The 127,648-nt window shown below is 37.0% G+C and overlaps 1 long non-coding RNA gene and 1 pseudogene across 1 annotated transcript; both read right to left on the reverse strand.

Moving 5' to 3' along the window:
• Window positions 1-38,067: 38,067 nt before the first annotated feature.
• Window positions 38,068-39,913, reverse strand: LOC134473260 (TGF-beta-activated kinase 1 and MAP3K7-binding protein 3-like; annotated as a pseudogene).
• A 6,331-nt stretch (window positions 39,914-46,244) lies between these two features.
• LOC134472923 (uncharacterized) lies at window positions 46,245-104,948 on the reverse strand. The gene is made up of 4 exons (XR_010042956.1): window positions 104,739-104,948; window positions 48,094-48,193; window positions 47,837-47,962; window positions 46,245-46,344 (listed from the first exon to the last, which is right to left on the reverse strand). It is a non-coding gene; the product is annotated as an uncharacterized LOC134472923 (long non-coding RNA).
• Between the last annotated feature and the right edge of the window lie 22,700 nt (window positions 104,949-127,648).

Here is a 127,648-nt window from a genome sequence, read left to right on the forward strand (position 1 = left end):
AAAGGGGTAAAGATAGGAAAAGAAGAAGTTAAATTATCATTGTTTGCAGATGACATGATACTCTACATAGAAGACCCCCTAAACTCCATTGAAATACTCTTAGATACAATAAATAAATTCAGTAATGTGGCTGGATACAAAATCAATACTCAGAAATCAATAGCATTCCTATACACGAACAACAAAATTACAGAGAGGGAAATAAGAGAAACTGGACTATTCACATTAGCAAGCAAAAAAAATGAAATATTTAGGAATTACTCTTATGAAAGAAGTGAAACACTTATACAATAAAATATATAATACACTGAAAAAAGAAATTGAAGATGATCTCAGAAAATGGAAAGACATCCCTTGCTCATGGATAGGAAGAACAAACATTGTGAAAATGGCCATTCTCCCAAAACTGTTATACAGATTCAATGCAATCCCAATAGAAATACCATCAACATACCTTATAGATCTAGAGAAATCACTCCTAAATTTCATCTGGAACCAGAAGAGACCTAGAATCGCAAAGGCAATTCTAAGCAGCAAAGACAAAGCAGGAGGCATCACAATCCCTGACTTGAAGTTATACTACAAAGCAACAGTAGTAAAATCAACATGGTATTGGAATCAAAACAGAGCTGAAGATCAGTGGAATAGATTAGAAGATACAACCACAACTACGAACACACTCAACCACCTTATTTTTGATAAAGGAGCCAAGCAGGTTCACTGGAAGAACGACAGTCTCTTTAATAAATGGTGCTGGAAAAACTGGCTCTCCATTTGCCGAAAACTAAAGCTAGACCCATGTCTATCACCATGTACTAAATTAAAATGTAAATGGGTCAAAGATCTGAATATTAAAACAGAAACACTAAATCTATTGGAAGACAAAATAGGTAGAAACCTTGGAGACATAGGAGTAGGTAAAGAATTCATGAACAGGACTCAAACCGCACGGGAAATACTTCCCAGAATCAATAACTGGGACCACTTCTTATTAAAAAGTTTCTGCATGTCAAAAGAAATCTCCAGCATAGTCAAAAGAAAACCCACAAACTGGGAAAAGATTTTAGTGAACTCTCTCTCAGACAAGGGCCTCTTGTCTAAAACATATAAAGAATTAAAGAAACTCAGACCTCCGAAATTCAAAGATCCAATCCAAAAATGGGCATCTGAGATGAATATGCAATTCTCAGATGAAGAAATGCAAATGGCAAATAAATACATGAAAAAATGCTCATCATCATTGGTCATTAGAGAAATGCAAATTAAAACCACACTGAGATACCATCTCACTCCTGAAAGAATGGCCAGGATCAAGAAAACCGACAACAAATGCTGGAGAGGCTGTGGGGAAAAAGGAACTCTCCTGCACTGCTGGTGGGAGTGTAGACTGGTACAGCCTTTGTGGAGATCTGTCTGGAGATTTCTCAAAAAGTTGGGACTGGAAATCCCATTTATTCCAGCTATTCCACTTCTAGGCATATTCCCAGAAGAACTGAAAGCATCATACCACAGTGATATATGTGCACCTATGTTTATAGTAGCACAATTTGTAATCGCCAGATCTTGGAAACAACCCAAGTGCCCATCAACTGAGGAATGGATAAAAAAGTTGTGGTATTTCTATACAATGGAGTATTATTCAGCTATAAAGAAGGATCACATTGAGATATTTATCAATAAATGGGCACAGCTTGAGACCATACTCATAAGTGAAATAAATCAATCTCGCATGTGTGAATACCAAATAGTTTCCCTAATGTAAGTAATGATTCAAATATATAAAAATATGTGGTAATCATGATTCCCCATTAGGTGGCCTTGAAGCCTTATAAAGTTTTCACTCATTAATTAGAAAGGCTTTATTCTGGGCTTCTTGATATGAAAATATTTGAAGCTAGAGTATATGAAGTTTTACCCAAATATTTCAAGGAAAAAGACACTATGGTAACTACTATTAAGTCAGGTTATAAGGTGGTGAAGTACTAGGTTATTGAAACAGTCATGCTGTGACCTCTACTGTTATATTGTTATGTCCTGTTTTATCTCAATCTCCCCCTTATTGTTTCAAAAAAAATTATTTAGTCATTTCTTATGTTTGTCTTAATTAAAGAAAAAATTCAAAAAAATTAGGATATATAAATAGTAACTCTTTTCGATTTCCTATAAACTTGTTTTGAAGTCCTGTAGTACTCCCACGATCTTGTTTTGACTGATTAGACTCTGTTCCATTCTATATGATAGTATCAAGTTTGAAGACATAGGCAACTACTTTGAAGACAATAAGATTCACTAAGATACCCATTCTGGTTTGACTATTGTCTTCTTTGAAAGTCCTGTAATGTTTACAATGCCTAACTTTTATTGGTCTTGTTCTCTACTGTTTTGTCCAACTTTATAATATCTAATAAGACAGACAATTCTTTTTAAGGAAACAAGGGACAACGTTGATAACCATTGTTGATAAACTTGTACTCTGTTCTACACCATGTGCTACGTCTATCCTTGGTATTGACTGACAGCTTTGTTTTGCCATATTTGACTGTATTCTTCCCCCCCCCCAAAGAAAGTAATAAGCACTAAGGAGTAATAAAATCCAAGATGTGTAAATTTTGTTGTAAAAAAGAGAGGGAAAAAAAAAAAGAATAGGAGCTCTAACGGATATAACAGCAAGTGTGTTTGGGGGTGTTAAATAGCTGACTTTATCAATGTTTTTGGAACATTGAACACAGCTGTTTGCAGTCTCCCTGTTTGAATGTCCACCTTGTGTTCTTTGATACTGTGATTTGAGGAACTATTTTCAAGAAAATAGTGTGTAATCTACTAGCAGGTAATTTCTTACTGTTATGGTTTTTTGTTTTGTTTTGTTTTGTTTTGTTTTGTAGTTCTGTATTGCATGTACCCTTACGCCGCTTTGGTTTGTTTTGTGTTTTTCTCTTTTTCCTCTTAAATAAAAAAAAAAAAGTACTTTCAGGGATGATTTTGGAAGTATTGATTCCCTTTTGATTTCATTAAAGAGTTTCAGTAATAGTGTTAATAGATCTCTATATGTCTTTAGAATTCATTAGTGAATCCTTCAGTACCTGGATTTTTCTTTTTTGGTAATTACATTTTTAATTTTATTGTGTATTATGGATTATTTAGAATTTATATATCTTCTTGATTCAGTTTTAGTAATTCATGAGTATCTAGGAATCTGTTCATTTCTTCAGTGTTTCTCATCTTATTAGAGTACAAGTTCTTAAAGTCAGTATTGATGATCATCTGAATTTCCACAGGATCCATTGTGATTTCACCCTTTTCATTCCTAACTGAATGAATTTGTGTCTTTAATTTTCTCTGTTTCATAATTTTGGTTAAGGGTTTATCAAATTTATTTAATGTTTTAAAGAACAAGATGTTCAATTCATTGATTCTTTGTATAGTTTCTATTGCATTAATATCCACTCTGATCTTTATAATTACTTCCCTCATATGGGATTTGGGTTTGATTTGTTATCCCCTTTCTAGAAGTTTCAATTGAAACATAAAGTTGTTTATTTGAGCATGTTCTGTTTTGATATGAAAATTCACTGTTATAAATCCCCCTCTTATGACTACTTTCATTGCACTCCTTAAATTCCCATTACATTGTAATGGCATTATCATTAAATGTAAGTACTGTTGAATTTCTTCTTTAATTTCATCTATCAGTGACCCATTGCTTGTTTAGGAATGTGTTACCTAATTTTCAGTTGTTTAGGTAGTTCTTGTTGGTTTTTTTCTGTTGATTTCCATTATGATCAGATAATATGCATGGGACAATTTCAATTTCCCTGCATTTTCTGAAGCATTTTCTATGATCTACTATATTGTTTATTTTGGAGAACATCCATGTGAAGCTGAGAGGAATATATTTTCTGATGTTGTGGGGTATAAACTGAAGACATCCACTGAGTCCATTTTTCAAAAGCTTGATTCAGTTCTAATATTTTTCTGTTGATCTTTCACCTAGTTGATCTATCTATTTGTGACACTGGGTTATTGAGTTTCCATGTTACAGTTGTATTACTGCCTATTTGATTTTTAATTTCCATTAATATTTGTTTTATATAGTCAGGCACAGCAATATTTGGTGCATATATATTTATGATTTCTTTTGGAGTATTCCCTTAACAAATGTGTAATGACCTTTGTTTCCTTTAATCAGTCTTGATTTGAAGTTCACATGTCTGCAAATAGAATAATTATTCTTGCTTTTTTCCAGGTTCCAGTCATGTCAAGTATTGTTTTCTATTATTTCCCTTTCAATGTATGCCAATTACTTTTTGAATTCAATATGTTTCTTGTATGTAGCCTAGTATTGGTTTTTGTTTCTTGATCCATTCTCCTAGTCTATTTCTTTTGATTGGTGAATTAAGACTATTTATATAGATGATTATAATTGATATATATTGGTTTATCCTCATATTATTTTCTGTTGTTGGTACCCTGTCTTTCCCCTCTGTTTCACTGCTTGCTCTGTCTGGTAGCTCCTTTCCATTGTTGTTCTTCGAATTTTAGGCTTAATTATCTCCTTATAAAACATCTTTCAGAGAATTTTGGAAGGCTGGTTTAATGGCCATAAATTTCTTCTGTTGTTCTTTTTCATAGAAGTGTTTTTTCTCCAATGATTTTGAAAGGTAGTTTTTCAGGGTATAGCAACCTGGTTAGAGGTTGGTTTCTTTCAGCATTTCTTTCAGTTGAAATGCTTCACTCAAAGCTCTCCTTGACTTGAAGGTTTGTTTTGAGAAGTCTTCTGTGTTTCAAATATATTTTCCTTTATAGTTGACTAATTTAAATTTATTTTTTGTGCTGAATTTCTGTGTTCTTGATTATTAAATAACTTGGTGTAGATTTATTTTGATCATGGCTATTTGGGGTTCTATATGCATCACTATTTGTATGTCAAATTCTTTCACCATATTTGGGAAGTTTTCTGTAACTACTTTTATGAAGAGATTTTTTATGGTGTTGTGCTATCCCTGGATTTCTTACTGACTTTGATCAATCTTATGTTATTCTTCTTTGCTTCCTCTTGCAGTGATTGAATTTCTTTTTCATGTTCTCTTGCTATCTTTCTTTTAATGGTCACTATCCACAAACCTGTCTTTTGGATCTCATTTTCTATCCTTTCCTTCCTTTAATCTGTTGTGCATACTTTCAGTGGAATTTTTAGTCTCTCAAACATCTAGTTGGATCTGTTTCAGGGATTCCATTTTTTTCCTACTTTGGACATTTTCATCATTTTTGACGCACCTCTTTTTTTTTTAAATCCATGTCTACTCTAGAGTTCTTAGGTATACATCTTTCATTTGGATCATCATTTCTTTTTTACCTGAGAGATTATTTTTTTCTATAGCCATAACAATTTGTTTTATCATTTTTGCTGCTATCATTCCAAAAAATTGAGTGGATATCTTCCTATTTTTTTCTATCTCACTTATGTGCTGGTATTGTCCTGGGTGGGCTGGAGGTCAGGTTCTGTGTCCTGTCATTTTTCTATTTTTTATATTTTTTTATTTTCTGGGATGATGCTTGCAAGTTTCTTATGGTAGTTAGCTTTTGAGGCTTCACTAGAAAGTGTCTATTTCTCAGAGATTTCTTCTAGGTGTAGGTGATTGTTGTAGTGAGGAATTTCCAAGGAGAACAGGACAACACAGGACACTTAGTGTATAGATTTATTTATAATGGTCACCCAAGGAGTTAAATACAAAGAATGCAGGCAATCTGTCCACACACTAAAGACCTTGAAAATCTAGCTGAGAGCCTGGATCCCATGGAAATAAACTGTATGAGTTCAGCTGAAAACCTAGAGCCCATGACAATGCTTCCCACACATCCAACTGGAGACCTAGATCCCTGACAATGATTTGTGCAAGTCTGTTTTATGAATCAGCACTGGGAGGGTCCCAAGGTTAGTGACAGAATAGAAAGTCTGTGCTAGCAGAGCAAAGGATCTATGTCAATAGGTTGAGGGTTCCACACTGGAGCCAATAAACAATGCTCAAAAGAAGAACCAGGGCTTCCATGAAAAGTACTATCATCATTCTTACTGGCAATGGGGGCCTGAGCTCTTCTGATGAGAACAGCTGAGTAAATATCAGAAAGCCAGCATGACAAGCTTCACCTGGAAACTGACCAGCACACATTTTCCCCTCCAGAGCTAGGAAGTGATGCTTAAAATAAGGACCAGAGGTCAGTCTCCCAATATGAACCATAGTCATTCTCAGTGACAAGGTCCTAAGTTTCTCCAATGATAACAGTTGAGTTCATATCAGGGAAGCCAGCACGACAAGCTCCTTCAGGAGAATCAACACTTCCAAAAGAACCAACAGCTCCAAACAACAACACTCACCTAGGAGAATCCACAATGCTACTATTCTTCTCTAGGTCTCCTTCATATGCTGAAAGCTTTCTTCAGGTGGGCCATATATTCAGCACCACACTGATTAAATTTAACTAGTGTTAAGCTGATGGCCAGTTTTGAATCCACTGCCATGTTTCTTGGTGTTTGTGTCTATTCCAAGAATCTACAATCCCAATTTAGTAATGATGAGAAGTTGCTATCACTGGATTAGTACCCAGTCCTTTGATACTCAACTATGGTGATGGTTATGGCCTCAGATAATCAAAATATTATCATATGAGGGGTAAAAACTGATTACACCATGTCTGACATCCTAAAGTAATACAACTAGCAATAATAATAGTATCAAGCATAACCTAGCAACTGATAAACTGTGGTAACTATTAATTTGGTACCTTTAATCATTGAATTAATCTCTACAGTTTTATAACAAATTCAAAGATTTACCAGGAACTTGTGGGCAATCAATTTACCCTTACCATAAGGACTTTACCCCTCTGTGTGTATGGAGTGGATCTAAGAGAGGTAGGGAACAAAGCAGAGGTGAATGAACAAATACTTCTAAGATAATATGCAATATATTAATTGGTGCTAATTTCCTACTATTTTATGAAATTCTGTATCATTTCTATTCTTTTATGTTTTGCTTTTTAAAATAAAAAATATAGTAGAAGCAAGACTATAGGGCAAACTATGATCACACAAGTTTTGAGATACTAGAGAAGAGCACAGAATGAAAGGGAAAATGAAATAATATTGACATGAACAAGAAAGAGAAGAGACAATGTTCAATCATGTGAAAATATCTTCAAATCAAAAGAAATAGTTGAAGGAAGAGACAAAGAAGACAGAACAAAGGAAAAGTAAAGGTTAAAAACTAAAAAGTGAACAAGAAAGATGAAAAAAAGGAAAATTCACCAAACAAAGAGGAAGAAAAATAATACAATATTTTGATGCATGCAGTTCTATGTTAGTGTCCAAGTCAGATCTTAGAAATGTGCTGTGTAACTCCCCCAAGTTTGCAGTAGAATTTGTGCAGAGTCTGGGGCTGTTCTTGGCCTCTGGATGTAGGGACTGGGACTGTCTTCAGAGGAAAAGGTTTTGAATGTTTAGTTGTTCTTGCCATGATTGTCTCTATGGTCCTCTCCCAGTTACTGTGGTGCCCTTGGGGAGGGGAAAGCCCAGGGCCACTCCCAGACCCATATACAGTTCCACACTGCTAACTCCTCTCATATGCTAGTCCTAGGGTGGGGGAAATGGTCTTGTCCCATCATAGGCCAAGGCTGCTTGCCTGCTTGCCTGCTTGCATCCTTGGACCAATGCTACTCTGCAGGTCACAGATGAGGGGACGCTTCCAGTCCTTTGTATTTGGTGCTGTCTGGTTTTGGCAGCTACCAGAACAGAATCTGGGTGGTCCCAGCTCCTGTATCTCAGCAGAACTCCCTGTAGTCTGCTTTCCGTCTGCCAGCAGTCTTCTGTGACTGGGTGATTCTTTCCTCTTTCCATTCTAGCACGTGGCAGTGAAGCAAGCTGATACTGTTCTACTGGGGTTCATCTCAAACCCTTTGAAATAAAATTGTGTCCTGCCCCTCCCAATTCTGTTATATGTGTCTGTGTGCTGAGACATAGCACTGGTTTGCCCTATTCACCAACTGCTGGCTCTGTGGTGCCACTCCGGAAACAGTGTCCTGCCACACCGGGTTGCTGCACTTCTCTGGGCTGCGCTAGGCTGTTGGTTTTAATACTTTTAGCTTCTAAGACATTTTTGAATTTTTATTGTTTTATTATCATTTAGTGAAGATGCCTATATGCTAGTTTCCTTAACATATAGGGAAGAGGGAAGAGACAAAGAAGTTTCATTATATGTAATGTTAAAAGCCAAATGTGTTTCTTCCAATTTAGAAATTGTGAAGTAATATGCAATTAAAATTATATGTGTATATATATATTATACTTAAAATTTGTATGTTAAATATAATACATGATATTTAAATTATGTGTAGCTTAGGGCTTATACTTGTGTATACTCTTATATTGTCTACAATGTATTAAACAAAATTGTATACCATATAGTGAGGAAATATCACATACAACTATTATAATAAAAATATAATATGTTAAGTATGTCACATATATAGTATAAATGTGTGATACATAAGTCCTAAGTTGCTAAATATAAAGAGCATATTTTTTGTATCACTAATTAAATGTGAAAACATGTTTCTCATTATTAAAGTTTGTATTTCAACAATGAAAGATTAAAGTGTAAATACATAATCATTTAACCTGTGAGCAAATGTGTAACATTTTGCCCCCACACAACATGTATAATTTACCTTTACAACATTTGAAATACATAAGTTATTAATAGAGTGAAAAAATTCTCTTGTGTTTTGTTTGTAAATCATTTTACAGTGTTTCTATCTTATGGGGAATTTCCCTGCTAGATATTTACTGTTTACACTAATTTAAAATTATTTAAAATTTGTCAATATTTTTAAAATTTATGAATATTCTATAAAGTGAATAATTTAGTTTTATAATCGTTATAGAAATTAAACTTCAATTACTTTGTAAATCTCATGTTGAAAATAATCCTCAGGTAGTTGAAATTGGTCCAAATCTGGCACAGCTATTTAAGATAATAGTTAACAGACACATATCTCTATTACAACTTGCTTTCTGGCATGTGGGAAATTTGTCAGTACTTTGATATTTTATTCTATGGAGTCTTCCTTATTGATACATAGAAGGGCTATCATATGACATATCATTTAATTAATCTGTGTAGCTATCACATTCATTATGAGGTTTTACATGAATTTCTAAAGTTAAAGACAAAAAATGGCCCTTTAATAGCAAGACTACAGTTGAATGTACACCCATATTTTACTATGTCCTATATACCTCCTCACATATTTGGACAGCCTGACTATAGCCTAATGGCTACCCATGAATTTTAATGCCCAGCCTTTATCATTGTCATTAATTTCCTTTTTATCATAAATGTTGAAATTTTTAAAAATTATTTTACATTCTTCTTGTGGAAACATTTTTGTAAAAAATCTTAACCACTTCCATGTTTTCCAGATAGTTTACTATAACTTGCTTTCTTTTATCTTGGTTTTTTCTTATACAAACACAAGTATGCAGTCCTAAATCAAATTTCTTGGGGAAAAAATTCAGGGGGTAGAGTGAGGTATCACTAGGTTCTGCCCTACCACTGGGCATGTGGCATTTCTAGACACTCAAGGACTTTGCTACATCTGCCACCTTGGTGGTCCTTGTGTTCCTGTTTCTTTGAACTTGAATAGCAGTCACTTTTTCAACTTATAAGCTAATCTTCATATGGGAAACCATCTCAGCAGGGAATTCTTATATCTTTCAGGAACTGAGATTATTACTGTGTCAAGAATTCTTGGTAAATGATTCACATGAATTCTCTCATTTGGACAGCGCAATAAAATAAAAATAACATATGTATCTTAGTTACTTTTCTCTTATAGCTGAGATAACATATCTGACACCCAAAATTAAGGAAAGAAAGGCTTATTTAGCCCACAATTTGTGGAAGTTTAAGTCCATAATCAGATAGCTCCAAAACAGGATGGCATGGCACAGGGGAAGCCAGCAGAAAACAGCAAAAGGAAGGGAATAAGTCTCTTCTCCCTTATACTATAAGCAGGCTACAAAGTAAAAACCCTGGCTTCCTGGTGAGTATCTCAGTTAAACTTCTAAACTTTTCAAATTAATACAGTGTATCAAAAATTATAATCCAGCCCTCATCAATTTGGTAACCAGATACATTTCTTTTTTTTTTTTTTTTTTTTTTTTTTTTTTTTTTTTTTGTCTTTATCGGTACCAGGGATAGAACTCAGGACTGCCTGCTTGCAAGGCAGGCACTTATGCCACTGAGCTAAATCCCCAGCCCACCAGATACATTTTTTAAAATAGGTCTCCAGATATAATGACATGGCATATTGTTCTTTCACAACTGAAACATTATAACACAGGTTTAATAATCCTTAAGAACCAATACTAAGTCTATCAATATTATATTACATTAGAACTCTAATAAAAACTGTACACTAAATAAACCTTTCCATCCTTCATTTTGGGCATCAGGTATTTTCTTTCAGCAATGAAATAAAAGGTCTTACATATCCAGAGGTCAGGCTTTTGGAAAGTGTTTGGACTGATTCATTGATAAGATCGTACTTTGATAGCATTATTAAGTGGTAATGGAAACAAGAGTTGGGCTTGAAGGTAGCAGGCTATAGGGCACTAGTTTGAGGACTACATCTTGTCTCTGGCCCCTTCCTTTTTGGTTCTTTCTCTGCTTCCTGGCAACCATGAGGTGGCAGCACCACCCCCACCCTGCATTCTATGCCTTTCTGCCAAAGACCTAAAAACAATGGAGCCAATTGATCAGAGACTAAAGCCTCTGACACTGTGAGCCCAAAACAAATCTTTTCTTTTGTAAGTTGGTTTTCCTCATATATTTGGTTATAGTGACAAATCTAAATAGTATAAGTGCTCTAATTCACATATTCATATTATTACCGATTTTAAGCATGAGAATATTGAGGCAAAGAGTTGGTAAGTTTTTTCCTAAGGACAGACAGCTTGTAATGGTAAAAGGGGATTCAAAATCATATAGTCCAGCAAGGAGATTCAGTAATTTCAGTAATTCTAGCAATACTGAGAAGGAAGTTCATTTCTTTAATAATAATTATTATTGTTTCCTTATGTCATTACATTATTAGTTATCATAATGTTTACCTCTTAATATTAATTCAGCCTTTGTATCATTAGAGGGAAACTTAAAGCCAAATATGTATCTTCTTATACAAGATTAGATTAAATTGGATTGCTTGATTGCTTAAAGATATATTTTGGGAGATAAAACTATACTTGCTTAAAATTAGGTTGATTGAAACAGAAGGTATTATGGTTTGTGATTAAATGTCCTCCAAAGGCTCATGAGGACATGGACGGGTGGGCCTTTTGAAAGTGGCTGAGTCTTGGTTGTGATTAGTTCATTATTTAGTGCTGGGATTGGTGATGTGAGTGCTACACCTGCCCAGAAGAAGGTAGCCAGCATACAGTATAAGAGAGAAAAGGAGGCATGCTTTTCCTTTTTGCTCTTTCTACTCTTGTTACATGTGACCACCACAAACAGCTGCCCCTTAGCCACATCATCCTGCTTTGGAGCCAGCTGAGTATGGACTAAAACCTCCAAAAACTGTAATCTAAATAAACTTTTCCAGTGGGTATCAGGATAAAAGCAACCAAGACAAAAGGAAAGAAGTAATTGTTTTTAAGGCTTTTGTGTTATCATGGACAAATAGAATTTCTAAGACCATGAGAGGTACACTGCATTTCACAGCCTATTTATGAAATTTTCTATTAAATTTACTTAATTTTCATGTTCCTCTTACAAATCAATTATGAGCCTCTTATTGCTTCTTGAAAGGGTCCAAATAAGTGAAAATTCACTCTATAGTTCCAGTTAATTTCAGTCAGATGTTAGTGGTATTTGGAAAAACTTTCCAAATGACTTCTCTGGTATATTCATGTACATGTAGGCACTATACATTCCATTGTGACAAGTAGTCATATGTTGTTTTATTTTATTCTACATTCCCACAAGAACAGAACAAAATGTGAATTATTTAATGAGTCACTTGGTAGGTTTATTTTTCTACTTTCCAATTACACTGGAAACCAGTAAAAGATTAGAAGACATTAAAATTTTGATATGACCTCCAAATGAAAGTACACAAGTGACAACAGATACAGAGCTATTTACGCATGCTTCTCTGTAGTTGTAAACAAAAAGCAAAATTAAAATTAGGAACTAGCTTTCTGTATTTTCTTTTCCCTGTTACCATAATACATAATGTTAATTCAAAGCTTAAGATTCACTGTCTACATTCTATTTTGCTCTGATAGAGCTGGCACCCTGTAACCCATATTTTTCTTTCATTGGCTTGTTTCCTAATAGGACCTGCCAATTAATGATAATAGAAAAAAGATTAGAAACTTTATGATTTTATCTCCTAACAGAATTTTTAATAAAGTTTTACTAGCAGCAGTATAGTTTTAGTCTAAGACAGTGCATTAGCCTGCCCAGGGGAGAATGTATAAAGTAAGTGACAAAATATACTGAGACATGATCCTTAGGATGAAAAACACCTACAGAAAGGCAGAGCAACCTGAAAAGTGAGAAATGTATGATGCAAAAGGGGAAAACTAGAGGAGTGATTGTAATCCCCCAGGATTCCCCCAATTAAAAAATCAAAATGTTTAAAGTGTTCAATTAAGCCAGGTATGGTGGGACACTCCTGTAATCCCAGCATTTGGGAGGCTTAGGCAGGAGAATCATTGCAAGTTCGAGACCAGCCAGGGCTACAAAGTGAGCCCAAGACCAGCCTAAACTGAATAGCGAGACCCTGTCTCAAAAAGACAAAAAAGTACTCAATTATGCTAAAAGTAAAACGTTTAATTTAGAAGCAAAGAATTTACTGATAAACTCAGTTTCCATGGTGTGGCAGCAAGAAAAGCTGAATTGAAGTGCCATTTGAAGTGGTCTGAGGAGTCACTTGTGATACTAACTTTGAGACTGAAAAAGGCAGAAAGATAGGAGGCAGCTACAAGAAAATTTAGGACTAAAAAAAGATTTGTGTTCATGTTTTATTTTAAGATGGTAAAAACTATGTTTAAATGATGATGTGAACTGATAGAACTGTATAGAACTGTGGGGGACTGGTGGCAGCTGAAAACATAAGAAGTATGAAATACAAATGACCTTTATTTTGAGAATGTGGGGAGAGACACTCCCAACCCCCCAGGTGCGCCATCTCTACCCCAGGGTTGGTGATCTCTCGATGGAACACGTGGAGTGGGGGCCTATATGTAGCTTAGGTTGGGGTAGTGCCTGAGGGGGCATTAGGGATGCACAAGTAGCCCACTGGCACTAGTTTGGTACTAGAGGTAGATTCCTAGGAGAGGGGGGAGATAGGAGCTCCTTGGTTCTAGCTGAGGCTTTACCAGCTAGTGTCCGGCCTGGGCTAAAACCATTTCATATTCTGTCTTATGATTATTATGAAAAGGGGTGAAGATTTCTCTCTTTAGCTGCTTCCTGCTGGCAGAGGGCACTGTACTGGGGTCTAGGGGAGTTGATGGGATGACGGTTGATGCCCATGTAGAAGCTGATGTCAGGTGTTTTAGCCAGGACAACTTTACTGGTGAATGCATGTATGTTGGACTGGAAAAACAAAGAGACAAGATGTCATGAGGAGACATGGCACTATCATATTTAAGGACCCAAGTGAGGTAGAGGGGAAGGTGCCTTTGATTTAGATATATCATTATATCAGGACCATGTTGAGGTAGAAACATTTCCATGGTAAGGCAGAATTCTGAAAAGTAAGTGTGAGGTTAGGAGGAATGATGTTATGAGAGGTGATTACTCCCCCATCTGAAAGCATAAAAGTTAAAAGGGTAGGTGTGTACAACTTGTCACTGGTCCAGGAGTTGAACTGAAAAAAATACGGGGAGTAGGGAAGGCAGTGGCTGTACCAGTATAGGGAAGGTAAGGGCTTAGGCTTTCAGGGATGTCATGTTTAACCAGACAGCTGAGGGTAGAAAGAACTATGGCAGTCATCATATAGAACATTATGAAGATTATGTTACACATGATGTGGGAGTCTTTAGGAAAGACTGTCAAGAGTCCTGCTGTAAAAATGATCATTAATAGAATGTAAGAAATTAGGAACCAAATTGGATAACAAAACATGACAACCTGTGAGTCAGTAAGGCAGAGATGAGAAGGAAAAGGATGGTCAGATCTAGGGCCTGAGTGATGTGAAACCAGAATGGCAGTCTAGCAAATTTGACTGCTGTCCTTGGAATGATTTGCTGCAACAGAACTTTAGCAAGTATATCAGCAGTTTCCCTGGTTGTGAGAAAGGCTTTTATGTATTCTGAAAAAGTATAAACAAAGTGAGAAGACAAAATGTATCTATCAGCCTTGACCAGGGTTACTTGAGAAATTGGTGAATAAGAAAGGAAGGAGGTGGTCTTATATCATTGAGGAGAGGTTTACTAGTGATAGGACTGGGACCTGCACAAAATAGGCCCTGTTTGTAAATGGCATATGTTGATCATCAATACCCCATCCTAGAGATTGAAGACAATATAGCAGCCTGAAAACTTAGGAACAACTCTGTAATGTGACTTGGATTTTGAGACGGACACCCACAAAGGGGCCTGCTGTTGCCCTGAACCCCCTTAGTCTTTGGCAGCAATTTTTTTGTCAGTGACGAATCTGGCAGTGTCCTGTGAGGGCTAGAAGTTAGGATGGCCCACCCACTCTCTGGTGGCTAACAGAGCTCAGCAGCCCTGGGGTGAGGTTTTAAAGAATGCCAGGATGGGGCATTTTGTTGCCCAATGTCTTCTGCTGCATTTGAGCATGGTCCATGGCGGGGGGGGGGGGCAGGCAATTCCACCTTGTGTAAGTTTGCCTGTGTCAAAACTCCAAGTGCCACAAGTGTTAAAATATGAAAAATCATATTAAGATCTCTACAGGTTTGAAGGTCAAGTTTTGCCTTTTGTTTGGAACTTGGATTACAGTAGAATTAAGTTAGTATGCAGGAGTTCAATATATTTAACTGGGTATTTATAACATTAGTAATCACTTTTTATAAGGAGGACAAGGTCCAGAGAACTTTAGGAACTGACATGTTATTTATGTAATCTTATTTTAATGGAAACATTTAGCAGTAAAGATTTACCGATCTTATGAATATTTTTATCAAAACTGATTTAATACTGTTAAATTCTAAACACATTTACTTCTTTTCTGAAACCTGTTCTTTGAAGTACTATGAAGCAAGACAAATAAAATTTATATCCTCTTGAGATTTCTATAACTTTCTATATACCCTCAAGTAAAATTTACATCCCCTCAAGCCTTCTATAACTTTCTATATACCCTCAAGTAAAATTTATATCCTCTTGAGCTTTCTACGACTTTATATCCTCTCTAGCCTTCCATAACTTTCTATATACCCTCAAGTCTTAACCAAGACAAATATACCCTCAAGTTATTATAACTTACTATATACTCTCAAGTTACCAGTCAATTACCTTTCTTTTTGTTTATCAGGCAACATTAAAACTTTTAACAAGACCTTTGTCTTGGAACAGAGCTAGCGGTTTCCAGCAAAAAGGAATTTATAACCTTAGTTGTTAAACAGGAGATTGGCAACAACACAGTACAATAGAGGCATTAAGTTTAACAGAGAACATTACTGGTGGTCCACAGCAAAAGGAATTGATAAATATCTCTTAATTTTAGTGGTTAAAATAGGAAATTAGTGAATATATAAAAATATATAAAAAATAGCATCTCTTGAGCGGAGCCGAATTGTAAAAAAAAAAAGCATGTCTGAGTGGAACCGCCGAGGTGTTGTCTATCTGTGCCTGTGTTTAAAGTGGCAATGCACCTGCCTGGGAGATGCGCAGTGCCCAGACAGAGTGCCCTTGTAGAGAGCTGCACCCCTGCTTGGGGGCGGGGGCTGGGATTTTTCTGGCACGCATCGCATAGGTGGAACATGCAGTGTGGGCAGGGTGAGCGCCGGGACACAGCGCACAGGGGCAGGCTGAGATCACAACTGGAAATGCATAAGGCAGCGGCAATGATGGTGCATGGGGAGGGAGAGGTTGGGATGGCGCCTGGAAACATGCAAGACAGCAGTGACAACGGGTGCACGGGGGTGGGGCTAGCTGGCTGGCGGCAGTGGCGGTGGCTGCGGTGCTGGCAATGGTGGTGGCAGCAGGGCTGGGAGGGGCCCCGACACAGCTCAAAGCCGGGGGCCACTCCTGGAAGTGCGCAGCCGACAGCTGCCGAATCCCCATGTGGAGGAGTTGCTCACTCGTGGGACATGCACCTTAGGGTGTGGCATTAAAGCTGAACGCAAGGTGTGGATTAAGGTGCAGCATTAAAGCTGAATCACTCGTGGAACTGACTGCATGAGAGCTGAGACATCGCGCACAGAGTTGGGAGGTGGCACAAAAGCCCCAAAACTGCCCAAAGCCCAAAGCAGTTTTGTGTGTATTATTATTATTATTATTATTATTAAACATTGTCCAGGCTCACTTCCCACCCCGGTGGGCGTGTATGGGCCAGTGCAGTGGGGAATGGGTTGGCGCACAAGAGAAGCATGGGAAACAAAGGGATGCTGGCTGCACAGCGGAGTCAAGGGAAGCAGGGAGGAAAGGAGACACTGAGAAAGTTCTGAAAGGCTGCAAGGGAAGGCACTGTTATCTCTTTAAGTGTGGGGAGGGGGAAGGATCCTGGAGGAGACAAAGGGACAGGATGCTGGCGGGAAAGGACACATTCTCAAAACAAAGAGAGTTTTGTAAGCTTGTTGGCAGTGTGATAAGCCATAGATAGGTATGGTTTCTGGGGGACAGGGGGACAGGAAGTGGTCCCTGAGATAAAATTGGGTATGAGGTCTAGCCCATGGGGTTACAGTCAGATGAGGCAATGGGCCGTGGTCTGCCAAGCTTAAAGTCGTCACTTTTTTACTGCAGATAGAATGGTTAATATGGTTCCAAACTCCTAATAATTGCCTGTCACCAATATTATGAGTGGACTTTACATGGATAAAGTAACAACTCTGCTGTGAGAACTTAAAAAGCTCTAAAGAATGTGAGGGTCCCTCAGTGTGGGCGGTCCAGAATGGACACAGGCTGCCCAGAAAGACCCTGTCTTGGGCTTTAGGATGTGAAAGCATCATGAACCCACACACAACAGGGAGAAAATCTGCCTGAGGCCTGGCCCAGCGGCAATCTCCAGGGAGTTGCTCACCTGTGATAAATTGGTTGGTGTTGTTTGAGAACCGGCAGTGACAAGCTTACAGCTCCTGAGTGTAGACGTAAGGAATTAATGCAGGATGCAGTCCGGTCCTGGTCCTGAATGGCGTGGGACTCAAAACTGGGAACCAGCCTCAGGAGTCTCTCATTTGCTGTTCCCAGTTGGGGAACCATATGATAGAACTGTGTAGAACTGGGGGGGGGGGGACCAGCGGCAGCTGAAAAGATAAGAAGTATGAAACATAAATGACCTTTATTTTGAGAATGAGGGGAGAGACAGCCCCGAACCCCCAGGGTGCGCCATCTCCACCCCAGGGTCGGTGATCTCTCCATGGAATACGTGGAGTGGGGGCCTATATGTATCTTAGGTTAGGGGTGGTGCCTGAGGGGGCATTAGGGATGAGCAGGTAGCCCATTGGCACTAGTTTGGTGCCAGAGGTAGATTCCTAGGGGAGGGGGAGATAGGAGCTCCTTGATTCTGACTGAGGCTTTACCAGCTACAGTATCTGGCCTGGGCTAAAACCCTTTCATGAACAAGCCAACAAAATGCAAAAAGTTGAAGATGAAAGAAGTAACAACGTGAGACTGAGATCTCAGAATGAGGGAGCATCCAGAATATCTCCATAAGGTACCCCCTTTTATAGAGGAGTAATATGTACACAAACAGGAAGGTATGCTATCAATGGAAATAACTCCTAAGTGTATGGATTTGATAGGGAGAGAGAGTTTTCATCAGGAGGTTTTATTATATTTGAGACATAACAGGAGGTATAAAGGATTGAAGATTTGAAATAAATAGAGATGAGAGCAAATGGGAATGATATCTTTCCTGGGAAACCTAGAATGATTCACAGGCAATGTTAAGAACCTAGAATTCTCAGGCAACATTCACTGCTATGTAGTGTCATTAAGTTATTTAGTTTTGAGATTTTCTTCAGCAGCAACATGCAAATGTTAATAAGAGATCAAAATAAAAGACACAACACACACACATACACACACACATGCATGCACGTGCATGTGTGCACACGCACACACACACACACACTGACTACTTGTTGACTTGTTAAAGTCATTCAAAGTAATCAGAAAGTTTTCTGAACTGAAACCAAAATCTGGGGCAACTATTTAAGAAACAGGTTTGGTCATGTCAGACATGCTCCAAGATATCACAATTTTATTTCTATAACTTTGTGAGTGATTAAACTGCAAACTAAAGTTTATAGTTACTGTACTGTTTCTATAGTTTCATGACATCTATGAAAAGAAATTAATCTTTATTCATACCATGTTACAAATTTTGCATATTCATTGTTAAACATCTGATGAAACACTGTGCTTTATAGACAGGCAAGTTGCTAATGCTTACTCACACCAATGAAGTTCTAGTTTGTAATACTTGAGATATTTCATGTTTCTCCTGCAGTTGGTTCAAGTACAAAAGATTGTACCTGTATTTAAAAATGACTCCTTCAGTGACATGTAATATCCTGAGATGCAGTCCTGGCATGGTGCTGTGCTCATCCTCAGGTGAACACAAGGAAACTTGCTGACATTTTATGCCAAAGAGAAGAGGCAGACTAGGACATCATATCAAAAAAAATGTGTTCCTCTCTTCCTTTGAATTTGATGAGCAGAAATTTACTAAACTGTATCTAAGGTGAATAAAATGGAAAAATAGGAGATGAAAAGTTGGAGAGTTGAGGATATGGCAGACACAAGAGCTTAAGATTTTGCCAATTTGATACATTTCAGATACACACTACATTCAGTGCTGTGGATTCCTGTGTAGATCAAGAAAATAGGCTGCAAGAAAAGACTCAAATCATGCAAGGGAACGAGATTATTTTAATGAACTCTGCACTCTACAAAGAATTAAATATTGTGCAACACATTAGGAAGATCAGAGTGCTGCAAGCATGAATGTGGCAAACAGCAAGTGACAGAAAGTGGTCTTTTCCTCTCTATGCAGTTCTTTGAGATCCAAAGTAGACAGAGCCCAGATCATACAGTGTGAAACTCTAGATAATTTAGGACACAACTTATTTAAATCTAATCAAATCAAATATGGAAAAACCTTGTGGCTATGAAATCAAGAAATTCTCTTTGCTTCATCTACCTATTCTTCAAGCAATGAAGAATACCAGTATGACTCATTGAACCAGACCATGAAAATTACAGAAAACCTGTATTGTTTATGTATCAGTATAGTGCCAGAAGTCTTCCAGAAAAGGAAAAGGCTACTAGAGAGTAAAATGGAATTTTAGAGGGATATATATATATGTATTGTTTGTTTTTCCTTAAATCTTCTGTAACATAAACAAAATAACTAGAAATGACAAGGTTCATCAATGAGTACACAAATATTAATTATAATTTCTAATGGGAGAAGTTTAAAAAGTGCCCATATGCAATTATTTTTAAAAGTGATATTCTACTTGAAATATTTCTTTTCTAACTGATGATACTTTAGTATGATTTTTGCCCTGCACTTATAGAGATGCCAATGTAACTCACAACCTGCTAGATGTAAAATGGGTTGAGTTCATGGTCCCAAAACATAGAGAAATGAAATTTTAGACCAAATAAAGAAATTAAGAGTTTTAAAGGAAATAGAATTCTTTGATTTCCAGAAGGGATCCAGAATCAGATGGCCACCAATGGTCTTTTATACAGCAAAGTATAAATTACAGGGGTAATTTATACAGCACAGTCACAAGGTGGATACAAAGTGGGCCAAACTGTTTTCGGCCTCCTGCTGCACTGGACCAGCTCAGTGGGTCTTGAGCCCACCTGCAACAACTGCCCAGCTCCCTGCCATGCTTGGCAGACTCTGGGGTCCCTGGCCTGCTAGTTCTCTCAGTTCCCAAGGCTGAGCAGCCTGCTGTGAAGGTCCCGGCACCATCCCCCTAACCAAGGGAGTTTGAGATCCTCCCTCAGGCCTGGCCAGGGAACTTTGCGGCTTCCCGCTGCACTGGACCAGTTCAGCAGGTCTTGAGCCCACCTGCAACAACCGCCCCACTCCCTGCCATGCTTGGTGGACTCTGGGGTTTTGGGCCTGCCAGTGCCCTAAATTCTGGAAACTGGGCAGCCTGAAGTGAGTGTGCTTGCACCATTCTGAACCAGGGAGTTTAGGATCATTGCTCCCACCAGCCAAGGACCTTCACACTTCCTGCCAAATTCAACCTGCACCACAGGGCTTGGGCCTGCCTGCTCAACCCCCAGTGATCCTCTCTCAGTCCGGGGAAATGGGAGGCCAGAGTGCCAGGAGCTGAGGGCATAGAAGAGGATTTCCAACAGGCCCTGGGGGAGGCCTTGGAATAACACTTGAACACAGAAATACAGGAAAGCCTAAAATACAATCTCAAACCTCCAGCCCATCCCGAGAAACCCTAGGAGCTATGTATACAAAAGAAAATATATGCCATACACCTGAAATACCTGACATAATAGAAACTGAAATAAAGAAAGAACTCTGGGAAGCTTCAAAGGAATTCAAACTAGAAATAATCTCCCAAGTAAAAGATGAAATGATAAAAGAAATGAAAGAAATACTGAACATATCTAAAGAAGACACAGATTAAAAATTGGAGGAACTAAACAAAAAGGTAAAATCCCTGGATGAACAATGTAAGAAACAAACAAAATACATAAAGCAGATGTAAAGAGGTATACAAGAAATAAAAAATTCCATTGAAAGTTGTAAAAACCACCTCAATGAAAATCAAGATAGAATTTCAGACCTCAAAGACAAGATTACAGCTAGTGAAGAGGAAAAGAAAGATCTTTTAAAAATAACAATGAATCAGGAAATAACAATTCAACAGCTACAAGATGAAGCAAAGAAAAACAACATAAGATTGATAGGGATAAATGAAAAAGAAAGGGACAACATAAAGGATGTCAAGAAGATATTTAAAGAGGTAATAGCTGAAAATTTCCAAAACATGAGAATGGAAACTGACATCAGGATTAGTGAAGCATATAGAACTCCAAATAGCTATAACCAAAATAAACCTACACTTAGACATATAATAATCACCATCCCAGAAATCCAATATAAGAATAGAATATTAAAAGCTGTCAGAGACAAAAGACAGATCACCTATAAAGGAAAACCTATCAGAATCACAGCAGACTTCTCAGCACAAACACTAAAGTCAAGAAGAGAGTGAAGTATTTTAGATCCTAAGGGAAAATGATTTCCAACCTAGACTGATGTACCCTGAAAAATGGTCCTCCAAAATCAGTGGAGAAATGAGATACTTCCATGACAAAGATAGCTGCAGAACTTCTTGATCACCAAGCCAACCCACCAAAGAATACTGAAAGACAGATTAGATACACTTAGGGAAAAACTACTAAGCAAGGCAGACAATTAAACAGAATGGAAACATAAACATGCAACAGCAGCAAGTTAACATGTCAACAATAAACCAACATATAACAGTTATAACCATTAATGTAAACACTCTCAATGCACCAATTAAAAGAAACAGACTGGCAGAATGGATCAAGAAACAAACATCCAATCATATGCTTTCTACAAGAAACCCATCTGACCCAAAAGGATACTCATAGACTGAAAGTCAAGGATGAAAAACAATACTACATACAACAGGAGCATACCGAAAAGCAGACATAGCTATTCTGTTTGCAGATAATGTGAACTTTAAACCAATAATGATTAGAAGAGATAAAGAAGATCATTACATACTGGTTAGGGGAAAATTTCAGGAGGAAGAGATAACAATCTTCAATATATATGCATCAAATTCCAGAGCACCCAGTTATATAAAGCAAGTATAAACAGAAATGAAAAACCAAATAGCCAGTAATACAATTATAACAGGAGACCTTAACACACCATTGACACCAAGGGACAGATCAATCAAACACAAAATCAGCAAAGAAATATAAGAACTGAATCACACCTGTGAACAAATGGAATTGATAGACATACACAGTGTGTTCCATCCAACAACATCAGAATACACATTCTTCTCAACAGTACATGGGTCATTCTCTAAAATAGACCATATAGCCCACAGAACATACTTAAATAAAAGCAAAAGAGTTGAGATTATCCCCTGCATGTTGTCGGATCATAGTGCCATGAAAATAGAAATTAATGATAAAAGATCTGCAAGAATCCCACAAACACATGGAAACTGAATAACACACTTTTGATTAATCAGTGGGTCACAGGGGAAATTAAAGAAGAAATTGAATAATATCTACAAGCAAATGAAAATACAAATACAACATACCATAATCTGTGGAATACAATGAAAACTGTCCTCAGAGGAAAATTTATTGCACTAAGTTCCCACATCAGGAAAACACAATGAATACAAATAAATAACCTGATGCGACACCACAAACATCTATAAAAAGAAGAGCAAGTCAAGCCCAAAGCCAAAAGAAGAGAGGAAATTATAAATGTCAGAGCAGAAATTAATACAATAGAGACTAAGAAAACAATCCAAAAAATCAATGAATCGAAGAATTGGTTCTTTGAAAGAATAAATAAAATTGATAAGCCCCTAGGCAACCTTATTTTAAAAAAGGAAATAAACAGCTCAAATTCATGCAATAAGGAATAAAAAAGGTGAAATCACTACAGAGTCTGTGGAAATACAAAAGATCATCAACACCTATTTCCAGAACCTCTGTTCTCATAGGTTCGATAACAGAAGAAATGGACAGATTCCTAGAAACATATGAAGTAGCAAAGCTGGGTCAAGAAGATTTAAAACTGTTGAATAACCCAATTTCTATTAATGAAATTGAAAATGTAATTAACTCCCTACCTACAAAGAAGAGCCCAGCCCAGAGGGATTCACTGCGGAATTCTACAACAAATACAAGGAAGACGTAATGCCAACACTCCTCAAATTCTTCAATGAAATTGAAAAGTAAGCAATTCTTCCCAAGTCATTCCTGGAAGGAAATATTACTCTAGTACCAAAACCTGAGAAAGACCCAACTAAAAAAGAGAACTATAGACCAGTTTCCCTAATGAACATGGATGCAAAAATCCTCAATAAAATATTGGCAAATAGAATGCAGCAAATCATCAAGAAGATTATACACCATGACTAAGTGGGATTCATCCCAGGTATGCAGTGATATTTCAAGATATATAAATCAATAAATGTAATCCACCATATCAATAAAGCCAAAAGTAAGAAACACATGATCATCTCTATAGTTAGAAAGAGCTTTTGATAAGGTCCAACATTAATTTATGATAAGAAACTTGCAGAAAATTGGAATCAATGGTCTTTACCTCAATATGATAAAGGCTATCTATGACAAACCAACAGGCAGCATCATATTAAATGGCCAAAAACTGAAGGCCTTTACCTTAAAATCAGGCACAAGACAAGGATGTCCCTTCTCACCACTCCTATTCAATATAGTACTGGAAATACAAGACAGAGCAATTAGATAAGAGAGAGAAATAAAAGGGGTAAAGATAGGAAAAGAGGATGCTAAATTATCATTTTTTGCAGAACGCATAGTACTCTACATGGAAGACACCCAAAACTACATTGAAAAACTTCTAGATATAATAAATAAATTCAGCAATGTAGCTGGATACAAAATCAATACTCAAAATTCAATAGCATTTCTATACACTAACAAAATCACAGAGTGAGAAATAAGTGAAGCCATACACTTCACATTAGCAATTAAAAAATGAAATATTGAGGAGGGGCTGGGCAGATCTGGGGTGCCTGCATCAGCCTCCCCGTGTGTCTGGAGGACTGTGGATGTCTCACTAGGCAGTGGAGCATAGCAGGTTCCAGAGGTCCTGCAGCCTGTGGTGAGTGCTCAGCGCACTCTGCCCAAAGCCCAGACTGTTTGGGTCCCTCCAGGCTTCTGGGTGCAGTGAAGTGGAGAGGTGGGTTTGAGGTGTCCAAATCCGCCTCCACATCCCGGATGTGCCTGGAGAGTTGTGGAGCTTCCAACGGGCAGGTGGGTGCACAGTGTCCCTGAGGCCCAGCTTATCTGGAACTGCAGAGTTCTGAACAGGCGGAGGAGGCAATTGCTTCTGCAGGCTCACTGGCTTGGGGTAACAGGGTGCCAGAATCACAGGAGCTGCAAACATAGAAGGGGATTTCCAACAGACCCTGAGGAAGCTTTCAATAACATTTGAAACACAGAAATATAGGAAAATGACAAAACAAAATACCAAATTACAACCTCAAACCTCCAGCCCATCTCAAGAAACCCTAGGAGCAATGTATATAGAAGAAAATATATGCCATTCACCTCAAATATCGGACACAATAGCTACTGAAATTAACAAGCAACTCCAGGAAGCTTTAAAGAAATTCAAACTCAAAATAATCTCCCAGATAAAAGATGAAATGATAAAAGAAACAAAAGAGATCCTGAATATATCTAAAGAAAACACAGATAAAAAATTGGAGGAACTAAACAAAAAGATAGAATCCCTCGACGAGCAATATAAGAAACAAACAGAATACATAATGCAGATGCACAGAGATATACAGGAAATAAAAAACTCCACTGAAAGTTGTAAAAACCACCTTAATGAAAGTGAAGATAGAATTTCAGACCTTGAAGACAGGATTTCAGCTAGTGAACAGGAAAGGAAAGATCTTTTAAAAATAACAAGGAATCAGGAAACAACAATTCAACAACTGCAAGACGATGCAAAGAAAAATAACATAAGAATGATAGGGATTAATGAAAAAGAAGGAGACAACATAAAGTATGTCAAGAGGATATGTAGAGAAATAATAGCTGAAAATTTCCCAAGCATGAGATCAGAAACCGACATCAGGATCAATGAAGCATATAGAACTCCAAATAGTCATAACCAAAATAAAACTACACCCAGACATATAATAATCACCATCCCAGAAATCCAACACAAGAATAGATTTTTAAAAGCTGTCAGAGAGAAAAGACAGATCACTTATAAAGGAAAACCTATGAGAATCACAGCAGACTTCTCAGCACAAACAATAAAGTCAAGAAGAGCATGGAGTGAAGTATTCCAGATCCTAAAGCAAAATGATTTCCAACTAGACTGATGTATCCTGCAAAACTATCATTCAAAATTGATGGGGAAATATGATACTTCCAAGACAAAGAACAGCTGAAGAACTTCATGAACACCAAAACAATACTGCAAAAAATATTGAAAGACAGTTTAGATTCACAAAGGAAAAAACCACTAAGCAAAGCAAATAATTAAACAGAACAGAAAGATAAAGATGCAACAGCAGAGAGATAACGTGTCAACAATAAACCAGCATTTAACAGTAATAACCATTAATGTAAATGGACTCAATGCACCAATCAAAAGAAACAGACTAGCAGAATGGATCAAGAAACAAAATCCAACCATATGCTGTTTACAGGAAACCCATCTAACCCAGAAGGATACTCACAAACTGAAAGTCAATGGATGTAAAACAATACTTCATGCAGCAGGAATCCAAAAAAAGGCAGGAGTAGCCATTCTGTTTGCAGACAACGTGAACTTTAAACCAACAATGACCATAAAGGAAAAAGAAGGTCACTACCTACTTGTAATGGAAAACTCCAAGAGGAAGAGATAACTATCTTAAATATATATGCACCAAACTCCAGAGCACCCAGTTATATAAAACAACTATTAAGAGAAATGAAAACTCAAATTATCAGTAACACAATTGTAACAGGAGACCTTAATATGCCATGGACACCAAGGGACAGATCAACCAGACAGAAAATGAGCAAAGAAATAACAGAACTGAATCACACCTGCGAACAAATGGTTTTGATAGACATATACAGAAAGTTCCACCCAACAGCATCAGAATACACATTCTTCTCAGCAGTACATGGATCATTCTCTAAAATAGATCATATATTAGCTCACAGAATATATTTAAACAAATGCAAAAGCGTTGAAATCATCCCTTGCATGTTATCAGATCATAACGCTCTGAAATTAGAAATTAATGATAAAAGATACTGCAAAAATCTGGCAAAAACTTGGAAACTGAACAACACACTCTTGATTAATCAGTGGGTCACAGAAGAAATTAAACAATACCTAAAAGAAAATGAAAATGCAGATACAACTTACCGGAATTTATGAGATGCAATGAAAGCCATCCTCAGAGGAAAAGTTATTGCACCGAGTTCCCACATCAGGAAAACAGAATGAATACAAATAAATAACTTGATGCTACACCTGAAACAGCTAGAAAAAGAAGAGCAAGTCAAGCCTAAAGCCAAAAGAAGAGAGGAAATTATAAAAATCAGAGCAGAAACCAATGCAATAGAGACTAAGAAAACAATCCAAAGAATCAAGTAATCAAAGAGTTGGTTCTTTGAAAGAATAAATGAAATCGATAAGCCCCTAGCCAACCTTATTTTAAAAAAGGGAAGAAAAAGCTCAAATTCATGCAATAAGAAATGAAAACAGTGAAATCACTACAGACCCAATAGAAATACAAAAGGTCATCAACACCTATTTTGAAAACGTCTACTCTCAAAAGTTTGATAACACAGAAGAAATAGACAGATTCTTAGAAACATATGAAGTACCAAAGCTAGATCAAGAGGATGTAAAACTGCAGAATAACCCAATCTCTGTTAATGAAATTGAAAATGTAATTAAGTCCTTACCTACAATGAAGAGCCCAGGCCCAGATGGATTCACTGCAGAATTCTACAAGAAATAGAAAGAAGACCTAATGCCGACACTCCTCAAACTATTCAATGAAATTGAAAGGGAAGCAATCTGTCCTAAGTCATTCCTGGAAGCAAATATTACTCTAGTAACAAAACCTGAGAAAGACCCAACTAAAAAAGAGAACTATAGACCAGTCTCCCTAATGAACACGGATGCAAAAATCCTCAATAAAATATTGGCAAATAGAATGCAGCAAATCATCAAGAAGATTATACACCATGACCAAGTGGGATTCATCCCAGGTATGCAGTGATATTTCAAGATACATAAATCAATAAATGTAATCCACCATATCAATAAAGCCAAAAGTAAGAATCACATGATCATTTCTATAGATGCAGAAAAAGCCTTCAATAAGGTCCAACATTTATTCGTGATAAGAACTTTACAGAAAATTGGAATAGATGGTCTTTACCTCATTATAATAAAGGCCATTTATGACAAACCAACAGCCAGCATCATACTAAATGGCCAAAAATTGAAAGTCTTTACTTCAAAATCAGGCACAAGACAAGGATGTCCTTTATCACTACTCCTATTTAATATGTTACTGGAAGTACTAGCCAGAGCAATTAGGCATGAGAGAGAAATATAAGGGGTAAAGATAGGAAAAAAGAAGTTAAATTATCATTGTTTGCAGATGACATGATACTCTACATAGAAGACCCCCTAAACTCCATTGAAAGACTCTTAGATACAATAAATAAATTCAGTAATGTGGCTGGATACAAAATCAATACTCAGAAATCAATAGCATTCCTATACACGAACAACAAAATCACAGAGAGGGAAACAAAAGAAACTACACTCTTCATATTAGCAAGCAAAAAAATGAAATATTTAGGAATTACTCTTACGAAAGAAGTGAAAGACTTACACAGTGAAAATTATAATACACTGAAAAAAGAAATTGAAGATGATCTCAGAAAATGGAAAGACATCCCTTGCTCATGGATAGGAAGAACAAACATTGTGAAAATGGCCATTCTCCCAAAACTGTTATACAGATTCAATGCAATCCCAATAAAAATACCATCAACATACCTTATAGATCTAGAGAAATCACTCCTAAATTTCATCTGGAACCAGAAGAGACCTAGAATAGCAAAGGCAATTCTAAGCAGCAAAGACAAAGCAGGAGGCATCACAATCCCTGACTTGAAGTTGTACTACAAAGCAACAGTAGTAAAATCAACATGGTATTGGAATCAAAACAGAGCCGAAGATCAATGGAACAGATTAGAAGATACAACCACAACTACAAACACACTCAACCACCTTATCTTTGATAAAAGAGTCAAGCAGGTTCACTGGAAGAACGACAGTCTCTTTAATAAATGTTGCTGGAAAAACTGGCTCTCCATTTGCCAAAAACTAAAGCTAGACCCATGTCTATCACCATGTACTAAATTAAAATCTAAATGGGTCAAAGATCTGAATATTAAAACAGAAACACTAAATCTATTGGAAGATAAATTGGGTAGAAAACTTGATGACATAGGAGTAGGTAGAGAATTCATGAACAGGACTCAAACCGCACAGGAAATACTTCCCAGAATCAATAAATGGGACCACTTCTTATTAAAAAGTTTCTGCATGTCAAAAGAAATCTCCAGCATAGTGAAAAGAAAACCCACAAACTGGGAAAAATTTTAATGAACTCTCTCTCAGACAAGGGACTCTTGTCTAAAACATATAAAGAATTTAAAAAACTCAGACCCCCAAAATTCAAAGATCCAATCCAAAAATGGGCATCTGAGATGAATACGCACTTCTCAGATGAAGAAACGCAAATGGCAAATAAATACATGAAAAAAATGTTCATCATCATTAGTCATTAGAGAAATGCAAATTAAAACCACACTGAGATACCATCTCACTCCTGAAAGAATGGCCAGGATCAAGAAAACCAACAACAACAAATGCTGGAGAGGCTGTGGAGAAAAAGGAACTCTCCTACACTGTTGGTGGGAGTGTAGACTGGTGCAGCCTTTGTGGAGGTCAGTCTGGAGATTTCTCAAAAAGTTGGGATTGGAAGTCCCATTTATTCCAGCTATTCCACTTCTAGGCATATTCCCAGAACTGAAAGCATCATACCACAGTGATATACGTGCACCTATGTTTATAGCAACACAATTTGTAATCGCCAGATCTTGGAAACAACCCAAGTGTCCATCAACTGAGGAATGGATAAAAAAGTTGTGGTGTTTCTATACAATGGAGTATGATTCAGGTATAAAGAAGGATCGCATTGAGATATTTATCAATAAATGGGCGCAGCTTGAGACCATGCTCATAAGTGAAATAAATCAATCTCGCATGTGTGAATACTGAATAGTTTCCCTAATGTAAGTAATGATTCAAATATATAAAAATATGTGATAATCATGATTCCCCATTATGTGGCCTTGAAGCCTTATAAAATTTTCACTTATTAATTGGAAAGGCTTTATTCTGGGCTTCTTGATATGGAAATATTGAAGCTATAGTATATGAAGTTTTATTCAAATATTTCAAGGAAAAAGACAGACACTATGGTAACTACTATTAAGTCGGGTTATTTGGTGATGAAGCACTAGGTTGCTGAAACAGTCATGCTTTGACCTGTATTGTTATATTGTTATGTCCTGTTTGATCTCAATCTCTCCCTTATTCATTAAAAAATTATTTAGTTATTTCTTATATTTTTTTAATTAAGGGGAAAAATTTTAAAAATTAGCTGGATATATAATAGTAACTTTTTTTTGATTTCCTATTAACTTGTTTTGAAGTCCTGTAAAACCCCCACTATCTTGTTTTGACTGATTAGACTCTTTTCCATTCTGTATGATAGTATCAAGTTTGAGGGTATAGGCAACTACTTTGAAGGCAATAAGATTCACTAAGATGCCCATTCTGGTTTGACTATTGTCTCCTTTGGAAGTCCTGTAATGTTTACAATGCCTAAGTTTTATTGGTCTTGTTCTCTACTATTTTGTTCAACTTTATAATATCTAATGAGATAGACAACTCTTTTTAAGGAAACAAGAGACATTTTTGATAACCATTGTTGATAACCTTGTACTCTGTTTTACATCATGTGTTATGTCTATCCTTGGTTTTGACTGACAGCTTTGTTTTGCCATATTTGACTTTATTCTCTCCCCCAAAAAAGTAATAAGAACTAAAGATTAATAAAACCTAAAATGTGTAAATTTTGTTGTAAAAAAGGGAAAAAAAGAGTTCTAAAGGATACAACAGCAAGTGTGTTTAGGGGTGTTAAATAGCTGACCATATTAATGTTTTTGGTTGGATCACTGAACACAACTGTTTGCAGTCTCACTGTTTGAATGTCCTCTTTGTACGCTTTGATACTGTGATTTGAGCAACTATCTCTAAGATGATAATATGTAATCTATTAACTGGTGATTTGTTACTTTTTTTTGTAGTTCTGTATTACTTGTACCCTTACACTGCTTGGTTTTGTTGTGTTTTTTTCTTTTGCCTTTTAAATAAAATGAAAAACAAACAAACAAAGAAAAATGAAATATTTCAGAGTTATTCTCATGAAAGAATTAAAAGATCTATATATAGAAAATTATAGTACACTGAAACTAGAAATTGAAGAGGATCTCAGAAAATAGAAAGCTATCCCTTGCTCATGGTGGGGAAGAATAAATATTTTGAAAATGGCCATTCTCCCAAAACTGTTATACGGATTCAATGTAATCCCAATAAAAATACCATCAACATACCTCATAGATCTCAAGAAATCACTCCTAAAATTCATGTGGTGCAAAAAGAGACCTAGAATAGCAAAGATAGTTCAAAGCAGCAAAGGCAAGGCAGGAAGCATAACAATCCGTGACTTGAATTTACATTACAAAGCATCTGTAGTAAAATTCACATGGTACTGAAATCTAAAGAGAGCCAAAGATCAGTGGATTAGATTAGAAGATACAACCACAACTACAAACACCCTCAACCACCTTATCTTTGAGAAAGGGGCCAAACATGTTCACTGGAAGAACGACAGTTTCTTTAATAAATGGTCCTGGAAAAACTGGCTCTCTATAGGCTGAAAACTAAAATTAGACCCATGCCTATCACCATGTACTAAATTAAAATCTAACTGGATCAAAGATCTGAAAATTACAACAGAAACACTAAATTTATTGCAAGACAAATTGGGTAGAAACCTTGAAGACATAGGGGTGGGTAGAGAATTCATGAACAGGACTCAAACCGCACAGGAAATACTTCCCAGAATCAATAACTGGGATCAACTCTTATTAAAAAGTTTCTGCATGTCAAAAGAAATCTCCAGCATAGTGAAAAGAAAACCCACAAACTGGGAAAAGATCTTAGTGAGCTGTCCCTCAAACAAAGGACTTCTGTCTATAACATATAAAGAATTTAAAAAGTCAGACCCCCAAAATTCAAAGATCCAATCCATAAATGGGCATCTGAGATGAATACACAATTCTCAGATGAAGAAATACAAATGGCAAATAAATACATGAAAAAAATGTTCATTATCATTACTCATTAGCAAAATGCAAATTAAAACCACAACTGAGATTCCATCTCACTCCTGAAAGAATGGGCAGGATCAAGAAAACTACCAACAACAAATGCTGGAGAGGCTGTGGGGAAAAAGGAACTCTCCTGCACTGTTGGTGGGAGTGTAGACTGGTGCAACCATTGTGGAGGTCAGTCTGGAGATTTCTCAAAAAGCTGGAGTTGGAATTCCCATTTGTTTCAGCTATTCCACTTACAGGCATATTCCCAGAAGAACTGAAAACATCATACCACAGTGATATATGTGCACTCATGTTTATAGCAGCACAATTTTTAACAGCCAGATCTTTGAAACAACCTAAGTGTCCATCACTTGTGGTATTTTTATACAATGGATACTACTCAGCTATAAAGAATGATCACATTGAGATATTTATAAATAAATGGGTGCATCTTGAGACCATACTCATAAGTGGTATAAATAAAACTCACATGTGTAAATACCGAATAGTTTCCCTAGTGTATGAAATGGTAGGAATACATAAAAGTATGTGGTAATCAAGATTCCTCATTATAGTGTTTTGAAGCCTTATAATACTTTCATTCATTAATTGGAATGCTTTTATTCTGAGGTGTTTGATTTTATTGTCTGCAATGGTATGAACAGTTATTTTGAAGAAAAGAAGACATTTTAATAGCTAGTGCTGATTTAATGTCAGCTTGCTTTGAAGTCCCATAAAGGTTTGTTCTTCTTCACCATCAGTTTTGTCATGTTGTATCTTTTTGGATTTCACTATATGTGATAGTATAAACAGTAGTATTTTTATAGATAAGAAATAATATAGCAACCTTTGTTCATTTTCTATTAGTTGATTCTAAATACACTGTAGTGCTTTTACCCTCCTGAATGGTTTTACAGTCTTTTTATGTTTGATACTATAGTATACAAAGTTATACTCAAATACTTCAAGGAAAGAGACACTATGGTAACTACTATTATGTCGGGTTATCCTGTGGTGAAACACTATGTTGCTTAAATTTTTCTGTTCTTACCTGTGTTGTTATGTCCTCTTTCATCTTAATCTACTATTTTATATATTTTAAATAAAAAAATTTTAAATGGGTCAAACTGGCATCAACCTATAAAATCACAAGTATAACTGTTTAGCTAATATTGATCTAGTAGGGAAACAAGTCACATAGCAAGGATACATGGAAAGAACAAAGACATTTTGGGAAAGAATGGGTCCAGATGCTTGGGTCACTCATCTGGGCAAATAAAGACTAGCTTGACTTATCGGACCAGGTGATGCTAATTACAATATATTTTCAGGTCATTGATTATCCATTAGGGAAGCATATAGGCCTGGCCACTACATCTTTATCTTTTTTTAAAGTTCTTACAGATTTAATGAAGCAACTAATCACTTATTTTAAGTAGGGAGAGAAGTATAGACATTGGTTATCATTACAAATAAGAATTCAGAATTTCTTAGTCTCTAACTTTTTTTGGCTTTAGAAATTAAAACTAAGTTGTCATTCTTTGAATTTCTGAATGCCCCAATCATGAAAAACATACTTGTATTAAATATTTGGGGATACAAATAATACAGGAAACGTAACTGAAGAATGTGAAAACAGCATCAGAATTAACTTTCACAATAGGAAAATACTGTTAATTCCTTAAAAATGTTATAGTAGTTGTGCAACCCAGGCAGTGTCCAATTTATTATGAGTTTTTAAAGTAAGAATTCAATTACTTTTTTTTCTCTACAGATATGCAGACACACATTACAACATAGACTTATTTATGGTCTAACAGTGGTACAATATTACAATAATTCATTTTTTAGCAATAAAAAGACATCTTCACATTCCAGAATACAGCATGGATATTTATTTTAATTGTTTAGAAAAGAGATAAAAAAATTTCATAAAAATGGTAGGAAATTGATAATAGTTAATACATTGCATGTTGTTATTTTTAAAGTAGTTGCTCAGGGTACAAGACACAGACACAAATTTTTTTCCAATTGATATTAGCACACACATTCCTTTTTAATGATCCAAAAGACATTAAAATAGCATAACTGATTTGCATTCTTTCCCTTTTCGTTACTGTTCATTCCTCCCTTTTATCCATTATATTTCTTATTTCCTTTTGAGCAATTTCTTCTCATTTCACAAGATTTGCTGTATATTTTGAACCTTATTTACTCTTCCATCTTCTCACACAAGTGAAACAATAGGATGTTTACACATATGAGTCTCGTTTATTTCAGTTATTAGTATGGTCTCAAGTCACATCTATTTACCTATAAAAATCTCATGTTTATCCTTCTTTATGGCTGAGTAATACTACTTTGCATAAAAATATCACATCTTTTAGACCCATTCCTCAATTGACAAGCATTTGAGTTGTTTTCAATATTTAACTATCAAAAATTATGCTTCTATAAACATGAGTGGACATATATCACTGTGGTATAATATTTTTAATTATTCTGGAAATATACCCAGAAGGAGAATAGCTGAATGCAATGTAACTTCTAATCCTAGTCTTTTGAGGAATCTTTATACTGATTTCCACAGTGGTTGCACCAGTTTATACTCCCACCAAGAGTGGAGAATTCCTTTTTCCCCACAGCCCTTCCAGCATTTGTTATTGGCTGAGATCTTGATGATGGCCATTCTTTCTGGGTTGAGAAGGAATCTCAGTGTTCTAATTTTCATCTCTTAAATGACTAGTGTTGTTGAACATTTTATATATATGTATTTGCCATTTGTATTTCTTCATCTGAGAAGTGTGTGTTCATTTCTGATGTTCATTTTTGGATTGGATCTTTGAATTTAGAGGGTCTGATTTTTTAAAAAATTCTATTATGTTCTGAATAGAAGCCTTTTGAGAGATCAATGGCTAAAAAGTTTTCCACTCTGTGGGTTGCCTTTTCACTTTGTTGGTGATTTCTTTTACTGTTTGAAAGCTTTTTAACAGTATGCTATTCCAGTTGCCAATTCTCTGAAGTATTTCTCATGCAGTCTGGGTTTTGATTATGAGCTCTCTGCCTACACTTATGTCTTCAAGATATCTACCTACTTGCTCTTCCAATAGATTTAGTGTTTCTGTTTTAATATTTAGATTCTTTGATCCATTTTGACTTTAAGTTTAGTACATAGTGATAGACATGGGTCTAGTTTTAGTCTTCTGCATGGAGAGAGTCAGTTTTTCTAGTACCCTTTTAAAGAGATTTTCTTCCAGTGAACATATTTGATGCCAAAGATAAGGTGTCTGAATGTGTTTATAGTTGTGTGCATCTTCTAATCTTTTCCACCAATCCTCAGATCTCTTTTATGCCAATGCCATGCTGATTTTAGCACAGTAGCTTTGTACTATAATTTCAAGCTAGGGATTGCGATTGCCTTTGCTATTCCAGGTCCCTTCTGTTTCAAAATGAATTTTAGAAATATTTTCTCTGGATCTTTGAAGTATAATAATGACATTTTGATCAAAATTTCATTAAATCTGTATAACAATTTTGGGGGTGTGTTCATTTTCACTGTTGGCTTTTCCTATCCACATCATTAAAATTCTTCTATGCTTTTACATTCTTGCTTTTTGTTTACACTGTCAGAAAAACATTACAACTATCTTTTAAAGCCTATATAAAATTGAGTTGCCACAGGAAGGATATGAACCTTAAATAATCACAATAAAGCAATGACAAAACTTTAGGAAACACTGATTTCTCTTAGAATTAAAAAAATATATATAATTGAGACCAACTCCTTAAAATTTAAATTGTTGTCACACTTCCCCTTTCTTCTAAGGAAATAAACAAATTAGCAACACTTTCCTCACTATTATTAATCTGTTCTAAAATTATTTTTTCTAGTGCATTTGTTTCTTTAAAACCCTTGCCTCTACTTTTTCCCAAACTAGATAAATATTAATTCAAAAGTTTTTACAATGCTTAGAAAATCTTTGTCTCCTCTGTTCCCACTTTAAACTTTGTAAAAATTCCAAAATTTAAGGGGGCAGTTTACCTACACAAAATGGCAAACATGCTTTGTAAAAACCTAGTTTACAATTATTACACTGATAGAACATCTTTCAATACAGTAACTGTGGCAAAACTGAGAAGTTAATAGTGAGAAAGCAACGGGGTTTAACAGCATGAAGAGTGATCTTTAAAGGATTTTGTAACACTGATTTCTGACAGGCTCTGATAACACAGTCTATTAGTTCTACTGTTCTGAAATTAATCCAACAGTGAAACAGTATAATGTAAAATGTATAGTCAGGTTTGTGTGTTACCAGGTATATCAAACCAGATGTATTTTAAGAAGAATAAGCCTCTTACAACAATCAAGAAGGAGTGTACCAGCTAACTAAAAACACAGATACCCCAGCAGCAGAATGTCATCCCATTATAACCTCATTCACATGCCAATTGCTTATGCACACCAAACTAACTAGGAAATCCTTCTAAAAAGGCGCCTTGAAAGTTAGGTGAATTCTTACTAAAATTGGTCATAGACAAAAAACAGTCTCTATGGGACACAGTTAAATGTATCAAATTTATCAGTGTCAAACTATTTTTTGCTTACTTTTCCAAACTGAATATTGCCTATGTTGGAATATAAATCCTGTGTATAATTAAAATGTGTGCAAAACTTCCTTTAAATCTATCTTTGATGGTTCAGATGCCATCCTCAGCACTTAGTGAATAGACTATTTCCTCATTTTTTCCTGGCAGGTTAAATCATGCATCTACTGTGTTATAACAGTTTGTTCACCATGGTATATTTTCGTGCATGTTTTAAAGTCATCTACATGACTTTAGTAAAGTATTATACCAAGACTATCTGAAGACATGCTACTTTTGTTTTCAACTGACAACTGCCAAGTTAATTGCCACCACTTCAGTATATCACTACAAATGCTGGTAAACCCTTTTAGTTAGAGCAAAAAACATTGAATGTGTGTGTGTGTGTGTGTGTGTGTGTGTGTGTGTGTATATATATATATATATATATATATATATATATATGTCTGAATATTTCCTTAAACCTTTCTTAATATCAAGTGGTGCTGACCATTACTAACATGATATGAAACCACACAAAGGCAAAGACATCTTAACAAAATAGGAGAACTAATGGACTGTGTTATTTCACAGTTCTGCCAGTTATTGTATTAAAATGGTGTTTTATGAGTAATTATGTAACAATGCTTACCTTGGGAAACAAGTAAGTATATTTTGGGGAGTTATTCTGAATATGAAAGAATGTTTTCAAAGCAGTAGGCAGTGTGTGAAGTTATGATTTTGATAAAAATAAACTATGGTGAGTTGTGCCTTTGGTTTCATTGTGAAGCTTGTTTTTCCAGGTATGTGTAATTTTACTACTAAATTAAATAGCAAAAGATTGGGTGTATTAGCACAAAGAGTGGGTGTATATATAGGGTGGGGACTTGGTATTCCTAAGGTTAAACGCTCAAATAAAACCTTTTAGGATGGGAAAACCCTACCACATTTACTATTGTTCATCTTCACCAAAATGGAGTGGAGGTGTGCCAAGTTCCAATTATGAACTATGTTTACTTGAATATTACTAATTTTTCAGTGATACACCCTAGTGACTCACACTAAGTTCTGTTTCCTAGTACTTTAATATTATGTGAAAGGTCTGAACAAATCCAATAGGATTTCGGAAATTTAAATGTTGCAAACTTTTCTATATTCACCTTTCTTTGTATGTGGTGAGGGGCCCTGAAGATCAAAGCTAGCTTTCTGCAACATAGGCAATCCCTCTACTACTGAAGTACAGCCCCAGCCCAGTAATATTTCTTGACTAGCTTTCTCTTGCTTCCCAAATAATGCAGTGTACAATATTATGATATTGTCCAACTACTTTTTCCCTGTTTTTATAAATATGTGCAAATAGATCTTTATTGAACCACTAATATTTTTCTGCTAAATTAGGATTATGACACAAAGTATTATCTGTGCTGCAACTGTTATGTATTCATCACAAAATTAAAACGGCGAGGGGAATGCCTGATGGACTACAAATATTTCTCAAGAATCACAGTTGAGCTAAAGTTTTCCAAATTAATTCTGGAATGGATTTGCATTTGGCATACATTCTCTGTGTTATTAGCAAATCCCAGTTTTATGAGAATGTCATTTATAAAGTCATACTTTGTAAGGGTATCATACATTTAAAACCAAAGTCTAACAAAAGCATATAGTAATTTAAAAATGCATTTCTTATGTGGCATAATTAGGTTTCAGTTACCAATGTTGATACAGGTTGACGGATCATTGTACAAATCAAAGGGATCTTACTGCCTCTGATTGTACCGTTTAACAACAATACCATCTACCTCATTCCTGATGGCTACAAATTGCATTTTAAAATATCTGTGTGTATGTGTGTTTGAAACTACCCTGTAAAAGGCATCAAATAACTTATTATTTTGCCAAAAAATTATTTTGGGTGCTTTCCTCATGCTTGTCTTCATAGGAGGCAGGCAGCGCAGGGAGCCTTGGTTCCCGGAGAGACTGGATCAGGTAAGTCTGCTCTGGAATTCAGTTTGCCTGCATAAACTAAATGTATGTTCTTTCATAAAGAAATTTTCAGCCATTGCTTGGTCTACAGTAATTTTAAGCACTTTAGTTGGATTTTGTATCACTCAAGAAGATGGGAATGGAGCACATGAAGGCTATATATATGTGATATACACTGGATTAACACTGAATGATTAGTGTAGATTGACTAGATATCCCTCTTTAAGGAGAAGTTAAAAGTAGCATGGTGGCTGTGTAAAGTGAATGCTGACTCTGTGGAGACAGCTGATTACTGATGGATGAAGGACTCTTAGTAATTGCTATCCCAGGTTTTGGGGAAGATTCAACTGTAATTTTTAATCTTCTTAATGAATCCTTTGGTTAATCTAGATGTTTTGTGGATGAGGTAGGCTATTAAGTGACTTTCCTGTTTCAGATAGCTAGGAAGTCCTTGCTGGTATAGATGAGGTGGAGTAGTTGGAGGACTAGCTTATGCCACATGGGGCAACATGGGTGACCCAACTGGGAAGGTTGCACTTGATGATGTGAAGAGCTGAAGGGAAGACACTGAGAAGGAGGTGGTCAATAGTAGGCAGACTGAGGGATCTGCTGCTGTTTAGAAGATTGATAGTTCAGTTGGTGTGGATAAACAGGTAAAGGACATTTGCTCTAATAAGGCACTTGGCCCTGTGGCGATGCACTGAGGAGTCTGTCTTTCTGATGAACTCTGAGATGTCTGTCTAATACAAATAGAACCAGCAGACCCATAGAGATTTCTTGGAATTTGTGGAATAATCTGTAAAGCTATTGGAATAGTCTGTTCAGAAGGGAGGTCTTAGAATACTGAGTAACAGTAATTGGATAAATACTACACTGAGATATACATGAGTATGAAGAAGGTGGTGGTGGCAATGGTGTTTAAGCAGATGGATTCATTCTTGTTAGCATGGAGAATGGTTGTTGAGGTGGCTGTGAAGATGAAGTAGCTGCACTTTGGTACTATTCATTCATAAAAATGGATTGTAGTTGGGAGGATCAACCACAACAGGTGGAGCTGAGTATGGTTCCTGAACTAAACATATCAGCTGTTTACCTGCTGTATGCTTTGGATCAATATGTCCGTCATTTGAACAAATATAACAATGTTCAACCACCATTAAGTTGATCTCCATCTCCTAGGTGGTAGTAATCAGGAGAATGAATACCCAGGTTAGTATCAGATATCCACATTAGACCCACAGGTAGGAGACAAAACCTGTCCAAACAGATATGTCATTCACATCTATGCGAGTGCTGTGTTCAATAGGAAGCACTACATAGCTCAACCTTCAAAGAGATGATTCCACAGGAAAAAAGGGGGAGAAATTTTGTGTCTTTACCCAACACCATCCTATCATCAAGCCCTAAACTCCCTACTCAGAGATCCCAAAATTTGAATTTTCCTCCTCAGTGCCCCCATCCCCTACACAGACTCTCCTATAAAACATGCTCCCATCTGTTGCTCAGAACCAATGGTTTTTTTACCCTTGGCCCTGCTGAACCCAGTCTGCAATGAAGTCCTCACAAATTTCTTAAATGCTGCCTGTTTGAGTGAATTCAATTGTGCCTTAATTTACTCTAACAGTCAATATACAAAAGGCAATTTATTCATCCTACTGTCATCTGGGCTGTGACATTCCCTACATAAATATTTGTGTTCTCCTGGGAGAGAGCTCAGCAACAGGCTTCAAGATTGCTGTTATTCTATAACATGCACTGAGACACTATACCCTCTGGAATTTCAGGGAAACGTTATTGGATATCATGGAGAACCTGACTATCAAGCTACAGGCTGCTTTTTACCATGCCAGAGCAAATGGTGTTCAAGCTTCTCTTAGGAAATGGACATTAACTGGCTTTCCAAATGTAACAATCTTCAGAGGTTCTGAACTCCATCCAGCTGAGTACAAGGCCCTAGTACCACACTCCAGGGGTATGTTCTGGCTACCTGCCTAGATCCTGAAGATAGTGAACCCCACCCATCCGGGCACCAGACCCTGGAACCACACTCTGGGGGTTCATTCCAGCTAGTCACCTGGGTCCCAGAGGTTCCAAGCTCCACCCAACCAGGTGCCATGCCCTGGTGCCAGACTTCAGGGGTGCATCCTGGGTAGCCATTTCAGTTCCAGAGATTCTGTATTGTCCCCAGCCAGTGTAGCCAGAACTACACTCTGGGGGTTCATCCCAGCTAGCCATCTGGGTCCCATAGGTGCTGAACTCCATTCAGCTCTGGATAGGGCCCTGGTACCACACTCCAGGGTTGTATCCCTGCTAGCTGCACAGAGGATCCAAGCTCTTCCCAGTCCAGCATCCCAGCACAGTCCATCAGGGAATGCCTAGCCAGTCTCTCAAGTCAAAGAGGTAATGAGCCCTGCCCAGCCCAGAGTTACAGAGACCCATCAGGGAGTGATCAGACTAGCTTATGGGTCCTGAAGATTTTGAGATCTACCCATCACAGCACAAAGCTCCAGCAACATAGTTCAGGGGTGTACCCTTACTAGCCATGTGGATTTCAGAGGATCAAAGCTCTGGCCAGTGCAGCACACCAGTGCAATCCATTGGGAGGGTGCCTGGCTAGCCACACATGTTCCAGAGGAAAAAAAATGACAAAACAAAAGAGCAAGATGCAGTCTCAGTTCTCTAACCCACTAAAAACAAGCCCAGGAACACTGATATAGAAGACACTGGAAATCACACAACTTTACTTTCTGAAATGATAGCAACTGAAGTGAAGAAATAACTTCATGAAGCTATAGAGGAAGTCATATCAGAAATAATCTCCTAGGTAAAAAAAGAAATAACAAAAATTATGAAAGAAGTGTTGAGTGTATCTAAAGATCTAGATAAAAAATAGAGGTATATAAGAAAATGATGGAAACCTTGAATGAACAATATAAGACTGAATTAAAATGCATGAAACAGATCAAAGGGATAGTCAGGAAACTAAAAATTCCACTGAATGCTGGAAAAGCCACTTGAATGAAACTGTGACAGACTTTCCAATCTTGAAGACAAGATGGAAAATTCTGATCGTGAAAGAGAATATCTCTTAAAAATAACAAGGAACCAAGAAACAACAATTCAACAGCTGCAAAGATAATGAAAGAGAAACAATATAAGACTAATAGGTGTCAATGAAAAAACAAGGGTCAACACAGATGACATAAGAATACTATTTATAGAAATAATAGCATAAAATTTTCCAAACAGAGGAAAAGAATCTGATAGCCAGATAAATGAGGTATATAGGATGCCAATTAGCCATAATTAAAATAAATTTTCACCCAGACATATAATAATTTGGATCTCAAAAATTCAGCACAAGAATAGAATACTAACACCTGTCAGAGAAAATAAACAGATCACTTATGACAGAAAGTCCATCACAATCATGGTAGACTTCTCATCACAAACCTCCAAGTCAAGAAGAGGTTAGAATAAAGTATTTCAGCTCCTGAAAGAAAACATCTTCCAACCCAGATTAATATATCTTGCAAAACTACCTTTGAAAATTGGTGGAGAAAAAGATACCTTCATGACAAAGAACAACTGAAGAAATTCATGACCACCAAACCAACACACAAAGAGTACTGAAAGGTACTCCAGAAAGAGAAGATAGCTACAATTCCAAGAACAACAGCAGAAGGAAACCACTAAACAGGAAAAACAAACAGAAAAAGTATAAAACAACAGAAAGATAACATATGGGAGAAGTCAGTACATATCAGTTATACCCATCATGTAAATGGCCTCAACTTACCAATAAAAAGAAACAGACTGGCAGAGTGGATTAAGAAACAAAATCCAACAATATGCTGTGTACAAGAAACACATTCAACTCAAAAGGAAATTCATAAACTAAAAGTCAAAGAATGGAAAACAATACTCCATAAAATAGGAACCCAGAAAAAAGCAGGGGTAGCTATTCTGCTTTCAGACAACGCGAACTTCAAACCAAGAATGATCACTACATACTTATTAGGGGAAAACTTGAAGAGGAAGAGATCACAATCATAAATATATATGCAACAAATATGGGAGCACCCAACTATGTAAGACAAATCTTAAAAGACATGAAAAATCAAATAAACAATAATACAGTTGTAACAGGAGACCCTAACACCCCATTGTCACAGAGACAGATCAACCAAACAAAAAAATCAGCCAATAAATAACAGAACTAAATCAAACTTGTAAACAAATGGACCTAGTAGATGTGTATGGAGTGTTTCACCCAACATCAGAATACACATCCTTCTCTGCACATGAGTCATTCTCTAAAATAGACCATCTAGCTGAGCATGATGGCATGTGCCTGTAATCCCAGCACTTGGGAGGCTGAGGCAGGAGAATCATTGTGAGTCCAAGACCAGTTTGGGCTACAAAGAGACCTCAAGCCCTGCCTGAACTGCATAGTGAGACACTGTCTCAAAAAGGCAAAAAAAAAGACCATATACTAGCCTATAAAACCTGTATAAGTAAATAAAAAGGAATAGAAATAATCCCATGCATATTATTTGACCATAGCACAATAAAATTGGCAATTAATGACAAAAACCCACAGGAATCCCATAAAGACATGGAAATTAAATAACAGTCTCTTAAACAATCAATAAGTCACAGAAGAAATTAAAGGAGAAACTAAACAAAAAATGCAAATACAGTTTAAGGAAACCTGTGGCACACAGTGAAAACATTCCTCAGAGGGAAATTTATAGCAGTAACTCCCACATCAGGAAAATGGAATGAACATGAATAAACAACCAAATGATATACCTCAGACTTCTAAAGAAACAAGAGCAAGTCAAGCCCAAAGTCCAAAGAAGGGAGGAAATTATAAAGATCAGAGCAGAAATTAATGCAATTAAAACTAAGAAAACAACACAAAGTAGTAATGAATTGAAGAGTTGGTTCTTTGAAAGATTAAATAAAATTGATAAACCCCTAACTAACCTTATAAAAAAAAGGAAACAAAAAGTTCAAATTCACAGAATAGGAAATGAAAAGGGTGAAATCACTACAGACCCTGTGGAAATGTAGAAGATCTTCAATACCTACTTCAAAAATCTTTATTCTCTTCAGTTTGATAACACAGAAGAAATGGACAGATTCCTAGAAACATATGAATTACCAAAGCTGGATCAAGAAGATGTAAATCTGCTGAATAATCCAATTTCAGTTAATGAAATTGAAAATGCAAACAGAACCCTACCAACAAAGAAAAGCCCAGGTCCTGATGGGTTCACTACTGAATTCCACAAAATTTAGGGAAGACTTAATGCCAGCACTCCTCAAACTGTTCAATGAAATTGAAAATTAAGTAAATCTACTTAACTGATTCCTGGAAGCAAGTATTGCCCTAACACCAAAACCAGAGAAAAACCCCAACCAACAGAGCAAATTATAGGCCAATCTCCCTAATGAGCACCTATGCAAAAATCCTCAATAAAATACTGGCAAATAGAAAATCCGTACTGTCATTGCTTTGGGTTTGTTGTTTGTCTCGTTTGCTTTTTGAGTTTCTTTTCTTGTGCCTTTTTTTTCTCTTAAATAGAAAAAATATTTAAAAACCCCAAACCAAAAGTAATGATCTTTCAAAACCACAGTCATTTCTGATGAGTACTCCTCAAAACTCTCAAGATCAAAAACAAGGGAAGTCTGAGAAATTTTCACAACCATGAGAAGAAGATATAACAACTAAATATGGTGTGTTTCATGTAGGGAATCCTCTAATTCTTCAATAGAAATTTCAACTGAGAGGCCCTATGTAGTTTGACACACTTCTGATCATGGTGACAATTTGAAGGCTGAAGATGCTGTCCTGATAGACGCCTCTCCCCCTCCACTGCTGCCACTTTGCCCTCAAGCTTCGCAAGTGTTGCTATTGGCTCCTTCAGGGGCAGAATAGCTGTCAGGTCCAGCACAGCTTCCCCAACTGACCTGCCTGGGAGCACTCCAAGTCATGCAGCCACTGCCCTCTTCCCTCCCTCATCCCTCTCAGTGCATTCTTCCCACGGAGGCTGCCTTCTATTTCCTGGGTCCCGTCAAGGGGTGCATCTTTATCTTGAGGTCTGATCTTCTTCAGATGTGCCTCGATTCTGATACCTTTTTTTTCCACTAATTTCCTTGAGAGCCCAGTCCTTCTCTGACTGTATATTTATCTAATTTAGCACCTATAATAATGCCACAATGGTTTATGGAAAAAAATCTGAGTGAATTCACACAAATATACATAAACACAAACATCTATATCCCCACAGTTCCTGAAACAAAGAAGCAGAATTTCAGGACAGAAGTTTAATACACAAATGCCAATCGTTGTTCTATATTAAAACATGATACCATTTATATTAGTATGCCTCAAAATAAAATATGTAGGTATAAATCTAACAGAAAATACACAAGATTCATATAAGGAAAATTCAAAAGTTTGATAAAAGGAGTAAAAAAACCTAATAATTGGATGATACTCCATAGTACTGGATGAGAAGACTCAGTACTGTCAAAATGTCAGTACTTTTCAATTTAAACTGTACAGTCAGTGCAATTCCAATCAAAATCCTAGTAAGTTTTTTTGTTGTTGTTTGTTTGTTTGTTTGTTTTGTGGAACCAGGGATCAAACTCACGACCTTGCGCTTACCAAGTAGGCATTTTTGCCACTGAGCTAAATCCCCAGCCTCCTATATAAGTTATTTTTTGATGTTGATAAGCTGATTTTCAAGTTTTAAAATTTATGCAAAAGATCTCCTTAAATATTTAAAAAATATTGAAGAAGAACAAAGTCTGACTATAAAACTACAATAATCAAGTATATGTTTTTGGTGGAAGAATAAGCAAATAAACTATTAGTAAACCACTTTAGAGCACCTAGAAGTAGATTCACATAAATATAGCCAACTAACCTTTAGCAATAGAGCAATGACAATACAACATGAAACAGTTTTCAGTGCAATAAAAGAGCAAAGTAGTAAAAGTAAAAAGTGGTCTTTATAACAAGGATGTGGAGAAGAATCCATAACCATAAGCAGTCTGGCTTCCTCTGACTGGATCATGGGTTATGAGATATACATATAACCTCTGAACAGGGGTGATACTTAGGGTGGGCATTGATGATGTGTGAGCAGCTGATTTGAACTGTTTTTGCCTGCGCTGAGAAAAGAAAAAGGAAGTTGTAACAGGGGAAAGAGGAAAGGACCTCAAGGTAAACATCCTCTGATTCTGCCCCCCCCAACCATAATGTCGTGTAACTTATTCTAGCATAAAACTCCTTCATTCCCATCTTTTTATTGTTAGGAAAAGGGCAAAGTCTCTCTCTTACTAATTCCTGCTGAAAGGGGGCACCGTATTGGGGTTTAGGAGGTTGATGGGTTGATGATTGATGCCCATGTAAAAGCTGGTACCAGATGTTTCAGCCAGGACAACTTCATCATTGGTGAATGCTCGCATCCTATATTGGAAAATCAAAGAGACAAGGTACTGCGAGGAGGCAGGCCACTGTCACATTTAAGGACCCAAGAGAGGTAGAAGGAAAGGTGTCTTTGATTTAAATATGCCATTCCTTCAGGGCCATAGTGAGGTAGAATCTGAAAAATAAGTGTAGGGTTAGGAGGAGTGAAGTTATGAGAGGTAATTATTCCCCTATCTAAAAGGGTAAAAGTTAAAAGCATAGGTAGGTAAGGCTTGTCTTTGGTCTAAGAGTTGAGCTGAAAAGAAAAAGAAGCATGAGAAAAATAAGGCCTGATGATTGAATCGTATTTGGGAAATTACAGAGAAGAGGTGTTGAAGGCCATGGCTGTGTCACTATAAGGGAGATAAGAGCCTAAACCCACAGGGATCTCACATTTAACTAAACAGCTGAGAATAGAGAGAACTAAGACAGTTGCTACATAGAACAACATGAAGACAAACTCATGCACGATGTGGGAGTATTTAGGAAAGACTATCAAGAGTCCTACTGCAAAAACAATAATTAATATAATGTAAGGGATTAGGAACCAAATTGGATAACAAAACATAACTTAGCTTAAGAGTTGTGGCTGTGAGGCCTTGGTGAGACAGACACAGGTGGGAGACAGAAGATGAGGTGACCACTCAGGATAGTTAGATTCAGGGTTGGAAGGGCACCACTTACCTTGAGTGATATACAAACAGGATGGCAGTTCAGCAACTTTGAACACTGTTGGGGTTGCCTAGAAGACCAGGTAGGGGCCACTCAACCTTGATTGTAGTCCTGTGGACTTAGAAAATTTGAGGTAAATTAGATCTCCTGGGGATATGAGAGGATCTGGTTTGGTCCCATCAGAGGGCTGGGGGAGGCAGAGATCAGCATGTTGTCATAACAAATGTCAGAGAAAAGAGAGGATTGGGATGTAGTCAGCAAGAGGAGAGAGATTTTGGGGGGTAGGAAGATTGTGGAGTAAACGGTTGGCCATACATCAGTTTAGAAGGGCTTAAAAATGTTGAAGCCCAGGGAAGTGCCCTGAGCTTGGCTAAAGCTAGGAGCAAAAGTTGAGGCCAAGGTTGGTGTAGTTCTAAAATGAGTTTTGTAAGTTGTGTTTTTGTGATGCCATTTGCTTTTTCTACTTTTCCTGAAGATTGTGGATGGTATGGGATGGGTAGGCACCAGGTGATGTGTAAGCTGAAGGATATCTGTTGAGTGATTTGAGAAATAAAGGCTGGACCATTATCTTACTGAATACTCTGAGATAGACTAAACCTTGGGATGATTTCCTGTAACAGGACTTTGGTAACTACATCAGCAGGCTCTCTGGTTGTAGGAAAGACTTTTATCCATCTTGAAAAAGTACAAACAAAGATGAGAAGATATTTACGAGTTTTGTGAAAGAGCACGTGTGTAAAATCTAACTGCCAGTCCTGACCAGGGTTATGTCCACAAAATTAATGAATAGGAAAGGTGGTGGTATTTGTCCCTGAGGAGAGGTTTTACTATAGAGATAACAGATGTAAGTTGTTGAGACCTCAGAGTGTCTGGGTCAGTCTGCATACACACAAAGGAATCCTGACAATTAGGGTGTAGGGGAGGATGGTAAAAAGGGGGGGGGGGCATTTTTAAAGATCTATGACTATAAAGTGAGTGGTGGAGGGGTGATATGAGAGAGCATGGTATAAGGGTTTGGCACCATTGGGTGAATTGGGATAACAGCATCATTGATTACCCTAAGGTCTTGTACCATATTATAGGAATCATTAGGCTTGAGTACCATGAGAATGGGAGTATTATATGCTAAATTGGCAGGTTTTAGAAAACCATTGTCTAAAAGATGCTTGATTATAGGTTTAAGTCCCCATAGATGTTTGGGAGCTATAGGTTATTGGGGAATACAAGGAAAAATTGAAGGATCTTTGAGATAAATTAAAATAGGCATGTCATGGGTAGTGTGGATAGGATTGGAATTATGGGATTGAGCAGAGAAGAAGGGAGGGGATGGGATGGCTTTGCAGCACACTGTGAGAGTGTCTGGAGGATAGAGACCTGTGGAGAAGGAGAGGGTAAAGGAGAAGTTAAGCTTTTGAAGAAGATCTCTACTAAAAGGGGTATGAGACATGTTGGAATTACTAGGAAACTATGGGTAAAGAAAAGTCTAGAACCTGCATGGAATAGGCCCTGTCTGCAGGGATTGTGTAGGTTGGCCATCAACACCCACTTCCTGAAAATTCAGGAAAAACACTGTATGACTTCTATGTCCACAAGTATAGAGACTTTCTTACCTGAGATCTCTAGTGGGGCTTGGGTCTCTGAGAAGACCCTTAATATGGGGGCTGTGGGCCCCATCAGTCTTCAGCAGCAAGTCTGAGTAGATCAGTCAGAGATGAATCTGGTGGTGATGAGATCTCCTGTGAGGGCAAGGAGTTAGAAGATAGCTTTACCTGCTCTCATGGCTAGGACAGTCTTTCTTCCAATGGTCCTTGAGATTGTAATAGGGGCAAGGCCCTAGAGGAATGCCAGGGTTAGGGCACTTTTTTACCTGATGTCCTTCTTTGTTGCATTTGAAGCATGGTCTGGGAGGGGCTCAGGCAGCTCCACCTTGTCTCTGCTCACCTGTCTCAGAGCTCCAAGTGTCACTACTAAAAGATCAGATTGTTATTTTTCCTTTTTATTTTTATCTCTGTTGTTGAAATCATGAAAAGTCATATTAAGAAGGTCTCCCTGTGGGGTGTGAGGGCCAAGTTTAGCCTTTTGTCTTGGGACCTGGCCCACAGTGGAGGGTGTCTAGCTCCTCCACAGTCACAAGACATCTGGTTCTTTGTGCTGGCTATTTTGAAGCCTTAGACCTGTCTGACTGCCTATAATATTTTTAACTGACTTAGCTGTTTGTAGCAGTTTTTCTCTGAAGAAGTAACCCAAACAGCCATGAGGGATAATGGGCGGGGACTGATCTGACTTCTTCAGGCTGCAGGGGGTTGAAGTTGTTGAATGGCAGTCAGGGATACTCTGTAGAGCTTTTAACTAGTGGCTCTTGTAAGACAGCAGGCATTTTCATCTTGAGTAGGTGTACAGATTTAAGTCTAAAGGAAACAAAGGCAAAGAATCAATTAAGTATGCAGGAGTCAAATAATAGAATCAACAGAGTATTTATGAGTATAATTTTAGTAATGGCTTCCTGTAAGAGGATAGGATAAGGTTCATAGAATTTTAGAAACTGACATGTCATTCATTTGTCATATACACATTTAGGTTTTATAATTTTGTAAGTACCTCCTGTGCAGTTAGAATGTCTAATGCCATCCGATTTTTGGAGGATGGCCTATTTTATCAATTTTACCTTTTTATTTAGGAGAGACATCAGCTGTGGTATCATTTAAGGCCAGTTGAGTATAGTTAATTAGGGCCCCAATATGTGTCAAATAGCCTTTTTCTGGAAAAGGTTTGGTGAACCCCAGTAAAGGGAATTTAAAAGGAATTTATAATTATCTCTTAATTTTACTTGTTGAACATCCAGAAGATTGATAACAGTACAGTGCAATAGAGGCAGTAAGCTTAACATAGAACATTAAATGGAACTACTGTTGTCTATTAACCATGGGTGTTTTAACATTTGAGCACTGAAGAAATTTGTGACATTGTTTGGACTGAACACTACTTAAGCATCTCTAAGTATAAAGTATACATTACATAAATTTTTGTTTAAAAATTTTATTTGACTGGTGACCTTGTGTTGGTCTGACTTAAATCTCCTGGCTGAAGCACAAGAAAAAGGAGCTGTTTGGATCTGAAAGAAAACAGTCGTCATCATAAACAATCTCAAGTCTACATTTGAAGGTACGAACACACCACAAGATCAGCAACAATGAATTGTCCCAGCCATGTGAACTTTAGTTGGGGTGTCTCCCATAAGACTGTGCAGATTATTGAGGTCTCCAATTAATGATCAAGAGCTGGTTAAAGTTACCAGGTGGCCACTTTCTTTTTCATCAATTGAAGTCCTGTCCAATGTCTACTCACCCCAAGGGGGTTCTGAGAATGTGACATGGAAAGTCCCAAAACCCGTTCTCCTCAGCTGTCACAGAGTGTGGGGCAGGGTCCCAGGAAACAAAAATAACAGTTTTGCCTCAGGCTGTATGGCCTAAGGAGTGTGAAAACTGCTATTGCTGTCCAGGCACAGCAACAACAGATAGTTTTCAGATGCAAGCTTGTGAATGTTAGGAACGAAAACAGAAAACCCCGGTTGATCAGCAGCTCGTCTGTGATGAGCGAGGAAGGTCACTGTTCCATGTAGATTAGCGGCAGCAAGTAAACAGTCCTGGAAGAAAAATTAGGTGGCTCATTGGCAGGATAGCTCAAACTGGGAGGGGCTCCCAGGAGCTAATGCATTCTGTCATCTGAGTCACGGCGCCATCATGAGTTTTCAGCACAATAAAAGACTAAAGTATTAAAAGTAAAAAAATTATCTTTATTCCAAGGACGTGGAGAGGAATCCATAACCATAAGTGGTCTGGCTTCCTCTGACTGGAACGTGGGTTATGGGATATACATACAACCTCTGACTGGGGGTGGTGCTTAGGACAGGCATTGATGACATAGGAGGAGCTGATTGGAACACTTTTTGCGAGCACTGGGAAAGGAAAAAGGAAGTTGTAATAGGGGAAGGAGGAAGTCACTTCCAGGTAACCATCCTCTGATTCCGCCCCCCACCTTGCCATAATGTCATGTAAATTATTCTAGGCAAAACTCACAACAGAGATAAGATGGCCTTTTCAACAAATAGTACTGGAACAGCTGGACATGTATATGCAAAAAAGTAAATTTGGACATCGCTTTTATCCTCTTCACAAAAATAAACTTAAAATGGACATACACCCTACTGTAAAATACAAATATAAACAATTCCTATAAGAATACATAGGAGGAAACTTTGCATGTGGTCATGTCTTTCTAGATACAACAGAGGTCTATCTTTCCTCTTTTGAAATGATAGAGTTTTGTCTTGTTTTGGTTTTGTTGATCAGTAAGATGGTTTTACTTGGTATTTGATATCATATAACATTGAGCGTGGTTGTATTAGTAGAAGTAGGGACCCTAAAAATTGCTTAAAAGCTCGATGTCACTACTCAGCAAATATGCACATTCCCTAGGGGCTGGGAAACTTACCCTATCACCCTCTGGATCAAGGTTCTATGTCCATCAGAGTTAGACACCTATCTTTCCCATAAGCTGCATTTCAGCCATGGCAGATAGCAACCTCTATGGAAATTTCACTCTTTGCACAAAGTCCCATGAAGTATCTGAATTAGAAGTAAGAAGTTCTTGACTGCAGTCATTTGAGTTTTGCACCAAGACCTCCATCCCCATGGTGTGTTCAGAGATGTCATGCACCTAGCACTACTGGGTTTGGCTCTAGCCTTCCTGGATCCTTTGCCCAGAAACCTGCAGAACACAGAAGCAGCAGTGCTTTTGAGGCAGTGAATCACTGAAGCACTAAGACTAGAGGCGCAAGAGTAGCAGGGACCCCTTCCCAGGGGACAGAAGGAGGGGATGGGATATAGGATAGCACATGAGCTAAGATTCCACACCCACTGTACATATTTACTGTCCTGTCAAGCTTTAGTTACATAAATTCAAAGACACATTTTTGATAAGATTTCAGAATGGCAACTGGAAAACATTAGACCTCCAAGGCAGAGTGCTCTGGGCTCAGCACTCTGTGGTAGATTTCCTGCATGGTCTTGAAGCTTGAACTGTCTCAGAAATTGTACTATATATCCAGGAAACAAAAGTGCATATGTCAACAAAAGAGTATTCATAGCGGGATCACATATAATAGCAAAAGAATGTACCCCAAATGTACATTATAAGTGAGTGAATAGAAACTAATGATATCTTTCCTATAAAAATACTACAAAACAATAAAATTTCTTAAAGAACTTTGATGTGCTATAATGTTTGGGTTCTTTGCATATGGAAATCCAGTTGTTCCAGTATATTTATTGAAGATACAATCCTTTTGCCACTTAATTTCTTTTGCATCTTTGTCAAAAATCAATTGTCTGTCTCTATTTTGGGACTTAATATTGGTATCTTGGTGGTTTGTCTATCTTGATATCAATGCTATTTTGTCATGATTGGTATAACTTTGTGAAAAGTCGTGGGATTGGGAAGGGTTGGAACACTAATTTTGCTCATTATCAAAATTGTTTAGACTATTCTGAGTCTTTTGTGTTTATACAGAAATGTAAGAATCAAAATGTTAACTTTTATGAAAAAATGTTGGCATTTTGATAAGGAATTATTTTCTGATCTTTATTATTTTCTATTTGTTGTTTTATTCTTTTATTTCTAATTTCTTATGGAAACATGAGGATATTTCATAACTCTTCTTTTCTAATAAATGTACTTAGTATTAAACAATAAAAATAATAAAATAAATAAGTTGTAAAAACAATAAAACAAAAAATGAGTGAATCACTGATATACAGGTAAAAACGATAAATCTCATATACATAGTATAAACAAAAAACTAAATGAAAGTATCTATTATATTTTTATATTTCATATTAGAATATGAAATTTAAGAGTAGACAAAACTAACAAGCAATATTAGAATAGTTTTTTTTTAATCTCTGAATGAATACCTTGACAGGAAAGGAATAGTCTCTTTTTCTAGGTTTGTACCAAAGTTATATTTTCTCTGAGTAATGATAACATGGATTCACAAGTAAGTAAATTCCCATGTTTTATATATTTAAAATTTGAAGTTTACTAAATATGAACTTCAAATGACAAGAATGGAAAAGGAAGAAAAACTAGAAAATATGAAAAGACTTCAAATGTATTTGTAACACTTTTAAGTAGCTTTTTGTCCAGAGTTGAAAAACATTCTATGGCTGAAAGAAGTTTTGAGGACTTTGCCACTGTAAATAAAACATTACATGTTGTCTTATGTGCATTTTTAGCAGGAGTCAAAATTCTAAACACCTGTAATAAAATAATATAAAACATTCAGTTAAAGAAACAATAAGAAAAAATGTTAAAACCATTGTTTTGGTTACTTTACTCTCATTGCTGAGACAAAATACCTGATACCTAAAACTAAGGAAGGAAAGATTTATTCAGTGCACAGGTTTTGGAGGTCAGTCCACAGTCAGCTGGCCCCAAGGCAGGGTGGCATGGCATAGGAGCAACACTTCAAGGCAGCAGAAGATAGTATAGTAACGAGAGCAAAAGGCAGGATGAGGAAGCCTCTTTTCCTCCCTTATACTGTAAGCAGGCTACCATCCCCCCAGGGTGGGTGTAGCACTCAGGTCAACTTTGTGCCCTTCCCTTGAACAGGCAAAGAGATTTACAAAGTAAGGCCCTTGACTCTCCACTGGATCCTTTAGTTAAACTTCTAAACTTCTCAAGTTGACACATGTATCAATCATAACAACCACTGAATAAAATGACCAGGTAATAATATCAAAACAAATATTAATTTCATGCTGGAAGGAGATGTCAAATGAAGGCAAAATGTAACAGCAGTCCTCTGTAGTATAAGAAATATGTTGGCTATTTTCATTCATCTACACAAGAAAGCAAACCTGCCTGAGGTGTCAGTACACAAAAAAGAATAAAACATGGTTCATTTTCTCAAGAACTTCTACATTTTTAAACAAAGAGAACTTTGTAATAGTATATCATACTTTATGCTTATAATCTTGAACACATACCTACAGCCAAGCTGCAGAGGAAAAGAAAACCAATGATTTTGTTTAGGAGCAAGCAAGTCTAGCTTGAGCGCAGCACCTGAGAGTTTAGGAACTAGTGCACTCTTCAATGTTTTATGAATTTTCCACACTGAGTGAATCATTCATACTGAGCATTTAAATTTACAATGTTACTGTTAATAAGGTTAGAAAATTTTATTAATAAATATAGGAAATGTTTTTTTAAAAGCTGAAGAAAACTGTCTGCCTTAAATGTTTTTTTCACTAATGCAAGTAGTGCTTTTTTAGTGTACAATTCATTTTGTGAGTTTCCATTGATCACTACTTAACTTATAACTTCTAATTACACAGGATTGTTCTATTAAGTCATGATTCATGAATGAAAATATTACATTTGAATATAGAAAGAAATAGTTGATGACAAAAAGACATATGATCACATGTATTTGCCTAAACCTATGTCATCAAGAGTTCTACCCAATCTTTGCTTCAGCAGATTTAATGTTTCTGTTTTAATATTTAGATCTTTCATTCCTTTTGATTTTACTTTGGTGCATGGTGAGAAACATAGGTCTGATTTAATCTCTGACACGTGGAAAGCCAGTTTTTCCCAGCACTGTTTGTTAAAGAGGCTGTCTTTCTTTAAGTGAAGATGTTTGGCCACTCTGTTGAAGATAAGGTGGCTGAGTGTGTTTGGATTTGTTTCATCATCTTTTATTCAACTACTCCAATGATTCTTGTGTGTGTGTGTGTGTGTGTGTGTGTGTGTGTGTGTGTGTGTGTGCATGTGTGATTTTTTTCCAGTACCATGTTTTTATCACAGTAGTTTTGTAGTGTAATTTTAAGTCAAGGATTATGATGCACCCTCTGCCTTGCCTTTGTTGCCCAGAATTGTTTTTGTTAGGTTAGCTCTCATCCAGTTCCAAATGAATTAAAGGATACTTTTCTGTGTTTCTGTGAGGCACATTATTGGTATTTTGATTGTGATTGCCTTAAATCTATATGGCAATTTTTGGAGTATGACCTTTCTTATTATGTTTATTCTTCCCACCCATGACCAAGGGATATCTTTCCATTTTCTGATGTCCTCTTCAATCTTATTTTTTTGGAATACTGTAGTTTTTAATGTAGAGACTTTTTATTTCCTTTGGTAGATTGATTCCTAAGTATTTCATTTTATTGGATGTTATTGTGGAAAATGTCATTTCCCCAATTTCTCCCTCAGTGAGTTTGCTATTTGTGTTTGAGTGCTGACTTTGTATCCAGCTACACTATTGAATCTGCTTATTAAATCTAGAAGTCTTTTTGGTGGAGTTTTTGGAGTCTTCTATGTAGAGTACCATGTCATTTGCAAATAATGATAATTTAACTTCTTTCTTTCCTAACTTTATTCCCTTCATTTTTTCTTGTCTAATTGCTGCATTTCCAGATCTATATGGAATAGGAATGATGACAGTAGTCATGTTTATTTTGTTCATCATTTCTGTGTGAAAGCTTTCAATTTTTGTCCTTTTAGTATGATGCTGACTGTTGGTTTAGAAGACCATTTCCTGCTGTATTCTGTAGGGTGAATTTTTAATAATGAATTGGTGTAAGATTTTGTTAAATTCTTCCTGTGCATCCATTGAGGTGACCATGAGATTTTTTGTCCTTATATTTATTTATATCGTACATTACATTTATTGATTTGTATATGTTGAATCATCCTTGAATCTTTCAGATGAATTCTACTTGGTCATGGTGTGTAATCTTCCTGGTGATTTGGTGAAGTCTGTTTGACTGAATTTTATTGAGAATTTTTGTTGCTATTTTTATTATGAAATTAGAAATTAGTATTTTTTGATTGACTTGTTCTTTGGTTTGGGTAGCAGTTTAATGTTTCCATTCAAGAATGAACTGGAAAGTATTGCTTCTCTTTCAATTTCATGAAATAATTTGAGGAGCAATAGCAGTAGATCTTCTGTAAATTTCTAGAATTCAGTAGTGAATTCTCCACAAAACTCTTATTGCATGAGAAATATTACAGAGAAAAAACATTTGGGATTTCATGTTATTAGAAACCTTTTGCCCAGCAAAGGGCAACACCACTACCAGAGTGAAGAGACAACCCACAAAGCCAGAAAAAAAAGTTCTTGGACAAAGGACTAGTACTTAAAATATATATTAAGAACCCCAAAAAATCAATCTCCCCAAATTTAGAGATCCAAAACTAAATATCTGAAATGAATACACACTTCTAAGATGAATAAATATATGAAAAATGTTCAGCATCACTATTCAGGAGACATAAATTAAAACAACTCTGAGTTTCCATCTGACTCCAGAAAAAATGGCTATTATCAAGAAGTCAATCAATAACAAATGCTGAAAGGGTTGTGAGGAAAAAGAATATTTCTTCACTGTTGGTGTGAGTGTAGACTGGTACACCACTATGGAAATCAATGTGGAGATGGCTCAAAACTCTAGGATTGGAGGTCTCATTTGATTCAGTTATCTTCCTTTTAGGTATCTTCCTGAAAGAATTAAAAATCATCATACCAAAGTGGTATATGCACACAAATGTTTAAAGCAGCACTGTTTGTAGTAGCTGAATCTTGGAAAGAAGACCAAATGCCCATCAGTAGAAGAATGGATAAAGGATATGTGATTTTTTATTCATTGGAGTACTACTCAGCAATAAAATAGGATAAACTTAAAACACTTCTATGACTGAAGGCCCTTTGAGACCATCCTCTTAAATGAAATAAGTCACATATATTTCAGTCCTCATTGTTTCTCTGATGTGAGGAACTGAAAGCATAAATAAAGTACAAAATATATAATAGATACTATGAAATAGGAAGAAAATGTTCAAATGGGAAGAGGAAATGGGGAGGGGAAGGGGGAAAGGAAGATAGGGAGAAGAAAAAGCAACGAAGAAAGAAAAATGGGAGCAAAGCTTCTGCAGATAAGGAGGGAAAGAGTGGTTGAATGATAGGAGAGGATTGGGGAAAAAAGAAGCCCCACTATAGGTCATGTACAGGCACAAATGCCTTATGACAATTATGATCATTACATACACCTAAAAGTACCAATAAACAATTGAAAATGCAAAATAGATCACATGCATTAAATATATCTATTTAAAAATAACTATTTGAATCGTTCTGTTCCACATACCAATCTAACACATAAAATTTGAAAGTCATCAGTACTCTTAAGCAATAAGGAAAAAAACCCTTGAATGAACTTAAAAAAAAAACTCTTTTGAAGTCTACCAAAGAATTTAGACCAAAGGATAAGCTACCTTCCTGAATACTGGAGAGGCACATAGATAAGTAATCACAGGTTCACTTACTGGGGGCAACCTAGGAGCAACAGCCTGTATTTTGATCCAGTATCATTATGAATATTAAACTTTAATCAAATAATTACTGAAAGTTCAGTGTGGAGCACCCTATAGTTTGAAATTCTGGAAAGAAGCAGTTTTAGGGTAGCCCCACACCTTTGTGAGTTCTACCCAAGAACCTCATCAGGCTTACTATGAAGATTCCTGAAAATTTTCCTCATTTTGTTTTTTTTTTTTTTTTGTTTGTTTGTTTTTTTGCTACGGGGGATTGAACTCACTACCTAGCGCTTTTGCTGCTGAGCTAAGTCCCTGGCCCTCTCCTCATGTTTTTGACAGGAAAGTGGAAAAGTAACCACTTTAAAATATATTCAGATCATATCGTTTTATTCAAGAAAACTTTCCCTCAAGAAAATAGTTTATAAAATCTTTACTAACTTGAGTTTTAACAAAGACTAACTAACTTTAGTGAAAGCAATAATGAAATCCAATCTAACTTCAATTTGGAGGAAGAGGATTACTTATTCCTCTATCTCACCTGTGGAAGAAATTTTTAAAAACAAAAAAAATGTATGAAGCACTTTTGAAGGTCGCAGCCTAGGAGTGGAGGTTTCCTCAAACATTGAGACCTAATTATATGTCTATAAAATTTTCATTCTTTCATATCTTGCAACCATTTCAATAAAGCTCTTGTGTAACAATAAGAATTACAACTAAAGAACTATGAGATTCTGACTCTACCTAGAATCATAATAAAAATGAAGTTAAATAAGAAGGGCTTGATGCTTTCTGAGACTGAAAGTTCTTATAGCTCTGATACTAAGGTGTAATATGCTTCCTGTTAGTACTGATAGCCAAGGAACTATTTTCACCAAAACTATCGCCACTTTGGGCAGCACAGCATGAAGCAAGACTCCATTCACTGAGGAAAAAAAAATAGTAAACATAGAACTTAGTACCTATGTGGTGAAAATTAACTCTGGAACAATCTTAGGAACCTCTATCAGAGGTGTACCTGTAGACAGAGACTTTGTCAAAGAGAGCCACTTGGTCCCTGAGTTCAATTCCAAGCCTCACCTGTAACTGATCACAGTAGTTTTGCCATCACAAGTGTATCTCAGAAGTGGTTTGTCTGCCTTAGACCCACCCCAGTTCTGTGCTAGTCTTGGAAGGATGTAGACTCAAGGTAGGGCACAGTTTAACAATGCTGATGGCCACAGGAATAGCAAATGAGCCTTTGGCTGACCCATCCATGGTAATCCTGCTCTGTTCTGGGCAAGAGCATGAAGAGTATGACGACAGGTTGGTAACTATTGAGGAACCATCTGGGCTTATCCCAGACCCAAGGACAAACCTATTGGGAAGTGCCATCCTACTAGATACACACTTCCTTGGCTCTTTCTGTACAAAATGCCAACTTGGGTTTGAGGCAATCTGGGTTTGGAGTTCCCTTAAGTGCTGAAATAGTGGTAGCACACCAACAAGAGACTCCTATAAAACTTGATTTTGGATGCCATCCAGCACTGAAATGATGGAGGAATTTCTGTGAGCTATAGGCTTAAAGAAAATAAACAGCCTACACAGAATTTCTATCAACAAGTGCTAACTCTTCTGCCCCCTGAAAGGAACTAACTGATTTGGAGAAACACAGGTTGAGATGATAACGACTGAAGTAAAAAAAAAAAAAAAAAAGTTAATATCTATATTGTTTGGTTAACTTTGCAGGCCTAAATCCAGTTATTTGAGCATCTATTTAGAGGGTAACAGTATGCAATATAGCAACTATAGAGGATTTTATTCTGAAGGTAGTAGCCATAGTTAATCTCCTACTATCTTGTTTTGAATTCCTGTATCATTTTCAAAGCTGAGTTAGGTTTGGTTTTATTCTGTTGTGTTTTATTTGATTTTATTATAAGTGATGGCATGGCAGCTATTTTGAAGATAAGAGGCACTATCGTAGTCACTGTTGATTTCCTATTGCCTTGATTTGAAGTCCTGTTTCACTGTATCATTTTGTTTTGATTGGCTTTATTCTGTTTCATTCTGTTTGGCGTTGTTCTCTTTAAAATAGAAAAAAAGTATACAGAAGTCCTTTAGCCAAAAAATACAAGAAGTTAAATTTTAAAATATGATAGAAGGCATTAGAGGGTATTCCAAACAGAAGAAAGAATTACCAATCTTAAAGCAGGCTATCTTAAAATACACAGTTGGAGAAGCAGCAAAGAAGCCAAATAATGAAAGGAATGAAGAAAGATTATGGGGACGTTGGGACAGGATGAAAAGAACAAATTCAGATTACTTTGGCTCAAGAGGGACTTGAGAATTCCCCATGAGTAGAATCTTAGTCAAAGAAAAATGAAACAAAACTTTCCTAACTTGGAAAGGGATACAACTATGCAGACACAGGAGGGTCAAAGCTTCTATGTCATATTCAACTCCAATAAATCTACCACAGAACATTTTATAGCCAAGTTCTTCTAACAGGTGAAATATAAAGTGAAGAATCTTGTGATCTCTATGAAAAAAAAAGATTTAAGAATATTTTTGATTTGCCTGACAGCCAATTTCTCACCAGAAATGTCACAGAGGTCAGAACATGAGATTAGCGGTGTAAGGATTTCTTGGTAGAAGGAGAGAACTGTCGATCAAAACTCAGAAAAATCTATCCTGTAAATATAGAGGGTTACGATTGTTCCACACAAAATAGAAGAAACATGTATTAACAAATTTCTTCACTAAGAAATGCTAAATGGAGTTCTTCAAGCAAAGAATAACACACAAATGAGCAGAAGGAATTGGGTGAATACAACTCATGAGTTGTAGTAATTATATAAACAGCTTTAGAATGCTCTAGTACTATAAACTTTGTGCATAAATGATCAATTACACTATGGAGACTAGAAAAAAACCAAAAATAGTAACTACATCAAATGTTAATAAGAATACAATATAGAAAATATGAAAAGGAATACTAGAAATTCAAAATATGGGGCAAAATGAAGTATAAATCAATAATTTTCTTATTGACATATTCTCTCTCTCTCTCTTTCTTTCTTTACCTCTGTTCTTCCTTAGCTTTACAGTCTTAAAAAACTGCTATCATTTCAAGAAAGCTTCTTAAAATAAAAGAATGATTTTTACAAGACTCATGATAACCAGAAAACAAAAACCTGTAACAGACAACAAAAATAATAAACAAGGAATCACAAAACAATAATAGACTAAATCACTTAACTACAAAAATAGATTGTAAGAAAATGACAAAAATAATAAAACTAGACAATGAATTATCAAATGGTTGATACAGAGTAACTGAATGAATATAAAACCAAGACATAGGTGTATGTTGTTTAAAAGAAACTCACTTCATCTCTAAGGACTTCAAGTCCTTACAGACCTCAAGTGAAGTAATGGAATGATATATTCCATGTAAATGGAATACAAGAGTTACTGTGTTTATACCAGATGAAATAGTGTTTAAATCAAAGGAATTCAAAGGAAAAAAGAAGAGCACTAAATAACGGTAAATTGGAATAGATGAAGAAAAATGAACCTAGACTTGTTCTTCATAAGTTACATAAATAACTCAAAATTGATTAAAGAACTAAACATAACAACTGAAATTATGGGAAAAATGCAACAAAGCATAGCAGAAGTGCTTCAGAACCTGTGAATAGAAACAAATTTTTTACAAGACCCCAAAAGCATAGAAAATGAAAAGTTTAAGTAGACAAATGAGTATATCTCTCTTCTGAGCTTAGAGATAGCTTATCGTACACTGAACCCTCTGAAACCATAAGACAAATCATACCATTCATGCTTTGAATTGCTTATTTCAGATATTGTGTCTAAGCTTGCTGGGAAGGTCAACACATTTAGGTGACAAATAATATATTAAGAAAATAGAAAGCAGAGAACAGCATACTGGTCAAATAACAAAGGCCAAGAGTAAGTTGAGAAGGAATGAGTAAGTAGAAAATATTGAAAGACACATGACTGTGTTTAATAATTGGATTTTAATGTAGCTTTTGGACTTGGTTCCTAAGAGGATTGTTCACATCGTGGTCATGATTTTAGTGATAGAAAATTGATGTTAGAAGTCAAGATTTGAAGACATCAAAGCAATCTGTTTAAAGAGGACATTAGAAAGACAGTGACCCAGTTGTTGAAGCAATAGGTAATGATAGCAGGAAAAGGTGTGGGGAATGCCAAAATCCATAAAGTATTTATGAGAGGAGAAATTTTCTTGTCGAGTGATAAATGAAATTTGAAACAGCAGAATGATTGGAGAATAGAGACCTCAGAATCCAAAAAAGTTATGTATTCAGAGTAATGTAACTTAATATGGAAGTAGCAATGAACAGAGACAAAACATAGGAGCATTTTCTCTCTCTGAAAGCATTTTTAAAAACATGCCTGGGGGGTACAAATATTAAAATGAGAAAGAAAAAGGATTGTTCAATGTTGGTTACCATTTGTTTAGGCTAGAAACATAAGAGAGTACAGAGAAATATACCATAGTCTAAAAATAAGAGAACTGATAAATCAGGGGACAAGAGGAAATAACAGAACAGTTATGAGAATTTGAGGATTTTGAGAAATGGACTGAGAGAAGTTCAGATGTGTTTATCTAGTTTCTGAGTAAGTTGGAGTGATTATGACAGCACAGCATTATTCCCAAATTTGGAAAAATGCTTTCAATTTATTGATGGGAAAATATTACCAAATCATCTTGACAATCATTGATAACAGTATTCTTGAATAATTACAAAAAAATTTATACTTCTTCCATGCAAAGTCACAAGAAAATTGTTTTCCAAGAAACCAACCCTTTTTCCCATTTGTAAAACAATAAGTGAATTCAATGTTGTGAAAAACCAGGAAAATCTGTCCAATCATTTCAAGATATTCACCAGTAATCTTAAAATACTATATTTTAATCGAGCAGGTATTTATTTAAGTACCATAAATTGTCACCAAATATGAATATTTGATTTATTTTCTGGGCTGCTTTAGGAAAATTTTCAAAATACTTTAAATATAAAATGAATGAATTCAAAATTTTACCACATTTTCTCATAGGGTAGTATAATGGTGAACTCTGAACTAAAGATTCAAGTCTGTTTGATAAAAATGCCGAGTATGTATTTAACACTTTTTATTTCCAATCAAATATATGTTAGTTTGAATACATTTGCACCAACTCCTAAATAAGGAGATGAACATATGGTATTTAGGAATTAAGTAAGTTAATTGTAATCCAATTTGATTCCAACAAAACGATCAATATTATTGCACATTAATTTTGAAACTCAACTCCCACATGAAAGTTAATAAGGTAGGAATTGTGTTATTTAACTTCTGTCACTGTGACTACCTAACCAGGTGATTCAGAACTGTGTTGGGAAGAAGGTCTGCCCTGGCTACTCAACTTCATACTGTAGAGTTCCTTGCCACACCCAAGGTAATAAAACCTGCTTACATTGACTCAGAGCTGCCAGCTTGGGGAGAGGCAAGCCTGGTTAGTAAAACAAGGAGGGACATCTTACAAAACATTTGATTAAATTAACAAGTAGGCGTAATTTTTGTCATGTCCTTCTAATCTAAAATATGCACTTGTGTTCAGTAAAACACAATACTTTTGTTTGTTTCTCAATAAAACTGAGACATTAAGTCAGTTCAGGGCTTCATTCCAGTGGAGTCCCTTAATTTTCCCTGAGAAATATCCTGTTTCTCATGCCTTCCTTCAGTCAGGCTTTATTAACCTGAACTATGTGTTATGCTTTGGCAGAAGACTTGTCTGTAATTTGCTTCAGTCCAAAGACTGCCTAAGACTGAGATTATAGGCAGAGGACTAATTAATCTTACAGAAGGCATTTCAAGGCAGCCTAATGTTGAGTTGGAAGTATGGCTGTGTTTTTTTTAACTGGATTTATGCTAAGAATCAACTTCAAAAACCCAGAAGAATGATTTAAAGCATTATAAGTTAGCATTATAAATTTGGCCAGAAAGGAAGCACCAGTAAAGCTGTGGACTGTAAACATATAGGAAAAGAAATTTTTATTGCTGAGAAGGAACAGAATAGAAAAGATGGCTTAAGGATATCACAGGACTCCATCATTTCCTGCCTCAAAATTGCAAAAGTGAAAGATTTTGCTTTGAGAAGACCATGTTTCAGCAGAAGTGTAGGCAATGGCTCCTTGGGATTTGGTTCATGGAATCTTGAATGCTACAGCCAAGAGAGAAGGAGGACTGGCTACTGCTCTAGCTGGCAGTATCCACAAGATGGAGGTTTTAGGTGCATGAAGAATGCAAGAGTTGTGAGGTAGGAAAGTTTTCACTCAGATTTCAGGAGATGGCCTGGTAGGCCAGGCAATGTGCCCCTAAAAGGGCAGTGTCCTCCAAAAGGGCAGTGTGGAAAGCTGTGATTGTAAAGCCAAAGGTTCAGTGGAGACCACAGAAGTTTGGAGAAGCCAGGAATGTAGATTGTCTGAAGAAAACAATAAGGAAGGAGCAGAGATGGCCCAAAAGAGAAACCATAGGGGCTACAGCCACCAGCAGTGCCATAGGAGCTGAGCCACTCATGCTCTGTAGAGTTCACATCTTACATCAGATACTGGACCTAGAACTATAGAACCTAATGTTTGACCTGCTGGATTTTGGGTTTGCTTGGGTCCTGTTCCCATCTATCTCCCTCTTTTTACCTTTTGGAATGGAAATATCTGTCTTGTGCCTATGAATGTTGGAAGTGTTTAACTTTCTTTTCATTTGTACATGGTCTTGTTCACAGCTAAGAGTTTGCCTTAAATCCCTGAGGATACTTGTGGCTTAGACTTTAAAAGTTGTCCAAGTCTTAAAAGACACTCTAGAGATAGATTAAATACTTTTTGTGTAAAGGAATGTACATGAGTCTTGATAGGTTAGGAGTAGAATGTTACATTTTGGGTCTAGATGTTCCCTCAAAGCCTCATGAATTCATAGGTGGGGCTTTTTCAGAGGTGGCTGAAACTAGAGTTTGTGATACTGGGATTAAGGGTATGTGATTATTGTATCAGAACACTGATTAGTTTGCCAAGGCCCTAATCCCAGTGGTCTAGATGCAATATAAAGAGAGAAAGAGTCTTATCTGCTCATTTAGTTGTTTTTGCTACTTTCTGCTGGCCACAAACTGTTTCTCCATGCCAATCTGCCTTCTGATTATGTACTGAAACCTCTATCAACTATAAGCTAAATAAATTTTTCCTCCTTTAACTTTTGGATGTCAAGTATTTTGTCTCAGCAATGAGAAAAGTAACTAATACAGGCTCCAAGGTAGGGCAGCATGAAAGAGAGGAAACAGATCATAGCATTGTGGCAGGAAACAGAGGGAGAGAGAATAAGAAAAGAGGGAAGGAGATACACCTTCTAGACCTCACTCTCACTGATGCACCTCTTTCAACCAGGGTTTATCTCCCAACATCACATTTAGCAATAAAGTCATCAGTGGAGTAGCCCAGAGATGAGTAATGTGCCCCCATGTTCCAATCACTCCCCAGTAGTCACACATATGGTTTTATGGGGCTTTGTGGGAACATCTAGATATAAACCACAGCATTCCAAATTGCAAACATTAAATATTGGTGAAAATTCCAACTTCCAAGTCTCTTCTGAGATTTAAGGCAAGTTCTCTGTGAGCTCCTGTAAAAATTAAAAAGTTAACAATTGCCAACATAGAAAAGCACAGGGTAAACATTTCCATTCCAAAAGGGAGAAATAGGAGAATAGAAAAGAATGAGGCAAAAGCAAGACCCAAATCCAATAAAGCAAAAATTAAATTCTGTAGTTCCATGTCCAGCACCCAGGACAAATTGTAGTGAGATGTGAACTCCAAAGAATGTGTACAACTCTGCCTCTACAGTACTGCAGGTGGTTGTAGCCCTCGTGGCCTCTGCATTGAGTTGGCTTTGCTCACTCGTTGAAGTATTCCTCTGGTGATCCGTGGTCCTGGCTTTTTCAACATCCTGGGGTCTGTGCTATGCTTTTAACTTCCCTCTTATGGATTCGTATAGTCTTCTCTGGGGCACTCTGCCTAGCCTCCAAGGCCTTTTTTGTGAAATCTAGGTAGAAGTATCCCTAACCCCACAACTCTTGCAGTTTGCAATTGTGTAAAACCAGAACCACATGGAGGACACCATGGTGTACCACCAGTTGAAGCAGTAGTTCAGCCTTTTTCATCGAGGATGTGAAGTCTTCCAAGTGCTTGGATAGCTGAGCATGGGGAAATGAAACCATGAGAATCAGCTCTTTAAGCAGCCCTTCTCTAACAGTGCCCAGAGCTCTGTCCTCAAGGAAAAGTCTTTCAACCTAACACTGTAGAGATTATAATAAGAAGAGTTTGTTGTTTTCTTTGATGCAATTTTTCCAGTTATTTTGCTGTAAAGTACTGGGCTTCCTTTTAATGTTAATCTTTTCAGCAAACAAGATCTCTTTCTTTCCAAATTTTCAGGTCCCAACTTCCCAACTTCACCTGAGCTTCCTTTCTGGCCAAACTCAAGGAAGAGTTGGCTAAAAGCCCCCAGCAATACAGACACCACAGCCTACATATTAGACTACCTTATAATTTTCTCTGCCAACCTAGTCTACCATCTTTAATCTCAGTCTCTTGGAAAGTCTTCACACATGAGCAGAATGCAAAGTTTCTTCCGGATCATAACATATACGGTCTGGAGCCCAAATGCCAATGAACTTCCTCCCAAATGAAAGTTCTTGAGCCTCTGGTCTTTATCTGCTGCATTATTGTGAACACTTTTGTCTTCTGAGTTTTGACCAGAATCTCTTATCAAATTCAGTTTACAGCATTCTAGGGTTACTTCTCCAGCCAGTACCTCTAAACATTTTCAAATTCCTTCCATGAGCCATGGTCAGTTAATCACAGTGACATAGAGGAAATAGTACAATTCTCAACTTGCTAGATGTCAGATCTGAGTTCATGCTTCCCCAAATAGAAGAATAAATCTAAGTAACAATGGAGATTAAGAGTAGGAAACATTTATTGAGTTAGCTCCTGAGAGAAACAAGAGAACTAAAAAGTGGGTTTTCAATGAGCCTACTCACTGAAGTTTTATAGATGAAAGCCATAAAGTTGGAACAAAAAATCATGAGAAGGGTCAAAAATATGAACAACCAATAATATTACAAACATAGCCACTCAGTATTGATCCAGTGGGAAGTGGATCATTTAGCAAGTGTACATAGAAAAAACAAAGACCTTTCTAGGAAGCAATGGATTAGGAGGTCTTGGTCACTCATTGGGGTTACTGATGTCTATCTAGACTTTATTAGATGAGTTGATACCACTTATCTCATCCCTTAGAGAGGTACATAGCAGTGGTCTTCCATCTTTATCTTGAGGCCTGGCCTCCAATAGATGTGCCTCCAGTCACAGTTTTAATATGTTCTCATCCTCCTCACTGACTTCCTTGTGGATCTAGCCCTGTATGACTGCCTATAATATTTCTACCTAACGTAGCTGTCTTTAATAACAGCAATGACTGTATTTCTCTGATGCTCAAATCTGCCTTAATTATTTATTGCTGGGATGAAATACCCAACACCTGAAACTTAAAGGAGGAAAGGTTTATTCTGGCTCATTGTTTTTAGAAATTTCATTTTGTAGTTGGCTGGCTGCAAGGCAAAGATTTGTGCTCGGGCATTGGCAGAGGAGAGGCAGCTCATGGCATAGAAACAGGAAGCAGAAAGATTAAGGGAGGAGGGAGAATGATACACCATTCCAGGTATTCCTCCAGTAACTTACATCCTAATCCGCTGATGTATATCACTCTGGCATGATCCAATTACTTCCCAAAATCCCAAAATACGAGTACATGAGGTTTTGGGAAGATATCTAGGTAGTATAAATTACTGGAAAACCAACTGTAATATTTCTGAACTATTTGCAATGTTAATTTCATGGGGGTAGCTCTCACAAATTATATTGCTTTTGTGATTTTTGAACAATATATAGTTACTTTGTAGACCAATATTTTCCTGACTAATAAACATATGTGTTCAATAATTCTATATTGGTTTTCCCTTTTAATAGTTTCAACTTCTCTGTGACTACCAATTACATTGTATCGTCAGTGCTATTTTGATTGAGGGTGAAATTTAGACAAGTTCTCCAAATTCCTCTTTAAGTTGGCCCCCATTTATTCAACCAGAGAACATGTTTTCCATCATTTTAAAGAATATTTTCAAATAATCTCAGTTGTCATTCTGGCACTGTCTTCAACTCTTGCATGAGTTGGGAAAGTCATGAAATTTGTGATATTAAATTAAAGACTAACATTTCCTCCTCATCTTTCAACAGCCTTTTATCATTTTCATCATCTTGCTCTTGTAGCATTTTTTTTCTTTCATGCATGACATCAGAGCCCTGGTTTTCTTTCAAACCATCCATGAGTTTTTTTCACTTATGGGCCTGTCCTTTAAAATTTTACTCGACTCATTTTTCTTTTCTTTTTCCTTTGATCCTTTCAGAATATGCCTCCAGGGCTTCAGAAGTGGATACTTTCCATGTACTCTGGATAATCCAATGACTCACTTTCTATGGAAGCAACTTTCAAATTCAAAATGATACACAGCCTCTCAGTCATATCTGAAATGCGTGGCATGAATCTGAACTTTCATCCATGAATGATGCCATTTCACCACAGCACGTACCATGTCCTCTAAGAAGTCAAACTTAAGACTGAAGAATCTTAACTACTTTCTGAAACTTAAACTCTCCTGTTAAATTTAACCTTTTGTTTCATTGCATCTATGTTATAATCTCAGGTGACATAAACCATCCATTTATACTAAGCAAGAAAAAGGAAAAATAAGCTATTGTGCATATGTAAAGAAGAATTAATGAGCTGTGCAAATAGAGGAAAAAAGAACAGATGACATTGCCTGTTTTGATTAGTTTTATTTTCTCATAGTAGAAATTTCTAAGCCAGAAGATTGTTACCAGAACCAAAAATTAGTGACAAAACATACCACTAAATGCTAGTTGATATAATGTCAAATATAAAATGATTTACAAAATACAGAGCTTTGAGTCTTGGAAGAAAGTGCCAGCCAAATCTCAGGGCAGGAATAACCATTCCCTGATCAAAGTGAAAGGGGCAAGTAGGGAGCCCAGGTAGACGCGTCAGGTGAGTAGATGGGGCTATACACAGCTAGAGCTCCGAGAAGAAGCCATGATACTAGGACAGTTACTTCTTTCAGTAGTCCTTGAAAATATTTCTTTCAGCTGCAATAAGGTACTTTTCAGCCTGTTCTGATCAGACTGAAAAGACTAAAATCATCCCTACAGACCACAGCTTCCAGGTGCCTGTGAACCACATTATATTTCATCTTTGTGACCAAATTTTTGAGTACGTAAGTTTTGAGTGCTTATATAGTCATGGATTTAATATGCTTATTGAACAGTTCTCTAGGGAACTGGAGAGACATGGGACGATGTTTACTGGATAATGTTGGAAACACCATGATGTCTTTATTGCTATTCAAGAAAAGTTTTTCTATTCTTTTTTTCCTGCACAGTCCCAAATCACAATGAGACTCTGACTGCAGAAGGAGATGGAAGTGCTTCTGTTGCCTTAGCATGGATCACAAATGGTCCTGAGGAACCTGTGGAGGAACCAAACAGAAGCCACCCAGATTGCAGAGCAAAGCCACTACAAATATTACTAGAAAGTAGTAGATAATTAAAATTTTAGAAGAAAGTTGTTAGATAAGCGTTTGCCTATAAATCAACTAACAGAGATTATTTTTTTTAAAGTTCTGAAATCTCTTTAGCAGACATTGATAATAATCTCTAACCAGTTGAAAAATAAAACAAGAAAGCAAGTAATTGCAGCCATAAATAATGATATGTGATGTGAGAGGAGATTCACAGAAGGCAACAGTGGAATAAAACAGGAAGACGGTGGTTGTGCTTTTAGTGTAGTGTTCCCAAAAGCGGGGCAATTACATTTGATATTAACTTTCCTTTTCCATAAAAATCTAAGGTAGTTTTTCTTAAGGACCTGAAGGGAATATGCAACTCCGGACAATTTCAGTAAAGCATGAGTAGTCAAAGGAGACAGAAACAGATAGTAGGGTACTTCAAAATTCTCTCTTAAAGAACTGGACTGTTTTTCTGATTGGGTGAGCTACACATACATAGAGGAAAGAAACAAAAACAAAAACAAACATGATTCAAACCCTGCTTGAAGGAACATGTTGCTCCAGATGCTTTCAAATTGGTATTATAGCTAGTCAAAATATCACATGTAAATTGCTCTTACTACTATCATTTCCTGTTTGACATGAAGGAAATTTTAAGAAAGAGGACTCAGGGAAGCTAAAAATGTTAATAGAAACATCATGCTATGAGAATCTGGAGTTATTAATAAAAGCATATATAAATTATTAGCTCATTTCCATCTTTCAGTAATGGAGTGAGATACTAGGATTTAAAGCGGACAGAACAGTAATCATAAAATGAGCAAGAGAGAGATTGGCTGCTCTGAGGAACAATTAACTGTAGCTAAGAAATTTAATGTGGTATTCATGGCAGATTAAATATACTATTATATCTAAACTTTTCCCCCTAAGCACTAAAGGAGTAACATTATATAAAGACAAGCAGATTAAGACAGTGCAGAGAAAGGATGTCAAAATTTTTGAAGATAAGAAGTGGTGGAAAGGTTAGAACAGTTAGAGGCTGGTGAGGGTCAAAGTCAAGCCGCCCCTGGAATGAGTGGAGGAAGTCAACAAGAGGGAAGTTCTTCCTCAATTTTGGGATCTCTAGTTAAAAATATTTTTTGATTACAAAAAAGTATTCAAGGTAACACATGTAATTAACTTTTAAAAATCATTTCATAGTTTAACATGCAAACATCCACTGAAGCATCATGTTTTAGTCAAAAATGTATGAAATTATTATTTGCCAATTTACTACAGGTTAAAAATTTTGAAATGCAATGGTGACAACACAACTGACCTGATGTGATTTTAGATCATAAGATAAAAAGTGATTTTTTCCAAAATTTCTATAATGATCAATTAATACTGAAAGTTTCTAAAATGACCAATAAAAATATGTGATGTTTTTCAAAATTTCTATGATCAATTAATACTATAATGATCAATTAATACAAAAATACATTTCTATAATGATCAATTAATATTGTGTTAGAAAAAAACCCAAAATAATACTTAAGGATAGGGCAGTTCCAGATGACAGGAAATTCAAAAGTAGTGATGGGAGGAGGCATAGAATTGAGAAAAAAATCTTACATTAAAATATATCTGAAAAATTGAAGCCCATGTGCATGGTCAATAGGCAGGGTGAAACTGACTCCAGATGATGGTGGGAGAAAGGTCCCATCCCAGAGAAAAAGGGGCTGGAAGGGAAGGAAAGAAATCAAAGCTTATGAGAAAGAAAGCTTGCGAAACAACCAGTGGAGAGAAGTTTGGTTTTTCAGGGAGTTCTGTGGAATATGGGAAATATAAACCTGTGAGAGACCACTTGCATTATTTGTGATTTATATTATTGCATGTTGGATAATGAAAACCATTTATTATTTTGAAAAGAAGAAACTGATACCACTAAAACATGTGGAATCTAGTCTACAGGGCTGTCTTGTTGGTATTTTCTGGAATTCCTGAGCAAGTCTCACTCAGTGTTAATGAAGTACATACCAAATTTTTGGGCATTCATATGTGCAAAGAACCTGAAATAAAAGGAATAGTTAGAAGGTGGACCTTAATGCATCTCAGTGCCCTTGCCTTTACAAGGAAAGTACTCTGAAATCGTGACCGCATTCCTATGGCTCATCAGACTGGATTCTCGCCAGAAACAGTAGAAGTGTAGAAGGAGGTGAAACAATTTCCATTGACTTTGAATCATTTGCTGGTTATCCAAAACGAGTCACAGACTTTTCTGTGAGGAGCTGCAAGCTTCTCAGTAAGGAAGAAACATGTCATCACTTCATAATGCAACCATTTCTCAGTAACTACAGATGAAACTTTTCCTAAATCCAATATTCGACAATTCTATGACGACATGTCTCCGCTTTAATGTGCTCACTTAAAACTCTTCATGCTTACACCATTTTCACGAACACTTTCACCACCTTTACTTTCTCCAAAAAACAGTTTCGTTTTGGGCTTGTCATAGCTTGCTTCCCCTTTCACTTAGAAAATTTTTGATAAGTTGTCTTTTATTTGTATAACTAATGTTTTAGCCTACTCCAGCTAACAAGACTACATTGAAAGACGCTGTTTTTTCAGACCTGTACTAGACACTAGGAAGAATTTTTAAAATGCGGGAAGAAATTATCTGAGTGATGGTAAAGAAAAGAAATAACATTTCAAAGAAAAATATTAATGTCACCTTATTAATTTTATTAAATATTAGAATAGTCCCTGTTATTCAGGGGGGATTAATTTCAAGACCCTTCACTGGATGTCTGAAACCACAGATAGTGTTGAACTATGTATAATGTGTTCTTCATATGTATATATGATAAAGTTTAATTTATAAATTACTGTAGAAAGAGATTAACAATAACTAGTTCTTGTCATGCACTCTGACTGTTGTAACTTTTGTAGTTTGAGCAAAACTAGCACAAATTACTTTTTCCTTCACAATTTTAATGATAGAAGATTTGTTCTTACTGTGGATCTTAGCAATGATAACTGTATTGCTTTTTCTTTCCTTATTATATAGAAAGCTTTTGACTTTTCACTTATAGGAAGCAGTTTAGTCTTCTACAAGTCTTCTCTTTGATATATCTGAATTGGCCAGCATCACTACTCTTACATTTTGGAGCCATTATTAGTTAAAAGCATGGCAACATTGTGACAATTGATCTAACAGGCAAGATGGCTACCATGTCCAGTGGTGAGTAGCATGAACTTCTGGGATATGCTGGACAAACAGATGGTTTGTGTCCTTGATGTGATGGAGCAAAACAGCCAGAGATTTCATCACATGACTCAGAACACCACGCAATTTAAAATTGTTTATTTCTGAAATTTCCACCTAATATTTTCATCACAGTTAATAACAACTAACTAAAAAGGCAGAAAGCAAAATTCCAGATAAAGGAGTTGATAATTTAAATATTTATTTTCTAAGAAAGTTTAAAATAATCTGGGATAAAAGCAAGGATAAGTGGCTTTATTAGAATAAGCCAGGAGTACAAAGATTTAACAATAAGCACTAGGAACTTCCTTCTTGCCAAAAAGGAGCACAGCACTCACAAAACATCAGTTGTGTTGTATCTGTTTGGCCCGTTGGGCCTTCTTCTAGTTGGCCATCATGGGAATAAAAAAAGAGGTCTTACAAACCCAAAATATATGTTAGTACTGACTTTTATATTTAATTTATGTAATTATATTTTTCAATGTATTAGTGTACTTTAGGAACCTTTATAAAATAATAATTCATAATACAAAGAGGTTTATTTAGTATACAATTGTAGATGGCCAAGTCATGGTACTGGGATCATCTTAGCTCTGGTGAGAAACTCATAGTATTTGTACTTGCGAAAGAGAGAGATTGTATTGCAAGACAATAGTGCAGAGACTGAGGAAAGACCAATCTTGCTGTTTTTGTAATAGCCTTCTCCGTGAGAGCTAATGAGAAACCATGAGAACTGTATCAGCGTCTTCCATAGACAGTACTCCTAGGGACCTAGAATGTTCTAGTAGGCTCCACCTCTTAAAGGTCCCATCAGCTCTGACCAGTACCACGCTGGGGACCAAGTTCTAAACATATAAATGCAGTGGCAAAAGCTGTTTTTATTTTGGTCTATCTCAAATACATTTACTCCATCCCAAACAGTCCCAAACAGTATTGTTCAAATTTCAAAGTCCAAAATCTTATCGAGAGTCAAGGCAAAATCTTTCAATTATGAACCTGTTTTTTTAAAAGAAAAGAAAAATTATATACTTCCAAGTACAACAAAGATCGAAAATACACTAAATAGGATCAGATAAAGTAAAGAGACAGGGATAAAGTAAATATTCCTTGATATGTACTGAAAAAAAACCCAAATCACAGCAAGTCCAAAACAGAGTGGAAGACATTGAATCCTAAACCTCCAAGTCCAGCATCCTGTGCACACTATGGTGGCAGAGGGACCTCTAGGAATGTGGGCTGTCCCATTCCCATGACTTCATTGGTCATGGAGCACATATGTGCATCCAGTGCTTGTGAAAAACTCACATGACCTACTGCTGAAGATTCTATCTGTCTGGAGGCCAAGTTTCAGCTCCAGTCCCATGGCTCTCTCTCTTTTTTTATTTTAAAGAGATTAAGACAAACCAGAACATAACAGAGCAGATCAGAACAGAACAATGTAAGCAACACAGTATTTCACCAGAAGACAACCCATAATTAATAGTAACTACCACGATGTCTCTTTCTTTGAAATAGTTGAGTATAACTTCATATACAATAGTTTCAAACATAACAAAATAGTATAAAACCATTCAAGAGAATGAGAGTATTACAGGGCTTTCAGAGCCAAACAACAGAAAACAAACAATGACTACTATTTTATCTCATTTTCCATAGGAAATTTGTTTATACTTTCACACGTAATACAATCCAATAAGGTACAACATGATAGAGCCAATGGAAACAGAAGAGCAAGAGCATCGTAGGACTTCAGAGTAAGATGATATTATATCAGTACTGGCTATTATAATGAATTGTTTCCCTCAAATTAGCTGTTCATACCATCACAGATAATAAAATCAAAAAAACCAGGACAAACACATTCCAACAGCAAACATTATAAGGCTTCAGAACAATGCAATGGGGATTCATGATTACCCTAAACACTTACTATATCTTACACTAGGGAGAAAATACAGTGTTTATACATGTGAGTTTGATTTATTTCACTATGAGTATGGTCTCAAGTTGTGCCCATTTATTAGTAAATATTTCAATGTGATTATTATTTACAGCTGAGTAGTACTCCATTGTATAAAAATACCATCTTTTTTATCCATTCCTCAGTTGATGGAAACTTAGGTTGTTTCCAAGATCTGGCTATTACAAATTGTGATGCTATAAACATGGGTGCAAATATGTCACTGTGATATGATGTTTTCAGTTCTTTTGGGAATATGCCCAGAAGTGGAATAGCTGGATTGAATAGGAATTCCAATCCCAGATTTTTGAGGAATCTCCAGACTGACCTCCACAATGATTGTACCAGTTTCCATTCTCACCAACAGTGTAGGAGAGTTCCTTTTCCCCACAGCCTCTCCAGCATTTGTTGTTGGTAGTTTTCTTGATCCTGGCCATTCTTCCTGGAGTGAGATGGAATCTCAGGGTGGTTTTAATTTGCATTTCTTAATGACTAATGATGATGAACATTTTTTCATGTATTTATTTGCCATTTGTATTTCTTCATCTGAGAATTGTGTATTCATTTCAGATGCCCATTTTTGGATTGGATTTTTGAGTTTTGGGGATCTGATTTTTTAAATTCTTTATATGTTTTAGACAGAAGTCCTTTGTCTGAGGGACAGTTCACGAAGGTTTTTTTTTTCCCAGTTTATACATTTTCTTTTCACTATGCTGGAGATTTCTTTTGACATGCAGAAACTTTTTAATAAGATGTGATCCCAGTTATTGAGTCTGAGAAGTATTTCCCATGCAGTTTGATTCCTATTCATGAATTCTCTACCTACCCCTAAGTCTTCAAAATGTTTACCTACTTTGTTTTCGAACAGATTTAGTGTTTCTACTTTAATATTCAAATCTTTGATTCATTTAGATTTTACTTTAATATATGGTGATAGGCATGGGTCTAGTTTTAATTTTCAGCCTATGGAGAGCCAGTTTTTCCAGCACCATTTATTAAAGAGATTGTCATTTCTCCAGTGAAAAGGTTTGCCCGCTTTGTCAAAGATAAGGTGGTTGAGTGTGTTGGTAGTTGTGGTTGTATCTTCTAGTCTATTTCCTTGATCTTCAGATCTATTTTTATTCTAGTACCATGTTGATTTTATTACAGTAGCTTTGTAGTATAATTTCAAGTCAGGGATTGTGATGCCTTCTGCCTTGCATTTGCTGCTTAGAATTGCCTTTGCTATTCTAGGTCTCTTCTGGTTCCAGATGAACTTTAGGAGTGATTTCTCTAGGTCTGTGAGGTATGTTGATGGTATTTTCATTGTGGTTGCATTGAATCTGTTTAGCAATTTTGGGAGAATGGCCATTTTCACAATATTTATTCTCCCTATCCATGAACAAGGGACGTCTTTCCATTTTCTGAGATTTTCTTCAATTTCTTTTTCAGGGTATTATAGTTTACCCTGTATAGCTCTTTTATTTCTTTCGTGAGATTAATTCCTAAGTATTTCATTTTTTTGGATGCTAGTGTGAAGGGTTTGGCTTCTCTTATTTCTCTCTCCATAATTTTGTTGTTAGTGTGTAGAAATGATTGATTTTTGAGTATTGATTTTGTATCCAGCTACACTGCTGAATTTATTTATTATATTTAGGAGTCTTTCAATGGAGTTTTGGGGGTCTTCTATGTAGAGTATCATGCCATCAGCACATAATGATAATTTAACTTCCTCTTTTCCTATCTTCACCCCTTTTATTTCTCTCGCTTGTCTAATTGCTTTGGCTAGTATTTCCAGTACTATATTGAGGAGTGGTAATAAGGGACATCCTTGTCTTGTGCCTGATTTTAAAGTAAAGCCTTCAGTTTTTGGCCATTTAATATGATGCTGCCTGTTGATTTGTCATAGATAGCCTTTATCATATTGAGGTAAAGACCATCTATTCCAATTTTCTGTAAGGTTATTATCATGAATGAGTGTTGGAACTTATCAAAGGCTATTTCTGAATCTGTAGAAATGATCATGTAGTCATTATTTTTGGCTTATTGATATGATGAATTACATTTATTGACTTATGTATGTTGAACCATCTCTGAAAGCTGGGGATGAATCCCACTTGGTCATGGTGTATAATCTTCTTGATGATTTGCTGCATTCTATTTGCCAATATTTATTGAGGATTTTTGCACCTGTGTTTATTAGGGAGATTGGTCTGTAGTTCTCTTTTTTAGATGTGTCTTTCTCGGGTTTTGGAGTTATGTTTGCTTCCAGGAATGACTTAGGAAGAATTGCTTACCTTTTGATTTCATTGAAGAGTTTGAGGAGTGTTGGCCTTAAGTCTTCTTTCTATTTCTTTTAAAATTCTGCAGTGAATCCGTCTGGGCCTGGGCTCTTCTTTGTAGATAAAGACTTTTACATTTTCAATTTCATTGATAGAAATTGGGTTATTCACCAGTTTTACATCTTCTTGACCCAGCTTTGGTACTTCATATGTTTCTAGGAATCTGTCAATTTCTTCTGTGTTATTGAATCTATGAGAGTAGAGGTTTTTGAAATAGGCATTGATGATCTTCCCAGGGTCTGTAGTGATTTCACCTTTTTCATTCCTTACTGCATGAATTTGAGCTTTTTCTTTCCTTTCTTTAATTAGGTTGGCAAGGGGCTTATCAATTTTATTTATTCTTTCAAAGAACCAACTCTTTGATTCATTGATTCTTTGGATTGTTTTCTTAGTCTCTATTGCATTGATTTCTGCTCTGATTTTTATAATTTCCTCCCTTCTTTTGGATTTGGGCTTGACTTGCTCTTCGTTTTCTAGATGTTTGAGGTGTAGCATCAGGTTGTTTATTTTGTATTCATTCTGTTTTCCTGATGTGGGAACTCAGTGCCGTAAATTTTCCTCTGAGGACTGCTTTCATTCCATTCCACAGATTCCGGTGTATTGTATTTGTATTTTCATTTGCTTGTAGTTATTGTTTAATTTCTTCTTTAATTTCCCCTGTGACCCACTGATTGCTCAAGAGTTATTCAATTTCCATGTGTTTGTGGGGTTTTTGCAGTTTCTTTTCTTTAATTTCTAGTTTCATGGCACTATGATCTAATAACGTGCAAAGGGTAATTTCAACTATTTCGCATTTATTTAAATATGTTCTGTGGGTTAGCATGTGGTCTATTTTAGAGAATGTCTCATGTACTGCTGAAAAGAATGTGTATTCTGATGTTGTTAATGGATATATGTCTGTATATATCTATCAAGTCCCTTTGTTCACAAGTGTGATTCAGTTCTGTTATTTCTTTACTGATCTTTTGTCTGGTTGATCTGTCCCTTGGTGTCAATGGTGTGTTAAGGCCCTCTGTTATAATTGTGTTATTGTTAATATGATTTTTCACTTCTATTAATACTTGCTTTGTATAACTGGGTGCTCTGGAATTCGATGCATATATATTTAAGATTGTTATCTCTTCCTCTTGAAATTTTCCCCTAACCAGTTTGTAATGACCTTCTTTATCTCTTAGGATCATTCTTGGTTTGAAGTTCATATTATCTGCCAACAAGATAGCTACCCCCACATTTTGGGTTCCTGTTCCATGTAGTATTGTTTTCCATCATTTGACTTTCAGTCTATGAGTTTCTTTTTGGGTCAGATGGTTTTCATGTAGACAGCATATGGTTGGATGTTGTTTCTTGATCCATTCTGCCAGTCTGTTTCTTTTAATTGGTGAATTGAGACCATTTACATTAATGGTTGTAACTGTGATATATTGGTTTATTGTTGACATGTTATCTTTTTGCTGTTGCATCTTTATCTTTCCATTCTGTTTAGTTTTCTACTTTGCTTAGTGTTTTTTTCCTATGTCTACCTGAAATGTCTCTCAGTATTCTTCGTAGGGTTGCTTTGTTGATCATGAACTTCTTCAGTGTTCTTTGTCATGGAAGTATCTTATTTCTCCTTTCATTTTGAAGGACAGTTTTTCAGGGTACATCAGTCTAGGTTGGAAATCATTTTTCTTTAGGATCTGAAATACTTCACTCCATGCTCTTCTTGACTTCATTGTTTGTGTTGACAAGTCTGCTGTAATTCTGGTAGGCTTGCCTTCATAGGTGATCTGTCTCTTCTCTCTAACAGCTTTTAATATTCTATTTTTATGTTGGATTTCTGGGATGGTGATTATTATATGTCTGGGTGTAGTTTTCTTTTGGTTATGGCTATTTGGAGCTCTGTATACTTCACTAATCCTAATGTCAGTTTCTGTTCTCATGTTTGGGAAATTTTCAGCTATTACTTCCATAAATAGTCTCTTGGTATCATTTGTGTTGTCCCTTCTTTTTCATTTATCCATACCAATCTTATGTTGTTTTTCTTTTAGTGATCTTGCAGCTATTGAATTATTTCCTGATTCCTTGTTATTTTTTAAGAGATCTTTCCTTTCCTGTTCACTAGCTGCAATCTTGTCTTTAAGGTCTGAAATTCTATCTTCACCTTCGTTGAGGTGGGTTTTGACAACTTTCAATGTAATTTTTGATTTCCTGTGTATCTCTTTGAATCTGCTTTATGTATTCTGTTTGTTTCTTATATTATTCATTCAGGGACTCTATCTTTTTTGTTTTGTTCCCCTGATATTTTAACTTTGTCTTCTTTAGATGTGTTCAGCATCTCTGTCATTACTTTTACCATTTCTTCTTTTAGCTGGAAGATTATTTCTCATGAATTCCTTTAAAGTTTCCTGGAGTTGCTTCTTTATTTCAGTTACCATTACCTCAGATATTTCAGGCATATGGCATGTATTTTCTTCTTATGTACATGGCTCCTAGGCTTTCTTGGGATGGGATAGATATTTGAGATTGCATTTTGGTCTTTCATTTTTTCATTTTCCTATATTCCCGTGTTTCAAGTGTTGTTCCAGAGCTTCCCCTGGGCATGTTGGAAATTGGCTTCTATGTCCTGGGCTCCTGGGACTCTTCTGGTAGTGTAGCTCCCTCCTAGGCAGCTAGGCCCCTAGATTAAAAGAAGGTTGCCTGGTGTGTCTCGGGTAATCTTAAAGCTTCCTCAAGCTGCACAGCTCCCCCTGTGAAAGCATAGCTCCCCAGACCAAAAGAAGGCACCAGGCATGGTCAGGCAGGCCTGAATCCCACTAAGCCCAGTCTAGTGTGGCCACAAGCTGAGTGGGCCCCCAACCACCTAGAGCGAGGATCTCAAATTCTCCTGGGGATCAGATGTTTTGTAACCATCCACCTCCTTAGGTGGCAATGCTCTCCAGGCTAGAAGAAGGTCAACCCTACAGCCTAGGTAGACCTCAAACCTCCTCTGCAGGGCTGCTCCCTCCTCCAGGTGGCGGCAGTAGTGCCAGTGCTCTCCAGGCCAAGAGAGGGTTGCTCCAAGGCCCAAGCAGGCCCCTGTGGCTCAGCTTAGCTCCCTCCTCCAGACAGGGCAGCTGTGGCATGCTCTCCAGGCGGAGAATCCCATGGCTCTCTTAAACATTTTTTCAGTGAAGAATCTATGTGGGAATTCTGGGGCAAACTTCTGCCTGGTTTTCCTTTCCCTAAACTTTCATTTGAAATGTTAATGGAAGCCACCAAAATTCCCTAAGTTTTGCATTTTGTACACTTTTAAATGAGCACACTGTGGATGTCAAGGTCTGCTGCTGCTGGCATGAGCTGTGCCTAGGCCGGCTTGAACCTTGGCTGCAGTAGATGCAGAGCAGTTTACTAGAAATCCAGAATGACAAGGGAACCATGGACAGCTACAGCATTCAGAAAGTCATAGGCTCAGTTACTGATTCAAACTTGCTACTGGAATGTGATGGAAAGGTTGTCTTTGCACAATTCTGAGAAAACCCTTGGACTTCTTTTGTACTGCTCTAATGCTGAGAATAAAAAGTAGCCTTTAATCTCATTGATTATATCTTATACATATATTTTTATGTTGCTTCAAATTGTTCTCTTTGTTCTTTTAAAAATTAAAATGTGTCTGGATCTGGTGCATTTATTCTATTTTGAGTAGGATGGTAAGCCACTTCTACATGGATAAGGAGGCAAAGCAAAGGTCATGCTCTGAACTGATTCCTTGGAAACACCAGTCAGGTCCAATTGCTCAATTATAGCATTTTAAGAACAATGTGTGTATTAGTCTCCTGGCACCAGCAATCCATTCCAAGAATGTGGGCCACCCTCGCCATATCTGTCATTGCACATGTGTGCTGAGGAATGGTGCATCACAGTCAGATGGATAAAGTCATTGCAACATTCTCTTCCCAAGTTCCAGTTGATCTTTTTTTCAGTGAGCAGTCTTCTGCCCAGGATATTGATAAGTTCACTCTCATTTTGTTCTGGGCTCTGTTTATGTTGCTTATTCAGAGAACTTCTCTTATCTTAACAGCCTTTCCACTCCATCACCCCATCCTTTAGTATACTACATAACCATTCTTTACTGTCTTTTTCAATTTTGATGTAAATTCCATACCAAGAAATATTTTTCTTTTTTCACTTTAGCAACTCAGTTGTCTCAAATAGTGCCAAATTCATTGGAATCCCTCAATAACTGCCAAATGAACCAATTAATACTTGGAAAAATTATTTCTAAAATCAAAAGTATATTTTACTAGCTGTTTTAAAATACACAATAAGTTAAATACATGATTGTTTAAATATCATCTATCTATTATGTGTGATATTCCAAATGCAAAAGAACTAGGACTAAGTGACAGAAAATTGGGCAGTGGATTATTATTTCCAAGGAAAATTGGGCAGCAAAATAATATCAGTGTAACACTGAAGTTTCTGAAGCCTGATCTATTCATTTGAAAAATGTGACCATGAAATGTATGACCTTTTAGTTTTCATTTTCTCCTCTCAATCAATTTTTTCTGTTGAGTCATAGCTAGATCTATGAAGACTTATGAGGAAGACTAGGTTTGTTTTCTAGCACCCCAACTCATAGATGAGTAAGTAAAAAATCTCCAGTGGGCCCCTCCTGAACTGTTAAATGCTAGACAATGAGAAAATAGGGATTTTATTCTGGAATTCCAATAAGATCACATAGGTATTAGATTTTTGTCTGAATATATAAAATGAAAAAAATGCATGAAACTATGACTTCTGCAATATAAATCATTTCTTTGGAAACATTATTTAAATTTTGGTGATAGTGGTGGGGAATTATCTACATTACCTAGACAACCACCTTCCATTTTTCTTTCCACGCAGGAATGATATGATTTAGTAAAGTTTTCCCAGCAATGGACATATGACTGTACTGTGGACCCTGCTTTCCCCCCAGGAGAACATGGTGAGCCTATAATTACAACAGTGTGCTGCATTCACCCAGGACTGGTGACTGGAAAAATACCAGTCATACAGTAGGGCCCTGAAAATATTTCACATAGGGTGTAGGTGAAAATAGAGAGATATAAAAGACTAAAACACAAACCAACGGGCAAAAATGACAAGACAAAAAAGAAAAATGCAATTTCAGACCTCCAGTCCTCCCAGAACAAGTACAAGAGACATAGACATAGGATAAATTTGAATTTCTAAAACAATAGCAGATGAGGTAAAGAAATAAATCCATGAGAATAAACAGGAAATCAGATCAGAAATAATTTCTTAGGTAAAAAAAATAAATTATATCCATAATGAAATAATTGCTTAGCATAGCAAGAGAAAAGACTCGCACAAGAAAATGATGGAAACCTTGAATGAACAATACAGGAAATGATTAGAATGCATGACGTAGATTCAAACAGATATCCAGGAAATTAAAAATTCCACTAACAGCTGGAAAAAATTGCTTGAATGAAGCTGAAGATAGACTTTCCGATCTGAAAGACAGGATGGAGAATCGCTACCATGAGAGGAAAGATCTCTTAAAAATAACAAAGGACCATGTAATACTAATTTGACAGCTCTAAGATGATGCAATGAAAAATAATATAAGGCTGATAGGTGTCAATGAAAAAAACTGGAGTCAACACAAATGACATTAAAAACTATTTGCAGAGGTAATAGCAAAAAATTTTCTAAGCATGGGAACAGAAACTGTCATACAAATAAGTGAGGCATATAGCACCCCCAACAGTCTTAACAAGATAAATCTACACCCAGACATACAATAATCAAGATTCCTAAAACTTAGCATAAAAACAGAATGTTAAAACTGTTGGAAGAAAAAAAACAGCTCACCTATCAAGAAAAGTCAATTAGAATCACAACTGACCTCTCAATACAAACCTTGAAATCAAGAAGAACTTGGAGTAAAATATTTTAAGCCCTAAAAGAAAACAATTTCCAACCTACATTGAGGCACCCTGCAAATTATCATTTAAATATAAAAGAGAAATAAGATACTTCCATGACAAAGAACAACTGAAGACATTCATGATCATGTAAGGTACTAAAAGATATTCTAGATAATAAAAAAAAATAAGAAGCCCACAATTCCAAGAACAACACCACAAAGAAATCACTAGGCAGGGCAAAAAACAGGGAACCAACAACAGCAAAATAACATAATAAAGATAAACCAATACGTATGAATTATAACCATCAATGTAAATGGCCTCAGTTCACCAATCAAAAAAAAAAAAAAAAAAAAAACCAAGAAACAAGATCCAACAATATGCTGTGTACAAGAGACACATTTGACTTAAAAAAAAAAATAAAAACTCATAGATTAAAAGTCAAAGGATGGAAAACAATCTTCCATGCAACAAGAACCAAGAAAACACCACGGCAGCTATCCGGTTTGCAGAAACTATGAACTTCAAACCAAGAATGAACAAATGAGATAAAGAAAGTCACTACATACTTGTTAGAGGAAAGATTCAAGAATAAGAGATAATCATAAGTGTATATGCACCAAATGTGGAACACTCAACTATATAAGACAAATGGTAATAGACATGAAAAATCAAATAAGCAATAATGCAATTGTAGTGAAGGAACTTAATTCCCCATTTTCACAAGAAGGTAGATCAACTAGACAAAAAATCAGCAAAGAAATAACAGAAGTGAAACAAATCTGTGAGCAAATGGGCTTACTAGACATTTACAGAGTGTTCCACCCAACATCAGAACACATATTCTTCTCAGCTGCACATGGATCATTCTCTAAAATAGACCATATATTAGCCCATAAAACATGCTTAAGTGCGTGCAAAGGCATTGAAGTTATCCCATGCATATTATCTGAGCATAGTGCACTGAAATTGGAAATTAATGGCAAAAGAAACTGAAGAAACTCCATAAACATATGGAAATTAACACCTTCCTGAACAACCAATAAGCCACAGATCAAATTAAAGAAGAAACTAAACAATATCTGCAATCAAATGAAAATGCAAAAACAACATACTGGAACCTGTGGGATGTAAGGAAAGCAGTTCTAAGACGAAATTTATAGCAGTGAATTCTCACATCAGGAAAATAGAATGAGTTCAAATAAGTAATCTACTTCTACACTTCAAACTTCTAGAAAAAGAAGACCAAGTCAAGGGCAAAGACTATAGAAAGGAGAAAATCATAAAGATAAGAGCAGAAATTAACTCAAATGAGAATAAGAAAACAATATGAAGGATTAATGAATTGAGTAGTTCATTCTTTGAAAGAATAAACAGAATTCATAAACTCATAGCCAACATTATCAGGAAAGAAAAAATTCAAATTCATGCATTGAGGAATAAAAATGGTGAAATCAGTACAGATCCTGTGGAAATTCATAAGACTGTCAATACCTACTTTGAAAATCTACGTTTGCATAGGATTGAAAATGCAGAAGAAATGGGCAGATTCCTAGAAACATATGAACTATCAAAGCTGAATCAAGATGAATAACTTTGAATAATCCAATATCAGTTGATGAAGTAAAAAATCTAATAAAAAATTTACCAACAAAGAAAAGCCCAGGTCCTGAAGGATTCACATTTGAATTCCACAAGAAAATTAGAGAAGAGTTAATACTGATATTCCTTGAACTCTTTAATGAAATTGAAAAGGAAACAAGTTTCCCTAACTCATTCATAGAGTATTACCCTGATACCAAAACCAAAAAAAAAGAGCCACTGGAAAAAGAGAACCATAGGCCAATGTCTCTAATGAACATACATGCAAAGACCCACAACAAAATACTAGCAAACTGAATGCAACAAATCATCAAGGATATATAACATGACCAAGTGGTATTCAACCCAAGAATGCAAGAATGGTTCAACCTATGCAAAACAATAGATGTAATACACCATATTAATAGAGTCTAAGACAAATATCACATGATCCTCTCCATAGATACAGAATCTTCTGATAAAATCCAACACTCATTTATGATAAAAAAAAACCCTGCATAAAATTTTAATAGATGGTCTATCTCAATCTGATAAAAGCCATCTATAACAAACCAACAGCCAATTATCTTACTAAGTGAAGAAAATCTAAAAGCTTTCAGCCTAAAATCAAGAACAAGACAAGAATGTCCAGTATCCCCACTCCTATTCAATATAGTTCTGGATACATTAACTAGAGCAATTAGACAAGGAAGAGATATAGATACTCTACATAGAAGACCTCAAAACTCCAACAAGAAACTTCTAGTCTTAATAAGCTAATTCAGCAGTGTAGCTGGATACAAAGTCAACAATCAAAAATCAATAGCATCCCTGTACGCAAACAACAAAGGCACTGAGAGTGAAATTATGGAATCAATACCTTTCACAATAGCATCCAAAAAATGAAGTATGTAGGAATTAATCTAACAAAGGCAATAAAAGATCTATATATTGATAATTACAGTTCTCTGAGAAAGAAGATTGAAGAGGATCTCAGAAAATGAAAAGATATTCCCTGCTCATGAATAGGGAGAATCAACATTGTGAAAATGATCATTCTCCCAAAACTATTATACAGAATTAATGCCATCCAAATCAAAATACCATTAACATATCTTAAAGATCTAGAAAAATCATTACTAAAATTCATCTGGAATCAGAATAGACCTAGAATAGCAAAGGCAATCCTAGGCCAAAAAGGCAAGGCAGGAGGCATTACACTCCCTGACTTAAAATTATACTACAAAGCTACTGTAATAAAATCAGCATAGTACTAGCAAAAAAATACACCTGTGAATGAATGAAACAGAATAAGCATATAGGCACAACCACAAACATACTCAGTCATGTTTTCTTTGAAAAAAAAAAAAAAAACATGTTCTCTAGAAAAAAGGTAGCCTGTTTAATAAATGGTACTGGAAAAACTGGCTTTATACATGCCAAAGACTTAAACTAGTCTCATGTCTACTACCATTCACTAAACTAAAGTAAAAATGGATCAAGGATCTAAATACTAAAACAGAAACACTAACTCTAGTGAAATAGAAAGTAAGCAGAAATCTGAAAAACACAGGAGTAGGCAGAGAGTTCATGAACAAATACCAATCCACATAGGAAATACTTCAAAGGATCAGCAACTGAGATTTCATCTTACTAAAAAGTTTCTGTAAATCAAAAGAAATCACCTACTGGGTGGGAAAAAATTTACAGACTGGGAAAAATTTTTGCCAACTGTCCCTCAGACAAAAGTTTTCTGTCTAGAATTTGTGATGAACTTAAAAATATCAGGCCGCCAAAATTCAAGGACCTATCCAAAAATGGACATTTTCAATGAATATGTAATTCTCAGATGAAGAAATCCAAATGGCAAATAAGCATGAAAAAATTTTCAACATCATTGATCATTCAAGAAATGTAAATTAGAACAAAGCTGAGATTCATCTCACTCCAGAAAGAATGACCAAGATCAAGAAATCAACCAATGACAGATGCTGGTGGGGCTGTGGGGGAAAAGGAACCCTTCTGTATTGTTGGTTGAAGTCTAAACTGGTTCAGCCACTGTGGAAATCAGTTGGAGTGTCATCAAAAAAGTAGGAGCAGAGGTTCCATTTGACTCAGGTATGTCCCTTCTGAGTATTTTTCTGGAAGAGTTGAAAACATCATACCACAGTGATATATGTGTGCCCATGTTTATAGTAACACAATTTGTAGTAGCTATATCTTGGCAACAATCCAAATGCCTATCCACTGTGGAATGGATAAAAAAGATATATTTTTATACAGTGGAGTACTTCTCAGCTAAAATGATTAACTAGAAGCTTTTTTAGGTAAATGGATATGACTTGAAACTATATTAATAATTGAAATAAATCAGATTCACATGTGTAAATACTGTATTATCAACTTACTGTTTGAAACAGAATGAATAAATAAGATCCAACATCTACAATAAATATTGTGAAAGGTTAAGAAACTGCTCAAAGGGAAAGAACAATTGGGATATTAATGGAGAAAAGAAGGAACAGAAAAGTAAAAGACATAAATTTGTGTATGTATACATATATAAATACACAAGATAGCTAAGATATTGTATCACTACTTCATTAGTTTATGAAAAAGAACAGTTAATACTCATATGGTTTGATCAACTTTGCAAGTCTATATATGATTATATATATAATCTAAGCAAGGTTTCTGAAGATAACAATATGCAATATAACAATCATTGTTAAATTCCTACTTTGTTTTTAAAACCTATACTACTATTGTTTTTGGTTTTGTTGTTGTAGTTGTTTATTTCTTTGTATTTTTATTTTTCTTTTCTGTATTTTTCTCTTTAAAATAAAAAACTAAAGTATTTCCAGTAAGAAATGTCCATAGAAATTTTTATCTATATCAAAAATGGCATATTACATTCAACAAAACATGTAGCTATCAGAGCCCATAAATTATTTCTAAAATTTGTGCTATACTAGGAGGATGTGACCATCCATGAGCACATCCTAATAACTATAAAGTTAGTACAGTTCTAATAATATTTAAACCACATATATACACATTCCTTATTTTATATATTATGTAAACTGATGTACTATCATTGTATGTGGGTGTACATTTAACTTTCAATTTTTATACATTAATTAATTTTCACAATGATTTTGTGTGGAAAAGTAGTTGCAGTGAACATCTTTAATAATTTCAGATAACTAAAAGAATATTGAAACATCCACAATAAAGTTGGGAAAACTTATTCTGTATGGGCATAGTTACCATTAATTTGTGGGAGAAAAATTTTAAAATACAAAAATTAAAATATATTGATAGGGAAAATGGAAAATTTGAAGTAAAAATAGTCTTGAAAATCCTGATTTGCTGTTTTGATGCTTGCAGTTTAGGCAAGGAAGTACAAGTGGAAGGCGGAGTCCCACTATTTCCTAAGAAGAAGAGTTACTTTTGTTATAAAAGCCGGCTTATACTACTAATAATAGTGATGATAATATAATTTATCAAATCACATAGCAGAAACTCTCTCCCTCTTCCTCTGCCTGTCTGTCTCTTTTCCCCTGATGCTTACCTAATACTTTATAAGGAAGGAACTTACCTGCTTTATTTCATAGGCTTAGATAGATAGATAAAATTTCTAAAATTATTTTATTTGTGTTAACATAGAAACTGTGAAATATAAACTGCAATCTAACTCCACTGTCCTTTAACAAGGGGAGTGATGAAATGAATGCCTGCCTCTCAACCACTTGTTCTGAAGCTACAAGTGGGAAACACCCCAAAAAGAACAGGAGGCTTATTTTTCTCAGGTGATTGGGAATATGTATGTTATAAAATAAAGTACAGTAAAATGTTCATTAAGTTTAGGTTTCAGTCAATTTCTGAAGGTTATCAGAATATTGTCAGTCAGTTAAAATTCCAGAACACAAAAAGTTATTCTATGTTCTATTTCATATTTTTTAAACATTTTAATATCTTTGAACTCATTCCTTACAAAAAGTAATTTCACTCAGTAGTTGGTCATAGGGCTCTGTGTGGACCTGATAGTGAAGTGTCTTTCAAAAAATAAAGGAGACCAGAGTTGTTCAAAATACAAAGAGCAGGGCTGGGAATATAGCTCCGAGGTGGAGCACTTGCCTAGCGTGCAGCAGGTTCTGGGCTCCATTCCCAGCATGAAGTGGCAGAGATAGGAACTACTGTCAACCTGGAGTTGTGACAAACCAGATGACCATGAGAAGTATTTCAGAGAAAATCCGGAGCCATCACAGATGTGAGACGCTGTCCCACAGCCATCACAGATGTGAGACGGTGTCCCAGAGCCATCACAGATGTGAGACGCTGTCTCAGAGCCATCACAGATGTGAGACGCTGTCCCAGAGCCATCACAGATGTGAGAAGCTGTCCCAGAGCCATCACAGATGTGAGACGCTGTCTCAGAGCCACTGCAAATGTGAGCAGCTATTGGCGGCCTGTTCCCGGAGACAGAGTCAAAAGTAATTGCCAGAAGTTGCTGCTGGGGATACACTTTGGGAAAAAAAAGAATTGTTAGCTGTCCCAGACCTCTTGTCCACACCATCTTTGCTGATTACAGAGTTGGAATAAGAGTCAGATACTTGCTCTTTCTAAATATTATCTATTAATTTGTCTATCTTTTCATTATCAGTTTGTATATCTAAATTTAAATCAATCTAGTATATATATTTATACATATATTCCGTCAAGATATTATGTATTTATAAGTACTCCGTTATATATTAAGGATCAAATTTTTTCTTTTCTCACTCATCCAGTTAATACTTATGTACTCATTCTTTGCAAAACATGGAATAAAAAGATTATTTTAAATTTCATACCTTGCTCCACATGTTTATCTAGTAGAGGGAGGCATTCTCAAGTAAATGCTTACAATATGATGCAATAAAAGTAAGCGTGGAATATTATCTGGGAGACTACTAGAGAAGGGGAAAATACTTGTGCCTGAGGAACTAGAGTAAAATTTTATCACAGATGTTCTGTTTCATTTGGAGCTTACTGAATGAAAGTTCCTGAAATACTTGTGGGAATGTAAACCATCAAACATAAAATAAATTGGGACTTAACAAAGCATCAGTATGAAAGTTGGAACAATAGCTTCATGCTTTACAACTTCAATGAAGAGATAAGATGACCACTTCAAAGTCAATAGGCTATGCATCAAAGGAATATTTTGAAAAATATATTCAGTGGACTAAAAAGTATTGGAACATTTTACTTATAATAAATGGATTTTTCCCCAAAAGTTTGGTGTGATTTATTATAATATGGGCTAAAATTAGTAAATAAAATTGGTTTTTACAATTTGTTTTCTCTTTTAAGCACTTTAACCATCTCACTATCATTTTTATAGAGCAATTCTCCTGTTTATAATAAGCTGGAGAAAAATTATTCCACTGCCTGGTTGTTATCACCAGGCAGTGGAAGAAACAAGAGAAATAAAAGAAACAATCTTTCTCTTATTTAACTGATACATAAAAATATAAAATTATATTTATTATTGAGTTTCCATCTGATTTTTCAACAGAAATAAACTTTGTATAATGTTAAAATGGTTTCTCAAACATTTATCATTTATGATGAAAACATTCAAAATTCTTTCTTATAGCTTTTTAAAATGGGTACTTATTAAAATCTCTAAAGATTAATTAAAGAATTATTAAAGAATAATGCCTAGAATTTGCTGAATATTATGTCATGCACATTATATTATGTAATTTATACATATTGAAATATTTCATTGTCTTAAAACACTACAAAGAGTGAAACTTTTACAACTGTATATAATAAAGATATCATTGGAGATACAGCTCAGTGGCACAGTGCTTGCCTGGTAAGTGTGAGGTTGTGAGTTTAATTCCTGGTTAAAAAATAAAAAAGACATTGAGGTTCAGAAACTCTAACCAAGGATCACCTAATTATTGAATGGCAGTGCTAGGGCCAACCATTTAATTTATATAACTTCAGCATTAAAGTAAAGGGATGAAAAATCATAGTATAAATTACACTAAGAAGAAGCTAGCTGTCCGTGTGAATTGGTGCTATGCACCGGTGGCTGAGAGGACAGTCAGACCCTAGCCTTTTCCCATGAGTCAGCACCATTCATGGACTTCAGAGGAAGACAACAAGAAGTCACCAAGAAGCAAGCCCTCCCGGTGAATTGGTGACATGTGCGGGCCACTGCGGGGACATCCAGATGCCAGCCCCTTCCAGAACACAGGCTGGGAAACAAGAAGAGCCAACTCCCCCAGCCTCCCACACTACTGTAAAGGACCAACTGATCTCAAGAAACACAGGTTGCAATGATAGCTATTGAGGTAAAAATACAATTTAATACTTGTAGTGTCTAGTGATTCACTGACTTTGCAGATATAAAGTCTGATCATCTATTCACAGGATAACAATATGCAATGTAGCATCTATGGGTGATCTTCTTCTGACCATTGTTAATTCCTTATCGTCTTGTTTCAAAGTCCTGTATCATTTTTCATTGTTTTTTTTTTGGGGGGGGGTTGGGTTTTATTCTTTTTTGTCTTTTTGATTTTATTATACCTGATAGCATGGGCAGCTATTTCAAAAATAACAAGATATATTATGGTAATCATTTTACTTTTACTATTATCTTGTTTTTTAAATTTTTTATTATTTTGAAGGTAGTAAAATACAACAGAATAAGACAGAACAAAATCAATTGAGACAGTGTCCCAGCCTGTGGGTAAGTTCACGGAGACCGTAGAGGGGGAGTGGGAATGAAAAAGAAAAAAGAGACGCAAAGAACAGAGACAAGATGAAGAAGTCCAATCAAGTCTTGTTTATTCAAGGAAAGAGTATCAAATATATAGGGTATTGGGGAGGAGGGATTTGGGTTCTGAGACGTCAGCAGGTAACTTAGCAACAGTGGCAGGACCAAGGGTTATAGGTCAATTCAAATTTCCCGTGCATGGGCTCATAATCCCTTAAGGAGCCAAACAAGCTAGGTAGGCAAGGTGCTGCTTAAATACCAAACTTAACTCCTATAGGGAGTTAAAGTGGTGAGCCCTGCAGATATAATGTAGCAGCCAATTACAGGGCTTCCCACAAGACAGTGCAGTGAAATTGGTACAGAACATCACAGCAGGTTACTGGGATACTAGTAATAGGTACTATAGGACTATTAAAACAGAATATTGAATAGAGCAATACAATTAATCAGAACAAAGCAAAACAGTGATATCAATATTTGCCTTCAAAGACATGGTATAAGGAAATCCCCCATATTTGCTATATTGCATATGGTCAACCTCCCAAGAGATGCTCAGACCTCTGGCTCCCATTTACTAACCAGGGTAGGATGGGGTGGTGTGCTTGATCCTCAGCTAATGTGCTGGTAGGCTCATGGTTGCTTACCAGGCAGGTGAGCAGATTGCTTGGTTTTGCTGTGCCCTAAAGTTCAGGAGTCGCTGGGTGCTTCTCTCCGTGGGGCGGCCAGTTTGCCCGAATCATGGCTACTTACCAAGGAGGCAACATTATCTTGTTTTGAAGACTTTTAGTTCATTTATTGTTTTGTTTTTAGTGATTCTATTCTGTTGTGTTTGATTTTTACTATGTCTGAAGGTATAGGAAGCTATTTTGAAGACAGGAGGCATTATGGTAACCATTGTTGATTTCCTGTGGTTTTAAAATCTTGTGTCACTTACACTGTTTTGTTTTGATTGGATTTATTTTGTTTTATTTTTCTTGCTTTATTATCTTTAAAAATAAAAGAACTCACAGAAGCTTAGCTTAGGTTTTCAATGTTATCTTAGCACTTTCTTGGCTCAACAGGAATAATTTTTCCCCTAAATATTTTTACAACTCATAAGATGATGCCAAATACCTCAGTGCAATGTAAAATTAAGTTGTTTATTAGAGATCACTTTTTAGTGCATACGTTTATCATATGCAGTCCTCTCTTACTTGTGTTTGCCGAACACTCTAAATAGTATACTGTTTTTTATATTTGTCAGGGTGTTTTCTGATTTCCTTTAGATTTATTCTTCAAATCAGTGGGTGGGCAAGGATGTAGAGAAATTGAAATGCTTACATACAATTTATGGGAATGAAAATAGTACAGTAGCTATGAAAACTGTATTAAGATTGCTCAAAACATTAAAAATAGAACTGCCATATGATCTAGCAAACCAACATCTGGATATACACCTAAAAGAATTGAACTCAGCATCTCAAGGAGACATTAAAATTCCAATGTACCTTACAATTCTATTAACAATCAAGCTATGGAAATAATCTAAGTATCTGCTAACAGATGAAAGGACAAGAGAATGTGATATATATAAAACCTTAGAATAAAGGGGAATTCTGCTACATTCAACATATACACACCTTAAACACATTATGCTAGGGAAAATAATCCAGGAAAAGAAAGACAAGTATTGCATGAATATTCTACTTATATATACTATCTCAAATAGTCACATTAAAAATAAACAAAATTTTAGTGGCTGTTGCTAAATGTAAGAAGAGAACATAAAGTGTTGTTAATCAACAGACATAAAGTTTCAGTTAAGTACAATGACTAAGCTCTAGATATCTGCTATATAACATTATACTAGAAATCAACAGTAATATAGTTTACACTTAAAATTTGTTAAAATACCTATATTAAGAGTTCTTACTATTGTAAAATTTAATAATTTAATTTTAAAAGCTAAGCCTTTTTATTCTCCTGCAACTAAGAGGCAGTATAGGTTTAAAGCCCACAGAATTAAAAATTAGGGTTGGTTTTCTTTAGTTCACCTCTCTCTTTCAGATAATTAGCCTCCCTCTATTCTATCAAGACTAAAATAAGGGAAGAAACAATAAAGCTATTGAATTGACAGCTACATAGAAAGTCTCTAATTTTAACAGAAAGCATAGAATACTTCATGGGTTGTATAAGGCTATCCCTCACTGGGGAATGTATTTACTTGACACTGATGAGGTACTTTCCAGATAACTGTCTTCAGTTTCTCCTTTGGGTAGTACTTCTTAAGGTCCAAAGACAGTGTCTGAGATGACCTTGATTGGGATTCTATTGTTCTTCCATCCAAATTCTTAAATGTATACTATCCACATTTGGTCATATGAGTGTATCTTTGGTCTACCATAAATGGATGAAAGTATAGATTCTTCCCAGATTTTAGCTATCTAATTTGTGAGCACAATCTGCTTTTATAATTTTCAATTGTGATCTCATTTTTAAAACCTTTCAGTTGTGACTCAGACCTGCATTCATGGTATTTCCCAAGTGCCACAGACATATAATGATTGTCATATGGTCTGCTCACATTCTTCTTTTAAGGACAGTAAGAATGAGAAATCTTTCTCCCTTTTTTAGTAGTAGTGGTATGACATATAGCTCACCATGACTTTCTTATAAGAAATGTTCTTGATTTTCCAACTTTTATTGCAACCTGAAAAATTTGTGATCTTGAGAAGGCCCTAAGGGCTGATAAACTGGCTTTTGATTATATCTTTTACAATATATTCACTTTAGAATATAGAAAAGTTAAGGCCATTCATACCTTCTCCTCTGTAAAGTATCCATTTGTTTTACTTGCCCATGCTTTTAAGTGGGACTTTTATTTGGGGGATAGGTTTTGAGCTCACTATATTCTAGATATTAGGCCTCAGTCTGAAGAATAGTTCGCAAAAATCTTTCCTACTTTGCAGGTTTTCTTTTCACTTTGATGATTGTTTCTTCTGCTGTGCAGAAACTTTCTAACCTGATACAATTCCACTTGTTGATTCTTAGTACTATTTCTTGTGCATGGAGTGTTCTGTTCAGAAGGTCCTTGCCTATGTCTATGACTTCAAGAATTTTACCTATTTTATCTTGCAGCAGGTCACATGAAGAAATGTTCAACATCACTGGCCATTAGAAAAATGCAAATTGAAACAGCGCTGAGATTCAATCTCATCCCATAAAAAATGGAGCCAGGTATGGTGGCACAGGACCGTAATCCCAACACTTGGGAGGCTGAGGCAGGAGAATCACTACAAGTTCACAGCCAACCTGGAATACATAGTGAGTTATAGGCCATCCTGAACTGCATAGGGAAGCCCTGTCCAAATAAATAAATAAATAATAAAAAGAAGAAAGAAAATCAAATACAAAGATGCAGAGGAAAACTTCCACACTGCCAGGAATGCAAACTAGCAGAACCAATATGGAATTCAGTATGAAAATCCCTCAAAAAGCTAAAACAGAAATTACATTTGACCCAGATATTCCTCATCCTTCTAGGTATTTTCCCCAAAGAGCTAAAACATGATAACACAGTGAGACATGAAGACATATGTTTATAGTAATTCATAATAGTTGAGTTGGAAGCAGCCTACATCTTCATCAACAGAAGAATAGATAAGGAAAATATAGTGCACAGTGGACTACTATTCTATCATAAAGAAAGATAAACTTGAGACTGTATGGCAGGTGAAATGAATCAGACACACAAGCTTAAGTATCACATGGTGTCTCTAATGTGCAAGACCCAAATTATAAACAAAGCGAAAAATAAAAGATAATAGGAAATGGAAGAAGTTCAAGAGACATAGCAAGGGGAAGGGAGGAAAGATAAAGAGGATAAAAAAGGAATTACAATGTGTTATGCACATGTGCCAACTCCAAACAAGACATACAAACATTATACAGTCCAAAAATGTACTAATAAAAAATTTGAGAAGAAATATTTTCAACTTTTTATTTTTTCCTGGATACTTGTTAACTTAGCTAAAACTGAAACACATATTCCATTTTTATTCTTATCACAATAACTGACCTAACTGATTTTATACCAGTTCTCAATGGAATGAGCTCAAATTTACTTGAAAATTTTCTTGAAAATTCAAAATTCTTTTTCAAAATATTTGGTACATTTTAGGGGTAAATAAAGAAACATGTTTAGTAACTTTTATTGTAAATATTAAATCATACAAGTAATTAAACATTATATTGTCTTCATAAAATACAAAATAATTTAGGAAAACAGAGTGATTCCCTTTTACTAGTCTCTTCAAAATAGTCTACTACTTACTTCACATCTGAATACAAAACATTAAGTTCATATGTCTTATATTTATGTCTTCTGTATCTTTTATGACAAATATAAAACTTCAGAGCATTTACTGGTTGATAGCTCTGCTGCTTTTGGAATTCAGATACACTTGAAATGAAATTTATATTAAACATTTTTACAGGTCTTGATTGTGGGACATGTCAAAGCAAGGATAGCTTATATTTTGCTGTTCACTGGCACCCATTCAAACTTCTGTATTTATGACAATAGGTTGGAATATGAGTGAGAGGAAAAACACTTTGTATGAACAAATCTACATCTATCTGAAGATTGCCAAGAAAATAATTTTCCTTTAAACTTTGTTCCCAAACTAAGTCTAAACTCTAAATTAGAGATTCAATAGCCTTGTACTTCCTGATTTAGGATTAGGGGTCAGAATTCTGAGCTCCTGAAGAGGAGCTTCTTATGTCTCTACAGCTTCTAAAATTATTTATTTATCCTTATCAAAATATTCCACTAGTTAGCATCCATATTCTGTCAATAAATAATGATATACCTTTTTCCTTGACAAAACTACAAAAATAGACTTCAGTGGATAATGCCAGTAAAAACACACATAGCTGGATATTCAGAATTGCTTTATTTCCTTTGATAAAAGTGTACAATCAAGTTTCATGACATTTAACAAGTAGAAATCTCACAGAGATTCTGACAGAAGGTTGATAGTCCTGTTCTTTTTGCTTTGCATGTTTGTTTTTTATTTCTTAAGAAGTATTTCAAGAGGAAATTGGAGGACAGTACATTACACATATCCTCTTCAATAAGTAAAGTACATTTAAAATAAGTACCCTTGTCTGATCTCTCTAATAACAGAACCAAAAAGAACTAAACACCCTTTGCTTGAGGAAAGAAACAAAACCAGAAAGATATTTTTAGGATACTAGAAGAAATGACTGCACGATTATTCATACAGGACAGGCATGTACATGAATCAGATTTTATCACAATAATTTATTGAAGAAATGATTATATTTGGAGAGAGAAGCTCAGAAAACAAACAAGTTAAAAAGAAATGAGTCTGATTTTTAGCAGTGACAGCAACATCAGAGGCAAAGCAGTTTAAATGAAATAAAATGAATTTATCAACAGCAAGGGAAATTTAATTCACACTTAGGCACCTGGTAAAACAAACAAACAAACAAATTGAATGACCAGATATCTAAAATGAATGAGGCCTACTTCTTTATAACAGTTTGCTTTTTTTGCAAGCCTAGTGTACAAGCAGTACACCTATTTTCTTATCTTTTCAACATATTTGCTTGATTAGTGCTATGATCTCCATTTTAAGACTGTGGTATTTAACTTTCTCAGTGGTGTACTAGTGTGGAGCTAGAATTCAAAAACAGATTTGTCTAAATTCAAAATTCATTTTTTCTAGTCTAATAAGCAACTGTAGCAGTAGAAATTCTCCAGAGAAATGGGACCCATAGTAAATATATAATCACACAAAGGTATTTATTTAGATAGGCAGATAGGGTCAGTGGTGGGAGAGCCCACAATGGTCAAATGCAAGTGGGAGAAACAGGGAATCCATGATTCAACCTAAGATGGAGACTGCAGAGCAAAAACAACAAAGATGCAGTATTAGCTCAAGGCTGAAGGCCTGGAAGCTCACTAGACAGCACAGATATGAGTATGCACCGGAAAACTAAAGAAACTGAAGACCATATTCAAAAGCAATAGCCCCAAAAGACTTACCTGATTACCTGGTGTCTTCCAAAACATACAGTTTCCTCTTCTTTCACTTTTTAAAATTCTATCCATCCACAATATGAGTCTGTTGATTGTGTCATACAAGGGTCTTCTTCACTCAATTTTCTGGCTTACAAGTCAACCATCTCTACCTACACACCTAGAGCTGTTTTATTAATCTGTTAGATAATAGTTAATCCAGTAAAACTGACATCAGAATTAACACTCACAGCAACTTTCTTAAAGTCATCAGTCATAGTTTATGACCCTGGCATGGTGCAAAGAATGAAAGATTACTCAGTGTCAGTGTCCAAACAAATTCCAAGAAGTCTCAGAATGACTGCCTTAACTGAGGCTCCTGAGCATGAGAGAGTCTCATAAAGACAACCCTGAAGTGAAGCTTCTGTGGCTATTTATTGATAGAGCCAGGAAGCAATAATGAAGGGCAAAAGAAGGACATATATGAAGGAATTTATGTAGGGGACCGAAGGACAGGGAAGTTCAGAGTGGTCTGTTACATGCTTGACCTTAGGCTCAATCTCAGTGGTAAATTAGAGGCTAGAGAGACAAAGGTCAGAGCATTCATCCTTGAGGCAATATGTTCTGATCCTACTTGGACTTGTGGCCCTATAGGCTATCCTTGAATCTCTAATCATGTATTCTGGGATGCATTTAGTGTGTGACCCCAAAAGTTCTTTATCTCTGCATATCCCTGTCATACATAATTCTGGCCAGAGCCCCCACAGTCAAGCACCAAATTTACTAATAATGTGAGAAATGAACATAGGGAATTGCTGAAAAGCAACTAAGGAAGAAAACTGAAAGTTGGCGTAATACTAAATCGGCCTACCATTATTCAAGAATACAACATTTTATTACTGTCCTAATCTTATTGAGACATGGTCAATAACTGAAGTTCATAATGATAATTCCAAATCATCAAAAAAGAGATTAGTTGTATATCCTCCTATTTCCATAGATATAGTTTAGAACTTGCTATGGAAGTTCTTCAATTTCCATCATCCTTCCTCAAGTATATCTATATTTATATTCTTTCTTATCTTCTTCCTGGTAACAAAGAAAGAGATAACTTCCTAATTCATTTTCTCAGCAGTAAATTTTTATAATGAACTCTAAAGAGAAAGTAGAGGAGAGATTAGTAGTATAGTTATCTGCCAGGCGTACACATACTACTAATCTCCCTTAGTTCACCAAAAAGAAGTTTTGTGCTATCATTGTTTGACTGATCACTTTTGTGTCTATATTTTGTAACTTGAACAACTGGTTCTGAGATAACAATATGCAACAAATTAAGTAGTGTTAATTCCTTACATTTTTTTCTTTTTTGAAATTCTGTGTCATTTCTATCCTTTTTTTATTTTGCTTTTTAAAATAAAAAAGTTTAAAAATTTAAAAACGAAAGTAAATGAGAGAGGATTCATATCCTTATACCATAAGGACTCACACCCTTAGAAGGTGTGTGTGGGTGCACACACATATGCATGCAACAGTTTACTGATTAGGATTCTAGCCAGGAAGCAAGATACAAAGATGTGTGATTGAAAATGTGGAAGAAAACAAGTATGGTGCAGGAGATTGTTTTATTTAGGATTAATTATAGTATCATTTTCTATGTTAGTTCATCCAGTTATAAATAAAATTCAATCTAAATATGTTAAACAGGAAAACACATCAATTTATGTTTTGTATTTTATAGCATAGTTGATGAACAAAGGAGCCAAGTTTTGAAAGTATGCAGCAAGGAATGACAAGTAAGCTACTATATACTGTCACTTAAAACAATAGTCCTAACATGCTGCTACTAGAAACAGCATGGGTTTTTCATTACTGTTCCTGAAAATCAAAACATGTTGGGGGAGGAGCAAAGATGGCAGATAGATAACAACTGGCTACAGAGGCTCCCTGAGATAGTTAACTTAGAATTCAACATAATACAGAGTGGAGAACCCAAAACAGAGGGAGATGAATTCTCTCGTCCCAAGAAGAAATTAAGGTGAGGAGAACCAACCAAACATACAGTCCTGGTGCTATTATTGGAACAGCTAAAGGTTCAGTATTCCTGCTGCAGCAGGCAACTTGCCAACCATCTGAGGTCCCGCTGTGACTTGCGATGTCCCTCCATGATTTGCCGAGCTGTCCGAGGTCCTGCCGCTTCGACTCACTGGAGGCACAGCTACATTGAGTTCAGGGTTCAGTGAGCCCAATGGAGAGCTGAATTGACAGGGTGCCTACATCAGAGTGACGGGAGTGGAGCCATTCCTTAGAAAGGGGGACTCCAGCAGACGACATTCTGGGACTGGGCAGGACTGACAAGTACAAGGGGCAGTAGTGACCCCAGTCAGTTGTCCCCTTCCCAAACAGGACTGGTAGAGTGAGCTGGGCCTGGGTCATGTGACCTGGATGAGACCCAAGTCCCTACAGCGTTGGTGCACACTAACCACACTAACCCAGTGAAGCCTCAGAAGTTTGACTGACCCAGAGGGGAGGCAGCACAAAGTAATACAGTGCAGACCACAGCAGCCTGATTGACCCATAGGGGAGGGGGTGCAAAGTAATACAGTGTAGGCCACAGCAGCTTGACTGATCTGGAAGGGGGGTGTACAAAGTCATACAGTACAGGGCACAGCAGCTTGACTGATCTGGAGGGGAGGCAGTGCAAAGTAATACAGTGCAGGCCACAGCAGCTTAACTGATCTGGAGAGGAGGGGCCAGCATACACTGTCCCTGTCTGCAACTCACTAGCACACAGCAGTGGGAAGGGTCATCTAGCTAGCATGCTTCAGAAGAATTGTAACCAACAAAAAAAGAAACTGGGACCTCCTGGAAGAAGCAAAAAAGATGGAAAGAGGAAGCAACAACAAAAAGTCCCCAGGTCCCAACCCTGAGAACATTGACCCAGGACAGTTAAATACAAAGGAAAATAACAGCAAACATGCAATATCAGACACAGCACCAGTGGACATAAAGAGATATATTCGGGACCTCATACATGAGTTCAAAATATTTAGCTAAGTAAATATTTAGCCAAGTAAAGCAAGATATAAGAAGATAAAGAAAAGAGATACTAAGCACCCCTCAAGCAGACATAGACAGAAGAAGGGAGGAGCTCAAACAAAGAAGAGAACCATTTCATGAAGAATATTTTAAAAAAATAGAATATATGAAGTAGATTCAAAAAGATTACCAGGAAATTAAAAACTTTATGGAAAGATGGCAAATCATCTTGAAAGAAACTAAGGATAGATTATCCAAACTGGAGGACAATTTTGCAAAGTAGGATTATGAAAGGGAAAACTTTTTTAAAATAACAAGGAAACAAGCAGTAATGATACAAAGGCTAGAAGACGACAAGAGGATCTATAACTTGAGAATAAAAAATGTGAATGAAGAAGCAGGGGTATAAACAAAGGAACTACAAAGGTTATTCACAGAAATAATTAAGAAAAACTTCCCAAACATAAGAAAAGGAAATGATATTCTGATTTATGAGTCATACAGAACTCCAGCCACCTACAACCAAAACAGAGCTACACCCAGGAATATAATAATCAAGATCCCAGAAATTCAATATAATAACAGAATATTAAAAACTGCTGGAGACAAGAAACAGATAACCTATAGAGGAAGGCCAATCAGAATAATGGCAGACTTCTCAACACAAACCATCAAGTCAAGAAGAGCCTGGAGCAAAATATTCCAAGCCCTGAAAGAATATAACCTCCATCCCAGATTGATATATCCTGCTAAACTGTCTCTAGAAATGAATGGAGAAACAAGATGCTTCCAAGACAAAGAGGATCTTGGGAAATTTGCAAACACCAATACAACTCTACGGAGAGGGCATTCTAGAGAGAGAGAAAAGTACTAGGATTCCAGTAACAGTCCAGAGAGGCCTCAATGAATGGAACAGAAAACAGAATGAAGAAGATAAGCAGACAACTGATGGGGAAAAAAAGAGCATAACAGAAATGAGGCAGAGAAGATTTTACTCAAAATTAATTGATGATTGATAGTATCAAGTCTCAGAGTATAGGCAACTACAATGAAGATGACAAGACTCTACAATACACATTCTGATTTGATAACTGCCAGTTTTTAAAGTTCTATACTATATACAAAGTTGTGTTTTTATTAATACTGTTATATTCAATTATACTATGTCTGATGATATAGCCAATTCTATTGGAGATAACAAAAGACAACACAGGAACCATGTTAGAAATCTTTGTACAGTGGTCTTATATGTTTTTTCATTTCATGTGTTTATAGGAATATGTTTTATTTTGTCTTGCTTTATTTTGTTTCTCCCTCTAATATAGAAAGGATAGAAATAAATGTTAAGAATCATGCATGTATAGAATCTATCAACAGTTTATGAGAACTGATCTTATGACACATGATAAAATGAACAGATACTTTGAAGGAAAAAAAGACACTAAAATACCCAGTGCTGATCCTGGAGTGTCATAATGTGAAACCCAGCAATAGTATTATTCTTGTTCAGAGTGATATTAGCCTGCTTGGGTTTATTCAATCTCAACATAATTAAAGATATGGATAACTGCATGTATGTTTAAATGTATAGGATTGATAACCACATTTCTAAGTTTTTGTTGGATAGTTGAACAGAACAGGTTGCAATCTCACTGTTTGAATCCCTACTTTATATGCTCCATTTTAGTGTCTTGAATAACAATTTGTAAGAAGACAATCTGTAATAATTAATGATTTCTTATTGTTTATATTTTTTCTTTGAAATTATGTATTATCTCTACCCATTTTCTGTTTTGTTTAGTCTTTCTTTAAATTAAATTTTTAAAAAAAGATGTTACAATATCCAGTGCCAATCACAGAGTGTCATGATGTGAAATCCAGCAATATTATTATTCTTTGTTCAGAATGATTTTAACCTGCTTTAGTTTGTTTAATCTAAACATAAATGAAGATATGGATAACTGCCTGTATGTTTAAATGTATAGGACTGACAACCATGCTACTAAGTTTTTGTTTGACAGTTGAACAGAACTGTTTGCAGTCTCGCTGTTTGAATTCCCACTTTACATGTTCCATTTTTGTATCTTGAACAATTATTTGTAAAATGACAATATGTAAACATCAACTAGTGATTTCTTACTGTTTATTTTTTTCTCTGAATGTATGTATTACTTCTACCTATTTTCTGTTTTGTTTAGTCTTTCTTTAAATAAAATTTTAAAAAATCAAAACATAGTGGAGACATCCTTGTCAAACATTGACTGTGATATTCTTCCATTTTTGATTTGAAGGCTGTCTCATAGAAGCCTATTAATTATAAATTCTAGGTCAGATGTGTTTTCCTCGTATACAAGAGGTGCTAGAAAAATGAGTTCTGGCTTTTATCTTACAGAGTTGGGATTCAGAATGTGGGCCATTCCACAAATACCAGAAAGTAATTACAAAGACGGTGGGCACCACATGATAAATACCTACATCTGTGACAAGCACTGCTAGCTGTTTCCTCAGTTTCCAATCTGTCATGCTTCCTGAATGTGTTCATTTAAATTAGAGGCCCATCTTGTATCATTTTTGTGGACTGAAGTTTGACTTGACTGCTATAATTCATATATTGAAGCCCAAACCCCAATACCTGAGGATGACTTAATTTGGGGATAGCATCTTTAAGGTAGAAATTAAGTTACAATAAAGCCATTGACATGGCTCTTAATCAACGTGACCAGTTTCACTGTCAGAAGAGGAGGTTAAGACATACAGAAATGCTGGGACCTCCATCCACAAAGAAAAGCATCCATGGTGACAGGAAGAAAGCAACAATCCTGTCTGCAAGCCAGAGAATGGCCTTAGGAAAACACTAGTCCTGCAGAGACCTTAATCTCAGAGTAAAGATAACAACGTGTATTGACTGGTTATAGTTTATGAACAATTGTCCTTTCCATATACTCACAAAATAAATTACAATTATGAGAATAAAATTATTTACATTTTTTGACAATTATTCTTTCTTTATAAGGGTTGAAATAGTGGGAAAGAAGGTGTTAACCTACTTTCAATCTTTGTTCCTCACATGTGATAATATACTTCTGAGTTTGACATAACTCTCTGGTTTAAAAAGGAAAAAACAACCACCCTAGTGATTCATTACAGGCTAGTGATGGTCTTGGCAGAAGCTCAAAGTCCTTGGTGCTCAGTCAGTGGATGTGGGACAGTGGAAATGTGTAGGTGTGAAAACACAGCCAAGTGTGCTGTGGGGACAGTGAGCTGCTTGGAGGACTGGGAAGAGGGACTGCAGTCTCCCACAGTAGGTACAGGTGATCATAGCAACAGATTTCCTGTAGAAGCTGTATTTGAGCTAGTGAGATCCAACTTCTGATTGACTAGCAGGTGAGCAAAGACAGTTAAAACTTCTGGCTTTGCTCTCCAGTAACAAAAACAACAATAATAAATGCAACAAGTCAACATTTCCCAAAATCCAGAAGAATGTTTTTTTATTTGAAATATAATTCAAGTAAGAACACCTACTATTTTTAAGATAAGACTAGTAAGCACTAATTTTAAACTTAACTTGATGTTTTGTGTGTTTCAACCTGAAACATAGTATAATGATCAATAAATGTGTGTTGCATCAATTGAAAAATAGTTTCTTAAATCTCTGCTGAGGATTAAACATTTCTGGGAAACTAACTTCTGGGAACACATTAATTACAGAGATCCTGTAATGACTAACTCAGTGTATCAAATTGATTGGGCCATGGGGTACTCGTCAGTACCTATTTAGTCAAACATTCTGAATGTTTCTCTGGGGGTATTTTTTAAAAGCTTTAATATAAACAAGGAACTGAATAATAACTTTCACCCAATCAGAAAGGAAGTGCTCCCATCTGACTGCCTTTAAACTCAGAGGTCTTCCTTCTTTCTTTCCTTCCTCCCTTTGCACTCCTCTCCCCTCCCCTCCTGTCTTTCTTGTTCTCCCTTCCCCATCTCTCTTTCTCTCTCTTGCCTCAGACTTGAACTAAAACATCAGATCTTTCTGGTTACCTACGTTCATTCCACTGGCTTTCTTGGTTCTCAGGCCTTTGAACTCATACTGCAGTGACACTCTTGTCACTTTCTAATCTCTGCCTTGTTGACTGGAGATGTTTAAGTTTGATAGTTTTCATAGTTGCATTAGACAATTCCTTACAATAAATTTTTTTCATGTATATACCCATCCTACTAGTTCCATTTTTCTCAAAACCCTGACCAATATAGATGTCTTGAGTGCCATTTATACATACAATATCCACATTTTATCACTTCAATATTATAGTATATTCTAGTGTTTTAGAAACTAAGAGACATCTTGGCTATAGGAAGCAAGGCTTTATACCCAGAAGTCAGAAGTCAATTTCTAAATCAGATTAGCTGGTTGTGCTATTCTCTATATATTTAATAGTCACTTCTGATTGGTTCTGAATAAAGACAACTGTGAAGACCAGATGGAAAATGAAAGGATTTTACCCTGGATGCTACAACAGTGGGAGGCTGGGAGGTGGAACCAAGGGACTGTATCTTGAGGTCATCTTCCCCGCCCCAAGGCAATTTACCTGTGGTGCTAAATGAATTCCAATCAGCTACTTGTGCATCAGTAATGCCCCTTAGGACCACCCCAAGACCAGAGCTATATGTATGCCCCCCATACCACGTGTCCGGCAGAGAAAGCCAGGCCCCAGAAGTCATGGAATTTCTCTCCACATCTTTAAAATAAAGGTCACTTTACTTTATATTGTGTCTTCTAACCACGCCGAAAACTCTTTCATAATGGTGCCTGTGTGACTCAGGAGGCAGAGTGAGTGGCTCCTGGGAACCCCTCCCAGTTTGAGACCCCTGCCTAAGAACCACCTTTTACTTCCTCCAGGACTGTTTACTTGCTGCAGCTAATCTGCGTGCAAAGTGACCTTCCTCACTGAACACGAGTAGGCTACCACCCCGAATATTTTGTTTCCATCCTTTAGCAAGCTTGTGACAGATAAACCATCCTGCCATCCCAAACAGGGGTACCAGTTTTCACGATCTTTAGGCCACCAAGACTGGCATTTTTGTTTACTGGGATGCGCCCCGCACTCTTCGGTGACCAGGCCAAAGAGAACAGGTGTGGGTGTTCCATATCATGCCTACAAGACAGGTGACGACCTCTTTTGTTATGTGTGACCCGGAACAGCTTCCACACTCCTTGAGGGGAGCGTTATTTCCCGAGGTGAAGTTATTCTCTCAGCTCACTTATAATTCAGTCATGGGGACCACTTCCTGTGCCCCAAAAAACACACCTCTGGGGTGCCTGGTTCAAAAGGCTACCAAAAACCAAAAAGCTGATCTTTTATTTATGCTTTTATCACAATAGTGGCAGGTTGGCGAAAACTCTCCATCTTTAGGCCTTTGTTTTAAGCACGTGTCCCTCTCTCCCTCTGCCCCTCCAGGATCCCTCCCCCTCCCCACTCTTAGGAGGTGGCTCTTTTCTTTACAGCTTCTCCCCATAGCTCACACACCAAATCCCGCAGCGTTCTCAGCATTGTCCTTTCCTCCCGCCTCACCCAGTTCTCAGTCCCTCCCCTGATGCACGCCAGCTCACCTCTCCCAGAGCATGTGCGGCCAGAATGGGGGAGGTGCACATGGGACTGCGTTGGGCTGCGCACAGGCAGGGCAGGTGTGATGTGCGTGGACCGCCTGTGCAGGCTTCTCTGGACTCTCACGTGGTCCGCCAGGTCTGCGCTCCCCCTGCAGGCTCCTGCGCCTACAGAGCAGCCCCATCCCCCAGCCCCATCCTCTGAGCGCTGCTCGGCTGGGGCCAGACCCCTAGCGTGGCTCCAGGTGGCGCTGAGGAGGAGGCAAGGGGATGCAGGAGGAGAAGAGGCCAATGGCTGCTCAGCGAGGTAGCGAGGTGGGGTTAACTCTCTGAGCTAACCAGGTTCCTATTCTGGCATTCTTATTTCAAGAGATCAGATCTCTATTAATTAACCTACAAAAAGGTTCACACTAGTCTTATTTATTATTTGCAAAGTGGCCAAATATATTTGAGTGTACTCTAATTTTATAAGATGATCATCAGTCTATATATCTGTTGTTTGTTCAGTCTGTTTATAAAGTACAGATCATCTGTCCATGTTTGTCTATTTGCCTGCTCTGTAAACAGGTGTTCCTTTTATTTGAGCTCAACAATCTTTTGGGGTTTTTTTTGTTGGTGGTGGTGGTGGTGGTGGTTTTTTTTTTTTGCTTTTTTTTTTTTGCTTTTTTTGCATTTTCAAACCATTTAATCAAGGTTTATTTGGGTTATAGATTTTAAAAACATGCTTCCACCTAGTTTGCCAGTGGGTAAAAATGGTGCTAAAACTGTTTAAATAAAATCTCTTACATTGAGGAGACACTGGAAAAGATTTCAATTGAGAAACAGGAAAAGTGGCGACCTGATAATTTTACCAACTCTTGTTTATTAATCGGAGCCTCCAATAATCTCCATAGCCTTATGGGACACCTCAACTAAAGTTCATATGACCTAGATAATTCATTGTTGCTAATCAGTTGATATATTCATGCCTTCAAATCTGCTGCCTTTTTCCAGCTAAGAGTGTTAGTGTTCCAGCTAAGAGATTCAGATCAAACCAATACAAGGTCACCAGTCAAATAATAACTTATAAACAAAAATTTATGTAGTATATAATGACAAGTGTTTTCTTTTAGATCCAGGCATATGCTTAGAGATGTTTCACAAATTTCTTCAGCATTCAAATGTTAAAACACCCATTGTTAATAGCCTGTTAAGCTTACTGCCTAAAGTACACTGTATTGTAATCAATCTTCTGGATGTTCAACAAATGAAATTAAGAGATAATATAAATTCCTTTTGGATTCCTTTTCCTGGGATCTACCAGATCTTTTCCAGAAAAAAGGTTATATGATACATGCAGAACACGGAGACCAGCACTGGGGTTTGAGCCTTTCCCAGCCTATCTGCCAGCCCTGGCTTGGCCCTCTGTTGAGCCATAATTAATTCAACTGGTGTTAAATGACACTGTAGCTGATCTCTCTCTCCTAAATTAAAAAAGTAAAATTAGTAACACAGGCCATCCTCCAAAAATCAGATGGCATTAGGCATTCTAATAGCATAAGAGATACTTATATATGACAAATAAATGACATGTCAGTTCCTAAAACTCTCTGGACCTTATCCTCCTTATGGGAAGCCATTACTAAAGTTATGATCATAAATACCCTGTTGATTATATTATTTGACTCCTGCATACTTAATTGATTCTACTGATACCATCCACTGTGGGCCAGATCCCAGGACAAAAGGCTAACCTTACCCCTTATACCCCACAGAGTCCTTCTTAATATGGCTTTTCATGTTTTCAACAACAGAGATAAAAAAAAATAGGGGCTGGGGATTTAGCTCAGTGGCATAAGCACCTGCTTTGCAAGCAGGCAATCGTGAGTTCGATCTCTGGTACTGATAAAAAAAAAAACAGATTAAAAAAATAACAATCTGATCTTTTAGCAGTGACACTTGGAGCTCTGAGACAGGTAAACCGACACAAGGTGGAGCTGCCTGAGTCCCTCCTGGACCATGCTTCAAATGCAGCAAAAAGAATATTGGACAAGAAAATGCTCCAATCCTGGAGTTCCTTTGGGGCCTTGCACCTGGGCCATTAAAAGAGCAACCTTCCTAGCTGCCAGAGAGTAGGTAAGCCATCCTCCTAACTTCTAGCCCTCAGGAAATGCCATCACCACCAGATTCATCGCTGACAGATCTGCTCGGATTTACTGCTGAAGACTGATGGGGCTTAGGGCCTACAGCCCCCATTAAGGTGTCCTTCTCAGAGCCCCAAGTCCCAATAGAGGTCTCAGGTAAGACATTCTCTATACTTGTGGATTTAGAGGCCATGTATAGTGTTCTTCCTGAGTTTTCAGGCCACTATATTAAGTCCTCAGTCTCTATAGGTGGTGTTGACGGCCAACCTATGCAGCCTTATAGACAGGTCCTGTTTCATGCAGGTTCCAGACTCGCTTCTTCTCTGGTCTATCCTATAGTTTGAGATACCTCCAACCCCACCTGTGCTGCGCACACCATGCTTATTAATTTATCTCATGGATCCTTCAAGTTTTCCTTGTGTTCCCCAATATCCCTTAGCTTCCAAACATTTATAGAGACTTAAACCTATAATTAAGCGCCTTTTAGACAATGGTTTCCTTAAACCTACCCATTCACCCAATAATACTCCCATTCTCCTGGTACTCAAGTCTAATGGGTCTTACCCTCTAATACAGACTCAACAGTGCTGTTACCTAACCCTGAACCAGACACTCTGAGGTCTCAACATCTTACACCTGTTATCTCTAGTAAAACCTCTCCTCAGGGATACATAGCACCCCCTTCCTTTCCTATTCATCATTTTCTCAGGTAAAACTTTGGTCATGACTGACAGACAAATTTTACATACATGCCTTGCCACAAAACTCTCAAATATCTTCTCACCTTTGTTTGTACTTTTTCAAGATAAATAAAAGTCTTTCCCACAACCAGGGAGACTGCTGATATACTTACTAAGGTCCTATTACAGCAAATTACCCTAAGGACTACAACCAAGGTGGAGCAGTCCATACCTGGTCTTCTTGGCAACCCCAACAGCAGTCAAAATTGCTAGACTGCCATCTTATTGCCCACTCATCTCCAACTCACCAAGGCCTCACAGCCACAACTCTCAGACTAAGTCATGTTTTGTTATCCAAATTGGTTCCTAATTTCTTACATTCTATTAATTGTCCTTTTTACAACAGGACTCTCAACAGTCTTTCCTAAAGACTCCCATATCATGTGTAAGATCGTCTTCTTATTGTTCTATGTGACAACTGTCTTAATTCTCTCTACCCTCAGTTGTTTAGTCAGACATGACATCCCTAAAGGCCTAGGTTCTTACCTTCCCTATAGTGACACAGCCACAGCCATCCCCACCCTTCCTATTCTTTCCAGCTCAACTCCAAACCAGAGACAAGTCTTACCTATCTACCCTCTTAACTTGTACCCTTTCAGATGAGGGAATAATCACCTCTCATAACTTCACTTCTCCTAACCCTACACTTCTTTTTCAGAATTATACCTCACTGTGGCAATGATTCTACCTTAATATAGTCCTGATAAAATGACATATCTAAATCAAAGGCACATTTTCTTCTACCTCATCTGGGCCCTTAAATATGATAGTGTCCTGACTCCTCATAACACCTTGTCTCTTTGTTTTTCCAGTCTAATGTGTGGGCATTCACCAATGATAAAGTTGTCCTGGCTAAAATACCTGACATCAACTTCTGCATGGGCATCAACCATCATCCCATCAACCCTTCTAAACCCCAATATGGTGCCCCCTTTCAGCAGGAAATAGTAAAAGAAAGAAAAACTTTGACCTTTTTCTAATTATAAAAAGACAGAAGTGAAAGGATTTCACCCTGGATGCTCCAGCGATGGAAGGCTGGGAGGCGGAACCAAGGGGCTCTATCTTGAGATCATCTTCCCCGCCCCTAGGCAATTTACCTGTGGCACGAAATGAGTTCCAATTGGTTACTTGTGCTTCAGTAATGCCCTTTAGGCACCACCCCAGACCAAAGCTATATGTATACCCCCCACACCACGTATCTGGCAGAGAAAGTCAGACCCTGGAGGTCACGGAGTTTCTTCACATCTTTAAAATAAAGGCCACTTTACTGTATATTGTCTTCTAACCATGCTGAAAACTCTTTCAGAAAAAATATGTGGAATTATATGCCTTGAAACAATAAAGTCAACTTCCTGATAAGAATGATAAGTAAAGTCAGGCATGGTAGCATACACCTGTAATCACAGCATTCTGGAAGGTAGAGGCAGGAGGATCCAAAGTTTGAATCTAGTGTAGGCAGTGAATCTAGTGAATCAGTGATTTAGGGAGACTCTGCCTCAAAAATGAATAAATAAACAGGACTGGGATATATTCCAGTGTAAAAATCTAATGCTACACATTCACACACATACACATGCACACACACATACATCATAGATTCTGTAAATTTTACATTAATATAACTTCAATATTTTATCAAAAAATATCCCTCTAGTGAATTATATATCAAGATGGACTACAAGAAAAACATCTACTCCAATGAAGAACATGATTTATTGTTGAATTATTTTTCAGTACCTGGTATGATAATTTATGCACAAATCTATTCATTTTGATTTACTTAACTGGGTCTAGCTTATCATCTTTAAACATAACTGATAGGGTATTTTTAGGTTTAAATAAAATGTAGCAAAAAATCCCTCTCCTTCTTCTCCTTCTCATATTAAAGTCACCTTAAATTTATGTGAAGCATTTGTTTCAATTGATGGATCATTTTAAGTGATGTATCATTATTAACCAAAGTGCAAAAGACACAGTTTATTCTGTTATACCAAATGAACAATGCAGTATGAATTTACAGTATTGTATGATAGTTTCTCTTTTTTTGGGCAGGTGCTTATACTGCTGAGCTAAATCCCCAGCCAATATATGATAATTTTATTGTCCTTAAAATCTCCTGTGCTCACCCTACTCATCCTTATCTAACTCCCCTTTCCTAACATCCTGACAGTCACTGACCTTCTTTCTACATTTACAATTTTTCCCTTTGCTGCAGTGTCAGAATTGCAGTCATACAATATTCAGCTTTTTCTGATTGATTTGTTTCACTATAATTAAGATTCCTCTATATCTTTGTATGAGTCAGCTCATTTTTAAAATAAGTAATTATATTCTATTGTGTAAGAGACAACTTGAGTGACTCCCCTTGAATGCAGAACAATTGCTGCAACTTTGATTATATGGAGACTTATTTCCTTATATGTAGAGAGCTGACTATGGTATTTCCTTCTCTCTTCAATTGGCTCTAAGCATTGCAAATAAGGCTAGTAAAGGCACTGTTATATAATCTCTAAAGCCATCAGATAGTCTCCTGTTTCCTTGAATAGTGCTCTGTGGGTTGGTAGAGCTCCAGGAATGTCAAATGAGACTCGGTGTAAAGAGGCTATGACTCTCCAGGGCACAAATATGTTTACATATCAGAAACCAAAGCAACAGCCTCCTAAAACAATTCCGTGGCTATCTTAATTGAATTATGCAAATTTATCCTTCTGCATATCCTTATCTCTGCATTTTGCTGAGATGCTTTTCTCCCTACCTAGCTAGCCAGCTCAAGTTACTCATGCAATAGCCTACATTCACACTGTCACTCATCCTCCAGCCACCCCTTCTTCACAAGATAATAAATTCTGGGACAGGCCTAGGATCAGGGCATTTGTCTGGACATTTTCATGGAGATTGGATTTAGGACCCTTTGGTTGCCCTTAACTTAGGATGTGCCTTGTTGTCTATTGTAATCAGGGGTTGTGCAGAAAACAATTGGAATCAGGACACAGAATTTGTAATATTGTTTTGTGATGGTCACCCAGAGTTTAACACAAGAAACTGCAGGAAATATATCCACAACACTAAAGATGTAGAATGTTCAGCCCAAGGCCTGAATCCCACAGTAATGTCCTACTTGGTCCAGATGAAAACCTAGAGCCCATGACAATGCCTCCCATGAGACCAACTGGAAGTCTAGAGCACACAAGAAGGACTCACAACAGTCTGTTTTATGGATTCGTGCTGGGCAAGTCCAAAGGTCAGCAGTGGAAGCTAGGAAGTCTATGCCAGCAGGGCGAAGGAGCTGTGCTTGTAGGTTGAGTGTTCTATGCTGGAGCCGAGAAGTCACAAAATAAGAACTAGGGCTGTCCTGAAAAGCACCACAGCCATTCTCAACAATGCAAAGGTCCCAAGCCCTGCCAATGATAAGAACAGTCCAGTACATGCCAGAAAGCCAGCATGAGGATTCATCTTGGAGATTAAGTGGCACATGTCTTCCCCTATGGAGCCAGGAAGCAAGGACCAGAGCTCCCCCAAAGTGAACCACAACCACTCTCACCAACAAGGTCCTGAGCCCCTCTGATGACAATGTTCAACACACTGGGGAAGCTAGTCATGATGAGCACAACTAGGAGAACCATCAGCTCATACAGCAACACTTAGAGAAACCCACAACACCTCTCTTCTCCTCCACATCTCTCTTGATGCTGGCAGTTTTCCTCAGGTGGAACACCATGATTTAATTCAACTGACATTCAGTTAATGACCAGTTTTTAATCTATAACAGTGTCTTTACTCTTGCTATGGGTTGCATTGGAGGTGGTAGATTGAAATTAACTTGCTGGGATTCCAATAACGTCTCAATGGGATTGTAAATATAACTTTTTGGAAGATTAGAAAAGGGATTGCAATACTTGGATGACTGTACACAATATCTGATGTTACAATACCATTGTATGATTACTACAGTTTGTCCAGTCATTTACTACATCTCTGTTCCTTGAAAGTTTGGACAGTTACAAATAAAGCTGCTATAATCCAATGTAGGTATTTCTTTTCACATAATTTTTAACCAAAGGGTAAATTCCTAGGAGCGTGATTGCTGAATGATGTAAGATGATGTTTAGTTCTGTAAAGAACTGACAAACTACCCTTCAAAGTGGCTGAATCAGTAATGGGAGAACTGTTGCTAAACAACTTGTCAGCATTTGGTGTGGTGTTTCTGGTAGGTTTTTCTGGTTATATTTCATTGTAATTCTGGAATGTTCTATGATGATGAGCATCTTTACATATTGTCTGTATGTAAGTGGTGAGGTGCCTCAGGGTCTGCTCAGACATTTTAATCATTTTAGTTAAGTTTAAAATTTTTATTATTATTGAACTTTAAGATTTATCTTATGTATTTGAATACATAATCTTAATCACACAAATGTTTTCTCAGAGTGTGTGGCTTGCATTTTACCTTTATTTTTAAAGGTATTTCAGTAGAAAACATTGACTGATGATTATCAAATGTTGTCCTATTTTGCTATATTTTACACAAAGGTATTTGCTTAGTTTCTTTTTCATCACTGAGACACAATACCCCAAATCCACAGCTTAAAGGAGAAATTTATTTTGGTTCACAGCTGGTAGAGGTTTCAGTCTGTGTGCATCTGGCTAGAGGATGGGACAGCCTGGCAGGGGCATGGCAGAGGAGAAACAGTGATGGCATAAGTGTTGAAAGCAGTGAGCAATCAAGGGAGGAGAAAGGAAGGATCCTTCCAAGACCATCTGGGTCACCCCAGTGACTCACCTGCTCTTGATATAGGGGAGTGAAACACCCAACCTACTATGTCCATGAGTTCATGTTCTCTAAAACCGAAGAATGAATTGTAGGAACAACAGAGGTGAAAAGTAGAATATATTTGTTGAGAAAGTAAAGCTTCTGTTGAAGAGAGACAGAAGGGGTCCTGAGCAGGTTGCCCAGGACTGTCTTTTATAAAGGAAAATCAGGGGTTCAAGGTGTGGGGAAGACTGGGAACTCACAAAGCAGATGAGTACAAAATACCCAACAAGTGTAACTAATGGAGGAGAAGTTTATCTTGACTCACATTTCAGACCATTGTTGGTTGGCTCCAAGGTAGGGTGGCATACCAGAGGGCCAAAGTAGAGAAGGTGGGCAATAACTATAGTTAGCCAATAAGATCAACAGTTCAGGTAAAATTGATTACATTAGGGACAATGCAAAAGCAAGTCATGTAGGAAGTGGACATTCTTAGAGTTGTGACCTTTCCATTAGGCGGATGGGATAGTGACTCCCGGGTGATAGGGAACTAATTAGAATATCAGTCTTTAGCTATGTAGATGCATTTGTTTGATACTTTGTCACGAGGCCTGGCCCACAGCGGGAAGTGTCTGTCTCCCCCACAGTTGCAAACTGTGGGGACTTCTGCACTGGCTCCTTTGAGAACCTAGCCCTATCTCATTGTCTAAAGGATTTCTGACTAACTCAGCTGCCTGTGACACTCCCACCAGGTTTCACCTCCCAACACCATATCTAGTTAATTCTTTGATGAGTATCATGTCCCCCCAAGATCCAATTACCACCCAAAAGCCCCACTTATGAGTGTGTGAGATCTGGGGTTTATATCTAGATGCAAACCATAAAAATACCTGTCACTGTAGATATTGTAGTATTATTTTAAGTAGTATCAGGTATTTCACAGAGCAATTATAAATAGATTCTTTTCATGTCCTTGTAAAAGAACTAATTTAGCTTCAGGATGTAATAGAAGAACATGCTATCTCAAAGTTATATAACAGAAAAAAGTTTCTTTATTTACCTCCTGTCTTAGTCACACATCACTGGAACAAAATACCCAACAAGTATAACTAATGGAGGAGAAGTTTATCTTGACTCACATTTCAGACCATAGTTGGTTGGCTCCAAGGTAGAGTGGCATACCAGAGGGCCAAAGTAGAGAAGAGTTGCACATGGCATAGTGAGCAGGAATCAGAGAGGTATAAGAAAGAGTCAAAAAGGAGCTATAAATTTTTGAGTTATGCCCCCAGTGATCTGCATATGCTGACCAGATCTTACCTGATAATAGTAAGTCAACTATATTGCCCCAGAATCCAATGAGCTTCCAAATGACTGCTAAGACATCTAGATATAAGTCAAAACTCTCCACTCCTGACCCCCAAAATCTATATCCCTTTTTCAAAATGCATTTAGTTAATCTCTAAGAGTTGCCAATGTCCTAATAATTTCAGAATTGCTGAAAAGTCGAAGTTCAGAGGCTTCTCTGAGAACTAAGGCAGGCTTTTAGCTGTCGATATAAGAGAAATTTAACTCCAAATCTGCTAGCCGTTCAATGTGCTAAGTTCATCTCCTGAAATTAAAGATTGAATTTCAAAGGACCCAAAAGGTTACGAGTAGGAAAGTTGTATTGAGGAATAGAAATAACTCCTGAGATATGGGAGAGATCCCAAGTGGTTTGTGACCAATATCCTTTGTCAGGGGTAATTTACACTGCTAAATTGCAATGTGGGCACAATGTGGGTCAAACTGTAATCAACGAGTAAAAATTACAAGGATAGCCACTTAGCTGATTCAACAGGGAAATGGGCCATGTAGCAAGGGTGTATGGCTGACATCATTAACCTGATCTATGACTTTTAAAACAGGAAAATCTTTGTGGAAGAGGTGGGTCCAGGTATTCTGGTCACCCACCCAGGTGTCTGATGCATATCTGGACTTAATGTACTGGGTGGTACTAATTTGTTATGGCTTGTATCTACACTCCTCCCAAACTTTCATGCAGTCGTAGGTGGTATTTTTTGGAGATGGCTGGTTGTAGAGTTTGTGCCTCAGGAATAAAGGATGTGATGCTGGAATTGATTTATGGTGATATGTTAGGATTTAGGATATGAGTGTTATCCACCCTAAGGGAAGTAGCCTGGGCAAAATATAAGAGACAGAAAGAATATGGTCGGGTTTTGTTGCTTGTGTCTCATTTGCTTATTGTCTTCTGTTGGCCCTTCTTTACCTGGACTGTTTCTCTTCTGAGATGTCACCCTGCCTTGTAGCCATCCAACTATGAACTAAAACCTCTACAAACTGAAGTGTTTATTGAAAGAAAGACATTCCTTGCCTAAGAGAAGCAGGAAAGGATCCAGAAAGTGAGTTGCCCAGGAGCCTACTTCTCAAAGTAAGTTTTATACAGCAAAATGATGAGGTTGGTACAAAAATCAGAAGGTGGGCTCTGGAAGAACATGGTGGATAGATAGCAGCAGCCTCTGAGGCTCTCAGAGAAACTGCACTTGAAATCTAGGAATGGTGCAGGACAGGAAGTCCCAGGCAAGGGGGGGGGGGGGATATTCTTTGCTGACCCAGGAATGAACTAAGTTAAGAGAAACCATTTGAAAATGCAATCCAGGTGAGACAACAGGCACAGATAAGGTCTCAGCATGGAAGCTGGACCCGCACCACTGGAAACTGCCATTTGAATTACCTGCAGCTGCTATTGCATCCCAGTTGACACAGCAGGGAGAGAGGCGCGAAAGCTCGGAGAGTGGGAAGCACTGAAAGGAGTTGGGAGCAGGACTGGCCAGGTGCCCTGCATAGACCTGCGGTGAGTAGCCGAATCTCTACTGAATCTCTCTATCTCCAAGCGAATTGGACCCTTACATAGAGAAGGAGGCTTCAGCGGAGGACATACTCGGACCGGGCAGACTTCCCAGAATGAGAAGCTGCAGTGACTTCAGTCACATATCCCCTTCTCAAGCAGGATTGGTGGGGAGTGCCTGGCCTGTGAGGCGCTGCTGGCTGAGACTCAATAGGCTAGCCCAACTCAGGTCCCAGCGCCTGAAGGTGACCCTAGAGGTGAAGCCTTGGGGTAGGTTAACCTGTGTAGGGAGCTGAGCGACAGCCCATTGCTGCCTCCCTGCTTCTCTCTCTCCTATGGGCACTGTGTCTGCCTACATTAACCATAATCCTCTCTTGCTTATGTCATGTACCCGGATGTGATGGTGACCCTATTGTATTCATCCCTTTAACCTCTTCCTGTCCCACCTCCCGCCCTTGGCCTATAAAAGATGTAATCACTTCCAGAATAAATGGAGGCTTGATCGGATTATTTTGACTTGCTTTCATCTCTCTTTGTCTCCCCTATGTCTTTTATTTAATCCCCGTTCCCCCTTCAGGAAGTCCCCATGGATTGATCTGCAGGCCGGATCAAGTGGTGCTCAGCGTGGGGGCTCCTGGCACGGAGGAGTTAACCAGGGAACCATTTGAGACAGCCGGCTTAAACTGAAAATGAAAGCAAATTGAACCAGAGACCTCAGCCAAGGAGTGAGTAAACTGAATCAAGGATTAAAGCTTAAAGCAACAGGACATTAAATTAAGTACTGAGGCCTGTGCAGATGACTACCCAGCGTCCTGCCCGAGTCACGGTGAGTGAATGGTGAACCCCTTCCCTTTCCCGGACATAGGTCAAGCATTGAATGAACACGAAGTGTTCGTGGGAGGCCTTATAAAGGCATGAAAGACAAGAGGGGTAAGGGTTAGAACAAAAGAATTATTGTAGTATTTTCAATTTATCCATAAGGTTTGCCCCAGAGGTTCTATAGATACCAAGAGGTGGGAAAGACTAAGAGATGCTTTAAAAGATTATTATAGAGTTTTCGTTCCGGAAAAAGGTTTCTGTGACCACCTTTGCATATTGGAATTTAATCTCTGAGCTGCTTGCCCAGAGGCATGCAGATCCTCAGATTGAGGAGATGGTGGTACAAGGCCTTATAGTGCTCCTAAGATAGTGCCTGCCTCCGGCAAGCCTTGTGGTGCTCTTAAAATGGTGCTTGCTTCACTTCCGCCACATCAGAGTGGGTCCCTCCCAAAAATTGCGTTTCCAGTGATGGAAACAAACGTACCTCCCCAAGATGGCACTGCACAGCCGCAAGACGGCACACGGGCGCTGCGCCGCTAGTCGAGTCATAGGACTCATACGCCATTCACAGTGGCAACTTTAAAAAAATTAAAGACAGTGGTTGCCCAATATGGCCTTATAGCTGCTTTCATTCTTGCTGTTTAAATTCTCTGGCTGACGGCTGGCTCACACCTACAGATTGGCAAAGATTGGCCCGAGTGACTTGATCGGGTGGCGATCATCTTTTGTAAAAATCAGAATATACAAAAATTGCAAAGAGACTGCCAGGTGCAATACACAATGGGTTCAACCTTAATATATTAATAGTAAAAGATGCCTATGTGTGCAGAGAAGCTCAAAAAGAGTTTAATCCAACACTTTTCGCTCAAATTCAAACAGCAGCTACTCGAACATGGAAAAAGCTGCCGGCAAAAGATAATATAAGCTCCTCTCTCACTAGCATTAAGCAAGGCCCAGATAAACCCTTTTCAGAGTTTGTTGATTGTTTGATTGCTGCTGCTAGCGGAACCTTTGGCCACGCTGATGCAGGCACTCATTTTGTTGAACAGCTGACTTTTAAAGGTGCCGGCACCATCTGCCGGGCTGCTATCAGACCTCGTAAAAATAGAACAGGCCTAACAGGATATATACACCTTTGCTATGACTGCTGCCTTGCAGGGGTTTGCAGTGGGACAGTTCTTGTCTCAAAAGCATGAACAGGACTGTTTTGCCTGTAGAGAGACTGGTCATTTTACAAAAAAGACTCCAGAGATAGAGATTCCAATGTCAATTACTTTGACTCATTTAACTGATTGGAGTGATATTGGTCTAGTCTCTTAAGTTTAATTTCAGCATATGTAAGGATGGGGACAGCTGCTAAAAAAATGAGACACACTATGGTAGTTATTATTGTCTTCCTCAATGTCAGATCTTAAAAACCTAAGAAGCCTTCATCATCCTGTAGTGATTTGATAAGTTTTATAATATGCAGTGTGTATTTAATGTGCTTAAAGATGGACACAACTGTTTAGAGGAAACTAGAAACAATTAAGTAAACGGTAAAGATCTCCAGTAGACTTGCTTTAAAATCTGTATTTCTTTAAATCTTTTTTTTAAAAAACGGTTTTGTTCTGTTTTGATATGTTTGGTATTGCCCTCTTTGGAATGAGGAACAAGTGTATAGGACTAATAACCATATTGCTGGGTTTTTGTTGGATCCGTGAGCAAAACTGTTGGCATTGTCACTGTTTGAATGTCACTTTGCATGCTTTAATTTTGTAACCTAAACAGCTGTTTCTGGGATGACAATGTGTAACTTATTAACTTTTGATTTCTTACTGTTTATTTTTCTGTAATTCTGTATTAAGATCACTAGAAAACAAGCCAGACAGATAGTAAAAAATTGCCTTTCTTGTGCCGTGCACCTCCCAATTCCACACTTTGAGGTTAATCCTAGAGGACAATCCTCAATGCATTATGGCAAATGGATGTCACCCACATTCCTGAGCTTGGCAATCTTAAATATGTTCATGTAACTATAAATATCTTTAGTGGTTTCATTTATACCTCTCCCCAGACTGGCAAAGCTACCAAACATTATTAGCCATATGTTAACTACCTTATCAGTTTTGAGATGCCCACAACAATTAAAGACTGATAATGGTCCAGGCTATGCTAGTTCTGCCTTTGCTCATTTCTGTCAACATCTTAATATTGATCATATAAAAGGCATAACTTATAACCCTCAAGGTCAAGGCATAGTTAAAAGGGCATATCTTTCCCTAAAACTCACTGTTGATAAAATAAAAAAGGGGGAAATGGTATTTCACAAGGAGGACACCTAAAAATATTCTATCTCATGCCTTATTCATCATTAATTTTTAAAATTTGGATGCTTCTGGACAGTCAGCAGCCATGCATTTTTGGCATACTGAAACACAAAAGCAATTTGCTTCTGTACTATAGAGAGACCCCCTAACTAATTCATGGCATGGCCCTGATTCCATTCTCATATGGAGACGAGGTTCAGTGTGTGTTTACTCTCAACAAGATAGAGAAGCTAGATGGCTACCTGAACGCCTCATAAAACAAGTAGACAGTTCTTCAAAGACCCCATGCAACGCCCAGGAATAATGTCATTTCCTGAGACACAATCCCCTATGTTCTCTTACAGGTGACACAACCCCCTGGAGCCTTATGCTGCCTATTCAGCCTTCTCCTTGAGCCATACCACACCCATGGTGGATTTCAACCCCTGCCAAACAGACTACAACTGCTGACAGCCATGCACAGAACGCCTGTGACCACAGAAGAGGCTCTTCTTGGTCTGGAGGAACATACACCAGCCAAAAAACATTGCGTCCAATGTTATGTGAGGCATGCTCCAAGACATAAGAGAATGACTTCGACAGAGACACCGACAAATGGCTGTCAACCCCTTCTCCTCGATATGTGTGTGGGGGGGGGTTTCCCTTACCTAGTGCCACTTTTGGGTCCCTTAGCTGCCCTATTGCTTCTCCTTTCTGTGAGTACATGTATTTTTCAGAGGATTATGATGTTCATTAATAACCAGATAGAAGTGTTTATGGCAAAGCCCATTCAGGTACACTATCATCAGCTGGAGATGGCAGATCAACAAACCTACCAGAAGGAATTCCCACGAGTGGCCCATATGATGATGAGGCCTAACTGCCCTGGGGCAATGGACAGGCAGTCAGAGATGGGCAACTAGGACATGCATGTTAATTCCAATGGCCACCTAAGACAGGCACAGGACCAACTGCTGTTCTGCAAGCCCATGACAGGTAAGGCCTTATTAGGTTCATGCAATGAGGTCCTTGACCTAAAACAGATGCTGTCCGGCAGGGCCTGCCATACTGTTGATTAAATAATATAAAAAGGGAGGAGATGTAGGGAGCCGAGTGACAGCCCATTGCTGCCTCCCTGCCTCTCTCTCTCCTATGGGCACTGTGTCTGCCTACATTAACCATAATCCTCTCCTGCTTACGTCACGTACCCGGATGTGAAGGTGACCCTGTTGTATTCATCCTTTTAACCTCTTCCTGTCCCACCTCCCACCCTTGGCCTATAAAAGATGTAATCACTTCCAGAATAAACGGAGGTTTGATTGGATTATTTCGACTTGCTTTCATCTCTCTTTGTCTCCCCTATGTCTTTTATTTAATCCCTGTTCCCCCTTCAGGAAGTCCCCACGGATTGATCTGCAGGCCGGATCAAACCTGGAGGGGCGGGCCCAGCAGAGGCTTCCCAGGTCTGTGTCTCCCTAGTACACTGCAGTGGGTGGGAACACCTAGCTGGCACAATTCAAACAGACTGTGGCCGACAAGGAGGGAAGTTGGGCCTCCTATACATGCTTAAATATAAGAAACAAAGAATATGGGAAGAGGGAGCAACAAGAAAGGGTCCTCGGCCCTCAATCCTGAGACGCACACAATAGCAGACACGCCACCAATAGATATAAAGCACTATCTCCAGAGCCTCACAGACGAGTTCAGGAATGAAGTTATTAATGACCTGAAGCAAGACATAAGCAGAATAGTTAGAGAAATGCTAAGCACCGCCCAAGAAAAAACAGATGGTGGAATGGAAGAACAGAAAAAAAGGGGAGAATTGTTTGATGGAGAACATAGAGAAAACTTAGAATACATGAAGCAGGTTCAAAGAGATTACCAGGAAACTAAAACCTCTATCGAAAACTGGCATAACAGTTTGAAAGAAACTAAGGACAAATTATCTGAACTGGAGGGCAGATTTGTAATACGGGAGCATGAAATGAAAAACTTCTTAAAAATAACAAAAAAACAAACAGCAACAATACAAAAACTAGAAGATGATAAGAGGATCTATAACTTAAGAATTAAGAACATAAGAGGAGTGGGGACACAAACAAATGGACTACAGAAGCTATTCACAGAACTAATCCAAGAAAATTTCCCTAATTTGGCAAATGGTAAAGATACTCAGACATATGAAGCATACAGGACCCCAGCAGCCTACAACCCAAACAGAGCTACACCCAGGCATATAATAATCAAAATTCCAGAAATCCAATATAAGAACAGAATATTAAAAACCATCAGAGACAAGAAACAGATCACTTACAAGGGAACACCCATCAGAATTACAGCAGACTTCTCGGCACAAACCATCAAATCATGAAGACAGTGGGGGGAAATAATTCAAGCTTTGAAAGATAATAACCTCCAGCCAAGATTGATATATCCTGCACAACTGTCCCTAGAAATTGATGAAAAAACAAGGTGCTTCCAGGATAAAGAGGAACTAGGGGAATTTGCAACCACTAATTCAACTCTACAGAGAATACTGTAGTATAGTCTAAAAAAAGAAAATACCAACATTCCAGAAATAGTGGCAGAGAGGCCACAATGAATGGAGCAGAAAACAAAATGAAGAATGACAAACTGACAACAAATGACAGAAAAAGAGCTCAACAGAAATAAGGCAGAGAAGATCGGAAGGTAGGAACAGCAATTTTGGAGAAAACAAGACATCATAATAGCTAGTGCTGATTTAGTATCATCTTGTTTTGAAGTCCCATCAAACGTGTCTTCTTCAGTCTCCATTGGTCTTAAAAGGTTGTATCTTACTGTATTTTATTATATATGATAATATAATCAAAAGCTTTTATAGACAAGGAGTTTATATAGAAACCATTGTTCATTTTCTGTCAATTGGTTCTAAATACCCTGTAATAATGTCATTCTCTTGAATCGTTTTATAGTGTCGTGATATGTTTGGTGCTACAGTATAAGAAGTTATACGCAAAGATTTCAAGGAAAGAGACACTATGGTAACTATTTTTATGTCAGGATATCTTGTGAAACACTGGTTTGCTTAAATGGTTATGATTTGATCTATGCTGTTCTGTTGTTAGGCCCTCTTTTATCTCAATCCCCCCTTTTTTAAATTATTTACTTTTTTTCTTTTTATTTTTTTAATTAAGGGAAAAATAAATAAAAAATAGCAGGATACATTATAGTAACCTACTTTGATTTCCTATTAACTTGATTTGAAATCCTGTATTGCCCTCACCATCTTGTTTTGACTGATTTTCCTCTATTCTGCTTTGCTTGATAGTACCAAGATTGAAAGTATAGGAATAACTGTGAAGACAATAAGAATCACTATGATACCCATTGGGATTGACTATTATTCTCTTTTAAAATCCTGTAATGTCTCCAATTCTTTGGTTTTATTCTTTCCTGGTTAGTTCAATTTTATTATAACTGCCAATTCTTAAAATAGCAAGAAGCAGTATAGTAACCATTGTTGATCACCTTATATTTAGTTTTTACATTATCTATTATGTCCATCCTTTTGATTTGACTGACTCTGTTCTGCTATGTTGCATTTGGTTTTACTCTCTTCAAAAAAGTAATAAGAACTGTGGGAGTAATAAAACCCAAAATGTGTAATTGTCATTCTACAAAAAAAGAAAAGAAAGTGCTCTAAAGGTTATAACTGCATATATGTTTAAGTGTATAAAATAGATAACCATATTACTGACTGTTTTTTGGATCATTGAACAAAATTGTTTGCACTCTCACTGTTTGAAAGTCCACTTTAGGTGCTTCAATTTTGTAACTTGAACAACTATTTCTAAGATGAGAATATGTAACCTATTAACTAGTGATTTCTTACTGTTTATTTTTTTTTAATTTTATATTACTTGTACCCTTTTTCTGTTTTTTTTTTCTTTTTCTCCTTAAATTAAAAAAAATCATAAGGTGGGTCTAAGGAGGGACAAAACTATGGGTAACCAATAAGATCACAAGACTGTATAGACACTTAGGTAATACTGAACCAGTGAGAAAGGAAATCACATAGCAAGTCTACATGGAAAGAACAAGCACTTTTCCTGGAAGCGATCGGTCAAGAATATCCTGGTTCCCCATGCAGGTGACTGATGTCTATTTAGAATACCAGTCATTATTGTTTATTCCTTGGGAAAGTATATATTTGTAGTCATTCCATCTTTATCTTGAGTCTGGCCTTCAATGAATTGCCTCCACCCACAGTTATAATGTGTTCTTATCCTCTACACAGACTCCTTCAAGAGCCTAGCCTATCTGACTGCCTATAATACTTCAACCTAGCTTATAGTTCTCTATAACAAAATAGCACTTACCAAAGCAACATTCAATATAGTCAGCACAAAAACAAACACACTGTCCAGTGACATTTGGGATAAACTTAGCTGCTTAAAATACTGCGAGCACTTGTGAAAAATCAAAAAGAAAGTTAAATACTGGTGACACACAATGGCACAGGGTAAATGTTCCCATTCTAAAAAGGAAGAATGGGGAATAGAAACCAATGTGATCAAAGCAGGACCAAAACCCAGCAAGTTAAGCATCAATTCTTATAGTTCCAAATCCTGTGCTTAGGGCAAATTATGGCAAGATGGAAACTCCAAAGGGGTTGGGCAGCTCTCATGTAGCCCTCATAGTTCCTCTCTTGGGCTGACTTTGTGCATCCCTAGTGTTGTACACTAGCAAAAAGAGCTTCATTATGTTTGTGTTATGCCTAAATTATATGACCAAAGTACCTGTAACACCAAGGTACTGTTCTGTATGCGTTTTTTTTTTTTTCCTGGGTGACCTAATTGATATGTTAATCAATGCTCCCCTCTGTAAAGAATTGTAAATCCCTGGGAACCTGACCTAATTGATATGTTAACTATTGTTGCCCTCTACAAATTACAGATTTTGTACTAAAATAAGTTGACAAAAGATTGTTAATTACTGCTAGACTTTTCTGTCCTCTGCTAAGGGAAACAAAGGTCTTCCTCATTCCTTAGTAGATTTCCTGATCCATGAAAATAACCCCTTACTTTGTAAACTGTGCTTTCTATAAAAGGCCTGGAAAGTTTTGAAAGAGACACACAGCTTTTGCAAACTCCAACTGTACTGTGTCACTGGGCCCAGGATAAAATAAATCAGTGCTGCTTTTTAAAAAAAACATGTTTTGGCCCATTTTTGGACTCGAGGTTGGGGACTCTTGGGTGCTCCTTTGTGGATTAAAAGACCTAGTAGCTTTCCTCAGACCTTCCACATTCCTGGCTTAGCCAGTTTCTTGGAGTTTCCACTAAACTTTCAGCTTCACTCACATAGGGTCACATAAAGTCCTCCCAAGGGTGAGTTGCCTGGAATACACCCTTCTAGAATCTGAGCAGAAGCTTCCTTGACCTCATGACTCTTGCATTCTTATGCTTGTAAAACCAGCACTAAGTGGATGACGCCAAAGTCTTCTACCAGGTAGAGCAATATCCAGACTTGCTTGAATCACAGCCTCTGAATTCCTAAATTACTGAGTACAGTGAAATGCATCCTTGTGAACCAATTCTCTAGGTAGCCCTTGGTAAGCATGATGCCCTGGAGCTCTCTCCTCAAATAATAGCTCCTAGCTTGAAGCTTTGATGGAAGGATCTTGGTGATTCCAAGAATGCCCTGGAGACATTTCTGTTGTCTTACTATAGGGTACTTGGCTTCATTTTAATGGTAACCTCAGCAACCAAATTCTCATCTGCTTCTCACCAACCAAGTTCTCAACTTTATAAGTCCTAAGTTTGCAAAATTCTACAGTTCTCTTAAAAACTGGAAATAATGAAGATGACAAAAAATGTAGAAAGTAAGATAAAGAATGTACAATTAGTTTTTTATAAAGTAGGGTATATCAAGTATCATAGAACTTAATGTTTCAGGTATATATATATATATATATATATATATAATGCTCTATGATTATTCCCCTAGTAACCATGTACCTGGAGCACTGACCACATTGTTATAAATTAACTGACCACATCATCATGCTATTATATATGCATCATACCCCCTCACCTTAGTAACTTGTTTGCTGTGTCAACTTTTGTTCCCCTTGTAAGAGACAAATGATGCTGTGTCAACCATTGTTCCCTTTATGAGAGACAAATGTTCCTGGAATTGGCAGACCAAGGACTATCAACTGGCTAGCCACCCACTGTGAAATGCCTCTGACCTCAAGCAAAGGGCAACAAAGGTCCACCTTGTTTCTGTTTCTCATCACTATGTACTCAATGATCAATGAGCTAATCATAAATGAACTATAAAAATCAGTCAAAATTCTAACTCAGTTGCACAGCTTTGCAAATTCCATCTGCACTGTGTTGCTGGGCCAGCTAAAATAAAAGCGCTCCTTTTAAAAAAGATGTCGTCTTGCCCCATTTATCATCTCAGGGGTCTTGCCCCATTTTTCATCATGGGGCCTTGTTTTTTGGGGAGAGGGGGGTCACAACATATATATATATCATATTTCCTTGAAAATCAGATGTAACCAACAAATAAAACCTACCACAGCATGCTTGTAATATAAACCTTACCTCAAAATAAACCCTAGTTAAAATCGATAGCCAAATGGATGCCTTTAGTACATCCATTGCAACACATGACAGTATATTGAATGCTAAAATAATAGTATATAATTAAATATAAATAAACATTATTAACATAAATTCTTAAAATAAATGATAATTTATGTTATAATTATTTATAAATACCCAAGCAGATGCTTTTGGAAGAGAAATAGTTGCAATTAGATTAACTCAAGACTTATTTCCAAATGATTGGTAATGATTTAGGGAAATGAAACTCCCAACTGATTATGTCTGGTATGAGTTTGTGTTCTCTAAAACTGAAGAATGAAGCTGGGCATAGTGGCTCATGCTGATAATCCCAGCACTCAGAAGGCTGAGGCAGGAGGATCCTCTTGAGTTCGAGACCAGCCTGGGCTACAAAGTGAGCCCAAGGCCAGCCTGAACTGCACAGAGAGACCCTGTCTCAAAAAGATAAATAAATAAATAAATAAATAAATAAATAAATAAAATTGAAGAATGAATTTTAAGAACAATGGAGATTAAGAATAGAACACTTTTATTGAGAGAAAGAAAGCTTTTCTGAAGACAGATAGAAGGGGTCCTGAGTAGGCTGCCAAGGACCCTGTCTTTTCCAGGTGTTGTACTCTAAGAAAAATAGCTTCTTTGTGTGTTTTCTTTCTCCCTCTGGGTGACCTAATTGATATGTTAATGCTCCCCTCTGTAAAGAGTTATAAATCCCTAAAAACCTAGCCTAATTGATATGTTAACCATTGTTGCCCTCTACAAATAACAGATGCGGTGCTAAGATAAGCTAACAGGAGTTGTTAATTACTCCTAGGCCTCCCCATTCTCTGCTGAGGAAAACAGGATTTCTTCTTAACTAAACTTGCTTGTATGCAGGGAGACTTGCTTGTTAGCACAACCCTTACCTGACCTTGCTCTCCCCAAGAAATGTAATTTTGCCATATTTTCTTTTCTGTAATGCGCCACACTGCCTTTCCCCTTTCCCTACCTGGTGGTAGTCTGTCATGAAATGTGCTAATTGCGCTGTTCTTAAGAAATGCTCAACTTCAAAGAAATGTTGTGGCTTAACCCTAATGCACCAAAAGGGTTAAGTTCCAAATCCTTGTAAAAACTTAAGTTTCAGCTTCTTGTAACTTTCCCCTTCTCACATGTTAGCACTAACAAGCTGTCCTGGGATTATTAACTTTCTACTTTCTTCCCAAATGTTATTGCAGAGGTGCTATTCCAAGATAATGCTTATCTGCAGGATGGGAGTAACTCAAAAGGCGCCAAAGGCTCCCGATGTTGTCAGAACTAAGTGAACAGCTTTACAGTTTCTAGATTTGGGTCAACAGTTTAACAGCTCTGCGGGTTTCTTTTGTCCTCCCCCCCCCCACACTTTTTAAATCCCTTTCTCTAGTCGTGGGGGCGTGCAGTCTCCAAATTGGCTCCTGGAGACTTGTCGCCAGGCCAGGCCTAAATAAAGCCTTTGCTCCCCAAATTTAATTTCTTGCTTCCTTGGATTTTATTCCAGGGCCCGAGTTATCACACAGGGACTTTTATAGAGTAAAATCATGGGGTGAGATGGGTTCAAGGTGGAGAAAACTGGGAAATCAGAAGGCAGATGGGCATAAGGTGGGACAGAACTATGGTTAGCCAATAAGATTAATAGTTCAGGTAAAATTGATTACATTAGGGACAAATGGGGAAGTGAGTCAGGTAGAAAGTGGGCATTTTTAGGGAGCAGTGACTCTTCCCTAGGGGGTTGGAATGGTGACTCCTGACTTCCTTAGGGTGGATACAGAGCTATTTAGAATATCAGTCCTTAGTATATGGATGCATTTGTTTGATCTTTTGTCTTGAGGCCTGGCCCACAGCAGGAGGTGTCAGTCTCCCTTGCAGTCACCAGGTATCTGCTCTGGTTCCCTTAAGGACCTATTCCTGCTCACTGCCTATAATATTTCTAACTACTCAGCTGCCTGCAACAAGAAGAGTAAAAATGCAACACTGGAATGTGTGCACCTGGTAATGAACAGATATGTTTGTTTCTAATATGAATCTTCATAATTTAATGCATCATGGATTACAGCAGGCATACTTAATACACTCATGATATAAAGAAACATTTCCTGAATTTTGGTGCCTGTAATTTTTTTGTGTTTTTGTGGACCATCATTTTTTATGTCACAATTTTTGTTACCACTCCTATCTCTTAAGTCTTCAAATGACACTTGACTGAATGGAAACTTTGTGAGGCCCATACTACAAGAGGTGTTACTTGGGTGTAGAATTCATGGGACTAAACCACTGACAGCTGTGCTGTCAGTGTACAGTGCAGCACAAACAGCCTACCTGGACAAGAAGTGTTCATTAAGATCTCCATTGCTGGACAGGAGAGATTGGGGCCGATCGTTCTACAGGAAATCAGGTCAAGAAATTCAGGCTGGAATTTGGGTTTTGTAGGGTTATGACAGTGTTCTAGAAGATTATATGACTGTATTTGAATTAATGTAAATTTTGTACAGAAATAAATTTAGATTTCTGTATATGAATAAATGTAGATTATTGTACAGGAAATACTAAGACATCCACTGAAAATAAACCCTAGTGCATTATTTGGAGCAAAAATAAATATAAGACCCAGTCTCATTTTGGGGAAAATATGGTAGAAATGAGGGAAGGAATAACCAACAAAGATAAGAAGCAAAGTCTTATAGGGGGAGAAAAGACCAGTATAGGAGAGGTAAGATTTGAGTTGCAAAAT

The sequence above is a fragment of the Cavia porcellus genome, unplaced genomic scaffold, assembly GCF_034190915.1.
Source record: "Cavia porcellus strain 051 isolate PalLab524CR breed Dunkin Hartley unplaced genomic scaffold, mCavPor4.1 scaffold_2, whole genome shotgun sequence".
Classification (NCBI taxonomy): Eukaryota; Metazoa; Chordata; class Mammalia; order Rodentia; family Caviidae; genus Cavia; species Cavia porcellus.